The 144,179-nt window shown below is 42.4% G+C and overlaps 2 protein-coding genes and 2 pseudogenes across 3 annotated transcripts; 2 read left to right on the top strand and 2 right to left on the bottom strand.

Moving 5' to 3' along the window:
- Positions 1-17,248: 17,248 nt before the first annotated feature.
- Positions 17,249-17,593, bottom strand: LOC125356264 (annotated as a pseudogene).
- Positions 17,594-19,522: 1,929 nt separating this feature from the next.
- LOC125356262 lies at positions 19,523-22,210 on the top strand (annotated as a pseudogene).
- Positions 22,211-24,238: 2,028 nt separating this feature from the next.
- Cep68 (centrosomal protein 68) lies at positions 24,239-46,433 on the top strand. Of its 2 annotated transcripts, none has more exons than XM_048352623.1 (7): positions 24,239-24,365; positions 33,292-33,655; positions 34,949-36,445; positions 38,063-38,185; positions 39,679-39,775; positions 44,941-45,114; positions 45,929-46,433. In XM_048352623.1, exons 2-6 carry the CDS (start codon positions 33,335-33,337, stop codon positions 45,108-45,110), a joined length of 2,208 nt encoding a protein of 735 aa, XP_048208580.1. In that variant the 5' UTR covers positions 24,239-24,365; positions 33,292-33,334; the 3' UTR covers positions 45,111-45,114; positions 45,929-46,433. The 2 variants fall into 2 exon arrangements, with proteins under 2 accessions (XP_048208580.1, XP_048208581.1); XM_048352624.1 differs by having other exon boundaries at positions 24,239-24,360.
- A 2,397-nt stretch (positions 46,434-48,830) lies between these two features.
- Positions 48,831-79,178, bottom strand: Rab1a (RAB1A, member RAS oncogene family). The gene is made up of 6 exons (XM_048352625.1): positions 78,941-79,178; positions 61,374-61,446; positions 58,184-58,279; positions 52,993-53,088; positions 50,615-50,746; positions 48,831-50,409 (listed from the first exon to the last, which is right to left on the bottom strand). Exons 1-6 carry the CDS (start codon positions 78,961-78,963, stop codon positions 50,212-50,214), a joined length of 618 nt encoding a protein of 205 aa, XP_048208582.1. The 5' UTR covers positions 78,964-79,178; the 3' UTR covers positions 48,831-50,211.
- Positions 79,179-144,179: the final 65,001 nt, after the last annotated feature.

Here is a 144,179-nt window from a genome sequence, read left to right on the forward strand (position 1 = left end):
GGAGGAAAAGGAGAGTAACAAAGTCCAGAGTAGCTTTTTATCTTGAGGCAGAGTTTTGCCACATAGCCTAGGCTGATCTCGAACTCCAGATATTCCTGCCCCAGTCTCCTAAATGCTTACACACATGTGCCACCAGGTTGGGCTTCACAGAGCACTTTCCTGCTAGTGGCTACCAGAGCTTGGCTACATGTTAAGACTACTCTGGGAGCTTTGAAAAGAAAAATCTCCATATTCAAGCTATACCCCAAACCAAGTAACATTTCTGATGTTTAAAGTACCAGTATTTCTAAAGCTACTCTGAATTCCACCATGTAGCCAGAGTTGATAATGTCTGGGTCAGTGGCCCTGTGGGTGGCCTTAGGAATTCTGAATGTAGTAAGCTCTCTGCTGATACTTGGGTATATGACTATTTGAGAAATCCAGGTCTAGGTTTCAACATCTGTGGGTCATAATCTTTGCTAGACAGTTCCTTGCTAGGTAATTTCCCCAAAGTTTCTACCTAGCATGAACATAAATGACTTCATCTGAGGAGAATCAGCTCTTTGGTTATTGTTTTGTTTATGTACATCTTGAACTCCGGGCCTGAGCTCTTGCTTGGCTTTTTACTCAAGGTTGAATCACAGCCCCACTTCCATCTTGTTGCTGGTTAATTGGACCTAAGAGTCTCACAGACTTCTCTTCCCAGCTGGCTTTGAACTTCGATCCTTACATCTCAGCCTCCTGAGTAGCTAGGATTATAGGCATGAGTGAGAATCAGCTCTTCCTTATGGTCAGGCTGCCAAGGAGGGCATCCTGCTCCCCAAACAGACTGAAACACAAATCAGACCTCTTGTTTTTGCTTTTGTTTTGTATCATGTGGACATTACAGAATTATCACATTCATTGTTCGTCTTCCTGACCCTCACAGTCCCATTAAGGAAAATCTCCAACTTAATTTTGTCCAATATTATTTTACTTTATCATTTTATTTGCAGTATGGGATTTAAACTCAGGGCTGTACAATTGGTAGGCTGGTGTTTTACCAGTTGAGCCACACCCTAATTCTTTTTGAGGAAATAGGCTTTGAGAAGCTGCCCTCCTGTCACAGATGTTAACTGGAAATAGCTCTGTGGTTGCTTTGTCTGAAAGCCTCCCAGAACACCTGTGAAGGAAGGAGAAAGGCCACATTCACAGGAGTAACTAGGGCAGAGTAGAAAGCTCTGATCAGTGGTTCTCAACCTTGAAGGCCCATTGCAATCACTCTGGCTCAAAAAATTCCCTCACCAAAAAGGCTAAGTTGGTACGTGGATATTGACATTTTACAAAAGTGCCAGGTATGACAATTCTCACATCTCAGCCTCCTGAGTAGCTAGGACTACACGCGTGAGCCAGCAGCGCCCGTCACAGCCTGGCCCTTCGGGGCCTCAAAACTGCAAGCTACTGTTTTGTACTTTATTACAAGCTATGGGGAAATTCATAATACTTTTTGGTCTTGAGATAAGTCTTGCTGTGTTTTGTCAGGCTAATCTCAAGCTCCTGGCCTCACCAATCCGCCCACCTCAGCGTTTGAAGTACTGGGACTACACATGAATACCCCTATACTTGGCTTGGAAAAGTCATGTTATACACATGCTTTCTTTTTTTCCCCCCCTCTTTCCTTCCCTCCCCCTTTTCCTCCCCTTTCCTTTCTTTACCTTCATTTCCCTTCCCTCTCCCCTCTCCCTTCTCCGGTCCTTTCCCTTCCCCACCCTCTTCTCTTCTCCCTCCCTCTCTTTCTGTCCTTCTTTCCCTCTGACAGCACAGAAATAAATTAGAACGCTAGCTACATTCTTATTCTTTTTTTTTGGGGGGGGGGGGCCAGTCCTGGGCCTTGGACTCAGGGCCTGAGCACTGTCCCTGGCTTCTTCCCACTCAAGGCTAGCACTCTGCCACTTGAGCCACAGCGCTGCTTCTGGCCGTTTTCTGTATATGTGGTGCTGGGGAATCGAACCTAGGGCCTCGTGTATCCGAGGCAGGCACTCTTGCCACTAGGCTATATCCCCAGCCCCATACATTCTTATTCTGAGTATAGATTTTTTTGTTTCTCTATTATAAGAGTTACTATGCTAATCTGTATATGCACAAGACAGTTTTCAATTCTGTGTTTCTTGAGCAAAGAATAACAATATAAATTTGGATCACTTTCAGCTTTTGGAAAAAACGACACCAGCCCCTGCTTGTCATGAGCTATATACATTGATTGTGCTGTGTTCTCTGTCTCTGTTTTTAGTTTGACAATGCAAACATGCTATTTATTCAGTTGTCACTTTATCTTTGAATGTTTCCACTTTATGGGCAAATAAGCTGACAGAAAAATTAATTATTTTAGACTCTCCCCCCCCCCAGGCCAATCCTTTTGAGGGGAAAGAACTGATAATGGCTAACATAATATTTCTCTAAGTGTGGCAGGTCAGCAAATACTTAGGTGCATGAAGTTTGGTAAGGTATACCTGAGTTTCAAGGATGTTTCCTCCCCTTTGCTCTGGGCAAAAATAAAAGTGGAAAAGAATATTGTATACTGCCTATTAGCCTCTGACCCTTAGTTTTCTCATGTTTGACAGATGTTACTTTATGTTACATTTATGTAAGAACAATTCCTATGGAGGGAAGTAAAATGTTGAAGATAGTGTGTGTGGTTTTCTCTCTTTTCCTTCTCTTTTTTTTTTCTATTTTCCCTTCCTTCTCTCCGTCCCTACTACCCATCCTTTCTCGCTCAATTCCTGTGATAGGCTCTTACTGTTTTCCAGGCTTGCTTCAAACTCTTTGGCTCAAGCAATCCTTCTACCTCAGCCTCCTGAGTGGACCTTACAACTGGGCCTACAAGAACATGTCAACATACCCACCACGGGGTACTTTTCTCTACATTTGCACTAGAGGCATGGGAATACCATCTGTGGGAAACGACATGTGCTAGCTCTAGCTGGCCAGGTCAGGCGTGAGTACACAATGCAAGGTCATGAAGGAAGGTAATTTGTTTTGAGAAATGTTAAATATTCTTTATTTGACATTTATATATAAGCCACACTAAAATGCCTTTTGAAAAATAAAAGGCAGATTTCAGAGACAGGGAATTCTATTTAAATTGGCATAGTCAAGACCAAAAATATAGGTATTGCTTCTGTATTTTCAACTATTGCCTTTAAAAGGCTGTGGACTTAAATTGAAACATAGGTTAATCTTGCTTGGTTCTGAGACAATGAAGGGATTTCCCCAGTATTTAAAGATGGTCTCATAAATCTGAATATAAACCCAATCTTTGGTAGATTTGGAGATGGTATTAAATTGAACATTATTAAGTCCAATCACAGAAAGGAAAAAATAAAAAGATTAAAGAAAATGCCAGGTGCCAGAGGGTCACACCTGTAATCCTAGCTACTCAGAAGGCTGAGATCTGAGAACACAGTTTGAAGCCAGCCCAGGCAGAAATGTCCATGAGACTCTTACCGCCAGTCACAGAAATAACTGGAAGTGGACCTATAATTCAAAGTGGTAGAGCACTAGCCTTGAGCAAAAGCAGCTCAGGAGCAGTGCCCCAGCCCTGAGTTCAAACCCCAGGACTGCCCTCCCCCACCAAAAAAAAAATTCTAGGTGATTTTCATGTGCAACCAAGGCTGTAGACCATGGGCAAGCCACTTTCTGATCTTTCTGTAACACAAGTGCCTTCTCTCACTGTCTGCTCGGAGCTATTTACAGACAGCTGTTCCAGGTGCCTTTCAACTTCCCTATTGTCAATTTCCGCCATCTGCTCTTTTATGCAATGAATGTATACCACACAGTATTGTTCTATGAAAAGCTGATAGGAGTGTTCACAAGAAAAATTACACACTGAAGAAAGAATATATTTAATATGTTTTTAAAAAAAATAATATCTAGCCAGGCATGATGGCTCATGCCTTTAGTCCTACCTACTCAAGAGGCTGAGATCTGAGAATCAGGGTTTGAAACAAGTTCAGACAGAAAAGCTTGGGTGACTCTTATGTCCGATTACCAGCAAAAAGTCAGAAATGGAGGTGTGGCTCAAGGGATAGTGCACTGGTCAGCCTTGTGTAAAAAGGTCATACAAGAGCACAAAGCCCTGAGTTCAAGCCCCAGTACCTACACACACACACACACACACACACACACACACACACACACACACTCAGTACAATTAGTATTACTACATGCTCTCTTCTGCTAAGAGCCTGGTGCCATACTATACTGGGAGCTCTGATGAATGTACACTTGAGTTTATTCTTTGGTTTTGTGTCATGCAAGTTGGTATGTGTACTTCCTCATGCTGTTTGTGTTCTGTGGTAATAGTTATCAAAAAAAGAAGAAAAGGGAAGAAAGGAGGGTAGGGATGGAGGGAGGAAGGGAAGGAGAAAGAAAAGAAACAAAGAAAAAGAAAGGGAAGAAGGAAAGAAAGGAGGGAGGGAGGGAGGGAGGGACAGGGAGGGAGGAGAAAGAAAATGAGAATACCATGAAGTATTAAGGACACACCTCAGGCCAATGCCAATATGAACTCCGCCAGAGAACTGGAGGAGGAGCAAAGTGAAGGTGAAAGGCAGCAGTCAGGTCAGGTGCAGGAAGCCCTTTGGCTGATAAACAACCTGCAAGATGAGGCAGAGGTCATGACTGTGCACGGTTCCTTTTTTGGTGGCTAAACTGAAATCTTTTTCTAACAGATGACTTTATTATTACTATTATTCTTATGTTATAGTATTGAGGATTGAACCTAAGGCTATATGTATGCTACAGAAATGCTTTACCGGGCTGGGGATATGGCCTAGTGGCAAGAGTGCTTGCCTCGTATACACATAGGCCCTGGGTTCGATTCCCCAGCACCACATATACAGAAAATGGCCAGAAGTGGCGCTGTGGCTCAAGTGGCAGAGTGCTAGCCTTGAGTGGGAAGAAGCCAGGGACAGTGCTCAGGCCCTGAGTCCAAGTCCCAGGACTGGCAAAAAAAAAAAAACAAAAAAACAAAAAACGCTTTACCACTGAGTACATCCTCAGCCTTTTTGGAGATTTTTGTTTGTCTGCTTGTTTTGAAATGAGGTCTCACTATGTAACCCAGGCTGGCCTTGAATTTTTGATCCTCCTGCCTCAGCCTCTTAAGTAACTGGGATATTGGTATATGCCGCCAAGTCCTAAATCTGATATCATACCTTATGCATATAAATCTGCTTTAGTGTGTCGTTTCCAACTTGAGTGACAGTAGCATTGAGTGAGAGTGTGTATTGCTGAGGAAAACACCAGTATGTTCTCTGCAGCAGCTGCCTGATATGAACAACAATCTGCTAGTCTTAGAGCTATGGTCACTTTTATTATTTTCTTTAAAAAGCAATGTCTTGAAACTTCTCCAAATAACAATTGGGGGCAGTGGAATAATTTCTAGAGTTATAGAGCCACCCTGTGGCTAAGTGTCAAGAAAAAAAGAAAAGGCCCTGGGATAGTCTGCAATTATAAGTCCCTCTAGAAGAATGTAGAAGCTATTTTGCTACAAGCAGTCTCTTCACCTGGGTCTACAGATGCCCAATGAATAACTAAAATCAGAATGAAAGGGTTAACATTTCAACTTTCACCCTGTCTGGTCCTTTCTAAGAGTCATTCTCTTCTATGGTTACCTTGGATGGAAGGAGCTACAGGTCTGATGAATAAACATCTTGTTACCAGTGTTGAAAACTACCCTCCAGCACTCAGTCCTGTAGCAATGGCTTTGTTATGCCAAGCCTTGTTGAGATAATGCTGAGATCAGCTAGACTAAAAGTGATCAAGCCTAACTCAATCATGTCCCCTTCCTAATATCATCTTGGAGGTCTTGCTAGCCAACTCTCACTCCCAAGACAGGGCTAAGGATCCTGGACCCTTTATAATGATTCCTGCCTTTCCTGCTCTTCTTTCCTTTCACATGTACTTTTCCCTTTTGTGTTTGGGGGAAGTTGCCAGACCTTCTTTGTTGAGACCCTGTATAAAATCAAGTCTCTGCATAGGACACTAGCAGCACCCACTTAACCATGATTTTTCTCTCCCAGGTTCCAATTATCCATGAGCAACTATTGCCCTAAAAAATACCAAATGGAAATTTTTGGAAATAAAGGGCTTTGGGCTGGGAATGTGGCTTAGTGGTAGAGTGCTTGCCTAGCATGCATAAAGCCCTGGGTTCGATTCTTTAGTACCACATAAACAGAAAAAGCCACAAGTGGCATTGTGGTTCAAGTGGTAGAATGCTAACCTTGAGCAAAAAGCTCAGGCATGGTGCCCAAGTACTGTGTTCAAGTGCCAGGACTGGCAAAAAAAAAATTAAAAAACAACAACAACAAGGGGCTTTACTATGTAGCCCAGGATGGCTTCAAATCGGTGATCTTACCTCAGCCTGCCAAGTGTTGGGATTACAGACACATGCCACCAATCCTGGCTAATATGTAAGTTTTAAGTAATTCTTATTATAGTATAATGTTATAATTGTTCATTAGCTATTAATATCTTATCTAATCTGTAAGTTTAACCTTATGGTTCTGCACATCACCTTTATAACAATTTTTTAAAATATTTAAAGAAAAAATTAGCACAGGCATGTATATATAAGGAAAAAATGGTCAATGTGGGATTAGTACTATATGTAGTTTCAGGCATCCATTGGGGCCCTGAAACACATCACCTGAGAATGGGATGTATATAATTTTTTTCACTCAAGACACAGGAACAGTAGGTCAAACTTTGTCAATATTTGCTTAGAAAGGCCAATTAGGTTTGTAGGCTATAGTCATTCAGCAAAAGTACATGCCTGTGTCATACCCCAGATCTACTGAATCAGATGCTTTACAAGCAAGGCCCAACCATCTGAGGGGTTTTTGTTCATTTGTTTTTTGTGCTAGTCCTGGAACTTGAACTCAGAGCCTGGGTGCTATCCCTGAGCTTTTTCACTCAAGGCTGGTGCTCTACCACAGCTGTGCTTCCAGCTTTTTTTTGCTGGTTAGTAGGAGATAAGTCTCATGGACTTTTCTGCCCAGGTTGTCTTCAAATCACAGTCCTCAGATAGCCTTCTGAGTAACCAAGATTATACGTATGTGCCACTAACGCCTGGCCTATCTGAGTTTCAACAAGCCCTCTACATGATTCTGATACCAAATTAAGAGTGGAACCACTGGGCTAGCAAAATCACCTATACTAATTTTAACTAATTATGATTACTGTAGAATATAATCATTTAGCAATTACTGTATTTAATTCACTCAACAAGTATTCCTTGTGTTCAAAGTGCAGCAAGAAGTTCTATGTGGTTGGAGAAAGGTGGGAAGAAATGAGTTCTAAGAAGTAGGCAGGAGCTAGGATATGTAGGTAAAGGAAACCCAAGATGAGGACGTGGGTGAGGCAGGAGCTTCGGAGGCACTGAGCAGAAAATACACAGGATTTGACTGTCTTCCTGTAAATACCCCCTCCAGCTCCTGGAGAGAGATCAGACTGCAGTCAAGCTGCAGAGGAGAATAAAGGCTGATACAAAGCTAAGGGCTTGGGTTGGGGCTCAGCAATGGAGGCATCGAGATGGCTGGATTCTGGGTAGATAAGGAAGGTGGAACTGGATTTGAGCATGAATTGGATATGAGATGAGACCAACATGAGTCTACTAAGACTCCAAGGCTTTGTGCCTAAGCAAAACTATGTTTGGGGTTGAGATGACTACTACAGATACCTTAAAATGTATCTCATAAAGCTCAGTGATGTTTAATAGCACAGTTTAACACAACGAAATTAAGATTTGTTTTTGCTTTCACACGATGTAGGTAATTCTTGTCTTAGTCAAAATAGTCTACCCTCTTTTTAAAAAAATGTTTGAATTTCAACAAATAACGTCAAATTTCAAAGACAATATTTACACTGTAACATCTATGATGAAGGAATCTAGGGCTATTCTTCATAACAGATGTAAAAATAGGATTCCTTTATCAATTTGCTACTTTTATTCTTCCTGCTCTACAAATTAGCAGCAATTATTCGTGCTTGCAAACATACACTTTAATATATAATGGAACCCTACTTCCATTCAACAGCTGGATTCCTGGCAACTTCAACCATTTGGAACTCAGGTATGAATTCCCAAACCACACTCAAGAGCTTAAGGGATGTGTCTAAAATTAAGGTTAATGATTTAACAAGTTTAATTATTCGCTTTCCTCTGGCAGCCACCCAATCTTCCCAGGTTTGATCTAATTCAGTAAATGGTTATTGACTGTTTGCTGCACAAAGCCTAACAGGACATCCTGTTAGCTGCAATGAGCAAAAAAAACAAAAAACAAAAAACAAAAAAAAACGGAGAGGAGAGGGGCTGAACAATGCCAGGAGCAGGCAGGGGACCAGACAAGCGACATCGCTGACGGCAGCAACAAGGGAGGAAACAGAAGCTCTCCATCTAGCAAAGCACAAAGTCTCTGAGCTTCCGAATGAGAATAATATCAGATGATTAAACAGTCCCCTTGGCTAGATTACAGCCAGGACAGTGTCTGCTTCATAAAATATTTAAAAAGAAAAAAAAATGAAGACATTAGCAACTTAATTCCTTCTGGCAATCAATGACATAAGACATTATAGAAAAATCAAACAATTAGCACCCAACTTAAAGGGATCATTTTTTTAGTTGTCTGAATTATTCATTAAGTCTAGACTTTCATTTCCATGAGAACAGCTGGGCGCTGGTAGCTTAAGCCTGTAATTCTAGCTACTCAGGAGGCCGAGACCTGAGGTTCATGGTTCAAAGTCAGCCTGGGCAGGAAGGTCTGTGAGACTTTTTTTTTTTCAGTCATGGAGCTTGAACTCTGAGCCTGGGCACCGTCTGAGCTCTTCAGCTCAAGGCTAGTTCTCTACCACGTAAGCCATAGCACCATGCCTGAGTTTTTGGTGGTTAATCAGTGATAAGAGTCTCAGACTCTCCTGCCTGGGCTGACTTTGAACCTTGATCCTCAGATCTCAGCCTCCTGAGTAGCTAGGATTGTAGGCATGAGTCACCGATGCCCAGCTTTGTGAGACTCTTATTTCCAATTAACCACCTTAAAAACTGGACGTGGCACTGTGACTCAAAGTGGTGGAGCACTAGCCCCAAGTCAAAACTGAAGCTAAGGGACAGCGCCCAAAGCTACTTGTGCCTTTCTATCTTATATTTATATCTCCATTCTCTCACAACAGGAATTTGAGCTTTTCATTGCCTCTAGTAACAACAGATTTTTTGCTTTAGCATACTATCATACCCAATGATCACAGAATAGCAATTCTACTACCAAAAATATAATTTGGTTTTAAAAAGTGGTGGAGAACCTACCTAGCAAGTATGAAGCCTTGAGTTCAAGCTCTAGTACTGCTCTAATTAAAAAGGAAGGCCAAGCCTGGCACCATTGGCTCATACCTATAATCCTAGCTACTCAGAAGGCTGGGATCTGAGGATCGAGGTTCACAGCCAATTTGGTCAGGAAAGTCCACAAGACTCTTATCTCCAATAAACCACTAGAAAATAGAAAATGGTGCTCTGGCTCAAAGTAGTAGAGCACTAGCCTTGAGCAGAAGAGCTCAGGGACAGCACCCAGGCCCTGAGTTCAAGCCCCAGGACTGGCAAAAAAAAGAAAAAAATATGTGTATGTATGTATTTTTTAAAATATGATTGCATATTCTATATACTCTTCTGGACTTCAATTTTTTTCACACTATGTCTTGGAGTTCACCCCATGATTGTATTTAGATATAGTCTTCATGTCTTCTGGCGTAGATAATGGTGAACTGTGACTGAGGTTTGATTTACCACATGCCACACACGGTGCAAAGTAGTTTCCACAGATTATCCCATTTAATCCTCAGAACCAAGTGAGGTCAGCATTGTTATAATTGCCACTTGACGAATAGGAAATTGAAAGCTAAATAATTTGTCCAAGGTCACCCAACTGAAAAAGTGAATAATCTGAGAAGACAGGAGAAAATGGGTAAAAATCATGTTTCTTCATATACTTCCTTATCTCTAGTTAAAACATACATACAGAAATATAATTTACACTGGTAGCTATGTGTCTCAGATGTTGTCTGTTCACAGAGCTGCATAGAAAAGTGTCCATAGATGCAGATGGCTTTGCCAAGCAGGAACAAAATTTAAAAGGCGCATAAAGTAATTGGAAGCTTTTTTTTTTTTTCCGTCAGTTATGGGGCTCAAACTTGGGGCCTAAGTGCTATTCCTGAGCTCTTTTCCTCAAGGCTACTGCTGTACCACTTTGAGCCAAAGCACCACTTCTGGTTTTCTGGTGATTAATTGGAGATGAGACTCACAGACTTTCCTGCCCAGGCTGGCTCTGAACCATGATCCTCAGATCTCAGTCCCCTGAGTAGCTAGGATTACAGGCGTGAGACACCAGCAACCAGCTTGAAACTATTTTTAAAAGGCTATTGTAGTACAGAAGAGGGGCTATGCAGATGAACTACGAAATGATGGGGTAACAGAATAAATGAGAAATCAAAGCAGGCAAGTCAGATGTGGTGGCACACACCTGTAATCCCAGCACTTGGGAACCTGAAGCAGGAAGATATCAAGTTTGAGGCTAGTCTAGGCTAAATAATGTCATTCTGTCTCTAAAAGAAGAAAGAAGGAACAAGAAAGAGAAAAATCAAAGCAGGTGTAATGTCATACAAGTCATCTTCATCTAAGGATTATAAATTCTTTAGGTCTGTGCCTAAAGACCTAGGGATGCCATCTCTTCTATTTTTGTCTTGCATTGTTGTCACTTTATTTTCTTTCTTTATTTTTTGCCAGTCCTGGGCCTTGAACTCAGGGCCTGAGCACTATCCCTGGCTTCTTTTTGCTCAAGGCTACCACTCTGCCACTTGAGCCACAGCACCATTTCTGGCCGTTTTCTATATACGTGGTGCTGAGGAATCGAACACAGGGCTTCATGTATATGAGATAAGTACTCTTGCCACTAGGCCATATTCCCCGCCCCTTTATTTGGTGTTTTTTTTTAAGTAGCTACATCTCTTTCCGTCATCAACAGCACCTGGCTTTTACTCCAGGACAATATGGAAAGAAATGGCCAGTGCAAAAGGAGGGAGATAGTGCTAGTCATTAAACTATGGTTTCTCCACTTCAAACACATCTTCCATAGGGTGGGAACCCCACAAACCACATTTCTTGAGAAGAAGGTGACAGGGTTGGTGAGGGAAGAAGGGCTTTCTCCTTCCTGCTCACGTCACCATCACCTTAGCAACACTGCTTCTCTTTGGCAGAACCCTTTGCTGCCCCAGCAGCAGTTGATGTCAATTGAGTTTCTTACCTGTCACTGGTCCAGCCTACTCACAGGAGCACAGAGGCCTGTGTCCGCTCTGCAGACCAGATAAGCGTGCACAGCGAGGCAGTTCCAGCTCTGCTGCCCCCTCACCAAGGGGATGCCGGGCTTCCCACAAGGGCGGCAATGATCCTTGTTCTTTTTTGGCCTTTTCAGTTCTTCAGGGTCTAGCCATTCTTTATGTCAAATCCTGAGTTAAAATAATTGCTTTCTTGGAGGGAAAAAGGATGAACAAATGCAGTCGGTTTATCCCTCAGGGAAATATTTCAAGCCTTGGGTTTCGAGTTCTGGGTCTCAGCACCAAATGTCAGGAAATATTAAGGAACAATTTCAAGTGCCAGGCATATGAATAAAGGACAGAAAGAAACGCACAGGCCTACTAGACTCACCCTGAGAAGGGCAGCCATTCTTCTTCAGTCCAGGGAGAAGAAATGGTGCAATTCCCTTACAATTAATATCTCTTTTTATTAGGCAGAGAGAATGAGGTCAGGAGGGGTAGTGGTCTGGGGAGGTTTGTCATGGGAGGGGGCGAGATGGGAACAAGGGAAGGGCTCTGTGCACAGAGGGAGAGTACGTGGGAAAGCAATCTCATCTTGAGTTCCAGGAAAGGAGGGTTTAATAGCCCTTGGCTCCCAGGTTATCTCTTGTACAGACACAGGGTCTGCATGGGGAGGGAGAAAGGACAGGGACATGATTCAGCAAGGTCTGCAACAAGGGAAGCTCTGGCATTTTTCAAGGCGTGGCTGTCAAACTGGGAGATAACTGTTTCCAGGTCATGTCGTTTTCCATCAATATCCAAGGCACATTATGTAAAAAATAAATGAAAATAATGGAAGAGCACATGAAAGGGGTGATATTGATCAGGATGTATTGTACTCCTAACTTATGGAACTGTAACTTCTTTCAACAACTACTTAATAAGAATTAAAAAAATAAGAAGTGATTTCTGTGTCTGGGTAGCCTTGAAGGATGGAGTGGGGTAGTGTGCATCTTTACTCTGGCTAAGTGAAAAGAGTATTACGATTTTGTAGGAAACTGTGGATGCAGACAGAATTTGAACACCTGCACAAACCGATATAATGTTTAATCCAGTGAACTGAACTTGGCTGGATGCACTTAACTAGGTTGTAAGCAAAGAACTAGCAAAGCTGTAACCTGGCTGGCTCTCTAACTAGGTTATAACCAATTGAGACGTTTTCAGTGCCTCACTTCCATTTGTCCATAGATGCTGTCTGATTATGTTTTTAGTAGAAATTCTTAAAACTTGGTTCTAGTTCTCAGAGCGGCCCAATTTGTGAAGTGTATTTTGATTTGGCTCAAATGAGCTTTGCAAGCCAGGTGCTGGTGGCTTACACCTATAATCTCAGCTACTCAGGAGGCTGAGATCTGAGGATGCCGTTTGAAAAGTCCCCATAAGACTCTTAGCTCCAATTTACCCCTCAAAACCTGGAAGTGGTGCTATGGCTCAACAAGGTAGAACACTAGCCTTGAGCAAAAGAGCTCAGGGACACTGCACAGGCCCTGAGTTGAAGCCCTACGGCTATCAAAACTAAATAAACTCTTCAACTTTTAACTGGTTTCAGAATTTCTTTTGTCTAAGACTAGGATTTGGTGTTGTAGCCCTTGCCTCAGCCTTGCACCATGGCTAGAATTTTCCTGTAAGGAAGGGTTCACCCAGAGCCCCTAGGGAACTCTCAAGCTCTACAATGCTGGGGAGGGGAAGCAGATGGGTATCCTGCCCCTACTCAGGAAACTCAGAGGCAAGGGTTAGGCTCATGAGCTACATTGGGAGAAGCAGAGACTCCACTCACTCGGGATAGACCCCAGGTTCCTGGGGAATCGGGGTGAGTATGTCACTGTTGTAGGGAGTACAGATGAGTACAGTTAGGGAAACATGGTAGGAAATGTTGGGGGGAGTAGATTAGGTCAACCTGGCCCCAAAATTCTGCTTCTGTAAATGGCTTGATTAACTTGTTTGCTCTACCCTCTGCATCAACCTCCTACATCTGTGCTACGCTTTTACCTTTATAAACCCCAATTTGAGGACTGCTTGGGGTCACAGTGGTAGCTCGCGAGTCTGTGCTGCTTCCCTGGCTGGTCAGTTTGCTTTTTGCTTCCCCAATAAACCCATCTTTTTGCTTGAGACTGTCTCTGAGTGGTGGACTCTTGGAGGGATGGGGAATTCCGCCCCCCCCCCAAGAACCCCATAACATTTCAACCCCGTAATTGTCACAGCCCCATTCAAGCCACATCTGGAAAACACAAGTGGCAGAAATGGAAGTAATGGAGTTGTCCTAGCCAGCTACCAATAAGACTATGTAGAGAAGCAGTGAAATCTCGGCCAAGAACAGACTGAACTGCACACTTGGGTCTGTGGAGGGAGCACAGAAACAGCTGGACTACAAGTCAAAGGGTCTCAGGAGGAATCAGCAGGGATCTAAAAGAGAACCCCATGAGAAAATCAATTTTTGATATCTCCAAGCCTGGAAGAACAGGAAGTCATCTTACTAAGATGCCATCGGGTAAAAATGCTCTTGGATCTCTCCCATCTCCCAGCCTACAACCCTGAGGGGTCTGGAGCCAACTTAAACATTGAGATGGTTGGTATTACAAGCTACCACGGGGATAAGGGGCAGATGCTATATTGCCACCTCCCCTGTGGGGAGAAATGTCCTCTCCAATAAACCTTGTGAATCTCAAAAAAAAGTTGGGATGGTGCTGGAACAAAAAGATAAATTATACCTAACCCACCCTTGAAAGGGAGATGTAAAATCATGTTCAGACTTCTGGTTACTTAGGACTGACATTCTAGGGGATAAATTGAGTCTCTGACTTAACGTAATGTGTTTGTGCTTTTTGTTGCCAGTCTTAGGCCTTGAAATCTGGGCCTGGGCACTGTCATTAAGCTCCTTTGGCTCAAGGCTTAGTGCTCTACCACTTGAGATACCGTTCCACTTCTAGCTTTTTGATGGTATCCTGGAGATAAAAGTCTCATAGACTTTACTGCCGGGGCTAGCTTCAAATTGTGATCTTCAGATCTCAGCTTCCGGTGTAGTTAATGATGAGCTCTTTTTACTTAAAAGTAATTAGAAAAATAGTTAGGCTTGCTCATAATGTTGATAAAAGAGAGCTACTAACTGTCCCTCCCACAAGGGATAAGATTTAAAAAACTAAAAGTTGCTAGTGGTGCTCACTTTAAATCTCAGCACTTGAGAGGCTGAGGCAGGAGAATTAGGAGTTCAAGGCCAGTCTGAGTTGCATATGTACATATGTACCAATCAACTGGCAAGTGTCAGGCCCCATATTTTGCAAATAACAAGAACACTGCCAAGCTAATCACCAATCTAAGAAGCTCTCTAAGGCCTCCACCTTGTGGTCATGCTGAAGAACTGCACCACTGTCTTCCCTGGTCCTACGCACCAAGGGCAGCTAGGATCACCATCCCACCTGCTTTCCTTGTAAACTTTAAACCTTTTCTTTCTTTCTTTCTTTTTTTAAGGTCTAGCATTTGATGACTACACTTCAGACCTACCTCCAGCAAGGAAGTAGAACAAGGACAAAATCCCAGATAACCTCTTGGCCTTGTGTGGGACATCCGGGCAAAAACCCAGCAAAGCCAGGCATTGGTGGCTCACGTCTGTAATCCTAGATACTCAGGAGGCTGAGATCTGAGGATCACTGTTCAAAGCCAGCCTGGGCAGATAAGCAAATCTAGCTTTTATCCTCAAAATCAGTACTTATCCAAAAGTTTCATCTTCATGCTTTATGTTTTTAAGAGATTTAATATATTTGTTTTTGCTATGCCTTATAACTCAAGCATCATGTATCAAGCTACATACATAAAATACTGCTGTCAGGCAGTATTATTAGTGTAGGATTATTACTAGAGACCCCAGCCATAAAGCCTGGCTCTGAATCCTCAGGTTCACCTGCACTAAGACTAAAGGACAAAATATAAAGAGAAATTAAACTAGCACTCAGAAGGCTCAGGCAGGACGGTTGCAAGTTTGAGGCCATCCTGGGCTACACAGTGAGTTCCAGGCTAGCCTGTGCTACAAGACCCTGCCTCAAAACAAAACAAACAGAAAAAATGTCATAATATATCTTAAACAACATTGAATTGTAATCGAAGAGTATGTGTTTAAACTTTTAAGTTACTTACAAGATTTAAGATATTAGAGAAATATAATCAAATAATCTTTTTTCCTTTCTGCTGGTCCTGAGGCTTAAACTCTGTGCCTGGGCACTGTCCCTGAGCTTTTGTACTCAAGGCTAGTACCCTACAACTTGAGTCTAGCTCCACTTGTGGCTTTTTGTGATTAATTGGACATAAGAGTCTCATGAACTTTCTTGTTTGTGATCCCAGCCTCTTGAGGAGCTAACAGGCATAAGTCACCAGTGCCTGGAAATAATTTCTTTTCCAAAGATAAACTCCCCCAAATTGAGTACTTTTGACAGTATAAAACAAAGCAGTAAAGCACACAAAAAAACCCTGGTAAATTTACTAGGTATAAATAAGATCACCAGGTATATAAACACATATTTAAATCCAAGTTACATTTATGATAAGCTGAAACAAGCTGAGGTCACTTGGGTACATAGATAAACCTTAAAGTCTACAAACCTTATAAATCTTGAATCAAATCTTATATAACAGTAAAAGATATATTTTTTATTTCTTTTTTTTTTTTTACCTGATTTGGTCACAAACAGCCTGTTCTAGTTCTCTGGGTGTCCTTTAAGATTAACTGAATGGCAGTCACACCAGTCATTTCAAATAGAACCCCAAACCCTCCAGTCAAAGACTAGACCAAAGTAAAATCTATTCATTGAAGTGCCCAGAACTAAGAATGAATTCAATAGCAAACAAAAATCATAGGCTCAAAAGGCAAAAAGCTGCTTCAGAAAACTCTGGGGAGCCCTAAAATACTTGGCACTTTCCATTCGCATGCAAACTACAACATCAGAGATTTTCAAATACATTGTGTGTGTGTGTGTGTGTGTGTGTGTGTGTGTGTGTGTGTGTGTGTGTCCGTCCATGTCTTGGGGCTTGAACTCAGGCCTGCTGTCCTTGAGCTTCTTTTGCTAAAGGCTAGCACTCTACTACTTGAGCCACAGCTCCACTTCCAGCTTTTTTTGGCAGTTAACTGGAGATAACAGCCTCAAAGACTTTCCTGCCTGGACTGGCTTTGAATCACAACCTCAGATCTCAGCTTTCTAAGTAGCTAGGATTACAGGGGTGAGCTAATGGCACCCAACTAGATTTCTGTGTTTGTATCTTTTTGGTTCTAGTCCTGGGGCTTGAACTCAGGGCCTACTTGCTATTCCTGAGCTTTTTATGCTCAAGGCTAGCATTCTACCACTTGAGCCACAGCTCTACTTTCAGCGCTTTTTTTTTTTTTAGAAGTGTTAAATACTCTTTATTTGACATTTATACATAAGCCACACTAAAATATCTTTCAATAAGTAAAAGGCAGATTTCAGAGACAGGGAATTTTAATTAAATTGGCTTAGTCAAGACCAAAAATATAGACATTGCTTCCTCATCTTCAACCACTGCCTTTAACAAGTTAATGATCACAAATTCAAACAGGTTAATTTTGCTTGATTGTCAGACAGTGAAGGGATTTTCCCCCGTGTTTAAAAGATGTTCTCATAATTAGCTATATAAATCTGAATATAAAACCAATCTGACAGATTTGGAGATGCTATTCCCTAACTTGTTGAAAAATTGAACATTATTAAGTCCAATCATATCACAGAAAGGGGAGCAAATGACAGTATTTTTTTTAAAAAAGATCACATTCACTTAACCATAAGCCACTTTTACTTAAATCAGGACTGCCCAAAAATATTCTGCCAGCCATTCATGATATGAAATCTGGTATTAGAGATAAATTGAATTATGGTACACATTAAAAAGCCATGAGACATTTGTTTTGCAACAAATAAATAAGGCAGTGGCTATTCCTCATTTGTAGCTTTTTTGAGGTAAGCTATCAAGTCTGCCCTTTCTCCCTTCTTCTTAATGCCAGCGAAGATCATTTTTGTTCCTGGGATGTACTTTTTGGGATTCTCCAAGTACTCCATCAGTCCTCTCCCCAGGTGATTCCTTTGTTCTTACTGGCATCTGTGTAAGTGAATCCAGCTGCTTGACCTGTCTTCCAACCAAACAGACGATGGAGATTAGGCCCAGTCTTGTGCTTGCCTCCCTTTTCAACGGTGTGGCACTGGGCACACTTCTGAACAAATATCTTCTTGCCTTTCTCAACATCACCCATTTTAAATTCGCTCCTCTGTCGCTACTACAGCGGACAGCAGCTCAAAATCCAGACGTCCCACTCTCTCTACTTTCAGCTTTTTAAAAATTAATTTTGGGTGATTAGAGATGAGTCTCACAGATTTTCCTACCCTAGGTGGCTTTGAACCTGGATCCTCAGATCTCAGCCTCCTAAGTAACTAGGATTACAGGTATGAGCCACCAGCACCCTGAAATCTAGTTTTGTTTCATTATTTTTGTTTTTTTACCTATATATACAGTTTTTGTGCTGGTACTAGGGCTTGAACTCAGAGCTTGGACATTGTCCCTTCATTTTCTCATTTAAGGCTGAGGCTCTATTACTTGAGCCACAGCCTGGACAGGAAAGTATGTGAGACTCTTATCTCCAATCAACCACCTGAAAACCAGACATGGTGCTGTGGTTCAGGGATAGTGCCAAGGCCCAGAGATCAACTCCATGACCAACAGAAAAAGAAGAAAACAAAAAGGAATGGGATATACTATAGAAATGGGAAAATGAATTTACAAGTTGGGGCCAAAATTTCTTTTAAATGAGGGAAAGAAATTCTCAGTCTGTCTCTGTTTTGCTCCTGACAAGTGTCACAACTTAAGAGAAAAGAACAAAAGCCAGGCAGTTCACAGATGGGCATAGTCTTTCTACTGGGAGAAGAGGCTTGCTCTGGCCATCAAAGCTCCTGCAGCTGGCCCATCCAATCCTGAAGCCCCCTGTTGCAGCACATCCATCTTCTGCAACCTATTAATCTTTAAATCAGTATTCCAGCTTAATTTCAATTGCCAAACAAGAGCACTTCTGACTGGGTGCTGGTGGCTCATGTCTATAACCCTAGCTACTCAATAGGCAGACATCTGATGTGCCCAGGTAGGGAAAGTCTATGCAACTCTTAGCTTCAACTACCAACAAGCCAGAAGTAGAGCTGTGGCTCAAGTGGTAGAGAGCTAGCCTTGAGCAAAAAAGCTCAGGGAAAGGCCCCAAGTTCAAGCCCCAAGAGCAGCATGTGCACATGTGCACACACACAAAGGCACCTCTGCCTCTGGATGTCCTTGGGGGAATTCTCAGAAGACCTTGCTGTTACAGGCCATCAATGATTCCTTCCCAGGCCAATTTACCTGGTCCCAGTGGATCCTGGGACACCCACCCCCACCCCCAGCCATTCCTAAGGTCTGTCCATCTTTGGGTATTGCCAGAAAACAAGTGCCAGGCCGCAGCTGATCCAGAACTCTGTGCCCTAAAATGATGGCATACATTAGTACAGGTCCAGTCCACCAAGGTGTGCTTACACTTTCCTCAGAGCCACTTCCTACTCTCTCCAAACACACCAAGGCAACTCAGGGGGTTTAGGCTTTTGCAGACAAAGCCAGGAAGCGAGACTTCTACTTGTAAGAGACTTCTACTCTCTCAGCCTGCACAAAACTCCCCTGGGGAAAATAAAACAAGCCTGCTACCTGCTGGAGGAAGGAAGAGGGGGAATGGTCTTTTTGTTGTTGTTGTTTTGTTTTGTTTTGGGTTAGGGAGAGAGGAGAGCCTGTATTTGTAGCTCAAAAAAATTGCCCTAATTGAAGTTTACTCAACAATAGTGTCTTAAGATGTGAATATTAGACAGGAAGTCTGAGGGCTGTACATAATGCAATCTTACAAAATCTGGCACCATACCATTAGCAAATCCAATTCAGTTAGCTGCAAATGAAATTTCCCCCAAGTTCTCATGAAAATGACTGAATAAACTTTACAGCAACTGCTCTTGACTTTTGTAGCTTTATTCTCTCCCATGCCTATGGAAGCCTCTTAGACCTTACTAGTATATTTGTATGATCTACCAGCCTATTTCCTAACTTGAGAATTGTGCCTCTGAGCTTAAGGCCACAAGACAGCAACAAAAACACCAGAGTGGGCGCCGAGCTCCGCGGGGCTTTGGCGGCGTTTGCTGCCCGGCCGTGGGATGTTGCTTTGGGGCGATAGTGGAGCCGCTGTCCCCCACCTGGGAGAAGCGGTATTTGGGCAGCTCGGCGCCAGTTTTCTGGCGCTGAGAGTGATACCCTAAAACAAAGAAGAGCACAAATCATGTCCCGAGGACTTCCAAAACAGAAGCCCATAGGTGTTAAACAAGTTATAGTTGTGCCTTCTGGAAAGGGTGGAGTTGGAAAGTCCACGACAGCAGTGAACCTGGCACTTGCACTAGCAGCAAATGATTCGACAAAGACTAATGGTTTGCTAGATGCAGATGTGTATGGTCCTTCAATTCCAAAAATGATGAATCTGAAAGGAAACCCAAAATTATCACAAAACCACCTAATGAGACCTCTTTTGAATTATGGTATTGCTTGTATGTCTATGGGCTTCCTGGTTGAGACCACAGTGGTTTGGAGAGGCTTCCTGGTAACGTCGGCTGTTGAGAAACTGTGAAGGCAGGTAGATTGGGGTCTGCTGGACTATTTAGTAATTGACATACCACCTGGAACAGGAGATGTACAGTCATCAATTTCCCAGAATATTCCCATTTCAGGTGCACTGATTGTCTCCACGCCCTAGGGCACTGCAATGATGGATGCACACAAGGGTACAGAAATGTTTTGGAAAGTGCATGTGCCTGTTCTTAGTCTTATACAAAATATGAGTGTTTTCCAGTATGTAAACATGAAACTCCTATTTTTGGTGCTGATGGTGCCAGGAAACTAGCACAGACCCTTAATCTTGATGTTCTAGGGGACATTCTTTACACCTCAGCATAAGGGAGGCTTCAGATACAGGCCAGCCAATTGTGTTCTCACAGCCTGAAAGTGCTGAGGCCAAAGCTTACCTGAGGGTTGCTGTGGAAGTGGTCAGAAGGTTGCCACCTCCTCCAAAATGATTCCCATGTGCCCTGCATAGTGTCCCGCCACTTGACAATAAGAGGACCTGTGGAAACGAGTAATGTGATAGGTGGGAACTACAGAACTAGACCCACAATCATTTCCTTTTATTTCTAAGGAAATAATGTCTTATTTTCACATTTGATTTACTAAGCTATGGCTTACAAGTATTTTTTTCCCCTTTGGTGGCATGGGAGTTTGAACTCATGGCTTTTGCTTGTTCTGCAAGTGCTCCACCCACATGAACTATACCCAGCCCATCACAAATACAGTTAGTTTTCAAGTATGTGTTAACTGTTACAGTTAGGATTTTTTTTTTTGAAAAGCTGATATGTATTAACTTCACCAAACCACATTTTATTTTATTGATCTCCACCTTGAGGAATCACAATTCTATGATATCACAATGCCAGTCTGGTAGAAAACCGCACATGACCACAGTTGGTCATGTAAAGAATTTACTAGACTACTGTGTGGATATAAATACAGCACTACCCACTGGCATTTGAGTACTGTGGTCTTGGTTTCCATACTATTGTGGTCCCATGTTAGATGGAAATGAACCTCTGCTTCTTTATCTAGACTGTACTTTACCTCAGCTTTAATGAATCAGAATCTCCAGGGTGGTACTCAGACATATGTATTTTTTAAACAATATCATAATGATTTTGATGGCTTGGATTATAATAGCAAGAATAATAATAGATATTAATGTTTATCAAGTATATTTTGTGTTTATAATCTCCCATTCATGAGTGAGTTACTATTCATTTAATATTTTTTTAACAAATAAAGAAATGGAGGTATAGGAAAGTTAAGTGTTGCCAAGGTTACCTTTTCTAATAAGTGACAAGGCTGGGATCCACCCACTTGGGTATTTGGATATTGGATTCCTCCTTTTGTGTACAAATTTGCACTTTTTTATTTCAAAGAAGAGAAATATTTATTTTTGAGATCAAATAACCCCTATCCTCCCTTTTATGAGCATTTCATGAAGTTCATGTTTCAATGAATATTAATTGAAAAAAATATCCTATTTAATTGAAGCTCAGCGTGAAGGATGTTGCAAAGTCAAGAAGCAAATAGTTGTCAAGTTGAAGGTACTGATAGGAGTTAATCCTCAGTTACAGGAAGTCTTCTGTGGCTTTTGGAAACCTTGAGCTCTTCTGTTCTGTAGCTATCAGGCAGAAAGTTAGACAGAATTGTGATCATTATGAAAATACTTTCACACAAAAACTTCTACTCTATATTTATAGCAACTTTATGTGTAATTTCTTCAACAAGTGAATGTTGGAACATCCTTATTCTGACACCACAATTTAAAATTTTAAAACAATGTAACATGAAACAATATGAATTTTAGAGAAGTATGCTGAATGTCAAAGCAATCCTATAAGATTATGTATGTGTATGTATATATGTATGTATGATTTCATTTATAAATGTTCTTAAAATGATAAGATTATAGAAATGAAGAACATGTTCCTGGAACTATGTTAAGGAGGGATAGGGATAGAGATATAAATGTAAATGTGGCTGTAAGAACAACTTGAGTGATCATAGTGATGATAGAAATATCCTGTTAAGTATGACTGCTTTGTTCCAACTTTGTTTTGATACTGTACTATAGTTCTATGTTACCACTGGAGCAAACTGTGGTAATAAAGAATTGCTATGTATTACTGTAAGAGGCAACTTAAAAGACACTTTTGCCAGGTCCTGTGAATTAATTAAACATCTCTCAAGTCTGTATCTGTGTCCTTTATCTGCGTTATTCTCGTTCAGTCAGCTTTGCAATCACCATGGACCCCAAGAAGGACCAGATTGACCAATAAGCATCTTATTTGGAAGGCAAATTGCCCTTTAGACAAGCAATGTGTTCCTATCTTAAAGCAAAGAGCCAAAATTCAGGAGACCATCCTGTTTCTGTTCTGTTCTGGTAATAAAGTGGTAACTTCTTCAAAACAAAAAACAAAACAAAACCAACAACACCAGAGCACCTCATTTTCACCTCATACTGTTTCCTCTGTACACATTTCATTCTGACTACTAAGTCTTTGTATCTCTATCAGTTCTCTGCTCTTGCCTTCAGCAAGTCTTTGAGCCCTACAGAGCTATTTTAACCATTTCTTAGCAATCTTATAACCTCTACATTAATATTAGTAATTTAAAATAGAACAAAAGCCAGATACCAGTGGCTCACACCTGTAATTCTAGCTACCAGGACGTTGAGAACTGAGGATCACAATTTGAAGCCAGTTAGAGGAGGCCAGCAGGGGCAGGGCTGTGTTGAGAGACACAGCTTCACTTACCCAGCAAAAAGCTACAAGTGGAGGTGTGGTTCAAGTGGTAAGTGTAAAGGCTTGAGTAAAATGACTCATGGACATCACAAATACTGGAATTCAAACCCCACTGAGGGCTGTGTCTGTAGGCGCGTGCACACGCACACGCGTGTACAAACACATAGAATAAGCTGGGCTAGGTGGCTCATGCCTATCACTCTAGCTACTCGGCAACCTGAGATCTGAAGGATCCAGATTTAAGGCCAGCCCAGGCAAAAAGCTGTAGACTTTTATCTCCAAAATAAGCAGCAAAAAGCCAGGCTGGAGGCGTGGCTCAAGCAAGCCAAGTAGGTGGGAGGTGCCTACTTTAAACCCTAGTACCACCAATTATTTTTTAATGGAACTACACTCGTTTGCCTATTGGCTCAGGACTATCAAGCAAAAATAAATCCATGGCAACAAAATTGACACGGGAGGGGAGGGGGCTAGGAATATGGCCTAGTGGCAAAAGTGCTTGGAAAAAAGCTGGAAGTGGCGCTGTGGCTCAGGTGGCAGAGTGCTAGCCTTGAACAAAAAGAAGCCAGGGACAGTGCTCAGGCCCTGAGTCCAAGGCCCAGAACTGGCAAAAAAAAAAAAAAATGTTTTTAATTAAAAAAATTGACATCGCTTGTGAGTTGTTATTCAACGAAGTCTGACACTGTGGACAGGCACAAGCATGTCCAGGTGTTTCGCTTTAACACAACTTGGTCTCTCACTGACACCTGCTCACAGCTGGGGCTCTGACAGGCAGACTCTTAAGGACTCGGGTGTGAACGGGGAGTGTCACTCTACGGAAGCGACAGAAAATGAGGAGAGGGTTCTGATCTCCCCGCGCCCACCTGCCGCTGAAGGGGTAGGGGACAGAGACCAGGCGTCCTGGCTCCGAGCTCTCCCCCCGGAACCCGCTACTGAGAGCGACGGGGCTGCTGGTTCATTTATCCACACCTCTTCATCCCGGAGCCCGCCGGAGTCTGGCCGGCCCTCTACAGGTGTCCCAATCCCTAGGCTGGGAGCTCGCACCTGCACGGGCCTCGGTCACGTCCGCCAGGTTGTAGGAATAGAAGCAACAAGAGCTGGGCCACCTTGCCGGCGCGGCGCGCCCTCAGCGAGCCTCGGCGCCCAGCACAGAGCCAAGGAAACACACGACTCGCCACGGGATTCACGCGCGAGGCCGGCGCGCTCCAGTACCCGCCCCGCGTCCTCCCACGCCCCAGCTCCGAGCGCCCCAAGGAGCTCCAGCCACCAGCGCCGAAAGCGGAGGAGGAAGGCCACTGAGAAGACGCGGCCTCTCATAGGTCAGAACGACGCAAGGGGCGGGGGCTCCTGAGCAGACGCTAGCTAGCTATTGGTGGAGCTTCCTCACTGAAGGCTGGGATTGGCTGCTCAGGTTCAGTGGCGTGTGCGGAGGGAGAAGGGCGGGCTGAAGGGCGTGGTCGCTGCTCGGCCCCGCCCCAGGTGTTCTGGGCGCCGGCGGGAGGTCGGCGTTTGTAGGGCGGGACATCTTCCCCCCCCCCCCCCCAATCCCCGTGGGCCACCGCATGGGGTTGCTGGAGTCGCTCCGGACCCGCGGAAGCTCGAGGTGGGGTAGGTAGAAAGCTACCTGCGCGTGTGTATTGGGGCGCCGGGGCCCTGACCGCTCCCACGAGCCCGGCTCGTGCCCCCTCTGCCCCGCGGCTGCTCCCGGACGGTCTGAGGCCCGGGGCCGGGGGTGGGGGGGGGCACAAAGGAGGCTCCCTGCGGGTGGGGGCGCCTCGTGCCTTCGCCTCCATCTTGCCGCCGTAACGGAGCCGAGGCGCGCGGAGGTGGGGAGGGGGCGGTGTGCGGAGAACGGGACAGGAACGACCCGTGGGGGCGCGGAGCGCGCGAGGCCACGCATCTGGCGACCGCGCAGGCGCGGGGGATTCGGGCCCCGCGGCCTCGGCCCGGCGTGCGCTGTTAGCTCGCTTACCCGGATCGCGGCGAGAATCTCCCGGGAAAGCGCGGTGAACGACGCCTTCAGAGCCCCACGGACGCCCCGCGAGGGAAGGAAAGCAGCGCGTCTCACTTTTTTGGTTTCTTTCCCACCATTTCCAACTGTCATTGCTCTCAGTGCCACTGACCAGTAGCCCTGAGGCGGGTGCCCAAAACCTACTGGGGGTCCTTCGTGATTACTAGGGTGGCCTCAATGTATTGTTTGTGATTTTAATTTAAAAAAAAAAAAAAAGAAAGAAAGAAACCTGCCAGTCCCGGGGCTGATTGGACTTCACTGCTAGGCTTTGAAGAATGCTAAAAGTGAATGGCAAAGGATTTGGGGTTAGTTTGCCTTGGATTTGGTTGGAATAAATACAAGCCCTCGCTTGCCAACTCCAAGGACCCTTCCCACCGTTTGAGTAAATTCTGGGCTGTGCAGTGTAGAAGAGAGTAACTTAAGTTTTCTGGAAAGTGTTCTTAATTGAGCTCTTACCCACCCCACAAGTGATCATCAGTGCCCCCCTTCAGGCTGCCTTTCGTGGCCTCAGTTTGTATCCAGCTGTTATGTGGTTTCCACAACCCCTAGCTGGTTGAAGACTCTGGGAGGGAACAAAGCCAGAAGAAAACAAAAACACCAGTGCGTCCAAAAAATTGGCACATGAAGAACTTTTATGCCTTTAATTTGTTGGGTTCTTACAGCTTGAAGAGGCAGCTGAGATCAGGCTGAGTCCAATCAGATGTGAGCTCTGCCAAGTTTATAAATGGTTATTTACCTGTACCTGAGTTTTCACATTCGTAAAATGGGGCCCTGGCTTCATCTTCCAGCACCACAAAAAGGGAGAAAGGGAAATAGTGATACAGCCTATTTTATGGATTAGGAGGGTTTTTATAAGATACTAATATAAAATGCCTACCTAAGCCCTGCCTTGTGCTTCCAGTGGCTCATGCCTGTACTCTAGTTAGTTCCTCAGGAAGCTGAGATCTTAGGGTTGCAGTTTGAAGCCAGCCTGGGTAAGAAAATTGGTGAGAGTCTTACCCAATTAATCACCAAAAAGTGATGGTAAGAACTGGAGCCTCAAGCGGAACAGCTCAGGGACAGCACCCAGACTCTTGAGTTCAAGCCCCAGAACTGGTGAAAGAAAGCCTACTCAAAAAGCTTTCAGGGTCTTTTGACTTCGGGGGTTTACCTGATCCCTGCTTTAAAGAAAAAGGGGGGTGGCTGGGAATATGGCCTAGTGGTAGAGTGCTCACCTTGTATACATGAAGCCCTGGGTTTTATTCCCAAGTAACACCTATACAGGAAAAGCTAGAAGTGGCACTGTGGCTCAAGCGGTAGAGTGCTAGCCTTGAGTAAAAAGAAGCTCAGGGACAGTGCTCAGGCCCTGAGTTCAAAGTTCCAGGCCTGGCAAAAAAAAAAAAGCTTCTGATTTCTGAAACGTTTCCTCACAGTAAAAGGATTCATTTGTGCAACTACCACCAACTGAAGGCCATTAGGTGCCGCAGAACAATTTGGCCAAGTTTTACAGTGGGATTTGATGTGGGTTTTGTTGTACTTGCTGTTGTTTGAGACAAGCTCTCTATGTAGTTCAGTCTAAAACCCATGATCTTCCTGGTCTCAGCTTTTCAAGTGCTGGGATTTCAGGTATGCACTTGATGAACTTGAAGCATCATGCTTGCTATACTCTTATTGTGATCAGTTACTTGAATGGTTATGTAACAGCAGAGGAAAGAAATAGATGGAGCCTAGTTGTGACTGACTAGAATCGCTCAGAGGCAAGAAAAAAACCTTTAGAGAAAAGCAGAGCTTGTGGCAGTAAACTTTGGCTTTTTTCTTTATGTAACTGAATCTGTTCTCATGGAGAAACTGTCTAAAGCCACTCAGACTTGTGAAAAGTGTTGGCTTTAGGGCTGTTTGTTAGATCTACAGGTGTCAGATGTAAGCCCTGGGGGTGCGGCCTCATGCCTGGTGTTCTTGTGCTACTTCTGGTTACTGCAAATGGGCAGAAGCATGTATTTGCTTCCAGCTGCAAGCCCCCTTGTCATGTCTGCCTTTTTATGTTTTGTGAAGTCTCCAAAACAGTTTCCTTTCCCTCTCACGTGTAAGTCACAGGAGAAATTCAGTTATCCCATTCAGAATGAATCTTGAGTCCTTTCAGTGGAATACTCTTCTTTCTGGTGACTCCCTTTCAGCTGTGCCATAAATATTGCCACCAAATACACAGATCCTCACGAGGTGTGAGCTTTTTCAGGTGTCTTGTGAAATCAGTAAATTTCCTTTTGTGTGCCTATCATGTGATAGGTGCTTAATGAATGGCTGTAAAGTTGTCATAGTTGTACTGAAACAGTTCCACTTAACAGGTGTTTGTTATGGTAGTTGTTATTTTGGTAGCTTGGGGTTTGGAGTGCGCCAGTTAGAGACACTCAGCACCTGCCTGGCTTAGATCACACTTTTGAATAATCAAATACTTATCTAAACATCTATCTACATTTTCTTTTGTCTGTGTGCTTAAAGATATTGATTGGTTTTGTTTTGTTGTTCCAGAGTAGAGTCCTTCTACAGAGTAGATTCCAGAGTAGATTCCTTCTACATCTAATTTTTTTTTAAAGTACTGGTAAATAAGCTTGTTATGTTATTTATTTTTGGTGCTGGGGTTTGAACCCAGGGCTTTGTGCATGCTTAACATGTGCTGTACTACTGAGCTATACCTCAGCCCATCAGGTTTTGTGCTTTCTTTATGGTATTGAAATGCTAAGTTTCCCAGGCTGGCCTCAAACTCAAAACTCCCTCTCAGGTACTGGGATTATAGGTGTATACCACCATGCTTGGTCCCCATAGAGCCAAGAGAAAAAAAAACTTGTGCTAGTTTGGTTACTATCAAGTAAAAATTTAGCTGCTCAGGAGAAATAGTTGTTTTTGTTAATGAGATTGGAGAATTTGTCTCCCATAGATTCTCCAAAAAGGATGCTAAATGCGTTAATATTATCTGCTAGGCAAACGACAAGATTCTTAACTGTCCTTACATGTGTATTCTGATGGCCTCCTAGACAACCTTCCACCCAGTAGCAGCACTGGCCTCTGCGCTGTGACCCTGTGGGCCCCATACAGCTTCATCTATCTACTGTAGGAGCCACTGTGTTATAGGAAAGCTACTTTTGGCTTCGCTGTTTGAAAGGAAAACTTAAACAAGAAAAGAAAAAATCATTGAAAAATGTTGAAACCTCAGCATCCTTGCCCTTTGAGCAGAGTGGTGGCTGGGAGCTTGGTCCAGCTCCTCAAAGCTGTGAGTGATGCTTGTCCTGAAGCTAAGTGCAGGCCCTTGACAACAAGGCGAAGCAGTGGGGGTGGGGGTTTCACAGGAGCCCCATGGCCTGGGGGCAGGAGGGGGTGCTCCTCCATCCTATAGACATTATGAAAAATGTAAAGAAGCCTAAGGAGCGGGAAGGGGGAAATCACACTGGGCCTTGGTTCATTTCCGAGCCACAGGAAGTAGCTTTGCACCTGTTTCCTTTTCACTGTGCTTTGATTTCATCTGCAGGAAAGGATTTCATCCACGAGGAAGGGCAGCCAGTCTGGGGGGGGGGGGGGGGCTCCAGGAGCCATCTGCAGTCACATCTGGTCTGGCCTCCGACTGGAGAATTCTCTCTCCCACAAATCTGGTGCCCCCAGAGACGTGCAGCAACCTGCACTGCTGAGTGCCACTGTCTCCTGTTTTCTTGCTTTGCCTCTGGGTTTGTGCTCCTGAGGGATGGGCAGCATACAGAGCTGCTTTGTCTGCCTCGCTGTGCTCCGCCGCTGCATGTTCTTGGCATTTATCTGTATACCTGAGGCTCCTGTGAAGATGACTTGGCACAGTTTGGTCATAAAAATAGTGGTGCCTACTCGGTGGAGCAATAGCTGGCATCTTCACCAACCCAAGTGGCCATCTGTAAGCTTGGGTATGGGGGCAGCCCTTGCTTGACTGGAACCTCTGAGGCACAGTTGGGATACATAGATGACTTCATGATTAAAGAATCCTGGGAGTCATTTATTGTACAAAGGACAATTACTCCTGAGTCTGTTATTTGTCATTTGAAGGCTGTAGTCAAGAATGGACCAATGTTCCTCCCCAAATTTCTAGTCCTCCTTTCTCCACTCTAGCCAGGAGTGAGTGGGCAGAAGCCAGTCAGCTGTGCCAAGCAGTGCTGCCCAAGGGTGATACAGCAGATAGAGACGGGGCAAATGTCCAGCCTGTTACCACATCCCTGCTGCTGAGCAGATTTTTCCTGTGGAGCAAGAGTACTCCAGGCTTCCATCACTCCTAATTATATCTGGTGGGTCACACAGCCTCTTCGGGTCTTGAAAGCTAGTGGAAGAGTTGAACAGCAAAGCCCAGATGGTCCTTGGTTTATCCTGAAGTGTGTATGAACTCAGGGTTTGGACAACAGGACATTTCTGGTGTGTGCAGCACTTTCAGAGCAAAGCGGGATTCGTTCACTATTTCCTGATGCTTTCTACCACTCAGCCTAACCTCCTGGTACTCTGGTGAGGCCTCTGCCCCATTGTGGAGCTGCTAGCATCCAGGACCACTGCAAAGTGTGACCTGAGAACACTGAAGCCCCACATCAGTACATGCATTAGAGCAGATAATGTGGGAGACAGCACTGGTCCAGCACATCCTTGTGCAGGCAGATAGGCTGCTCTGAACAGGGTGCCCTACCTCCCATGGGAGGATCTACACAAAACCCTCAACTGTACCCTGCTCCCAGAGGATTAGAGGAATGGTGTGAAAGGTCTAGAATCATACAGAAGTGGACCAAACTACTATACAGTGTTAGAAATACCTACTTGGCAAATGCAGAGTTGAACCTAGAAACCCCAAGCCCTAACTTTGGCCAGTGCATTCTTCAACAGCTTATGTTATCGTTAACAGTTGCTGCTTTAAGGTTTTTTTTTCCTGAATTATCTCTATCCTTCATTTCTCTCTTCCTTTGCATTTAGTAGCATGTCACATATAGTTTAGAAGACATTGCCATAGACTTGGATTTATTTTTTCACCTTAGTTTCCATAAATAAACTATATCATACAGGGTTGAAACATGGTTTATAAAGCAGGGTAAAAGTAAGATTGTCAAGAGCCTCCTTCTCCAGACTGGGAGAGCTGCTGTATTCTCTCTTCAGAAGCCCATGTCCATGATGCTTCAAAGCTTCGTACCTGGGAGTGGAAGGGCTCTTCACTGTTAACCTCATTCAGATTAGTCATTGGTGGTGTCTTCTGAACAGCTTGCAGCTAGCTATAGAACTTCCACCTTCTCCCCTGGATAAGTGGATACCTGCTTTTTTAATAAGTGAGATCCATTAAAAAACAGCTTTATTTGCATACATGCATCCATCCGTCTTGCCCAATTTCATCTTATTCCAGCCATATTCTGGTTAGGAGTACAGGGCAGCTCTGGCTACTGAGTTTTTAGAAGCGGAGTACAAAGTAATGATTGGGACTTGGAAGGTCGATTTAGCCTTTACCCTAAGTTCTCCAGCTTGGGCCCACAGATCAGGGGTAAATGTCTTCATGTGCAGTGTCTTAAAGGAGCCACAAGGTGATGATGTGACTCCATAAAAATCTGTGCCAGCAGAACAGTCGTTCTTTGCTCTTCACCAGTCTTCCTCTTTTACTTGACGTATTTTTTACTCTATTGTGTCTTGGTTCCTAGTTGGTTCATAAAGAGCTTGGGTGCTGGAATCACTGTGGACCCGGTTCCCAGGGTATGGTTTCCTTGTGAAGCGAGGGTAAGTGGCCCTGCCTCTGGGGTGTGAGTGCAGACTGCTACCACCCAGAGGTCACTGGCTGCGTGAGTTCTGGCTGATTGTGCTGTGGATGTGCTAACACACACAAACCATGTGCTGTTCATCACACTATTAGTTGTAGTTGCAGAAGATAGGAAATAATTCAGATGTCCATCAACATAGGACTAGTGCAGTGAATCGGAGTGCATCCTTGCAGAACTGAGCAGTAGCAAAAAAGAATACGTTAGTCCAGTGTGATGACACACACCTATAGATCCAGCTCTGCTAGAGACACAGGCAGGAAAATTATGGTCTAAGGCTGCTGTTGGACAAAACAACTAACGGGGAGGGAGAAGTGGAACAACACTAAAGCCGGAGTTTTAAAAAGAAGGAGGTGACTAGATATAAAAAAGGGGTGGAGGCTGGAGGCATGGCTACCAAGTATGGAGCCTTGAGTTCAAACCCCACTACCACCAAAAAGAAAAAAAAAAAAACGTTTTGAACAGCATTTCCTGCACTGTTGGCCACCTTTAAGTAAAAGGTGGTTAGAAGATGAAAGTAGATACTCAGGTTTCCTCATGAGATAGAAATCATATACAGAAACTCATACTGCTTACCTGTGCTGTGGCATTATCTAGTAGTAAATCTACTGCCTGATTTATGTGAAAAGCTTGTTGCTGTTTTCCCTTCTATATGGCTTCTTTGTTCCATGCTTGTAAGATATCCTGTTTAGCATTGCTCATGTCAATACTCCCACAACACTAACAGCTGGCACTGGATACTGTGCTAGACACTCTCAGAGTGCTCTGCACACACCAGCTTATTGTAGTGGAAGAACAGGGAACTAGGGCAGAGGGAGACAAGTCTACAAACTTGTTTTATAGCGGAACCATGAATTACGTACCAGAAAACTGTTTTCTGACTAGCTCCTGCACTGTGGTTATCACATTTCCCTACCTATATGTACGGCAAGCATGCCACCACTTATATAGAAATATGTCTGACAAAAGAGTTACTTTGATAGAGTAAAGCATAAAGGTTATATTCCTTTTATTTCTAGAATTATAGGACTTGAACCCAACCTAAGAACTCAAAATTCTTCATGCTACCTATTACACTAAATTCTAGTAAAGTCAGCTTATGAGAGTCGTGAGAGTGAAATGAGGATACATGTATAGTTCATGCTCTAAATTAGGAGCCAGGCCACTTTTGAGTGTACCCAGGCCAGGCAGGGTAGGAGTCGTGTATTTGCTAAGGAGTGGTCTCAGTGTAGGCTGGGCCCATCAGATTGCAGTTCCTGGAATTGAATCTGAGCAGGAAGCTGGATAAGCCTGCAACTGCCACCCTCTCCTTGCCAGGTTCCCCCACTGCCTCCTGTTCCGTTCCTCTTCTCTGGTCTCTGAGGAAACGAGGCTATTTCTGTGCAACCTTGAGCTTAGCTCGATGATGCAGGTGACTGCTGATGTCTTGGGTGCGCACAGCCCCTTACCTCCCCTTCTAAGTCCCCTGAGCTGGGTTTCCTCCTGTTTCTCAGCCTAGCTTTCCTCCCGCCAGTGCCTCTACAGCAGCCTTGGCCAGCTGATTATGCTGAGGATGGCCTCCCTCTGTTGTCCTGGAGCTCTTTCTATTCACTGATACAACTATTCTTTCTCTGCATATTTGCCCTTTACTCGGTGCCTGCAGCTTTCTCCCCTTCTCTCCTATGAACCCACTTTGTGAAATCCACCTGGCTTTCCGTAGCTCTTTTCATGGCTTCCTTCAGCTACCATTGGCAGCAGAAGCCAAGCTAGTCTGAAGAAAGGCACTGATTTCTCTTTAGTCACTGGCCACGCTTGGAATGATACCTCCTGGTCCACAGCCTAGTTAGGGTCCAGTGTTCTGAAAGGGTCTTGCTGCCTCTGCCAGGCAAACTCAAGCATTGTGAGAAAAGCACTTCTTGGTTCTGTTGGGGGCTCAGGCATGTCCTGACTTGCTGTCCTTTAGAAAGGAGAGAGAGGCCAGGCCCTAGCCATTTGCCATCAGGCTGTTGCCACAACAGAACCACTGCAGGGCTGCTCATAGGGAGCGCCCCAGTGGATCTCCTCCCTAGTGAGGTTGAGTCCCTGGGACTACATAAAGAGGAGACTTAGGCAGGGCTCAAGCTCGACCTGTGAAGTATGAGGGTTGAGGCTCCTGACTCCCTATTTTTCCTAACCTGACCTTGGCTTTCCATAATAACTACATGAAGCATGTTTTCTTGCCTTGCCATGAGGGTCTTTCCATTAAGTACTGTCAGGAGCTGCAGTGATCCCACTGACAGAAGAGCGGGAATACTAGTATTTGTGGTATTTGTTCTGAGATTACAGACCTGGAAAGTGTTTCATGACTGGGTGATTAGGATCAATTCACCTGTAAGTTGCCTACCAGTGTGAGATCACCCATCTCCTATATAAATGGCCCCAAATCAACCTGACAGGATAGCTCTTTAGGATCAGACCACCCTCCATCGCTGCTCAAACTACAGTTGTCTGCGACTGCTTTGTCTCTTGACCAGTTGCCTTCTATTGTGTGGCAAGTGAACTAAGCCTTTGAGGGCACACCTGTACGAACCCTCTTGTGGGATGCCACTAGAAAAGCAGAGGACAAAAACGGCACACATCCCCTCTGGAAGGGTTTGGGCTAAGGAGGCCAGACCTCAGCACTCACATTAGTTAATAGTCACCTTTACTAAATTTTTATTGGGCCAAAAATATTTGCCTTTATCACTAAGGTTACTTGGAAACGGATGTAGAAAGTCTGTGTTTTTCTCTTCTCCTGTAGGGAGCTGAAAGTTTCAGGCAAGCCCTGACCTAAGGACCACTCAATGGCACTAGGTGAAGAAGACACAGAGGTGGAGGCATCTGTGGACACAAAGGCCCAATCCTGTGGGAGGCTGAGCTGCAGGGAGCGAGAGCTGCCACCCCAAGGCCCTCAGCCAGAGCGGCCCCCACCACTGGAAGCTGAGGGCAGGCCTGCCTCCTCTGAATGGGGGGCTGAGGCTAGCAGTGTCTCTGGAACTTACCTGCCACAGGCCAACACTGCCAGCAGAAAGCTGATGGTGGATAGGTGTAAGCCTGCCCCTGGTGGCCTGCTTCCTCCTGGTAGTCTGGGGCCTGGAGACTTTTTACCCTCTGTGGAAAGCCAGGTAGGTACTACAGCTATTGGGACCATGGGTCAACCATGCCATCCTCTGAGTGTGTGTTCCAGCACTTCCTCACCATCTTACCTCCTTCCCCAGCCATTGGGCAGGGAGGGATTGGGCCAGTTAGGGGGTCTGTCCTTGGTATCTCCTGTTCCTCAGGAGACCACGGCCCAGATGGCTAGGCTGTGGGGACTCTTTGCAAGGGAGCTCCATCCACCTTCTGAAGACTTCCGAGGCTTCTGAAGAGACGTGGGAAAAGTGGGCTACAGCGCTTGAGGACTCTGGAACTTGACCTTTCTGAACCTTGTAGCCCGGTAGTAGAACACTCCCTGGCTCTGGAGAATTTCCTGGGGCTTCTAGACTATACAGTGCAGGGCTGTGTCTTCCCTGTAGTAGGAGTGACCTGAGGCAATGTTTCCTGCACGTTCTAAGACTGTAAGCAAGTCACTGAATCTTTCCAACTCTCATCATAATTGTAGATGACCAGAAAGATCTGTCCCATCCAGCTCTGATATCCTATTGTGTTCTGTTTTCCAAGGCCTTTCCTAAAGATGGCTTTGATTTTAGTGTCCTTGTGACCTTGGCTGCTGTGTACTCATCCTGTGTGGAAGCTCTGAGCATGATGGGAGCAAGGGTATGGGAGCTCTGGCACCCTTGAGTCAGATTTGGCCAGGCAGGAAGCCAGTCAGGCAGCCTAGAAGTGGGCCGTCTCAGCAGACTGCATGTGCATACACTGCTGTCATGTTTTCTGGTACTGGGCTCTCAGTATGCTTTGCTGGATGAGCTCAGAGACTCCTGCAGTCCTGAGGAGTTGGTGTTGGTGCTGTTTCTGTTCTCTGTGGCCTGGAGAGGGTGGCAGTCAGGAGGGAAGAGCAGGTCTATCTGGTTCCATAACCACTCTGTTGTCCTGCCAGCCTTGGATAGGTTAAGAATTCATTTTAGAGAGACAGAGGTGAGTGACTCATTTTGCCTCCGTTGCGTCAGCCCTGGCATGTGAGCCGAGCAGGGTGGGGCCTGCTGCATCTCTTGTTAGCAGTGACTGAGGGTTCTACCTTGGTCAAATGAGAGTTGGTTATTTTCAGTCCCAGAGTTAGAGCTGACAAACTGTGGAAGAAGGGACTGGAGTCTGGGGTTGCATTGAGGGAGGCTTGAGGGGCATGATAAGGCTCAGTGCCTGCCACTGTCGGATCCAGGCCTTTTTGTTAAGAGACTTGCCCTGAATTCCATTGGGGCCCACAAGGAAAAGTTTTGAGTGGTGGTTGTCTGAGTCCCTTTTTTCCCCTTTTATGATTGCAGGTGGAGGAAACGAAGCTTTCTGTCTCTCAGAAGCTACCTCAGAATGTTAATGTCTCCCAAACCACAGTTCTCTGCTCAGGACATGATGCTGATACCGAAGAAGATCCCTCCCCAGTTGACCTGCCCTGGGTGCCGGCCCCAAGCCAGCAGCCTCCACTCTCAGGTTTTCCTTCTCTGTCACGGTGGAAGTCCATGGTGAGCCCCAGCACCCCTCACTTCTCCAGCAGAAGTGTCTCCGCCTCCTCCACAGGCAGCAGTCTCCAGGGTCAGCAAGATAAGGTGGATCCTCACAGTGGCTCTTTTGCCAAGGTTTCCTCCCTGGAGCTGGCAGTACCCCAGGGAAGCCCCTCTGTAGTGGTGCCAGGGTCTCAGTTTCAGTGGTCACAGCCTGTAGCATCTGGGAATAACGCTGTTGGCCAGGGCAGGCGGCGCCTCTCCTTCCAGGCCGAGTACTGGGCCTGTGTGCTGCCAGAGTCCCTGCCTCCTTCTCCTGACCGCCACTCTCCGCTCTGGAACCCAAATAAAGAATACGAAGACCTGCTGGACTATACTTACCCACTGAGGCCTGGGCCTCAACTCCCAAAGCGACTTGACAGCCATGTACTACAAGACTCAGGTGTAGACCTGGACAGCTTCTCTGTCTCCCCAGCAAGCACCCTCAAGTCACCCACTAATGTCTCCCCTAATTATGTAGCAGCAGAGGCACCTGCCCTGCCATTTTCTGGACTCAGAGAGTCAAGCTTTAGGCAGTGGCCCTCTAGAGTATCCCAAAAGCAAGACAGCGTGGGCCTGGCATCTTGGAACCAGCTTGCATCAACACCTAGAGCCCCAGGCAATAAAGATGCCTCGTGGGAGAGCAGAGCAGCCCTGCAAGGTACAAAGAACTGTCTACCTATGGATAAGCACCTGGAGGTGGGCTCTCCCCAGCTGAGGACAAGGGACAGAGGGCAGCCTCCACCCAAGCCAGAGAGGGAGAAGAGAGCCAGTCAGACTGTCCAGCACCCTGCCTGCACAGAGTCTGGATGGAAGGCAGAAGAGGAAGTGGAAAGTGATGATGAGTATCTTGCCTTGCCTGCTAGGCTGACACAGGTTTCTAGTTTGGTTTCCTACTTAAGTGTGTTTCCCACCTTGGTGACTTTGCCTACTGGGTCTGCCAAGAGGCAGAGCTCCCTGGAAGTATCAGACAGTAGTGGGCCAGCTTCCCCATCGGGCTCCAGCCAAAGCCAGCTTCCTTCTGGAGCTACCTTCCAAGGAACGGGCGGCCCTGAGGGCCAGAACCCCTGCTTCTTGCGCTCTGTTGTCCGCCCCCAGGACTCTACAGGGAGGGGCAGTCTAATGAGCAATCAGGCCCTCGGGATCTCCTCTGGACCGCTGAAGACACATGCCTCCTTGCGGGCTATGTCAGACAGGTGGCCATTCTCAGGTGCAGATGTTGGAGGGCAGCTTCCCAGGACATCGGGAGAGCTGGAGAAAGCCTCACTGGTGCAGTGTGTGCAGGTAAAGACTCACGATGGAGAGGCTTTGCCCCTCCTCTTCCCTCAGTCTGCTCAGCACTGTGGGCCTGGCTGATGTTGACTGAGCACTTTCTGTTGTGTCAAGCACTGTGCTGTTCCCTTAGTCTTCACCACTGTTAGAAGGAAAAGGTAGCTTAGGTAACTTACTTGAACTAGCATCAGTCAGTGCAGGTAGATTCTGCAGAGCCTGAGCTTTAACCACTAGCCCTGGCAGCTCCCCGCCTGAGGTATTGTGTGCATAGTCACCTTCAGGAAACACTGGGCTTTTAAAAGTGGCTCTCAACTCTCAGAGGGAGGAGAAAGGGGGGAAATGAGGGAGGAGGGAACAAATTGTATAAGAAATGGTACCACTGTCTTACGTATGAAACTGTAACCCCTCTGTACTTTGACAATAAATATTTTAAAAGTTTAAACATAAAAGTGGCTCTCTTAACTATAGCACATCTCAGGCTTCATTTGCCAGTGATGTAACCCAGAACTTTGCATGAAAATGTTAGATGTTCTGGGTCCGATACTTTCTGGCCACCAGATCTTTTGTGGGCCACCTATTAGTTATCTGGAGATATAATTAACTGTAATTGGGTTGCCAGATTGGTTTTCCTTCTGGAGTTTTGGCTTTGCATATTGATTTGTTTGTAAAAGGTGTAGCTCTGTCTCTTAAGAGATACTGTATGGATTGGAATAATTGGTTGACAGGACTTTGTACCATCCCTGACACTGAAAAAGGGTTCAGGAAGGAGTGTGCCAGACCTCTGTCCCACTGCCCTTCCTGCTGAGCTGCAGGGATAGGGCTGCGAACCCTCACGCAGCCTGGCTGATGGCCTGTGGGCCCCAGTGCTATGGAAGAATCCTAGCATTCAAATAGGACTTCAGCCTGTCAGGAAGTGAAATTGTATAAGACCAATAAATTCTTTTATGATAAAAGATACCAATATCATGAAGTAGTTTTCAACTTTATGGTTCAAATGAGTCTTTGACTTTATTTTGTGTTTAATATTTCCCATAGAAAGCCTGATGGTTAGCAATGTTGGTACTGCAAGAATTGGTTTCCACAGCAGGTCTGCCTCTTCTGGTTTGCTGCTTGTGTTCCTTCTCAGCTCCGCTCTACCTGCAGGGCTGTTGATCTAAAGTTGTCATTTTGGAGGGCTGGGGATATGGCCTAGTGGCAAGAGTGCTTGCCTCATATACATGAAGCCCCGAGTTCAGTTCCCCAGCACCACATATAAGAAAATGGCCAGAAGTGGCTCTGTGGCTCAAGTGGCAGAAGTGCTAGCCTTGAGAAAAAAAAAAAAAAAGCCAGGGACAGTGCTCAGCCCGAGTCCAATTGGGCCCCAGGACTGGCAAAAAAAAAAAGAAAAGAAATAAAGTTGTCATTTTGGGTGCCCTCTTGGGCTCCGGGGAGTTGGAACCAAGTGGGGCTTTCATTAGTCCAGTTGGGGGAGGTTTGGCTTTAAAGGATTGGGTGTTAGGAGTGGGACAGGCTAGTGCCCCAAGGGAAAGCTCTGGAAAAGTACATCTGCTGGAATCCTTTTGGTATTTTTAGCTTTCTGATCATATAAACAGCAGTTCAGTGAGTAATACCATGCTTTATTTGTCTCAGGTGTTCTGCTGTCAGCTTGAAGAGCTGATCCACTGGCTGTATAATGTCCCAGACGTTGCTGACCTGGAAACTCCACCAAGGTCCAGTCTTACAGATCTCAAGTCTTCTCTGCAGCTTTACCGGGTAATTTACATGGTCCTGGCTTCTGGCTTGTTCACTCACAGAATGGGGACTAAATTAGTGATTAGAAACTAATGCCTAGAATGTTGGTGCTCAGTTGTTTTTACCTGCAATTGATCAGAGGGGATTTTGGAGGCTGGGCCCAATTCTAGTCTGGAATGGGTTTTCTAGGACAGTGTTTTTGAATTTCTACCTTGTAGGCAGATCCATTCTTCAGAAAAGGGTGTGATTTACACATGCGCCCTAGGGCTGCCCACCTGTCTGTCCCCATCCACTCAGCACCTCTCTGGACTACAGCCTGCCTGAAAAGAGGGTCTATGTTTTCTATTTTGGAACCAGTTAAAGATATTGCCAGGGCTTGGGCCCGAAGGCCAGCTGCTCCACCCTAGTAGGAATGCTATTTGCTCCTTTTGGAGAGGTTGCTGTTAGTTCCTCCACCAGCATGAGTTCGAGACAGGGGGAAAGCATCTGAGTGTCCTCTGCAAACCCTATGTGTACAAATGCCCTTGCATCCTGTGCAGGGCCGGTCTCTGGGTGCCCAAGGGCCAATACTGCACAGGAGAAGTTGCCCTGTTGGATTTTTTTCAGTGGCCTTTCTTGGCACAGAAAATGGAAATAAACTATTTCCAGACCCTCCATTGCACCCCTTATATCATCCTCTGTGACTCAACATACATGGCATCCAGAAGCAGGCTTTGTGGATACAGGTAGCATCTGACCAGGGATTGCTCTGCAGATCCAGTGAGGCGTAGGCCTTGCTGACATAGTTGGTGAGAATATGTCACCAACACAACGTGACCCACACAGAGTGGTGCACTGTTCATGTATATGTATGAGCTCCCTTGACTCTCACTTGGATCAAGTGTGAGCTAAGCTGAAACTTCTTTCACATACCCTTGTACTTAGTGTCTTAACAGTGGAGTTGAAGCATCTAGAATACCTGAAAATAAAAATAAGACTGAATGCAGGAAAACTGTAAAGTCCAAGAGTAAAATCAAACTCAAAAGGTTAAGCACTGAGTACTGTTCTCCCACTTCTAAGGAGCAAAGGGATGAACTGAATCAATCTATTACAGGGCATGGTGGAATTTCTAAGGGCAGATGAGAGACTACAGTCTCTCAGGGCAGATCACCTGTGGTTTTCACCTATCAGATCTGTTCCACTAGAGTACAATTTATTTTGGCAATCCCATACCTCTGAATAGAAGACCTCATAAAGTGGGGCATGAGAAGGAACTTTCAACTCCAAGCTGTACTGTTCCTGAGCCACCTCTTCTGGGGAAAAGAAGAGTTATCAAATTGAGTGACAACCAAAAAAACTCCACTAGGTTTAAAACAGCGGAAATTAAACCAAGACCCTAATTGAGGAGTTCCACAGATTAGCTGATGTGTATTCTCTACCTAAGGGAATAAGCTAACCTTCACATTACTTACTGTAGACCTCATTTACAAAACAATAGTAATGAAGCTGTTTTCTTTTCCTGGATACATCTTAAGCAATTTAAAAAAGATGTAGATGAACATCAGTCCTTGACGGAGAATGTCTTACAGAAGGGTGAAATTCTTCTTCAGTGCCTATTGGATAACACCCCAGGTAAGATGCCTACAGGCTTTTTAATATACTTTATCTTTTATTGGAACATAATTGTATATTGTATGGGGGTCCATTTAATTGCTGTATTCATTAGTTCAAAAACTTAAGTGTTGAGAAGCTTCACAATCTCTTTTTTTTTGTTGGTCCTGGGGCTTGAACTCAGTGCCTGGGTGCTGTCCTTGAGCCTCTTTGTCCTCAAGGCTAGTACTCTACCACTTGAGCCACAGCACCACTTCCGGCTTTTTCTGAGTAGTTTATTGGAGAGTCTCACAGACTTTCCTGCCTGGACTGGCTTCAAACTGCAATCCTCAGATTTTAGCCTCCTGAGTAGCTAGGATAATAGGTGTGAGCTACCAGCACTGGTTTCCTCTCAATCCTTTCTACCAGTATTTTGAAACATATATATAATTATCGCCATCATAGTATCCTTCTGGGCAGAAGATTATAAGTTAAGGTATAACTGTGTGGCCTAGGTTTGATCCATGGCACCACACCAAAAAAAACAAAAGCCCAAACCAGTTATTCCTTTTATCCTACCATTAGCCGTCCTTTTTTCATCACGCCTCACACATCTGTCAAATCAAGTTTTTAGCTTCCATATGTGACAACATATAGAATGTTTTTCTGTGCCTGGTTTATTTTCCTTAACATGTCTTTTAGTTCTGTCCATGTTGTTGCAAATGACAGGTGTCCATACTTTATAGCCAAATTTTCATCTGTTCACCAACAGACAACTGGATTGCTCCCAAATCTTTGCTATCAATAAATATGTGAGTACAAATGTCTCTTAGATATATTCATTTATTTTCCCTTGGATATATAATATTTTTAAAGGTTTTATGAGACACCTTCATTCTGTTTCCATATGGTTGTTTACATTCTCACCAATAGTGTAAGAGTTTGTCTTTCTCTGCAGCCTCACTGTAACTTTATTTTTCATATTAGTTGTACAGCTGCAATGACATTATATCTCTATGACTTTGATACGTATTTCCCTCAAGATTAGTGATTCTAAACATTTTTTTCATGTCTTGGCTAGTTCTTTACCTTCTTTGGAAAAATACCTGTTCGAATCATTTGCCCTTTTGTTGTTCAGACTTTTTTGGGTTTCTTTTTTCTGCTGTTCTTTGGATTATATTTTAGGATTTAATCTTTTTTTTTTATTAACAGTTTATATGTTCCTCCATTTGCTGTTGTTCTATTGCTGTGTAGGAGTTTCAATCTGATGTACTCCATTATTGCTTTTGTTGCATATTTTGGGACTCATATCCTAAGTGTTTTTGTTGAGAGCAATGTCCTGAAGCTTTCCCCATTTTCTCCCAGTAGTTTGTTTCTGGTCTTTAAGTCTCTTACTTATTGGGGCTGATATTTGTGTAGGGTGATGGAGATCTAGTTTTCTGCACTTGGCTGTCCAGTTTTCTCCACACTGTTTATTGAAGATTTTCTTCTCTCCAGTGTATGTTCATGCTGCCTTTGTCAAACATCAGTTGACCGTAGATGTGTATTCCTGGGCTCTTTATCCTATTCCAGTATTATGTGCTGGGGGAACTCAGTGTCTTGTACATGCTAGGCAAGTTCTCTACCAGAGCTATGTATGCCCAGCCCAGCCCCTTTGGAGGTTTTGAGCTTTAACCAAAGTTTAATCCTTAATGTTCAGCAGACTACGAATCTACACTGTCCCCTCCTGAACCCATCCCTCAAATCCAGTGGGTAGTCCACTATGGGACAGGTGCAAGCATAAAAGTTTTAAGCCTATCATCAGTCACCATGCCTGTAAGAACTCATTTGTGTTTGCTTCCTGGTCAGCTGTGGTGAGAATCCTGGCAGTTAAGACAGCAGTCCTCAGTTGTGGCTGGGATCCTCAGTGGGCAGCCCTCAGGAGTTCCCTGTCTTTGTGCAGGTTGAAATGTCTGTTTATCTGCTTTGTATTTCTACTTGGAACAGAATTTGTCTTAGAAAAGCATCGTATTGATCAAAAAGGACTTGAGAACAAGTAAACTGATGAAGTAAAAATGATGAAGGGACAGGGTAGCAATGGCACACAAACCAAACACAGGCCCATTTTGCAGGATGGGTTCCCAATGTAAGAAGAAAAATCACAGACTAGTCTATGACTAAAGTGCCAGGTGCCAAAGGACCAACATGGGTTCTTATTGGGGAAAGATATACTATGACAAGGTAAGGTTAATAACAGCACTAAACAGCCTTAAAAGCCCAACAGCAGCCTCATTTCCTGTAAGATTGTAAATCAGCTAGTGCTTATAGAGTTCAGCTCTATTATACCTCTACCATGAGCCACAGCACCACTTCTAGTTTTTGAGTGGTTAATTGGAGATAAGAGCCTCACAAGGACTTTTTTGCTCAGGCTGGCTTTGAACCGCGATCGTCAGATCTCAGCCTCTTGAGTAGCTAGTATTACAGGAGTGAGCCACTGATTGATTAGAAGCAACCAAGGAATGATGTTTAGCAGAGGAGTAACTGTCCCCTTTGTTTTGCTCCTCATGTTCCTTGCACTAGGATTTCCCAGTTTTGTGTTGAGATGAAAATTCAGTATGCTAAACTCTTACTTGACTGAAGGGCTGTAGAAGTTAGCATATCAGCTCCCCCCCCCCCATCAGAGTTCTGTGAAATAGATAACTGTTATTACCCTTATTTCACTGAGTTGGGAATTTGTCACAGGCAGCCTTTAGCTCTCTGCTGCTATCGGTGTCAAGAACAAGAGCTCAAATGCAAGAACCTTCTCTGAGAGAAGCCCAGAAGCCACATATAATAGGAGGCCTCTTCAAAGTTTTAATTTTGACCTTTACTTAAAATCAATCCTGTAATACTTTCCAGTGCCTAACCTGTAATAAGAACATTACACTTTGCCCTGCTTACAGGAATGGGGTGGGGGTAGGGATTGCTGGCCAGAACAGGCTTTCAGATTGGTCTACAGAGCCCCTTCCCTGCAGTCTGCTTGGAGTAATCAGAACACTTAGCTATTGTGTGAAAAACCACAAGTTCCTCTTGACACTTCACACTTTGTTCCTCCAGGAGTAGTGTCCTACAGGAGAAGCCAGCCATGCTCCCTGGGCTTCTTCAGCGCTGCTTTTCTTCTATGCTATGTGACGTGCCTATTTGCCCTCCACATTTCTTCACTCCATTTTAGCCCAGTTACAGGTCCACAGTTCTGTCTTACACTCCAAATCCTTACTACATGGATCAGATGAGTGTGTATGTACGAATATAAAACATAAAAATCACACTGTGAACAGTTGTATTTCATTCTGCTTCCCAAGCCCATCTTTCTTGGGCCCCTATAGCCTAAGGAAGGTTCCAATAGAAAAGGTCCACTTAATTCCACTGGCAACACAGCAGAGCCTCCCCGATGGCAAAGCTATTATGTTCCTGGGCTGCATTCCTCTGCCAGGCCAGCTCTCAAAAGCTGTCAGGACAGTACTTTGCCCTGATGACGAGCAGCTGATGTGGCTTCCCTTGGAGCTGATCTCAACAGCCCAGTGTTCCTTCTCCTTCCCCGCATCTAGTCAGCATTATCTGCAGATCCACAGCTTCCCCTTTCCTTTCTGTGGTTGGCAGATGTTGCATCTGTGGCAGGAAACTAGGGAGTGTGTTAACACCAGCTGATAAGGGCACCAGGAATAAAGCAGCCTTTGTTAGTTTAACAAAACAATCTTTTCAAAAGCAAGCCAAGATCACTCAAGTCACATGAGCCTTCTGATGCCATAGGAGGGATTCTTAGCCTTGGTCTTTTCGTAGCCTGTTCTCACATCATTTTTAGTGGGCATATAGCACCCACAGAAAGGGGTCCAGAGCACTCATGAGATGTCAGCTCCTCCAGCCTACAGACATTGACAGGAACTGGTGGCAGGGATTCTGAGCATAGTGTGAGCCTTACACTTGACAGGAGATGAGTGTGCCCTATCTCATCTCTTACTGGCAGATAATACCAGTCACCAGGTAACTATGGTATGACCTGTCATTTATGTGATACGAGAGTGGAACCAGTGAATTATGCTCTCAGCCTTATCAGAAGTCGGTACTACTTCTCATTGGCCACCTGTGTGTGGCAAGCTTGACCATGTGGTGTTTGCCTTTATAACTGGACCCCGAGCATGGCCCACAGTGCGTGGTCCCAGCTCCCGAGTCTGGACTGTGGCCCTGGCCAGCCAGCCTGATTATTACAGGTTGTGGTCCCAGCTCCCAAGTCTGGGCCGTGACCCTGGCCGGTCAGTATACTTTTTACTTCCCCAATAAATCCATATTTTTACTTGACAAAAAAGAAGTTGGTACTGGGGACTGGGAATGTGGCCTAGTGATAGAGTGCTTGCCTCGTATACATGAGGCCCTGGGTATGATTCCTCAGCACCAGATACAGAAAAGGCCAGAAATGGCACTGTGGCTCAAGTGGTAGAGTGCCAGCCTTGAGGAAAAAGAAGTTAGGGACAGTGCTCAGGCCCTGAGTTCAAGCCCCAGGACTGGCAAAAGAAAAAAAAAAGTTGGTAGTAGCTGCATAGGAAATATAGGTAGGAGGACCACAGTCTAAGGTTGACCCCAGGCAAAAAGTTCTGTCGGGGGGGGGGGGGGGGGGAGTAACAAGTGGTATATCATTGTTGTAATTATTTTCAGTATACCATGTGAAACCGTACCCCTTTTTTCTCTCGTATTCCCTTTCCATGGTTTTACCCCCGCTATCACTATAACTGATCTTAGTACCCTGGATACTGTATATTACATGTATTGGAACTAGGGAAGGGAAAGGGAATACCAAAATCAAGAAACAAAGGATAAAAAGACAAACAGTTCCAAAAGCAATACTTACAAAACCATTTGGTGTAAACCAACTATACAACTCATGAGGGGGAGGGGAAAGGCAGGGGAAAAATGAGGGAGGAAGTAACAAAGTGGATAAGAAATGCACTAGTCTTACATATCAAACTAATTCCTCTGTACTTCACTTTGACAATAAAGAAGAAAAAAAGTAACAAGCAGAAGAGCTGGGGGCATAGATCAAGCAGTTGCCATCAGTTGAAGTCCTAATGTCATAAAAAAAAAAGTCTGTGACACTGATTTTCTAGTGCATCTTTAACCTCTTAAAACAAAAGGGATACTGAAATCTAGTGTCATCAATTTGGAACTGAAAGCTGTACCTTTTTATAATTTGTTAGTTTTAAAGGATGTCCTTGGGAGGATTTCAAAGCAGTCTGATGAGCTGGAGAGCCACGCAGATCACCTTTATGACTCCATCTTAGCATCTCTGGACATGCTGGCTGGCTGTACCCTCATCCCTGACAATAAGCCAATGGCAGCAAAGGAACGCCCATGTGAAGGGGTTTAACATGGTAAGTAGAGAAACCCAAGACCAACCGCCCTCTAGTGATTAGGGCATAGCGCTCCTTCTGTAAGTTACTTTTTAGAAGCATGTTGGACCAAGAGCTGTTGAAACAGAGAAGCTAGAGAGACTGCCCATAGTACTGAAAATTGCCAGGAAGGAGGTACAAGTCTTCCCTAGGTTGATAAAAACTCACTTTGGTACCTTCTATTACTTGGTTTTACCTCTGTACATACACACTCCATTTCCACTGCATCATCTTCACCTCTACTACTACTACCCACAGACAGCAGGAAAACTTGACTTGTACTTACATGTCTATACTGCAGTGTGGGGCTGTGATCAGGCTGCCTGTCCTTCAAGCTCTCCTCACCCAGCTCATTGGCTATTCCCTGTATGTCTGACAACACAAATGATGGCAGAAACTCAAAATGCCAACTCCCTGCCTACCTCCTCTGCATATTTCCTGCACCACTTCCTTCCCCAAAGGGCTAGGGAGCAAAAGTAGGTAACATATCTTTGAGACTTAACACATACCACAATTTTTTTCTTATCCCCTCAGCAAGTCAAACAGAATGTTAGGAAAAGGGACTAAGGGGAAGCAGTGCCGCTGCCACCACCAGTCCCTAATACTGTACTTTCTCTCCTACAGCAACATGTTTATAATGTCTAACTCGGGTTTCTAGGTGAGAGTTCACTGTAGGTATGTCAAGGTCATGGAATCCTTTTATTTCCATTAAAGCAATTTAACTAGATCTAAAATGAATGTTGGTGATTGCTGATGCCATTTCCTCCTCTACAACAAATGCTTATTTGTCTTTCAGGCGAAAAAGGCAAAAGTTGGTTTTGGGAAGAAAATATTCAAGAAGTCCTTGCAAGAGCCAATAATAATTGGCAAGGAGAAAACTAATGTGCTAGCTTTAAAAATCTTTCTCTTCTCTGAAGCAAGGGCTTTTGAGTGATTCTTATTTATAATGAATCTTTTCCAAACTAAGGTTTTCCTTTTGGTGCTTCTCTACCAAAAGCATGTGGCTTTGCTACTTTTTTAAATAAAATTTAGTAAGACAGGTCTTGCTTTCCCCTCAATTCTGTAAAAAAAAAAAAAAAAAAGGAGATAATTTCTCCTCCTAAACTATTCCACTTACTGAGAGCATTTACTGGGGGCTGGCTTAGTAAGGTTCACCTTACTAGATATTATCAGGAATAGAAGGGAGTCCAGGGGGTGAGGGTAGCCCTAAGAGTGAAACCTTAGGTCTTTATGAAAGTAAGACAGGTTTGTAAATTCTGCTTTGAAGAGTTTCAGAAGAGAACATAACCTTTAATATGCAGGAAAAAAAAAGAGGCATATGAAAGAACCCCTAAAGAGTGCTTAGGGCGTAACATCTTTTGCTTTCTTTAGGGTTTCATTTTTCACCTTTGTGTTTAAATAATATCTAAGAAAAGGCAAAAGTCAGGGAGTTGGAAGACCTGCCACTGTGCTTAAGGATGTCTGTGGCTCTCTGGGATGACTCATCCCTTCCTTCTCACTCTCCTTTGGAAGACTTGTCCAAGGTCAAAGAAAGGAATGGATAGGGTTCACTACAGAAACTAGCAGTGATGGCAGAAAAAAAAAAAATTATTTGTAGCTCAAGAGCATGTAAGTCAGGGAAAAAAACTACAGCTGAACCATTTATAGCCATCAGATATATTTTTTAAAATACGCCTATCAATTATTGATAGTAACTGCAGATTCTACCCCCCAAAAAAGCACCTTAAAGTTTTTTTTTTTGGGGGGGGGGTTGTCTTTGGATATCAAAGACAGAAACGCCATGCACTTAAAAACAGAATCTAAAGTCCAGTGAGATTTCTTCAGATTTTATCATCTCTAGAAAAATAGTTATGTTCTAATGTTTAACAATTAGCTATTCAATAGTAGCAATACAAAATACAGTATTTCATGTGCCTGCTGTTGCTGAGGTATGACTTGAGAGGTTTACCATGTCTAGGGGCATAATCAGAATTAAGCCATTTTGTGACTGCCATCTCTATAAGACAAATGCTAGCAAATAATCATCAAATATGTAAAACCTTTTAAAGACCTAGAGTGGGTGAAAAAAGTTTATATTCACCTATAAATTGGAACATGCCTGTTGACTACATCAGTACAGCCCATAGGAAATAAGCCCATTCACATTAACATGTGACAGACATGAAAATCAAGTCTCCGTTTGTCCACTTAAGATTTTTTAAACTGGCAAATATTACACCAATGCAGATTGAATGCAGAATGTGTTGCTCCCATTAGATGTATACATTAGCTTCAACGGCGAAAATTTGTCAGATTTTTCAAGACTATTTTCAAATACTGGCTTTCCTAAGAAAGTGGTGCTTGTGAAGTCTTCATCTCTCATTTGTTTCTTGTTCTGTTTCTCCTAGCTTTACCCTTGTTATAGCAAAATAAATCCTTACTAAAACTTTAAAAAGAGCTACCTTATTAGAAATGTACAATATTTCTGTTCATCTTTAAAATACAGTTTGCTAGCTCTCTGAACCTGGCTGTGAGTGCCGTATAGGAATACCAAACTCAACTGGAATTTTTCTCCACCTAAGATGATGGCTGCCAGCAGTATTTCCATGAGTATACATGGCCAGGACACTGAAATAAAACTTGTTAGTATCCCTCAAAGTTCTAATTCCATAGGAAAGTGGTGAAAATAAAGACTAGATTGGCAGTTTCAAGACAGGGTTCTTGTGGCTTCATGGCCTCTGCTCCAGCCATGAGACTATTACAGTACTATTAAACTCTAGGAATGATGCTATAATATTGCTTTTATAGGATAGTAATAGTACTGTAATAACTGTTTTGAAACTTACATGGGAACACAAAAAAAATGGTTGACGAAAAAAGGGTGCAAGATAAGCTGGAATACCAATTATATGTGCTAAAGCGGATTTCTTTCCAAGGCCAGAGCACCGAAGGTTGCTGGTCACACCATAATATAGCCAACAGTCTACCAAGGATTTCCCAGAATTTGCCACATAAAAAATACTTCATTAGGAAAGCTAATTTGTGCTAGCCAGAAAAGGTTAATTTAAAGCTCATAGTAGCCTTGGAATGTTTAGACTTGAAAATTGTGCTGGAAATTGGAATTTATTTTTTCCAAAAAGCCAACAACGAAGCATAGTTACTAAGTTGTGGTTGAGACTCATAGAGCAAAGACAACACTGGAATTTTCCATATGCCTGTAAATACACTCATGTTAAAATAAATTCATGTAATTGTTTTTGGTAACCAAGAATCAAACAGACCAGATCAGCTGAACTCTTGCTGTATGAAACTAAAGTGCATGGCATTGCATTGTCTAATATTTGTTTTGTATCATTTACCTACCTATATTTTAGAAAACAGTTTGAGCTCTTTCCTCCATTATACTGTATTGTTTAAGACAAAAACAAAACCATAGCAAAACCCTTTTGAAACATTAAAAAAGATATTCACTCAAATAACTTACTCTTCAGGAAGTTTTCACTATGTAAGGATGAATAGATCCAACAAGCACGTCTATAATACAAAGTAAACTATGATTTTATTGTGAAATTCTCATAGATGGAAAATTAAATTGAATATTTATTCTGTCCATTTCATTTTACAATAATCTTACCACTTATTTTTGTACCATGTATTTCAATTGCCTGTTGAGTGAAAAATAAAGAAACTTGTAATTTTTGGCCTTTTTTTTTTTTTTACTTAATCTAAAGACCCCCCCCCCCCCAACAATAAGATGTGTTGCCAACAACCACATCTTAAGCCCCTGCTGAAGAAAGTTTTGGCTACTACATATCTAAGGAAACAAATTTTGATCTCCACCCCTTAAAATGCTAATGTGAGCAAAATGTCCTGTTCTACAGTACAAATAAAGACCTTAGATTTGAAGTTCCTACTTAACAAAATTTTTGCACATGCAAAAATTTCACTGAAGTAAATATATTTCTCTCATCATTCCCATCTAGCAATCATGTTTTCAGTTAATTTTTAGGGCAATCAAGTTTCCTGCTCTCTACCTCAATGGTTAAAACTCTGCCAACATGAGTTATACACAACTGTGAAGGATGAAATAGTTGACATCTGACTCAGAGCATGGAACAAACAACAGCACACATTCACCTGACCATTTGCCAGTTAGGAAGGGTGTGCTGTTCTCCAACTCTTCTGCAGATCAAGAAATGTTAGGGAAGCCAATCATTTAAGAAGGATCAGAGATAGTAGGCTAAACTTGTTTTCCATATAATATGAGTTCCTTAAACCACTGTAGTTGGGTAAGTCCCTACACAGCACAGAAAGCTCTCTGGGTCATTTATCAGGTCTATTATCTAGAAAGCAAATACTGGATGCTATGCATCCAGTACATCTACAGTGCCCTGATTACACATAATAGTTGTTTTGATTATAATGCAAGGCTCTATTTCCCTTTAACCATGAGAATTAAAACAATACTTATCACCATACAGTTTGATATACTTCCAATAAGTACAATATTTATTAAACATATCTTCAGTTGTTTTGTTACATAGTGTGCAACAAATTACAATATCTGCAGCCACAAATTATATGCAGAGTATGAAGAAACTATTAATCAGATAGTGTAATCTTTCCATTTATAACTCTACAAGGAAGAACTAGCAAATCAGATCTTACATATAACATCTCACTAAACTTTATGCATGGAAAGTGACAGACACTGGTTGTGCTGTTTGATACAAAATGGCTGAACTTCATCTTCAGAAGACTAAACCTGACATCTAAACATGCCAATATAAACATCAAAACAAAATATATTCTAACCAACCACGGGAAACAGTCTGGTATCAGGAAAGCAACAAGGATTACACACATTATTTTATAAACCAGCACACAAAGGTTTAAAACAGTTCTGAAAATGAAGTTAGCTGTCTTGAGTCAAGGGAATAAAAAAAAAGTCAGTATTGACCATTTACAATCTCTGACCTTTGTGGAGACGGTAAGAATCTGTTGTAGTGCAGCTACATACAGTACAATTCAGGCAATTTGTTTTTTCACTTGGGTTCAGATTGTGAATTCATTGCTGTGAGAAAAGGATGGAGGCAATTTTTAGCAGCAACCTCCACCTGACTGCTTTACTGGAGTGCTCTGAATTTTAACATTGGACTTCTCTGCACCGCCAGCTGTTGCTCCAGGGCCCATTCGCTTTTTAATCTCTGCCGCCATCGTCATGAAAGACTGTTCTACATTCGTTGCATTCTTAGCACTGGTTTCCAAAAATGGGATTCCAAGGGAATCAGCAAATTCCTAAGACAATGATAAAAGTGTAATGAATACTAGGAAATGATTTGCATTTCTTCCATTTCTATCGTTTGAAAGGGGTATGAAGGAGGACTAGATTCACTGGATCCAGGCACTACAAAAAGTGCACATATTTTTAGAAGACAGTGGCCATCATATGGCTCCATATTCTAATCAGAATTCAGACTGAAAAATCAGACTTTAAACATACCTTTGCTGTTGTGTAGTCTACTACTTTCTTTGTGGTCAGATCACACTTGTTCCCTACCAACAACTTGTTGACGTTCTCACTGGCATAACGGTCTATTTCTTGAAGCCACTGTTTAACATTATTGAACGACTCCTAAAAGGGAGACATTTTTAAGAATAATACAGCCTGGACACAGCTGCTGTACAGATCAAGTAATAAAAAGAAGCAAAGAGCTAGTGAGACAACTTTAGCTACAAAGAAATTGTAGTACAAAGAAACTTATTTTGTAATACATATATAAGTGACAAATTTGAAGATACCTTTTTTCAGAGAAAAATACAACTTAATATTAATGCCAAAGAGTCCAAGGCTGGTCTAACCTGTCTGTAATCCTAGCTATTAAGAAGACTAAGACCGGGGCTGGGGAGATAGCCTAGTGGAAAGAGTGCCTGCCTCGGATACACGAGGCCCTAGGTTCGATTCCCCAGCACCACATATACAGAAAACGGCCAGAAGCGGCGCTGTGGCTCAAGTGGCAGAGTGCTAGCCTTGAGCGGGAAGAAGCCAGGGACAGTGCTCAGGCCCTGAGTCCAAGGCCCAGGACTGGCCAAAAAAAAAAAGAAGACTAAGACCACAGTTCAAAGCTAGCCAAAGCAGAAAAGTCTGTGTGACTACCTCCAATTAACTACCAAAAAGCCAGAAGTGGTAGAGTGCCAACCTTGAGTGAAAAAGCAAAAGAATAGTACCCAGGCCCTGATTTCAAGCCCCCATGCCACTGAAAAAAAAGTAATTTTAGCATAAAATGCACTTTAAGACCTACAAAACATGATAGAATTTTGGTTTATAAACAATATTCCCTAAGTGTTATTACTGAAGACTTTACTTGGGCTGGAACAAAGGGGCACATATACCTCAATGGTAAAGTATCTGCCTAGTATGGGGAAAGCCCTGGGTTTTATCTCTAGCACCTCCCTTCACCCCCGCCCGCCCGCCCCCCCCCCCCGCAAAAAACGAAAGGACTGAATAAATACACTTCTTTCCTAGTTATATTTAAGAGAGGAATTTCCTTTTAAATAATTTCATGGTAATAGGTTGACATTTTCTGAAAGTAACAACTTTTATTGGGGAACAGAGAACGTAGCTCAGGCTCATCAAACTGGACTAACGGGTCTTTCTGAATCAGCCTCCCAAGTAACTGGCGCTACAGAAAATACTGTATACCCAGCTATCATTCCCTACTTTAAAAATCACTCAATGCCTTGAATTTAACTATCTCATAATCAAATTTGATTTCATACGATTTAACATTTGCTAAAGAAAAAATGAATTCTAATTTTTTGTTTAATTTTCTGATAGGAAAAAAAATGTTATGTTCCTGAAATCTGTTACATCTCTGACCAACAAAAGTTAAAGCCCTTGAACCACATTCTCCTCCACCTTATAGTCTCCTATCTCCTTCTCAACCGCTTACCTTCATTTGCTCTTCCTAATATCCTTCCAGAGAACATTGTTTTTTGGTTTGTGTCTTTGGGGGGAAAGGGGGTTGGTTTTTTTTTTTTGTTTTGGCCAGTCCTGGGGCTTTTAACTCAGGGTCTGGGCACTGTCCCTGAGCTTCTTTTTTTACTCAAGGCTAGCACTCTGCTATATGAGCCACAGCACCACTTTGGGCTTTTTCTGTTTATGTGTTACTGAGGAATCGAACCCAGGGTTTCATGCATGCTAGGCAAGCACTCTACCACTAAGCCATATTCCCAGCCCCAGAGAATATTCTGTACAAACCCTTTATTTCTAAAGCATATATTCTCCATTGGCAGAGTCCTCTAATATTAATTTTGTCAGTTCTGATAGGAAAATGCTAATTATCAGACAAATTCCTGTTAATATTAAAACTTAAAAAGTACAGGAAAAGCCACATTCACTTCTCATTTCTTTGTGCCTATATGTTATAGATGATACTGGTGACAACCGTATCTTTGAAAACAAATGTAAAATTAATTACTAAATTTTCTATTTTTACTAAAAGAAAATTCTGGTGCTGGGCATGAGGCTTGAACTCAAGGGCTTGGGCACTGTCCTGAGTTTTTGCTTTAGACTAGCACCCTATCACTTGAGCTACAGGTCCACTTCTGGCTTTTTGGTGTAACTAGAGGTAAGAGTCTCGTGGATTTTCCTGCCCAGGCTGTCTTCAAACTGCAATCCTCAGATCTCAGCCTCCTGAGTAGGATTACATGCATGAGCTATTGGTGCCCAGCTGGAAAATAACTATGTGATTCTTATATTTTAGGGTTCACAAAGTTTTCTGCCATATAAGTAATAGTCGTGGCTTATATAAAAATAAGAGAACCTGAAGTTTATCAAAGAGTAACTTCCTGCTTTGTCACTAATGCACAAAAACTTACCTGATCTGTCACATCATACACTACTATGATGCCATGGGCTCCTCTGTAATAGCTGGAGGTGATTGTTCGAAATCTTTCTTGGCCTGCTGTGTCCCACTATTAGGAAAAAAATCAAACAATTACATTAAAATAGAGTTGAAGAGAAGTGCAGGAGAAAAAAAAATAGCTTCTATAGTTACCAGGATTAGATTTGGAAAACCTTAGTTCATATTACTAAATTACATATTAACTATCAAATACGGGTAAGCCCAGGAAAGGTAATGTCGAAAATTCAGCTGGTGGTAATACCAAAATTATAAGCTCTTTAAGAGGAGATATTATGTCATACTTTTCATGTTCCCTGTAGAAGTCAACACTATGCCAGCAAGTTCCCCTATTACAGAAGTCAATAGCATGCTATCATTCATGCATGTAGATGAGACAGGATAGGCAGGGAAAATGACGCATGGGAAATAGAATTAAGAGACAAACAACATTAATGAGTAGCTTGATTATAAGTCTGTTTGCTTTAAACAGATCCCCCTAGTGAACCCAAATGAAATAAAACCATGTCAAGGATGGACTCATCCTAAAATAGGTGCTTATATACCCATGTCATTATATCTCAAACTTTAGTAATGGGGGGCAGAAAGGGGCTTGAGAAATCTCTAGACCCAACTGGTCAGGCAGTGTGATAGCAAAAATAAATAACTAATACTAGGTGTCTGAACAAAGAGTAAATTAGGGTCAAACCTCGAACCTACTTTTTCACCATTAATATCCTTGGTGTTAGAGCATTAATTACATCTGTTATCAAAATATCCCCAAACATGCCTGGGCTCTGTACTACCTAGTAACAAACTTTCTTGGTCTCTACTTAGATTTATTCTAACTTTTTTTGTAACATCACAAATTAGGGACCAAGTCAATGATTCCAGTCACAAAGAAGATAAGTTGATTTTAGACAAAGCCCAATCAATGAACAGAGAAAACTCCCAAATAAGGTAACTCATTGGCCAATACAATTGACAATCATAAAAAGCAATGAGGCACTACCACAGATTAACTAAATGGCACTTTAACAAAATCAGGCAGGTATTATTCTAATCCTAGGAAAATTCATGTAAGAAAGATGATTCCAAGTTGAGTTTTACAAAGTTTCTTTAAGAACTTATCATATGTGGGCTGGGGATATGAAAATTAAAAAAAAAAAGAACTTATATGTTAACCATCTAGACTGCAATAATAAAAAGAAATGTTTATATCACTACACCGGTGATCTGAGGTTTCAAAAATAAAAACAAAAAACCCACCTCCTAATTGTTAAAAAATACCAAAAAGAAAACTCAGTGTTCAGATTTAAGAGGCCTTGGCTTTAAGACAGGCAATGAGAATTTTAATTGCTCTTGAACAATGGCCTCTTTAAAAAAAAAAAAGTTTTCATATAATTAGTTACCTACCTCACTAAAACATACTGGTAGTAGGGCTGGGAATATAACTCAATGGTAGATTACTTGTCTAGCACTCAACAAAGTCCTGAGTTAATCGCTAGCACCAAAAAGAAAACCAAGCTAACATTTGAGGGAAATTAGAAGACTGGAAATTAAGGTATTAATATTCATTTTGTTAAATGTGAGAAAACAGGAGCACTTAATAAAAATGCAGGTACATAAGCTGGGTGCTAGTGGCTCACACCTGTAATCCTAGCTATTCAGGAGGCTGAGATCTGAGGATCACAGTTTTAAGCCCAAGGTAGAGCTATGCTCAATGAGGAGAACACTAGCCTTGAACAAAAAAGCTCAGGGACAGTGCCCAGGCCTTGAGTTCGAACTTCAGAACCGGCACCAAAAACTTAAAATAACCAGGTGCATACTACAGCATTCTGGAATAAAAATCCTATCTGTAGTTTAACATATTCTACTTACAAAATCAAAATGGAGGAAATACTCTAAAGGGGTAACCATTACATATTTTTTTTCAAAAACACACAAATTAGCAAACCTTCATTTCTGGTTCTGTCCAAAGACTGGTTCTGCCTGAGACTTCAGAAGACTGTATCTACTGTTATCAGTAAGGAGCCTCAAAGTCTTTCATGACCTCCTTAGTGTGACAAGACCTCTGAGTCTCCAACAGGCCCTTAAAACAGCCTTCTTGTTTCAGGTTAACATTAAGGAACCACATACTCATTTTTTTTCCCAACTATAAATCCTAGATGTTTCTCACCTTCTATACAGCTAAAGAGGTTTAAATTAATGTTATAAAATGCCTAGCTTGTCCCTGAACTATGAAAGTTATTTAATGAAAAACTAGTTTGCTTCTCTTCCCTACCAAAGAGCCCCTTTCACAAAGAGAGCACAAAAAAAGTTAAAAATGTTTTGACTAAAAGTTCATATGGAAACAGCAGTTAAGGAACAAAATTTCTGATGTCTCTGCCATTCTGAAAACTTTCCTGACTCAATATCCCAACAGTACTAATAGTATCTTCTTTTGTAACTGTATTACACTTCATAGACAATTTTCTAATTACCCCTCACAGCTATTTAGGAGGCTGAGATCTGAGTAGTTGAGTTCAAAATCAGTTCAGACAGAAAGTCCATGAAAAAAATGGGAGGGGAGGGCAGAAGTAGAGCTGTAGCTCAAGTGGCAGAGCACTATACTTGAGTGAAAAAGCTAAGAGAAAGAACCCTGGTCCTAAGTTCAAGCCCCAGTATTGGCACACAAACACCAAGAGAAAGGGGGGGAGGGGAGCTTAATGGCTATCTGGATACTTGGTAGGCATTTTTCCATGTTTCTTTCAGGAATGAATAGTCCATCACAGAAAGAGGCTACACTCTATGCTGCCCTAGTATACTGTTTTGTCACAAATGAACAAGAAAGCTTGAAAAGATCATTAAAATATAAATCTAAAGTGGCAAGACAAAGATTTAAAATACTTGGGGGGGGGCTGCAGCCAAGAAGAATGAAGTGTAAGAAGGTTAAAAGTAAACTTTTGCATATAAAATTTTAAATACCAGTCAAAGGAATAAAGGTAAAACCTCCTTCCTTTGTAAATTAATAAGCAAACCAAAAACATAAAACTCAACCTACTAAGAAATATGGCTATTAAGATAGCAAGTGCAAACTTTGGATTTATATCATTCAATCAACAATTGAGAAGGAATATATTCCTGAAGTCCAAAAGGGACAATTTTACAAAGCAATTCAAGAGTCCAAATTCAGAGAGGATTTATCTCATGTATTATATTTCATATTTACCTCATGTGTTATGTATCATTTCAGGAATCATATTTTAAGAAAAATATTTAAATAACCAAATTGCAAAAGGTTTTAAAAAGCATGCTTCCAAAAAGGAACAAGCAACTAACAAACTTCAGAGATACAAGAAAATTTCTGAGAACTAAATCCTCTCAAGTCTCAATTCGGTGCTAACAAGTATGTATATTTGTATCTGTATCAATAGCTCTTTTGTGATGTACCTTCCTCTCCTCTAACAGACTCATAGAAAAAAGGAACTAAAACCATAGCCTATCAAACATTCATTCACTAGACATATGACATCATCAGCATCAATGTACTGCCCAAAAGTTCCCAAAAGAGCTCTTATAATGTTATACATACTGTGCAGAGTAACTACAATTCTCATAACTACCTTATGAAGTAGTAGGTGCAGGTATCATCACACTCATTTTAGAGAGTAACTGAGTCTCAGGGAAAAAGATAAAGTAAACTGCATGATTCTCATAAGAAGTAAATATGAGAAGAGGTGACATTATCCAAAAAGAACTGCACTCATCACCCGACTTGTGAATTGGTAACCCCTCTGTAACCTTAATAATATTAAGATTATATTTTTTTTAAAGAAATATCAGAACAAAGACAATAAATCTAGTTCTTTTCACCCTAGCTTCAGGACCCTTTCCAGCTCAGTGTTCTAACAGTTTCATAAAAAGAGCAGTTTCTAGTTTTGTAAATTACCCCATAAAGTTGACTACTCTGAAAAATACTAATTTTCTTAAAGACCATAAGTAATGTCTACAATGGTAATATCTAGACTCAAGTTAAAGATACACAACTCAACAACTCAGAACTGAAGGTGTGACTCAAGTTGGTTGTAGAATGTCTGTCTAACCTATATTTAATTGTGGGTTGGAGGTATAAGAATGGTGGGAAGGGTGAGGATGGCAGAGGAACCCAACATGTTAAAGATAGTTGCATTACTTTACTACTTGGTTCTATCAGTAACTTATCCAAATCATTAAACTTCTTGGCATCCATTTTCTTTCTTTTTTTGAAATTCTAGCAACAATGTATTTTAGTGTAACAGGATTAACAGAATGTTTCCTGCTCCTTGTGCAGGAAATAGGAGGACAGACTCCTCTGTATCCATTTTCTAAGTAAAATGAACACATTAAAAACTTAAAGTTTACTTCCAACAAAATTCTGCTTCCTAGAGTTGGAACTTATCATGGGCGGGGAGGGGGGGGGAGAGAGCCAGGTGCCAGTGGTTCATACCTGTAATCCTATCTACCTAAGAATCCGAGACCTAAGGATCACAGTTCAAAGCTAGCCTGGGCAGGAAAAGTCCATGATACTCATTTCTCATTTCCAATTAAGTGCCAAAAGCCAGACATGGAGCTGTGAGTTGTGACTCAAGTGGTAGAGAGCTAATCTTGAGCAAAAAGCCCTAGGACAACATCTGGGCCCTGAGTCAAGCATCAGAACCAGAACAACAACAAAAACATACAGTACAACTAAATAAATACTTCCCTTCAACTAAGCAACATGTAAAGAGCCTCTACTAGGTTCTATTTAATATTCTATAGCACTCAGTATGGTAAAAGACAAATAAAAATGCACATTAGCACTTTCATTTGTAACAGAAGGCAAACTTGAACTTGACCTCCACTGAATGAACTATTTTATTAGCACAAATTTTAATGGAAAGCTGGGAGTATAGATCAGTTGGAGAATGGATGCTTAGTATTCAAGACAATCTGGGTACAGTCTCAACACAGGCAACGGGGAAGGAGAAAGGATTGAATTACAATGAGAAAAGGATTAGCTAGAAAATTCTTTTTAGATTAGGCAACTGACATCCCTCTATCATATATACATAATTCTTCTGATAACATATTTGATTCTGTTAACATATTATATATAATGAAATACATCCTAAATTTATGAAAACAATTTCCAACTGAAAACCACTTACTATTTGAAGCTTGATTGTTTTGCCATCTAATTCTATAGTTCTTATTTTGAAATCCACACCAATTGTGCTGATGTAGCTTTCTGTATATGTATCATCCTGAAGAGGAAAAGTTGATAAAGAAAAATAATGTTCAAAAAGGTACAACTAAAATTTTTATTTAAACTTAGAATTGTTGCTTTTAACCATAATCACAGTTTATAAACAGGTTTGTAAGATGTTATAAATCACATAGTCCCACTCAGAGCTTCATGTTCTGATTACAAAGCACTGGTTAACAATTTTTCAATCTTTTAGTTTTTTTCAATCACTATTCTTTTCACACATACCAAGTGGCAATTATATATACCAATTATATATACATATTATTTAGAAAGTTTTATAATTTTCAAAGGCTACAGCATTTTTTTATATATTTGAGACTGATCTCAAACTTGTGGGCACAAATGATCCTCCTGCTGCAGCCTCCTGCATGCTATGACTTCAAGCAAGTGCCCCTATATCCAATGTAAATTTTCTAATTGCAATTCTTATTCACAACTACACAAGGCAGTGATCATTTCACTCTTGTAATAAATTTTTTTTGTTTTGCTTTGCCTTATTTTGTCATGTTTTATTTGCAATACTGGGGACTGAACCCAGGCCTTATACTTGCTAAGCAATCAGATTACTCTACCACTTGAGCCATGCCCCCAAGCTTTCTTCCTACAGATGTTCTGTAGAAGTCCACTGTACTTCATTATGATTTCTTAATTGAATATAGTACACTTAAGAGTCATCCTTTTAGAGGCTAGTACTTGTGGTTCATGCCTGTAATTCCAGCTACTCAGGAGACTGAGATCTGAGAATCAGGATTCAAAGCCAGCTGGGGCAGGAAAGTCCATGAGGCTCTTTATCTCCAATGAAATACCAAAAAAAACCTAGAAGTAGAGAGGTGTGGCTCAAGTGGTAGAACTAGCCTTGAGCAAAAGCAGCTCAGGGAGACTCCAGGACTCTCAAAAAAAATTAAAAACAAAAAAACTTAGGAACAGTTCCCAGACCCTGAGTTCAAATCCCAGGATTGGCACTAAAACAAAAACAAACAAACAAACAAACAAAAAAACCAGCTGGGAATATGCCCTAGTGGCAAGAGTGCTCGCCTCATATACATGAAGCCTAGGTTCGATTCCTCAGCATCACATATATAGAAAAGGCCAGAAGTGGGGCTGTGGCTCAGTTGGCAGTGCTAGCTAGCCTTGAGCAAAAAGAAGCCAGTCCTATATTAATTTGTCCTTCACATAGTGTTTTTAAAAGATTGCTCAAGGATCAAACTTTTTACCAAACAATTACTAAACAAACATAAAAAAGGTCTTGAATAGACCTATCAGAGGCTCACATTAGCTCAACGGCTATGTACATATGGTTATATAAGATGAGGCTAAGCAAAAATGAACTCCAAGAGAAGGAAACAGGAGGATTTTATTGTTGTTGTTATGTTTAATATACTAGGTAAATTTCCTTTAGCATACCCCATGTGGTTACTGTATATGTTTTTGATACACTGGATATTGTATATATGCTTACCTGAACTAGGGAAGGGAAAGAAAAATGAGGGTGTAATAAATATGACAAGAAATGTACTCACGGGACTGGGGATATGGCCTGGTGGCAAGAGCGCTTGCCTCCTATACTTGAAGCCCTGGGTTCGATTCCCCAGCACCACATATACAGAAAATGGCCAGAAGTGGCGCTGTGACTCAAGTGGCAGAGTGCTAGCCTTGAGCAAAAAGAAGCCAGGGACAGTGCTCAGGCCCTGAGCCCAAGGCCCAGGACTGGCAAAAAAAAAAAAAAAAAATGTACTTACTACCTTATTATGTATCTGTACCCCCTCCCCTCTGCACATCACCTTGTCAGTAAAATTTAATTTTAAAAAAAAAAACTACTTAGCTGGAAAAAAAATAAGTTTTTAAGTCAACCATTTTTACTGTTTTGTGAAGGACATCCTTAAATGAATTGCAGGTTGAGTACACAGATGTGAAGAATACCATGACTGTGAGCAGTTTGAGTCTCAGCACTACTCCCTTGAGGATATACCAAAATACCAGTGGAAGTTTTAGACATCATTGCTTTTGCACTATCAGATAAATATTAACACAATAAAAAAGAAAAATGTCCTCTTAGCATTAGTCCTAACTACTTGTGAGCTGGGAGTGTGTTCAGTGTTACAGTATAGGCCTAACAGGGACAAGGCTCTGGGTTCATCTCATCACCACAGGAAGAATTTACTTGTAATCACTAATGTCCCATTATGATTAGAATGATACACCTGACCTAGTGCACCCAAGAGAGTATTGTTAACTCCCCAAGATTCTGATCCACAGTTGGAACCACTGACCTTACCTACACAGTGAGAAAGGAAAAACATGGCAAATTTGAAGACTAACGATATTGTTAATTATATTATGCCAAAAGTCAGTTTCAGTGTATAGAACGCTGACACTGGATTGTACAATAAAATCTATAGCAGGCCCTATCTTTTTATTCTGCCAAAATCTAGCTTAAACATTTTTTTCATGTCTCAACACAGGCCAACTACTTTCCCTTCCTTCACTACAAATACCTGGAATGAATTACTGCTTGACATCTGTAGACTATTACTATATAACTACACTTCAGTGGATATTTTACATGGTGGTGGAAAGAAGATAGGGTAACCCATACTGGTCTCCAGCTTGAGATATTCCTGCCATATCTTCTAAACACTGAGTTTACAGGCATGCACCATACCACACCGAAATTAAATTAATATTTTTCTTTCCTTTTTGTGCTGGTACTGGGTCTTGAACTCAGGGTCTCATCTAATCACTTGGTTTTTGTATTCAAGGCTGGCACTCTACTAGTTGAACCACACTTCTAATTTTAGCTTTATGCTGGTTAGTTGGACAAAGCTCAGACTTTTCTTCCTCAAACTGACTCCAAACTATGATCCTTAGATCTCATCCTCCTGAGTAGCTAAGATTATAGGTATGAGCCACTGATTCCCAGAAGATTTTATTAATAATTACATTTAATAGTTCCAAGAAACCACTGGGGATGTATTCTAGAAAATTTATTCTCAGGAAAATTTAGCTTTTTGTCTCCTTAGAAAACATACAGCACTGATTGGATTATTATGCATACCATTAATTGTAAAAGCATTATAATTTCAACTTACTGCAAACCTAAGGAGGAGGCAAGACTTTCCAACCCCAGAGTCACCAATCAGAAGTAACTTGAATAAATAATCACTGTAAAAAGAAAAAGAAAAACACATTAAGAAGAAAGTATATTGCATACTCTGCAAAAACAAATCATGGCTAAGAGTAACTGCTCTCTGTGAAGACTGTAGGTCCTGAAAAGCTTCTGCATGGCTTAGTAGAAGCCAAACTAGGACCAACGGAAGCCCTTTTGATAGGTAGTGTATGCAAAAGCCATCATGCAATCAGCAAAACTCCAAGGAGAGGAGATAAAAGAGGACCCCCAAACTATAAAAATGCCCTAGGAGAGGTCTCCATTGGACTGTTCTTTGAGGTACCTCTCTGAAGGCCTATTTCCTTTGACTTTCAAATAAACTTACTGTTTATGGGGGGGGGGGAGTTGGCAATGCCACCTACAATCTCTGAAATGAGTGACCATTCACTTCCAAGGAAAGAAAAAGTGATACTCATTCTTGAAGAGTTCAAGAGACATATGAGTTCTCTATAGCACTAGAATATAGAAAGTTAACATTCCATTGTTCCAGCCTATACTATTAGCCTCTCCTTCAATTCCAAGACCAAAGCTTTACACACAGCACTCCTCCAACTGAAGGGCTTTTTTTTACGATCCTTTGACATTCAGCTAGAATTTTTCCTCTCAAAAAAAAAAAAATCACTAAATTTCTGAAAGCTTGGGATTATTAATATAGTATACTACAAACATAAAATCAAGGACAAAGGTTATCACTATTCTAAGCTTGCATTAAAGTATTCTCTAGAAACATTCAAAAGTAGGCCCTGGTAAACTGCCAGGACTAATCCAAAACCCTTTTCCAAGGACTTCTTCATGGATCTGAAGACAATGGACTATATGCCCATAGTCTCCAGAGGAATCTTGCAAAGATTCTCTCTCATTTTCCCCAATTCTGCATGTTCTTTTAAAGTACAGTAAAAATAACAGTAACAACAAAAAAATTTACATACTGTTTTTAAGAAGGCATATATAACTTTCTATTTTCTTTGTGATTAGTTTCAAAAACTGTTATCTACTTAAAGCTGAAATTCAAATGTCAGTTACAATTTAGATCCCAATTAACATTATTACTTGTAAGCAAGATGTAGACAGAAAGTAATAATAGTAATGATGATAGTGATATCTGCCCTGATTGTAAAAGGGAGACTGGTAGGAGAAAACAACTGGGGAGGAAAGGGCATGGTGATAGGGAAGGGAGGAACGAATGAGCCAAGTACACACATGTATAAAAATGACAATAGTGAGTGGTGCTGGTGTCTCATGCCTGTAATCCTAGCTATTCAGGAGGCTGAAATCTGAGAATGAAGGTTCAAAGCCAGTCCACACAAGAAAGAGAATCACCAATTAACCACCCAGAAACCACAAGCAGAGCTGTGGCTCAAACTGGCAGAGCACTAGTCTTAAGCAAAAAAAACCTTAGGGACAACAGTGCAGTCCCTCAGCTCAAGCCTATATTCCCTAGCTACTCAGGAGGCTGAGATCTGAGGATCATGGTTCAAAGCCAGCCTGGGCAAGAAAGTCCATGAAATTTCTATCTCCACACAAAAAGTTGCCAATGGAGCTGTGGCTCAAGTGGTAGAGCACTAGCCTTGAGCAAAAGAAGCTCAGGGTCAGAATCCTACCTGAGTTTAAGCCTCTATATCAGCATAAAAAATAACATAATGAAACCAACTATGTACTGCAAAGGAAAGAGAATGAGGAGGGTAGGAGGATAAGAAAATATAAGAGATTGGTTTTTATCGAAGTACCTTATATGCATGTAAGGAAATATCACAGTGAACCCCTTCACACAATTTACAGTAAGAAAAACTTTTAGAAGACATAAAATTCTTAGAAATTATTTCTGATAATATGCATGATCTAAGTTTATTCATAAAAGGTGATTATATACATAGTATGCAGTACACTAAATATCTTTTTTTTTTCTTTTCTTTTCTTTTTTGCCAGTCCTGGGGCTTGAACTCAGGGCTTGAGCACTGTCTCTGGCTTCTTTATGCTCAAGGCTAGCACTTTACCACTTGAGCCACAGTGCCACTTCTGGCCTTTTCTGTATATGTGGTGCTGAGGAATCGAACTCAGGGCTTCATGTATATGAGGCGAGCACTTTACCACTAGGCCATATTCCCAGCCCCACATTTTTTTGTCTCTCATATTTTATCAAATTGCTCTCCAAAGGATTAAACCAGGGCTGGGAATATGGCCTAGTGGCAAGAGTGCTTGACTCATATACATGAAGCCCTAGGTTCGATTTCTCAGCACCACCACATATATAGAAAAGGCCAGAAGTGGCGCTGTGGTTCAAGTGGCAGAGTGCTAGCCTTGAGCAAAAAGTAGCCAGGGACAGTGCTCAGGCCCTGAGTGCAAGGCCCACGACTGCCAGAAAAACAAAACAAAAAACCAAAGGATTAAACCAGTTGATATTTCTTGTTTGGTTTTGCTTTTGTTGCCAGTCCTGGGGCTTGCACTCAGGGCCTGAGCACTGTCCCTGGCTTCTTTTTGCTCAAGGCTAGCACTCTGCCACTTGAGCCACAGCGCCACTTCTGGCTTTTTCTATATACATGGTGCTGAGGACTCGAACCCAGGGCTTCATGTATACGAGGCAAGCACTTTACCACTAGGCCATATTCCCAACCCCTAAATATCTTTTATGTTTCACCAAATTACCATAGTAGCCAGGCATGGGTGGCACATGTTTATAATCCTAGCTACTTAAGAGGCTGAGATCTAAGAATCTCAGCCAGCCTGGGCAGGGAAAGTCTGTGAGGCTGTTATCTTCAATTCACTACCCAAAAGCAAGAAATGGCATTGTGGCTTAAAGAGGCAGAGCACCCATGAGCCCAAAAGCTGAAGAACAGTGCTCAGGGCCTAAGTTCAAGTCTCAGGACCGGCACCACAAAATAAATAAATGAAAATAAAAATAAATTTAAATGCTATCCAGCAGCAAAACAGAGATTACAGAAACAAAAAGCTTTCAAACTTGCCTAGCACATGGAAGACAGTGGACTTGAACTCCAGTAGTAAGAAAAGGGGATCCAATTAAAGCTTAGAATGAGGGCTGGGGATATGGCCTAGTGGCAAGAGTGCTTGTCTCATATACATGAGGCCCTGGGTTCAATTCCCCAGCACCACATATATAGAAAATGGCCAGAAGTGGCGCTGTGGCTCAAGTGGCAGAGTGCTAGTCTTGAGCGGGAAGAAGCCAGGGACAGTGCTCAGTCCCTGAGTCCAAGCCCAGGACTGGCCAAAAAAAAAAAAGCTTAGAATGAATGAACTAAATTAACATCCTTCCTAGTTTGAGATCCTTTGGGTATACACAAAACAAGCATCATCTGAATAGGTACTACACCCTGTTAAAATAAAGGGCTGAACTGCACCACAGAAGATGCCTGAGGTATTATTACCTTAAAGACCAACCTCTCTGCTTTGTTTCAGAGCAATTATAAGGAAGTTATAAGGAAAAACAAATATTTAATTCTGTTAAAAATATTATGACTTCAAGAAATTAATTTTTTAAAATCATTAATCAGCTGCCACTTTAAAATTTTTACAAACCCAACATATATTATATTGTAACATTATAAATTTCTAATGATTTATTATTCAAAACCATTATAAAGAGTCTACGACTAAAGAGACTAAGTCAGGATGATCACTAACATCAAAAAATAAAAGCCACTAAAGATATCATTTGAAAAGCAAAGTATTCTGAACTTCTGGGTGTTTCACTAAACCAATAAGAAAAAGAATGAACTACACAGTCTATTCTGGATCCACGAAAGGCCATCCCCCAATACTTGTTTCTGTTTAGAGCTTTATTGCCATTATTCATGATCTGAACATAATCTTGACTTCACTGGTGAACACAGATAGGTACTTATGTCTTTTCTACATGCAAGAATTAACGTTTCTAGTATCTTTTTTGGGATTTGATGGTTTGTTTTTTGCCAGTCCTGGGCCTTGAACTCAGGGCCTGAGCACTGTCCCTGGCTTCTTTTTTTTGCTCAAGGCTAGCACTCTGCCACTTGAGCCACAGCGCCACTTCTGGCCTTTTCTATATATGTGGTACTGAGGAATCGAACCCAGGGCTTCATGTATATGAGTCAAGCACTCTTGCCACTAGGCTATATTCCCAGCCCTCTAATATCTTTTTTAAAAAGTTGTTATCATGCAATCATGGAACAATACAAATACTCTTTAAAAAAAAAGTTACTAGAACATCTTAGTTTCAAAATTCTATTTGAGTAAATGCTTTTCATGATTAAATTACAAAACTGCCTAACATATGAAGCAGACAAGATAAATGAGCTTGTTTCTGAATCTAAAATGCTACTCAATTCTAAAACCTGAGACGGCTATGTTTACAATTCATATATTTAAAATGTTTAAGAAAATGGAAAAAAAAAAAACATGCTCATGCCCATAATCCTAGCTACAGGAGAAGATGGATAGGAACTATATTTTAAGGCCAAGCCAAGCATACACAAGCCTCCTCAACTAATAGGGTGTGGTGATATAAATTTGTCATGCTGGTTATGTGGAAGGCTGAGATCCACAAGATCATGGTTCCTTTGAGACTAAATTTACAATCCTGCCTAAGCCACCAAAATAGCTATGATTACAGGCATCTGACACTATGTACAGCTCACAAACCCTTCCTTACCATGTGTGTAAAAAATAAAAGTGGTTGGGGATTTAGTTTAGTGGAAGAGTACTTGCCTAGTTATTAAGCCTAAGGCCCTGAGATGAGTCCTCAGCTCTGCAAAAATAAACAAATAAATGTGTGCTTGTGCACATGAAATACTGGGGCTAAAAATATGAAAACAACCCAGATGCCCCACTATAGATGAATGGATCCCAAAAATGTGGTACCTGTACACAATGGAATACTACATAACGATTAGAAATGATAAAACAGTGATATTCGCAGGGAAATGGTCAGATCTTGAACAACTAATGTTGAGCGAGACAAGCCTACAACATAGAGAACAAAGGCACATGGTCTCCTTGATTATGATTGTTGGGGGGCAGGGGGAGGGAGAACAGTAGAGACCAGGTCTGCAAAATAACAAACTTCTTTTCAAATGGTATTTCCACATATTTGGGTCAGTGACTTTACATTATGTATCTAAAACTAAACAACTACTAAACAAACATAAAAAGGTCTAGGATAGACCTATCAGAGGATCACAATAGCTCAACGGCTATGTACATATGATTATATGAGGCTAAGCAAAATGAACTCCAAGAGAAGGACACAGGGAACTTTATTGTTGTCATTACGTTTAACGTACTAGGTGAATTTCCTCTGGCGTACCCCACGTAGTTACTGTATATCATTTTTTTTTTTTTTGGTCAGTCCTAGGCCGTGAACTCAGGGCCTGAGCACTGTCCCTGGCTTCTTTTTTGCTCAAATAGCACTCTGCCACTTGAGCCACAGCGCCACTTCTGGCCATTTTCTGTATATGTGGTGCTGAGGAATCGAACCCAGGGCCTCATGTATACGAGGCAAGCACTCTTGCCACTAGGCCATACTCCCAGCGCCTGTATATGATTTTGATACACTGGATATTGTATATATGCTTACCTGAACTAGGGAAGTGAAAGAAAAATGAGGGTATAATAAATATGACAAGAAATGTACTCACTACCTTATTATGTAACTGTACACCCTCTGCACATCACCTTGTCAGTAAAATTTAATTTAAAAGAAATACTGGGGCTAGATCTCAGGGCCTTGCACTCTTACTAGGATTTTTTGCTCACAGCTGGCACTTGAATCATACTTACAGTCTGGTATTTTGCTAGTTAGTTGGAGATGAAGTCCTGAGGACTTTTATGCCCAAGATGACTTCTAACATCAATACTCAGATCTCAACTTCCTAAGTAATTCTAGGATTTCAGGCATGACCCACCAGCACTTAACTAAAAATTACTATTTTTAATGTAACTTTCCATAAAAAATATTAGCTTAATTATCTGGCTTAAAATTTTAAGTCTGACAGTTGAAGATATAGTATTAAACAGAGCACTTGGGGATCCTGAGTTCAATTCCTAGCAGTGTGCACGTACACACACACACACACACACACACACACACACAAATTCCTTAAAGTAACTACATGTAATAAAGTGAAAACAGCATACTTGAACTTTATCACAGATCATGAAGTTAAAATTTCAATTCTGCTGCTTACTCTGAATACCCATGAACAAGTCATTTAACGCTTCTCCATCTTCTTTTCTAAGACACTTTCAGAGATCTAACTTAGTGTTATAGGTAATATATTAGGCCCTGGATTACATCTCTAGCACAAAGAAAAAAATAAAAATAGGGCACTTTTAAGAGTATTATGGGGATTAAAGGAAATAGATAACATAAGCCTTATGGTGGATTATGGAAACCCGTATTTTTACTGACCCCACCCAAGACGATCATCAAGTGTTCTACAGAATTCTCAGTATTCTGTTCTTCTCCAGTTAAATTGACATAACTAAAACTCTGCAAGCAACAGAAAATAGACACCTTCCCCAAATCTTTTGTATTATGCCATCCTAATCTACAAGTCACAACAGTTAACTTGTTACCTAGGGATATGGCATAGTGGTAGAGCACTTGCCTAGTATTAACAAGGCCCTGGGTTCAATCTTTCTTGTACATATTAAAAAATAAGATAAAGCACATCTACTCGTAATAAATGTTTATTGGTTATGTTAGTTTGAGGACAAGTTGTTTTAACTAAGTCACATAAGCTGACATCAGCAGTACATACATTACAATATTTTCCAAGTTGTAAGCACCTGGAGCAGAGTCCATGTTTTACCATTGAAAATAACAAAATAAAAACATGTTTAACTATAGCTCAGTGGTAGAGTGCTTGCCTAGATAGCATTATACTGGGTAAAGTATTCTCTGTGTGTCATGTGTGTGAACACAAGCACTGGAAGACTAGGAGGGTAAATATAATTTTATTGTTATTAAGGTATTGTACAGAGGTGTTATCTCACAATTCAGGTATTATGTACATTTCTCTTTTGGACAATGTCATCACTTCCCTGGCTTTCTCCCAGTTCACATGAAGATTTTTTTTTTAATTATACAGGATTCTAGGCATTTACACAAAGTGAAACACAATGTCTATGTGCCTCTGATCATATAAAATAGTATTTATCAAAATGAATTCCAGGAAATAGAAACGAGATTTTTTTTCTTTGTGCCTTGTCTTTGGGAAGGTAAGGGGGCACAGAAATGGAGGGACAAAGAGTGAGCAAATTCAGCAGTGGTACTCACTAGACACTATGCTGAAAATAAATTATACAACTTGTGGGTGAGGATAGGTGGGCAAAACTGGGAGAGCATAAAAGGGGTGACACAGTCCAAAAAGAAATGTACTTATATAACCTTACTTATAAAACTGTAACCCCCCGTATACAACTTCATAACAATAAAAAATATATTTTTAAAATTTTATATTGAAAGTATTTGGCTAGAAAAAGAAAAAAAACAAACAAAAAAGTATTTGGAAGTGAGGTGCTAGTGGCTCATGCTTAGCTATTCAGGAAGATGGGATCTGAATTTGACCAAGGTTTGAAGCCAGCTAGAGCAGGGGAAAAAAAAAATCCATGAGACTCTTATCTCCAAGTAACCAGAAAAAGACAGAAGCAGCACTGTGGCTGAAGTGAAAGCATCAGCCTTGTATGAAAAATCTAAGTTAGGGTACAAGGGTCTGAGTTCAAGCCCAAGTACTTATATAAAAAAAAAAAATTTAAATGGAGCATTTTTTTGAAAGAGAGATATAGGAAAGAGTAATCAAAATTATATTAGGTCCAAAAAAACCAACATTTTAAAACTCAAATGGAAATGCAGCTCAGTGGCAGAGCACTTACCCAGCATTCACAAGGCCCAAGTACCACTTTATAGAGTGCATATATATGCACACTATATATTATATATACAGCATACATACTGTATATTGTATGTATATGTACATATGTATACATACATACATTTTAAATGTCCTACTTTACATGCCTAAAATTGGGCTACCAATAACTGTACTAAATTTAAAAAATGGAAATATAGGCAGAATAGAAAGGATAAAGAATAATTCTACTTAAATACAATTGTCAGGCAAACGAAATATTGGAAAACTTCAATTATATACTAAGTTCCATTGTTTTTTTGTTTGTTTGTTTGTTTTTTGTTTGTTTTTTTTGGCCAGTCCTGGGCCTTGGACTCAGGGCCTGAGCATTGTCCCTGGCTTCTTTTTGCTCAAGGCTAGCACTCTGCCACTTGAGCCACAGCGCCACTTCTGGCCGTTTTCTGTATATGTGGTGCTGGGGAATCGAACCCAGGGCCTCATGTATACGAGGCAAGCTCTCTTGCCACTAGGCCATATCCCCAGCCCCCTAAGTTCCATTGTTTTTAAAGCCAACTTGAGGTACAAACTGCATAAAATGTCCTTCATAAAATGCCCTAGCCAAGTGGCTGGCACATATAGCAGACACATGTCAAACAATGACCATTCTTATTAGACTGTGATGTTTCCCTTTGTGAGCAAAAGCATACACATACAAAATTACTTATCAGAATTAAGAGTCTGCAGACACACGCGCATAACTGGAACCTATCGATCTGGGTTTAATAAGGGAGGATATGCTGGCCATCTGAGCCAACCAGTCACAAAAAGACCTATAAACGTTTCATTTCCTACTTAGTTTTTTTGTGTTTTTTTTCCCCCCAGAACTGGGGATTGAACCAAGGGACTCTAGCTTGCTAGGCAAGATATCTGAGTCACATCCAAGCTCTTCCATTTTTGAGATAAGTCTACCCAACTTTGTCCCACAAGGTCTATGCCTCTATGTCTATGATTACAGGGTACCACATCAAGTCCCTACTTCCTCTGTACTGTACTTTTCATGTTTCAGTCAGCCAACAAGCCAATAAACAACTTCTCCAGGTTCTCAGGAATATATTGTTGGGGGGGGGGGAAACATTTCCATTTCCAGAGTGGTCCCAGAAGGGGGTTGCTGGGGGTGGGGGGGAGGGAGGGTGGCACAAAACATAGGTTTTTCTCCTTTCTCTTCCAGATACCAAAGAGCAATCTCAATCACACCACCTACAGGGAAACAAAAGAACAGTCTGAATGCTGTTCATTTCTCCCTCTAAAGAAAAAAGATGGCAACAGATGTTCTGCCCTATCTCTTACTAGAACTCCAAAGGGAAGTTTGGACAAACAGGAGTAAAATGCAGATAATCCACACATTAAGGATACCTCAAGAACTGATATACCATACCCATTTTTTTTTCTGTATCTGGAGACATTAAAAGTAGATTATTTATTTAAACAATTTTTTTTAAATCTGAAAACCTTAGCTAGGCACTGATGGCTCATACCTGAAATCCTACCTACTAAGGAAGTTGAGATCTGAGGATCATGATTGAAAAGCCAACCTGGATGGTAAGGTCCAGGAGACTCTTACCCTCCCAATTAACTACCAAAAAGCCAGAAATGGAGCTGTAGCTCAAGTGAGAAAGCACTAGCCTTGAGTACAAAAGCTCAGAAACAATGCCCAAGGCTTGAGTTCAAGCCCCACAACCAACACAAAAAACTAAACAAAACTGAAGAAGCATTTCCTTTTACTCTAAACATTTTCATATACTAGGAGAGGCAAGAGTAAATATTAGCAAAAGCATAGTCTTTATTATCAAAACCAAATGACCATTATAACTACAAATAGTGAAATAAGTAGAGTCAAACTGCCCATGAAAGAACACACACACAACCAAAAGACTGCTAATAGGATATGAATATAACCAAATGCTGGGAACTGGCAGCTCACGTCTGTAATCCTAGCTACTCAGAAGGCTAAGATTTGAGGATCACGGTTTGAAGCCAGCCAGGGCAGGGAACTCCATGAGACTATTATATCCAATAAACTACTCAAAGTGGTTCTGTGGTTCAAAGTGGTAGAGAAAAAGAGTTCAGGGACAGCACTTAGGCCCTGAGTTCAAGCCCCAAAACTGACTCCCCAAAAAAGAACATGGTACAATATTCTAGAACTTGGGTTCAATTCTCAGCCCTACCAAAAAATAATAAAAAGTAGTAACAATAATAATAAAGTCTAAGGACATAGCTCAAGTGGTAGAACACTTGTCTAACATGTGAAAGGCACCTGGGTTCAGCCAGTGCAGCCCCTCAAAATTATTTTTCTTTTTTTCAGTTCTTACCTTTAAGTGTCCCTATAATAATCATTACTTTCACACAAAAAGTCTTCATATATACTTCATGGAAATTCTATACAGATATTAGAAACTTAAATTACCCAAAGAATTACAGGTGTTCACTTTCTCTATCTCTAAAGACATTTAAAAGTCAGATTATGGGGCTGGGAATATGGCCTAGGGGCAAGAGTGCTTGTCTCAGTATACGTGAAGCCCTAGGTTCGGTTCCTCAGCACCACATATATAGAAAATGGCCAAAAGTGGCGCTGTGGCTCAAGTGGCAGAGTGCTAGCCTTGAGCAAAAAGAAGCCAGGGACAGTGCTCAGGCCGAGTTCAAGACCCAGGACTGGCCAAAAAAAAAAAGTAGATTATGTACAAGAATACTAGTTACTTTTCTTTTTTTGTTGTTTTGTTGATTGGCTTGGAGTTTCTATGTATTTCAAGAGATTGAGCACTTTTTCCTGGCAAGTGCTAGATCTGGCTTTGATCCCAACATCTCAAAAAATAAAAATTAAGGTGGGTGGCAGACGCTCACACACACACAAAAATATAATAAAATAAAGTAAAATACAAGATAACAAAATAAAAATTAATAAAAAACTAGAGGAAAAGCGAAGGAAGAGGTGACATTGTTCAAAAAGAAAGGTCTTCATTTGCCTGACTTATGAAACAGTAACGCCTCTGTACAACACTTTAATAACAGAAGTGCACTGGATAAAATAAAGTGCACTGGATAATAAAAGTACACTAGATATTGTATATATGCTTATCTGAACTAGGGAAGGGAAAGAAAAATGAGGAAGGGTGTAACATAAGGCAAGAAATGTACTACCTTATTATGTATCTGTACCCCCTCTTGTACATCACCTTGTCGATAAAATTTAATTAAAAAAAAAAAAAAGAAAGAAAGGGGCTGGGAATATGGCTAGTGGCAAGAGTGCTTGCCTCGTGTACATGAAGCCCTAGGTCTGATTCCTCCACACCACATATATAGAAAAAGCCCTAAGTGGCGCTGTGGCTCAAGTGGTAGAGTGCCAGCCTTGAACAAAAAAGCTCAGAGACAGTGCACAGGCCCTGAGTTTAAGCATCAGGATGTGTACATGCACACACACACACGTATTAGAAAACAAGTCAATTAGTTATGTGCTTGACAGTGTAATTTTTATTAATACTATTTCTGGCTTTCATATTGTTTTTTTTTGCCAGTTATGGGGCTTGAACTCACGGCCTGAGCACTGCCTCTGGCTTCTTTTTGCTCAAGGCTAGCGCTCTACCACTTGAGCCACCATTCTACTTCCAGTTCCAGTTGGAGATAAGGATCTCATGAACTTTCCTGCCCAGAATGTCTTTGAGCTGCAATCCTCAGCATCCTGAGTGGCTAGGATTAAAGGTGTGGGCACTGGCCCTGGCTTACTTTCCAATAATTTTAAGGAAAACAAAACAAAACACTGAAGCACAACCACTGACAAGAGAAACATCATATGTTCCTTCAATCCACCATTACAGAAAAGCAAACTTCAAAAGACTGATAAAATTTTGAGACTGTGGAATCATATTTAGTTAGTACTAGTAACTAGGGCTTGAACTCAAGGCCTGGGTGCTGCCCCTTAGGCTTTTTGCTCAAGGCTGGCACTCAACTACTTAAGCCACAGCTCCACTTCTGGCTTTTTTGGGTGTGTGGTTACACTGGAAATAAAGGTCTCACAGACTTTCCTGCCCAGGTTGGTTTCCAACTTCAGTCCTCTATCTCAGCCTCCGAATAGCTAAGATTACAAGGAGTGAGCCATCAGTACTGCGAAGAACAGAGTAATAATGCAAAATACAAAATAAACTACTTAAAAATCTTTTTTTTTTTTGCCGGTACTGGGGCTTGAACTCAGAGCCTGACCATTGTCCCTGGCTTCTTGTTGCTCACTTGAGCCACAGCGCTACTTACGGCCTTTTCTGTTTATGTGGTGCTGAGGAATCAAACCCAGGGCTTCATGCATGCTAGGCAAGCACTCTACCACTAGGCCACATTCCCAGACCCTTAAAAAATCTTTCTGCACCAAATAACTATAGAATATCCAAATACACTGTTGTGCCAAGTCGCGAAATCACCACCAAGAAGACCACCGAGACCCAGACATTCCGAAATGCAAAAGCAAGGCAAGGCTTTATTTAAGCGAGCTGCAACTCGGGCCTCATCCTACCCACCGACACAGCGGAGGTTAGGAGGGAGCCCCGAGCTGTGATTACACAGGGCTTATAAAGGCAAAGAACAAGGTTATAACAATCAGCTGTTCAAGCAAGCAAGATTAGGACACAGGTACAAATCTGATTGGCTCAGGGTTCGATTCTAACATGGGGCTCACGTGGTAAAATGGGGTTCACGTGGTAAAGTGGGGCCTGACTTCAAAGTCTGGCACTTCAACACTACTATATCACCTTCTACACTAGCTCTCTGGTACACTCAACACAAGTATCTATGCTTCATTTTAAACACAATCCTTAAAAGTAACAAAAATAATTTTCTTGATACCAAACAAAAATAATCCACTAGAAGCCAATAGATTTATGAAAAATGCTCTAGTATGAGAATAATGTTAAGTATTTCTTAACTATTGTGTTAATCACTGCCTGCCTTACCACCTCCTCAGAAAATTAAATCATACTTCAGCTCTCCAGAAAAATGAAGCTTTGACAGTTTCCTTCTGTTTTTCCAGTTAAGATTATACTACTGGGACCTTGGCTCAAGTGATTTGAACCCTGAGATCAAACTCCACACTACCGGAAAAAGCTTACACTGCCTATGTATTTCTGTAACTAAAATGCAAATGAGTCAATTACCCTTCATTTCTAACTTAAAGATAACCTTGAGTTGTCAATTCTCCCAAATCAGCCTAATACAGAAAGCATTCAGATGAATAAATTAAAACTCAGTTTTCATTAATGTATGTTTTTCTCCTCACTGCTAAACCGAAAGCTAACGAAGATCACAAAGTAAAAGTCTTCAGTGATAAAGCAACCAAGAGGTAATCTTATATCAACCAACATAAAGCTATAATCTTATTCATTCTAAGACAATCAAGCTTTTGTCAAGATGCCATTTTCATTACCAAATTTAGAGCACTTATAGACTTGTTTCTCCAAAGATTAAATTAGTGTAGTAGCAGTAGTATTGTTATTAGTATTATGATGAAACATCCAAGTAAGGAACAGAGCCAGGAATATGGCCAAGCGGTAGAGTGACTGCCTTACATACATGAAGCTTGGGTTTGATTCCTCAGCAGCACATACAGAAAAAGCTAGAAGTAGCGCTGTGGCTCAAGTGGAAGAATGCTGGCCTTGAGCAAAAAGAAGCCAGGGACAGTGCTCAGGCCCTGAGCACAAGCCCCAGGACTGGCAAAAAAAAGAAAAACACACAAAGTAAAGGTATACCTGTAAATATTAATATACACTATTCATTAGTCACTAAAACATCTGGGAATCTGGAAAGGCACTTTCCCTATTAAAAGTTTTAATTTAAGAGAAAACATTTCCATGTTTAGAACAGAATGTTAAAGAAAATGGGAGTTGGAGTGAAAAAATTCAATCGATTCTCTTTTTTCCAAATTTTCTCAAATTACAATGGTAAACAACTTCACTAAAGAAGAACCTGTTATGGCCAAATTGCTAAAAAGTTGGTTGCCTCTGTGATATTCTCTACTAAAATATCTATCACCTCTACTTGGGGCTGGGAGTGTGGCCTAGTGGTAGAATGCTTGCCTAGCATGCATGAAGCCCTGGGTTCAATTCCTTGATACCACATACACAGAAAAAGCTGGAAGTGGCTCTGTGGCTCAAGTGGTAGCTAGCCTTGAGCAAACAAAAGCTCAAGGACAGTGCCCAGGCCCTCAGTTCAAGCCCCAGGACTGGAAGGGGGGGGGGGGGGAACTCTACTTAAGCAATTTTCACTAACATTTATGCAAAAGTTCCCTAAATTCCCAGATTTCATTAGTCTAGAAAACCAATATGGTAGGCCAAATACTTACTGACAAATTACTTTGGATTTCTGTTGAAGTCAGTACACCAAAGTCCTCAAAAAGATGATTTGACAATCTTAAAAACCACTGTCCTTGCTATTTATTACTCATTCCTCTTTCTTCTCCCTCCCCCAAAATCATGAGAGTGTGTGTGTGTACACTGAAACTTTAACTCAGGGTCTAGGGGCTGGCTGTCTCTTAGCTTTTTTCACTGAAGGCTAGCACTCTTACCATTAGAGCTACAGCTCCACTTCTGGCTTTTTGGTGATTAGATAGAGGCAAAAATCACACGGACTCTTCTGCCTAGGCTGGCTTTGAACCACTAGCACTAGTCCCATCCTCAGAGTCTTTAACTTGCATTTCATACCAGGAAGCCAGCCAAAAATGTTGCTCTTTTTCTATTTCTCCCTACTTTAATCATGTTAGACAAACATAAATCTTTGCTAAAACTCTGAAAAAGAAAAATCATCCTCAATCCTTCTGCTGCTCCACATGAATTACTAATAGCTGCTAAAAGTGTCTTTTCAAAAAACCAACAGCAGGGCTGGGAATATGGCCTAGTGGCAGAGTGCTTGCCATATATACATGAGGCCCTGGGTTTGCTTCCTCAGCACCACATATATAGAAAAAGCCAGAAGGGGTGCTGTGGCTCAAGCAGTAGAGGGCTAGCCTTGAGCAAAAAGAAGCCAGGGACAGTGCTCAGGCCCTGATTTCAAGACCCAGGACAGGCAAAAAAAAAAAAAAAAGCCAAACCAACAGCCAACCACAACACATCATCGTCTTCTGAAATCTTATTGCTCTCATCTCTGCTGAACATCTGGAATGAACTATATCTACTGGTATTACATATATTTTTAAAATCTATTTTCTGTATTATATTACAATCTCCTTGGGTGGGATATAGTGGTACATACCAGTAATCTCAGCTCTAAAGAGGATGAGACAGGAGGATAAGGGCATGCTACCTGGGCTATTTAAAAAAACAAAACAAAAAAAACACCTTTTAAGTTAAGGTTCACTCTTCTAAGTCCTAGTACTACTACAAACAACTTACTTGAAAATGATTTCTAGCACCTAAAGAGTGCAAATTTGTTTACATATTTTTGAACCTTGCCACTCCCTTAACAGGAATGTCACTCCTAGTATATCACTTTATGAAAGAAGAAACAAATTCAGAAGTTTGATAACTTTTCAAATTTCTGTTTAACTAATTAGTCAAGATCATTTTAATGTGTTAAACATGCAGAGAATATAGGAAAGTCCCTGAATAGCAAATTCTCACACATCTCCATATAGTAGCTCTGTTCAACTTTGCTCAACTATGCAAAGCCAACTTTGTCCTTGGAGGCCTTGATAAAAGAAAGTTAAAAACTGCCAACATAGCAGTCATTGTAAGACCACTAATCTCAACTTCTTAAAGTACAAACAATTCTTGTGAAATGCTAAGGCATCTGTTTAGTGCATAAGGAGACACTTGGATTGGGAATGTGGTGGCTTAGTGGTAGAGTACTTGCCTAGTATGCATGAAGCCCTGGGTTCAATTTCTCAGTACCACATAAACAGAAGAAAAAAAAAAGCAGAAGTGGTACTGTGGCTCGAGTGGTAGAGTGATAGCCTTGAGCACAGGAAGCTCTGGTACAGTGCCCAGGCCCTGAGTTCAAACGCCAGGACAGGCCCAAAAAAAGGAAGGAGACACAGTATTACAAAACTTGAAATCAGAATGCATTTTTTTCAAGAGTCATGTGACACACACATGACAGTCAGTTAAAATGATGATGGATGGATCTTTCAAGGGACAATGTTTAGCTGTAATTGACCAAAGCAGCAAATAAATTGAACTTTTGACAAACACTGGTTTCTGCTTTTAAAAAATTCCCCCTCTCCTTCTAAAGGATCTGACACTAAAGAAGACAATTACATCTCTAGTTGTTCATTAATTTACACCCAAGGAACCGATAGAATGATTTTTTAAAGTACTACTAAGGACAGCCCAACAAAGTCTTCCATGAAAGTGAACACCAGTTCTCATGACATGTGCCAGGTAATAGCTGGGAGCCAGGGGCTCGCTCACACCTCTAATCCTAACTACTCAAAAGGCTGATATCTGAGAATCACAGTTCAAAACCAGCCCAGCTCAAAAAAAAAAAAAGTCCCCGTGAGACTCTTTATCACCAATTAAGCACTCAAAAGCCAGATGTGGAACTGTGGCTCAAAGTGGTAGAGCCAAAGAGCTCAGGGACAGTGCCCAGGCCCTGAGTTCAAGACCCATAACCAACTTAAAAAAAAAAAAAAAAGGAAAGAAAAAGAAGGTGCCTGCAGGTGTGTCACATCTGCTCTGGTGACTTCTTGAGTAAGCAAGAAAAAGGAATGCATTAACTTTTCATGACACGTCATGGAACCTCATTCCCTATCTGCAAACATTCAAGTAGGTAATACAAAACCTACTGTTCTATCATAGATCCCATCCGTTTCTCTATCAACTTGACAGCAAACTCTTGCTGTAATTTCACAGTATCAGAAAGATATTCCTTGGTCTTAGTTCTGGTCTTTTGTTGCTGCTGTTGACCTACAGAAAACAAAATGACTTAGGTGCCCTCTTTAAAAAAAAAAAAAAACACCTCAAAAATAACAAGGTTTGCGGGGGGTGGAGAGAAGCAACGGCTCGACGAGTTCAACAACTCTTCGAGGAGGTAACTCAAAAAAGAAAACTAAGTCATTCACCTCGCTTCTCACTCAAAAAAGAAAACTAAGCCATTTAAATCGCTTCTCACCATGTACTCATTTTCCTCAACCCCACGCAGTTCCCAAAAGCATCCATATTACCTGAGAGCGGGCAGGGAGGGTGGAAGCGCTCCAGGGACTTGTCCAACAAGCTCGAGGTGGACACGCAAAGGCCGGATCCACCCAGGAGATGCTGACAGCTAGCTCCGCAGAGTGCGGGTGCAGGGGCTGACGTGCCCTCTAGGAGAGCTCTCCCCACCCAGCCTCCTCTCGGCAAAGCCAAGTCCTCCCAAAAGTCACGGCCTCCCGGCCCGGCTCGCCCTTCCCGCCGCCCCTCCACCCGACTCCAGGCGCCCCCCAACCCCCGCAGACAGTTCCTCCGCCCCGGCCCGACCCCAGGCGGCTCACCTCGCGGCCCGGCCCGGCCCGGCCCGACCCCTCCCCCGGCCGCCCTCGGCCGCCAGACAATGGAGCCCGGCGCCCCCGCGTTCCCCCAGCCCAGGCGCCCGCGGCCGCCCCAGCCCACCTCACCCCCCGGCGGGTCCGGGGCTCCCCGGCACTCACTATTCGGGATTCATGCTGGACATGTCACTGCAGCTGCCGCCGCCGCCACCGCCGCCCTTGCTGCTGCAGCTGCCGCCCTGATTCTCCGCGCCACGGGTAATCGAAAGAAAGGAATGAGATCGGCTGTTCCGGTAAAGCAAACGTCTTCCCCGACTCCGACCCCTCAGAACACAATCAGCAGCCGCCGCCACTCAGCTATCGCTTCCACCCAAGATGGCCGCCGGCGAACCAGGAAATAGGGAAGCCTCAGACCAAGGGGCCTTTACACAGCCCAAAGGGCGGCCGTGCCGCGCGGCAAGCCGGGAAAGACAGGCGCGAGCGTGACTGCGCGCTCTGAGGACCCAGGTGCGGCACAGCGACCCGCACTCAGTTTCCCGCCAGGCACTGCGCCCAGGAGGCATGCGCACTTGACAACTTGTCGCCTGCCTCTTTCCATAACTCCCTTACTTCCCCACCCTTGGCCCCTCCCTGCTCCCCTCCCGGCTGACTCGCTGGCTAGGACTTCGCTCTGACTCCCCCTAGCGGATTGGCTGAGGCGGAGCGGACCCGGTGACGTCATCAGTGAGACGTGGCAGTAGGGCGAGTCTGAGCCGGCGGAGGAGGGGACCGGGAGGGGGTTGGGATGGGCGGAGGCGGTGTAGGCGGCCCTGGAGGGTGGGAGTAAGGGGAGACCCCGCGACCCGTGCGGGGAGGAAGGAGGGGCTAAGGCCGGAGTGACCGGCGGAGGCCGGAGGAGAAGGGGCCTCGCAGGCTCGCCTGGCAGGTCCTGCCTCCCGTGCGGCTTTGGCTTCCCTGAGGCCTGCGCCTTCCAGCTGCTGCGAGGACGTCTGCGCTGGAAGGAGTCTGGCGGCCTCTGCTTGAACACTCGGGCTCTCCGGACAGCCTGAAGTTGTCCTTCACTTCTCTTCCTCTCTCACCCTAACCCTCTATGTTGGATCATTGTCGCATGCTGGGCCACACGCACTGCTTTGTTCCTTTCTGTCAGTTCTTACCATTTCTCTTCCGGACCCTGAATAATTGCAGAGGCCTCCAGATGGACTCGACCCCAGCCCATTTGCACACACAACCAGATCTAAGTTTCTCAAACAGTAACCTCCAACGTGACCCCACAACCTTTCCTGACTCCACATTCCGTGGATAGAACATGGTCCACAGTTATCCTAAAGCAGTCTTCGTGCCCTGGTCCCAGCCTTCAAGTTGAATTGTGCTCTATTTATTAGTGATTACTTAATTCTAAATTATTCTGCAAGATTCGGAAAGTAGTAAGGGATTAAAAACATGCAGTTCACTATAAAATATGACACCCACACAACTGGGAGTGACATCAACATTTTTTAAACCTATGATCTTGATTAATCAACCCAGGAATTTGAATCTCTACTAAACTTTAACACACTATCTTGGGTTATTCAGTTACAAAGGGCATAGTCTAATACATTGTCCAAAGTTTAGCTTCCAACTTGTTCTAAGAACCCAGAAAATAATCCTCCAGTGACTGATTGCAAAATCACTTAAAATTCCTATGACACCAAAATATGCAACAACAAAAAAAGGCTTCTCATTTCTACCTCATTTCTACCCATTCACTATACCCCAAATTCCAAACTGGCCTACCCCAAATTCCAAACTGGCCTTATGAGCTGTAGTTGACAACCTCATCAAACAGTACATAGAACTGACTTCTAGAATGGACAAATTAAAAAAAAATCAATATGCTGAACTCCAAAACTCCTGACACTTCCTACTTATAAGTTCATCGAATTAAAAAAAAATCAGAAAAGGGCCCATGAAAACTCGGCATGGTGGCTCACACCTGTAATTCCAGCTACTCAGGAGGCTGAGATCTGAGGATTACAGTTCAAAGCCAACCCAGCCTGGAAAGTCCGTAAGACTCTTCTCTCCTATGAACCACCAAAAATGGAGCTGTGGCTCAAATGGTAGCACACTTACCTTGAGCACAAAGCATGTCAAGGCCCTGAGTTCAAAACCCACAACCGTCACCAAAAAGTACATAAGAAAAGGGCCCAAGAACTTGTCATGAGCCCATAAAAGTTTTCATTTCCCCTTCTCTTTGGCATATACTTCTGAACTTTTAAGTTTTTCCTTCCCCAACAAGGATTACCTCCTAATCACTCTTAACCTGTGAGGGAATAGTTGTGAGAAGTAAAACAATGTAAACTAGATAGTGACTTTGAGGCACTTGGTAAATGTTAACTACTTACTGCCTTCACTCAACTCAGATGCAAGTGAGTGCTGTATACCAAAGACAGAAAGTTCCATGTCTTAGTTATGGTGTTGCAATATGCAGCTCAGCTTAGGAGTGGCGCGTAGATGTTTCCTACCCTAACTGCAATGCATGAGGCATGAGTCATTGACATTAGGACTTCCTTCCCAAACTTAAACCTTTTAAAATCATACTGAAGCAATTTTGCTGACTTAAACTTTAATATATTTCATGCTTAGATCTTTAAGAATAACTACCTTTTTTTTCTTCTTTTTTTGGTTGTGGGGCTTAAACTCTAGGCCTGGGCCCTGCCTCTGAGCTTTTCATCTCAAGGCTAGCACTATACCACTTGAGACACAGCATCACTTCCGGTTTTCTGGTGGTTAACTGGAAAAAAGAGTCTCATGGACTTTCTACCCAGGCTGCCTTTGAACCATGATCCTCAGATCTCAGCCTCCTGAGTAGCTAGGATTACAGGCATGAGCCACCAGCACCCAGCTACCTTTTATTATTATTTTTTTTAATGCCAGTCCTGAGGTTTGAACTTAGAGCCTGAGTACTGTCCCTGAGCTTTTTTGCTCTCAAGGTTAGTGCTTCACCACTTGAGCCACAACCTCACTTTCAGTTGTTTTTTGTTGTTGTTGTTTTGGGGGGGGGGAGGGCGTGGGTAATTGGATACACAGGTCTCAAGGACTTTCCTGCCTGGGCTATCTTCAAATTGTGATCCTCATATCTCAGATTCCTGAGTAGCTTAGGGTTACAGGCATGAGGCACTGGTGCCCAGCTGAGGAATGGCCATTTCAGATGAATAAATCTCAGAATAATTTATTAAAAGAGCACGTGTTCTACTGGCTGCACTAACTTTGAATCAGTGCCCTTCCGGGGAGGGACCGGGCAGCTTAGTGGTAGGGTGCCTGCCTACCATGTCAGGCTACAAAACAAAAGAAGAAAAATATACCTCTTCCAGGAGGGAGGGAGGGAGGGAGGGAGGGAGGAAGGAAGGAAGAGAGGGAAAAAAGGTAATTCAAAGCCAGGCCTGGTGGAGTATACCTCTAACCCCACCACTAAGGACCGGAGGCAGGAGAATCACAAGTTCAAGGCTAGCCTTGGTTACATAAGAAGTTGTAGGCCAGCCTTTGCTAGTTCAAAACACCAAGAAGTAAAATATAATAGGATGGGACACTTAATTGCATATAAATTATACTTTAATTGTAAGGCAGACATGAAAAAAATAGCAACAAGTAAAAGTACAGAGGAAGGAAACAATTTCAACTCAGAACCACTTGGATTCCTTTCATGAAGGAGGCAGTATTTGAGTTAGACCCTGAAAAAGATTAAAATGTTAATCGTTGGCACACACTTAGAAGGGCTGATCATCACAGGTGCCTGGAGATAGGTACAAGAAGTTTAGCTTAAGGAGGAGATCCTGGGGAGTTCCCAAATCCTCCCAAAACCTTTTCTGTAGGCAGTGGAAAGACATGGAAAGGGAGGGAATGTTAGGTGAGTCAGCTCAGAGTCTTATTTACTCTTTGGAGTTATACAGAGCCTTGGAGGTAGAGAAACTAGTTAAAAAAAAAAAACAACTAGATTCCTTTGGGCCAAAGCTGAAGTGTGTCCAGACCTAGGACAATTGCATCAAGAGTGGACAGGGGTGGGCTGGGGATATGGCCTAGTGGCAAGAGAGCTTGCCTCGTATACATGAGGCCCTGGGTTCGATTCCCCAGCACCACATATACAGAAAATGGCCAGAAGTGGTGCTGTGGCTCAAGTGGCAGGGTGCTACCCTTAAGCAAAAGGAAGCCAGGGACAGTGCTCAGGCCCTGAGTCCAAGGCCCAGGACTGGCCAAAAAAAAAAAAAAGAGTGGACAGGGGGACATATTCCAGAAAAGAGGAGATAGAATCTGAAGGCCTGGAGGGAAGGGAGGAGCTAAAGATAGCCCAGAGATATCCAGTTTACCTGCCAAGGAGGAATAGTGGAGAAGGAAAACAGTCATGTTATGTAGATGGAGGTCAGATGTAGAGCTGCCCCAGGGTAAAAATACTAGAACTACCAGAAATCCTTTTCCTGAATCAGCATAAAAAAACAGCAGTCTGTCGAAAGTGAACAAAGCCAGACTACTAATGAATGTGGTAGAAGAATATACCCACTTAATTCAGGAACAACTGCTGCAATAGGGCACAGGAGCCAGTGAGAGCTAACCTCAACTTCCAGTGAAGCTACGCCGCAGAAGACTTGAAAGGCAGACTTGTGTTCTGGGAAAAAGGTTTGAGGGGAATTAAGGGAATTAGTTCTCATGACTAGGCCATCTGGGGTTTGTTCCTTATCTGGAGGAAAAAAAAAAAAAAGATTTGCCTCTGTGACCACAGCCCGTGGTGCAAGTTAGAGTTAGGTGCCTACTGGTCTGGGAGGGAAAGAGCAAGAATTATCTCCTTGAATGTTTGTGTTTCAAGCAGAGGCTCTCAGGTCCTGAAAGAATCCATACTGGGTTAGAGATTTAGATCTCAAAGGGGGCGGGGGGGGGGGGGGGGGGAAGAAAGGATTTATAATCACATGCTTTTGAAAGTGTGTTTAGCTTGGGAGTGGCCTGCCTGCCTGCAACCCTGTTTGGGTTGGAAGGAAGGAAATGCTCCCAACAGTGTGGGGTTTGCTAACAAAGGCACTTTATCAGAGCCTAATTTTAGGTTATTCTTGAGCTAGTGGGTTAGTGTCTGTGTATATAAGTGTGTATGTTTTTGTGGGGAGAGGGCTGTTAGAACAAATCATTTACACTCAGATTTTATAGCTCTTAGAGATCAAACTTGAGGCCTCATTGAGAAAAGAAGTTAAAGGGAGTTTAGATCAAGGAGAGAGTCTTTGTCAAGACAGAACCCTTACACACCTGCAATCCCAGCTACTTGAGAGGCTGAGACATAAGGATAGTGAGTTTGCACCAGCCTGCGGAACGTAGAGAGGCCCTATCTGGAGAAAATAACAACAAAATAGAACCCCCCCCCCCAACACACACACACAAAACATCATATAAGATGACCAATTCACTGGGCGTTTGTGGCTCATGCCTGTAATCCTAACTACTCAGGGGGCTGAGAGCTGAGGATCATGGTTCAAAGCCAGCCCAGGCAGATTCTTATCTCTTTCCAGTGGTTAACCAGAAAACTGGAAGTGGCACAGTGGCTCAAAGAGGTAAAATGCTAGCCTTGAGTGCAAAAGCTCAGGGACAGTGCCTAAGCCCTGAGTTCAAGCCCTACAACCAACAAAGAAGAAAGGAAGGAAGGAAGGAAGGAAGGAGGGAAGGAAGGAAGGAAGGAAGGAAGGAAGGAAGGAAGGAAGGAAGGAAGGAAAGAGGAGAAAGAATGAAAGAGAGAAAGAAAGATCAATTACTATTAAAGGATGCTTTTGCTCAATTCAATAGAAATCATGGAAAGCCAAAGTGCAGCTCAGTTTATTAGTATCAGCTCTCAGCTCTGATTGTTAACTTTCAGTACTATGAGCTTTCAATGTTACCAACTCTGAATACCACCAGCTCATCCAAGGGCCCCTCTGTTCTATTTAGGATAATAATAATAAAATAATAATAATAACACAAAAGGTGAAACAATACTATCCAAATAAGGTTTTATTGGTTCAAGTGTAAGGGACAGAGTTCTCAGATGCTCTCTAAGGAGTTGAGGAATGAAACTTTTGCAGGCATGCATCAGCTGATAACTGCAGAATTTTGATACCGTTGTGCTAGTTCTATGTCTGTCTGTACTTAGCTGGAAAGAGATGGGAGACAGGATTGACCTCGTCACTCCAGGATGCTGCAGGAAAGTCTCTGGTAAGCTCTAGGGATACTGGTGACTGCGGGAGCCAATTGCAGAAGCAGCAGTTGCTCCAGCAGCCCAGAAGTGGAGAGCAGACTCAAACCTAACTGCATTCAGGCATCAATAGCTCATGACTATAATCCTAGCTACTCGGAAAGCTGAGAGCTGAGATTAGCAGTTTGAAGCCAGTCTGGACAGCAAAGCCCAAGAGACTCTTAAATTAACTAGCAAAATGCTGGAAGTACAGATGTGGCTGAAATAGTAGAGCAACATCCTTAGGCCCTGAGTTCAAGCCCATACTGGTGCACACATGTGGGAGTGCCTGTGGCATGTGCGCACACAGAAGGAAGGGAGGGAGGGAGGGAGGGAGGGAGGGAGGGAGGGAGGGAGGGAGGGAGGAAGGAAGGAAGGAAAAACAGGATTCAAACGCTTGTCCTTTTACATTCCTTCCACTGAGTCCTCATTGAGAGCAAAATGTAATGGTGGCTACACCACCCTGTGTCACTAAAATGTGATGACAATCACAGAATGTTTGTATAGAACAGAAAGTTGGAAATCCTTGGCTGTGGGAGCAGTCACTCCTTTTAGACTAGAAAACTAAGCCCTGTGGAGAGGAGCTGACTCCTGTGCCAATGTCCCCATTGTCCTTAAGATTCCATGCTCAAACCTCTGGAAAGAAAAGACAGTAAGTGGAAGACACTAAGGAGAGATAATTGCCTTACCAAGACTAATCATCTTTTTAACACACTAGATAAAAACCAAAAGAGGAATACTTTGGTGAATATTCACTTTCTGGTCTCCAACAGTGCTCTGAAAATTCCCAGAAGCTACAGTCATCCTCTATTTAGTTTCCTATTCCAGAACTAAGGATCCAATTCAAATAGCATCCCTTCCTGTAAGCTTTCCCTGTCTACCTTGACCTCGAGTAATCTTTCTGAACAGTCTCTGCTCTTCTTGTAAGTGTTCCTAAGACACTTCATACTATCATGTCTAACTCTGAAGCCGTGAGCCAAATATAACTATTTAAATTAAATATAAAATGCAGCCTTAAGCCAGGCTTTGTCAGCTCACATCTGTAATCCTCAGTACTCAGGAGGCTGAGATATGAGGATCACAGTTCAAAGCTAGCCAGAGCAGTAAAGTCCACAAGGCTCTTATCACCAATTAACTACTAAAAAGCCAGAAATGATGCTGTGGCTCAAAATGGTAGAGTACTACCTTTGAACACAAAAGCTCAGGGACAGTGCCCAGGCCCTGAGTTAAAACTCCAGAATCAGCACACACACACACACACACACACACACACACACACACACACACACACCACAAAGCAGCTCTTTCTCCAAACATTGAAGCCTAACATAAACTCTTGTACATCCAAGGGTGGCCAGCAGGAAGAGTAGGCTGAAGAGGGATTCACTAAAGGGTGCTTTGCCTACTATAGACATCAAATCCCAAGCCTTCAATGCTCTGAAAGAAAAACTTCTATCTGAAAAAATTTTCCCCAATTCCCACTTTCTGTAGAATTTCTCCTAGTTTCAACATAGTAGAGCCTTGTTATCTGTAGGTATATTGTTCCAAGGAGACTGCTGTTGAGGAAAAACAGAGAATGTTCAAAATCCAGTGTCTAGTATATTACTGAAGATAATTGACTCGTTTTTCCATAATGCCCCTGACTTCCCTAAGACATCAACATCTTCCTTTTTTTCTGGTCCTAATTAAACTCAGGGCCTGAGCACTGTTCTTGAGTTTTTTGCTCTGGACTAGTGCTTTACTACTTGAGCCACAGGTCCACTTTCAGCTTTTTTGTGGTTAATTAGAGATAAGTGTCAGCCAGCAGCTTTCCTGCCTGGGCTGTCTTCAAACCATGATCCTCAGCTCTCAGCCTCCTGAATAGCTAGGATTACACATATGAGCCACCAGGGCACAATGATATTGCCATCCTCCAACAAACCTAAAATGATTTATCACTTAAATTAATCACATTAACTTCGATATTGCTTTGGGGGAAGCAAATTTTACAAAATTAACATCAGATTACAAAACAGTTTAAACACAACTGACAATAATGGGACTGACTCTCTTCATCAACTGAGCTGATTAACACACACGGGAATTGAAATTTTTGGTTTTGAAATTTCTTTGATTTGATTGACTGATTCATTGATGTCAACACCACATCCCAAAACCATACATACTGCCAGTTGCCAGTAGCTCAGGCCTGTAATTCAAACTACTCTGAAGATCACCATTGAAGCCAACCTGGGCAGGAAATTCCATGAGACTTTATCTCCAATGAATCCCCCAAAGCTGGAAGTGGAGCTGTGCATCAAGAAGTAGAGCACTAGGGCTGGGGATATAGCCTAGTGGCAAGAGTGCCTGCCTCCGATACACGAGGCCCTAGGTTCAATTCCCCAGCACCACATATGCAGAAAACGGCCAGAAGCGGCGCTGTGGCTCAAGTGGCAGAGTGCTAGCCTTGAGCGGGAAGAAGCCAGGGACAGTGCTCAGGCCCTGAGTCCAAGGCCCAGGACTGGCAAAAAAAAAAAAAAAAAAAAAAAAAGAAGAAGTAGAGCACTAGCCTTGAGAAAAAACAAAACAAAACAAAACAAAAAAACAACCCAGGGACAGTGCCCAGACCCTGAGTTCAAGCCCCAGGTCCAGCATGCATGTGTGCACCCCCTCCCCCCCAAAGAAAAACAAAACTAGCAGATATATGACAGTACGAGACTGCCGTAGAAAATACTGTGTGGGGTAAGAAGGTGGAGATGCAGCTCCATGGTAGAGCACAGGCCTAGCATGTATACGACACTGATTCCTATCCCCAGCACTGTAAAAACATCACAAAAAAGCCCCCCAAAATCTTGTATGGTTTGGTGATGTTTCCTGAAATTGGATAAGTGGAAGGATGAGAAAGTGGTTGTTCTTTTCCAATTCACTTTGCCATAAGAGGTTCAGCCAGAAAGTCTTGCGACAAATTGCCATTGTGTACTCAATGAAATCCATTTTAGTCTCTTGCATATTCATCAATCCACTCATTATTCGGTAGTTACATACTAAGTACCTAATTTGCTCAGACATAGAGTTTTACCAGTGATCAAAGCTGACCAGGTTTATGGCTTCATGGGAAATATAAATTCTCATGAGACAGAACTGTCCATGATAATTACTTTCTCAAATGTAAGGAAGTCATCATTGATTTCTATCATGAGTTCAATAATAGCTTTTCAGAAAAAGGAAAGAAAAGAAGTGCTACAATATTAAGTATATACATTGATTAGACATTTGCATCAAAAATGCTTCTCCCAGCCGGGAGACTGTGACTCATGCCTATAATCCTAGCTACTCAAAGGGCTGAGATATGGAGGACCACAGTCTAAAGAAGCTAGCTTGGGCAGGAAAGTCCAGGCTCCATTTCCAAAATAACTAACATAAAGCTAGACTGAGGACATGGGTCAAGAATTAAAGGGCCAGCTAAGCAAGCAAGCTCGTCAAGTGGGAGGCCCTGAGTTCGAACTGTGTTAGTGGCAACAGAAAAGTTTCTCCCCCACAAATGATCAAATGCTGCTAAAACTCCATTTATTGCATAGGTGGTAATATAGAATATTATCTAAACATTCTTTGCCACATCTCAGAGTGGATTTAGGCAAAAACTGGGCTATTTATTAAACTTCAAAAGTTTGGCATAAAGTGGGGTCTTTCAACGAGAAGAGAAAAATGTCTTGTTTAGCATTTGATTGGGATCCCATGTAGTTTAGTATTAGTAGATAAAGCAGTTTGAGTCAGGTATTCAAAGAATCTTGAAATATAAATTGTCATCTGATGCTTTATTTTGAAAAGTTGGTAAGTCTTCCTGGAAGTTGCTGGTATCACCATTAAAGTCATTTACAACTTTTATCTTCCTCATTTGTTTCCTGGAATAGCAGTTATCCTAATGAAAGTAGTAATAAAATAGAATCATATTAAATATATATTAGACCATAGAGATGGTCTCGTAATTGTATGAAAATTGTGTACCTTAGAAGAAATAATTACACAATCAAGGATATGTAATTACAACTATAAAAATATGCTGTGAAGCAATAGAAAATGCTATAAGAGAAAATGTTTGGGGCACCTCTAGTTCTAATGTCAGTTTAAAGCATCTTTGAGGAACTGTGTTAGAACCAAGGTAAAATGATGTGTTGACAATGAAGGAATGGAGCAGCGGCAGTGGAGGAATGAGAGAGCATGTGCAAAGGTATTCTGGTAGGAATTAACATAGTATTTTTGTGCACTGGAAAGATGAGCAAGGGTGTACACAGGAAATGAGAGGGAGGGCACACACAAGAAGGCTAATAGTGGGGAGGTTGCATTGCTGCCCTCTGCTTCTGAGAGATTATTTTTGAGACAACAAACACTTTATGCTTTGATATTTGAAGATTTGATCCCAGAATCATGATTGACATTCTGACAGCCATAAAATGGTGATGAACATGCCTTTGTGCTGAGCTACTTTAATAGCACCAGATTCAAACTGTTGCCCAACAATAGCAAAACCAGTTCCAGAAAATCCTCCTACATGAGCTCAAACTTGTGGTCAAACGGGTTTTCTGGAGTCTGCTCTAGAGACCTGACTGGGGCCAAAGGGTGAAAAGAAACCAGGTAAGTTTAAGGAAAAAGAGTTGCTTCCAGTGTTTGATGTGGGTCAAATAACTTTCTTTTCTAATTTGAGTTTAAGTCATGCTTTATAGAAAATTTATTTTTATATGCAGTTATTTATTAACTCATAAAAACATTTAAATAATGCCAATCAGATTCAACTTGCCAGGCTGGGTCTTGTAAAATTTATATCAGAGGCCTCAGTTACAGAGATGTTAGTTAACTTTATTTTCTGTTCTAGAATCAAGCAACACATTATCCCATAAGATCAAATGAGAACTCCAGAATGCAGCAGTTTGGCTTTTTAGACAGAAAAGGACTGAAGAAGGCAGAACTAGAAACAAAAAGGAAATTGGTCATTTCTAATTTCTAACTTTCATTATGAGGCAGGGGCATGGACTGAGACTAGTGAAATAAGTAATTGATTAGCATTAACATCTTTGAGAAAGAATTAGGTAGAAAGAACCTCATAAACATGCCAATTAAACTAGCTTGTTCAGGAAATTGGCTTTCTCATCTTGATTTCTCAAAAGGTCAGGTAAACAGTTTCATTTTGGTGGCTGGAACTTTAGCATGATCGGCACCATTTTGATTTTTTAGCTAAGCTCACTGTTGAAGCCTAGTGCAGGATCTAAAACAATGGATTCTTGTAATTTTGCTGATTTATTTTATTTTATGTGTTTATTTTTTATTGTGCCAGTACTGGGGCTTGAACTCAGGGCCTGAGCACTACTTGCCCTTTTACTCAGAGCTATAGCTTTACCACTTGAGTCACAGTCCCACTTTCATCTTTTTGCTGGTTAATTGTACATAAGAGTATCTCAGACATTTTTCTTCCCTGTTGGTTTTGAACCTTGATTCTCAGATCTCAGCCTTCTGAATAGCTACAACTACAGGTATAAGCCACCAGTGTCTGGCTTTTTAATTCTTCCTGCTTTAAACATTCTAAGTGTGTAAGGATGTTTTAATACTACATGGTCAAGTGAAATTCTTTACTCAGGGGCTTCTTCATTCTGACTTTCCATAGTCTTGCAACAAGCTGCCCCTAAAGAAAGAAGCCGAAAAGAACAATTTCTCATGGCTTTTAGGTTGACTGGATTCAGTCAGCCCTTCTTGCTTTGTATCTGTCATGCAATTGCATTTCTATGCCATCTGGGCTTAAGTAGATCAGATGTGCAACATGACAAGCTCACCTGTCTGGCAGTCTGCACTGTGTGTTAGTCAAGAGCACCGGAACACCTACATGTGACTTCTCCATGTAATCTTAACTGAATTCTGAGAGGAAACTGCCCAGGAGCAAGCATTCCAAGAGACAGTTGCTGAAGCTAGCAGGCCAGTAATAGGTTATGCCTGGGACTTCCCTAATGGTTCTCCGGCCATTCCATTGGTCAGAGTAGTCACAGTGCCTTCTAAGACTCAGGGGGATGGATTTATGAGTCTTGAATGAGTAACAAGGTCTCATTGCTCAGTACATGTAGGGTGGGAGACATCATTGCTGCGACCTTTGGAAAGCAAAACTCACAGGACTGACAGGAGATACGATCTGGACAGAAGTTTGTGTCGAGCCTTATAGGAAACATGAGAGGGATTCAAAAGAGAAAGGCGTGTATTCTTGTCTTTGGGAATGCGGGTGGTTGTTGATAATGTTTATCTTACACTAGACAAGTAAGTTATTTCCCAAACCAAATACCAGTAAGGATAGACCAATTTTTTTGTTTTATTTATTTATTTATTGCCAGTCCTGGGGCTTATCAGGGCCTGAGCACTGTCCCTGGCTTCTTTTTGCTTAAGGCTAACACTTTGCCACTTGAGCCACAGCGCCGCTTCTGGCCTTTTTCTATGTATGTGGTGCTGGGGAATCGAACCCAGGGCTTCATGTATACAAGGCGAGCACTTTACCACTAGGCCATATCCCCAGCCCCAGGATAGACCAATTTTACAGGTGTCTCCCACTCACCAGCAGGCACTTCTGGGAAGTAGAAACTCTTATGTGAAAACTCAAACTTGCAGCTATTTTAATATGGAGAGGTTTAGGATGTAGTTCAGGGGTAGCCATGGATTTGATCCCTAGTGACTTTTTAAAAAATGGTGTGTGTTGGGGGAAGGGGTAGTAATATGAGTTTCACAAAACCCCCAAATGCCCAATTAATTTTCTATCCATTTTCTTATTTATTTATTTATTTTTGTCAGTCATGGGACTTGAACTCTGGGCCTGGGTGCTGTCCCAGAGCACTTTAGCTTAAAGCTAACACTCTACCAGTTGAGCCACAGTGACACTTCTATCAGTTTTCTTTTCTTTTCTTTTTTTTTGGCCAGTCCTGGGCCTTTAAGCTACAGCCTGAGGACTGTCCTGGCTTCTTTTTTGCTCAAGGTTAGCACTCTGCCACTTGAGCCACAGCGCCACTTCTGTCCATTTTCTACATATATGGTGCTGGGGAATCGAACTCAGGGCTTCATGCATACAAGGCAAGCACTCTTGCCAGTAGGCCATATTCCCAGCCCTATGCTGATATCAGTTTTCTAACTCATGACTAAAACACTGTACAGTACTTATATAAAATTACAGCCAATTACATTTGGATGTTAAATACTTAAAACATTTGTTTCCTAATCACCAAACATTGAACATACATGTTAATAAGCTCTTTGTATCAAGAACTGCAAAGGGACTGGCGATATGGCTCAGATGTTATAGATCCTGCCTGGCTCAAAGACTTGAGTTCAAATCCCAGTGCTGAAGAAAAAGAAAAGGAAAACAAATAAACAACAAGGAACTGTGAAAAGTTTGAGATTTTATCCACTTGACTTGCAGGCTCACTAGTCTGCAACAGTTTTTGTGGAAACTGACCACGGTGAATAAATCTCCTTGAGAATGGGCCGTTTATCATTTACAGCAATAGCAGTAGCCAGATGCCCCATTTTTCTGTAGCGGTTCCCCAACTCCTATTCTTTAGGTGGTACACTGAGGTCCAGGTAATGCCTGTACCCATGGGAGGGCACATTACAAGAGAGAAACTCCAAGCTCAGGAAACTCCAGTTTTGCACAATGGACAGCAAGCAAATCCAATATTCAACCTTTGCACCGGAAGTGCAACACTATCTTAATTAGACTGGGCAGCAAGCAAGCCTCCCTTTATCCCTGGAGGAAGACACTGTTGTCCTTGAGTAAACAGCACAGGACAAAAGGCTGTTGGTGCCTCTACTGAGAATAAAGCAGGAAGCTGAGAGGTCTGACAGCGTTATTTCCTAGAGTTCTTAGGGACAGTACCAGGCTATTGCCTAGATTGAGCTATAGCCAAGTAGAGTTCCTTGTTGACATTTGGCATACTTTTTTATTTCCTTTTTCTATTACTAAGTAGTTGTACCAGATTACAATTTCATAATTGACATCCTTTTTGTTTTGCTTTCATGCCAGTACTGCAGCTTGAACTCAGAGGCTCAAGCTCTTGCTTAGCTTTTTTTGCTCAGATCTCAGACTGCTTGGTAGCTAGGATTATAACTGTGAGCGACTGGCAACTGACCAAACCCTGGTTTTCAGGGGCAAGCTCTCACACCACAGCCTGAGACCTGGCTAGTCAGACTTGTGTCACCACTACTCGCTGAATGGATGTTATACTGAAGCACTGTTTAACAGACCCAATCAAGGATGATTCCATTGTCAAGGAGAATGAACCATTGTTTCACTTTGCTCTTTATTATTTAAAGCTGAGACTCCATAAACTTCCTTGTCAGTGGGTTGCTTTCTGACTGGCAATGATTTGACATTTTTCTTCCTAGATAATATCAGTTGATATATTTAAACTAATTTGGTGAAAGACTTACAAAGTTCCTGAATACTTGACAACCAGTAGTCAAGTGTTGATGTGAGCCAGGCACACAAGGCTCAGGCCTGAACCCTGGCTACTGGCCACAAAGGAAGCTGAAATCTAAGAATTGTGGTTCAAAGCCAACACTGAGTAGGAAAGTTCATGAAACTCTTATCATTAATTAATGATCAAAAAGCCAGAAGTGGAGTTGTGGCTTAGATGGCAGAACACTAGCTTTAAGTGAAAAGCTAGGAAATAGTACCCAGGCCCTAAATTCAAGTTTCAATACCAGCACAAAAAACAAAACAACAACCCAGGCTACCATTTATTACTGTGTAGGACATTAACCAACTTATGTCTTGTGTCTCACCTGACAATCTTGTGGGGATTTTTTTGTTGGTGGTGGTTTTCACCAGTCCAAGGGTTTCACTTAGAGCCTGGGTACTCTCTCTTAGCATATTCACTCAACACTCTTAACACACTTGAGCCACAGCTCTACCTCTGACTTTTTGATGGTTAATTGGAGATAGAAGTTTCACAGACTCCCACTGAGTCTGGCTTTGAACCACCATCCTAAGATCTCAGTCTCCTGAGTAGCTAGGATGCAGGCATGAGCCACCAGTGCTGGGTTACCCAAGAGACACCTATCTCCAATTAACTAGCAAAAATCCAGAAGTGGGGGTATGGCTCAAGTGGTAAAACACCAGCCTTGTGTCTTGAGCAGAGCAAAATAAGCAAGAGCATGAGGCCCTGATTTCAAGCCCTACTATCAGCAGTAAGAAGAAAAGGAAGGAGGAGGAAGAAAAGGAAGGAGTGCCAGGAGAAGGGAAGGGGGAGGGAGAGGAGGAAAGGGAAAAGGGAAGGGAATGGGAATGAGGATGGAGGAGGAGGAAGAGGAGGGGATAAAGGAAAGGAGGAAAGGGAAAAGAAAGGTTGGGAAAGGAAGGAGATATGGAGGGAGGGAGGGAGGGAGGGAGGGAGGGAGGGAGGGAGGGAGAAAAGGAAGGAAGGAAGAAAGGAAGGAAGGGAGGGAGGGAGGGAAGGAGGGAGGGAGGGAGGGAAGGAGGGAGGAGGGGAGGGAGGATGGAAGGAAAAAAGCAAATCTGATAATTACTATAATTTGGACATGATGCTGAGTGAAGGAAACCAATCATAAAAGCCCAAAAGATGTGGGATTCTAGTCATGAAAATCCAGAATTCACTATTCTATAGAGGCCAAAAGTAGACTAAGAATTGCTTAGGAGTGGTGACAAAGGATGCGGGAAAGGGACATGATGAGAACTGAAGGCTATTGGATTTCTTTGCAAAGTGATGGAAATGATCTAAAATTAATGATGGTAATGGTATCACCTCTCTGTGAAGGCACTGACAACCACTGAGGCATACACCCTAAGTGTGTGCTATGCGAATTGTACCTCAATAATGCTGTTTTTATAAAAGGAAGAATGGTGTGGCTAATTGTGTCAAATGCTCTGAGAACAGAAGTGGGAGGTAAAGAAGAGATGAGGGAAATGACTTTTGGGGGACAAGTTTGGCTGTGAAGGAAGGGCCAAAGAGATGTCTAAGGCAGAGACAGTATTGAGATGTTATTTTTAAAGATCCACTAGAACAGAATATGTCTCAAGGTGCCAGTAGACAGCAGCTGGAGAGACAGGTGAGCAAGGTTTATTGGCAGCCCATGTTCCCTGAAGTGGTCAGAGCAGGGCCAGCCCAGGGCTCAGGTGCAATGTGCAGACAGCATGGCAAGTACTTTGATCAAATGAGGAAGAGCAGGAAACTGCAGGGGGTGTAGGAAGAAGTGCTTTTTTGTTTTAAAAAAAAGCTGTGTTATCAGAAGGTGAATAAATTCTCTGATGGCTGATGCCCTTCTTCCAGAAGGTCTAGCCAGGTGAAGGAGTGGAGAGGAAGATGGAGGGGTCAAAATCTAAAGTGGTTGCTTCTGAGATTGGAAGAGTGACGTCGCTATTGAAGTGATGAAGTGCTATGCAAGTATTTGGTCTTTTGGAAGGTTTTTTGCTTGTTTGTTTTGCAGTACTGGAAAAACAAGAGTCCTCGTGCATTAGTAGAGATAGTTCTAAGGATTAAACTGAGTCTCACAAATAATGAAAATAAAGACATCTGGGAATATAGGGAAATGTCTGAGAGCCAAGAGGACTTAATGTGCTGGTTCTTCAAATACAAACAACTACCTGGGGCTCAGGGGAGAAGAGGTCAAATCAGCACTTTTTGACTCTGGACTTGAAAAAAATTTTTAATTAAACAAAAAAGTAACTGTTCATCTTTTTCACCAACAAACACATGCTTCCTTAAATCTCTGCTGCATCCCAGGAGAACCCAAGGAAGCTTGAGGGGCTCTCCCATGTGTTTGTCAGGGTGAGGCAGTGTCCAAAGAACAGGAGAGCAGCAAAGAGGTTAAGATGGTGCTGCTCCCTTCGCAGTTTGGGCTCACTGTGGAGAAGGAAAGTCATCTTCCCCTCAGTCAACCCCACTGGCCTCTGATCCAAGACTGATGATGAGACATGAACTCTTGCAATGGGAAGCTGGGAGTGTGGAGGAGGCCTCAGAGAGAGAAGATCCTCCTCGGCCCCCCTCTAAACACAGAGAGGGGCCAAGCAGACTTATGCCTTCAGATTGTGTAAGAGCTGGGTGGAAATAAGTCCTATCTGAAAAGGATAAGGAGACTAATAGAGCCGAAGAAATGGGAGGGAGCATTATGCTGGAGATGTATTTGTAGGAGAAAACATAGGCTGCTTCTGTCCTCAAATGTTGCAGAAAACAGCTAAGGAAAAAGAACCCCACTTTTCTGTTGCAAAAAGAAAAAAAATTGTGAGACCAGTCACAAGAAGAGGAGAAGATTGGCTAGTGCACAAAGAACACTCTACAACAACACTGCCGAATTATGTCGGGGAAAGACCAGCTCCTCTCATTCCCAACTCAATATGAACTGATGCTTTTGGCAAATTAGATAAATGAAGACAAAGTACTAAAAAAAAATCACATAGTTGGATTGCTATAAAGCTTCCTAGATAGTTACTTTTAATTGCTGTGTTTATATTACCACAGACAATAAGAGTTTGAGGAGCCTGTTAGTCAATGGTCCCACCTAAAGTAGTACTGCTGGAGAGACTCTGAGATCAGGCCCCATATTGTCAGGGTCTTTTGTCACTAAAGCACTATAGAGAGGTGGAAGCCAGGCACCAGTGGCTTACACTTGTAATCCTAGCTACCAGAAGGCTGAGATGTGAGGATAGAGATTTGAAACCAGCCTGAACAGGAAAGGCCCTGAGAGTCTTGACTCCATTTAACTAGTAAAAAGCCAGACATGGAGCTGTGATAGAGTGTTAGCCTTGAGCAAAAGAGCTAAGGGACATTGCCCAGGACCTGAGTTCAAACCTCAGTACCAGCACCACCACCCCCACCACGAAGGTGAAAATTGTGAATTGCATTCTTTATTATTAAAAGAAAAGCCATTCATCTTCTATAGTTTATTGCTACATTAGGTTGTTTTGCCAGGCACCAGTGGCTCATGCTTGTAATTCTAGCTACTTAGGAAGCTGAGGTCTGAGGATCACAGTTGGAAGCCAGCCAGGTCAGGAAAGCCCATGAGACTTTTATCTCCAATTAACTACCGCACGAAAAAATGGAAGTGGAGCTGTGGCTTGAGTGCTAAAGTGCTAGCCTTGAGCAAAGGAAGCTCAGGGACAGTGCCCAGGATTGGCACACACACACACACACACACACACACACACACACACACCACACACACACACACACACACTTATCTCATTCTAAGTGAATGCATTTTAAGTGTTTTTGATAAGTATTTGGTTTGGTTTGGTTTGGTTTGGTGCTGGGGATTGAACCCAAGGTCTTGCCTATGCTAAATATTTATTCTCCACCTGAACTACATCTTCAGAACTCAGAATAAGCATTTTATATAGAGATGATAGATTGTTCCATCTCAGGAAGAAAACTACTTTTCCTATTCAATAACTTTTATTAATATATCCACCAATTAGGTTTGAGAAAAAAGGAGAAAGCCCCTCCCTCGTAGTTAACCTAGTGCATGATTGTGAACACTGACAAGTATATAAACTCACTGTTCTTGAGACATCTGGCACCTGCCTAACACTGAGCCAAGTGTCCCTGTTTCCCAAGGCAGAACTCCAAAGACACTGTGTCTAGTTAGGCTGGCAAGAAAAGGAATGAGTTTCACACAAGAACATGTATCTGAGGCTTAATGAGGTGCAGAGGATTATTATTGAAACACAATCAACATAGGCAATTTATGAAGTGATTAAATCTTGTCCCCAAAGAACTGGCATGGATCTGAGCCATGATGACCCAATTACTTAGATGACTGTTTTTTTCTTGTGTGTCATAATCTGTTCTCCTGTGACCAAGAAATGACTTGAACTACTCTGAGATGAAATTCAAGGCCATAATGGCCTTTGTTCCCATCCAATGACATGGCAGCACAAATGCTTAGCATTAAAAAAACTATCTTACTCTAAACCCAGATTTGACCACATTGATTTTGGATTTTTATAACTAACATTGTCATCCTTATTATTTTCGTATCCTCCCATTCTTTATGATCTTGCATTTATAGGATTGATTATTCTTTCAGAAGTATTTTCAGTTACTGTACATGAGCATTCCAAACTCTTTGCGATGATGATACAGTCACTAAGTCCACTTCCCATGGTAATAGTAAATGTATTTGTCTTGGACATCTACTGGTTCGAGTGAGCCACGAACCAATCAGCAGTGAGCTCCCAGGAAAGCCAGAGCAGAGGGCACAAGGTAAACTGGCACTGCCCCACCTGTGAGAAGAGGAAATGGAGGGCTAGAAAAACCGCCAGTTTAAGGTAGTAGGGCTAGTTCCAGGCTGCCTGATTTTCCGTCATAAATCCTTCCTACCGTTACAGTTTTTATCACATTAAGGCTGTCCCTTCTAATTGAATACAGCAACTTCCTTTGTGTCACTATGAAAACGAAGGAAGGAAGGAAGGAAGGAAGGAAGGAAGGGAGGGAGGGAGGGAGGGAGGGAGGGAGGGAGGGAGGAAGGAAGGAAGGAAGGAAGGAAGGAAGGAAGGAAGGAAGGAAGGAAGGAAGGAAAAAGATATGAGAAGAGAATGGGAGGCAAGGGAAATGAAAGTGAGGGAAGACAAAAGGAGGGGAGAAGAAAGGAGGTAAAAGAACTATTAGAGCCCCATTGTTAGCATTCAATATTTATGAGCATATTTTATAAATGACCTGGAAATAATAGCATCATTGTCAAAAACTGTTTCCAAATACCTATTTTGGGTGGTCGACATCACTTGTTTTTTATATTTGTTCATTTAGTTTAGAGTATTATTGACATTTTGGGCTGAATAATTTTTTAAGCCAATCCTGGGGCTTGAACTTGTGACCTGGGCACTGTCCCTGAGCTTCTTTTACCCAAGGCTAACACTCTACCACTTGAGCCACAGCACCATTTCTGACTTTTTCTGTTTATGTGGTATTGAGGAATTGAACCCAGAGCTTCATGCATGCTAGGCAAGCATTCTAACACTAAGCCACATTACCCGCCCCTGAAGAATTTTCTTTTGGTAGTTCTGGGAATACAAACCCAGGGTCTCATGCATGTTAGGCATGCAAAGCTCCATGTCTCCAACCTTGGAACAATCTTCTTTGTGGAGCTATCCTACACATTGTAACAGCCTCCTGCCCCCTAGTCTCTCAATGCAACTCATGCTCCTCTAGTAGTGATGGTCAAATGTGGCCAAATGTTTCCAAGAGTTCTCCAGTTGAAAACCATTTGTTTAATCCAGGTATGGTGAAGATGCCTAAATTAATCAGTTTGAGGCCAGTTTGAACTGCACAGTAAAACCCCATCTCCCCAAACCAAGGACTAGGGGTGTAGTTCAGTGGTAGAGAGCTGCCTAACAGGTATGAGGCTTTGGGTTCCGTTCCCAGAACTAGGGGATGGGAAGATCATTCTCCTAGACACACTCACTATTCCTTGGAATTTGGTGAAGTGTTTTTCCAGATGTTTCAGTGGAAATATTACAGCCAATCCAACCACTTCCCTAAAATTCCACTGCTAAGGTCATTTGGTCCCACAGGAACCAACTGGAGCTTATTCTAACATTTGGAGAAGGGCTTGGCCCTTTCTACTGTTTTCTACCTTGAATTCAATTTATTGGCCTCCAATATAATTCAGTTCATTAACAGCTGGGAATTCATGTTGTCTCTCTCACACCCTGGGGACGCAAGGTAGAAGCAGTATGTGAAACTCTAGTGATATAAATATATAAGTATTAATATAAAATTAATATAAAATTGACTTGTTCTACTGGTAGTAGAAAAAATGATTGTCTCTAGTAGATTATATGGTATATAAACTTATACTCTATACTAAACAGTTAAACTAAGAGTCAGAAATCATAGCATATGGTGGTAAAGCTATGACTCCCATCATTCTGGAAGCTGAGGTAGGAGGAAGAAGAGTTTCAGACTTATATAGAGAGACCCTGTGTCAAAAAAACAAAAACAAAAAACAAACAAACAAAAAAACCAAAGGAGCCAAATGTGACAACTCAAGCCTGTAAACTTTGCTACTTGGGAAGCAGAGATTAGAGAATCATCATTTGGTGCCAGCCCAAGCATAAACATTCATATAGCTCCATCTCAATTCACTGCTGATAGGGAGTGTCTGTGTCTGTTACCCAAGCCATGGGTGAAGGACAACGGCTGGGCACGGTGGTATGCACTTGTCATCCCAGTGACAAAGGGAATCACAGATAGAAGCAACTCAGTCCAGGTTGACTCAGGCAGAAAACAAGACTCTATTCTGAAAATAACCAATGCAAAAAGTAGCTTACAGAATGGCTCAATTGGTAGAGCACCTGCCTAGCAAGTACAAGACCCTGAGTTCAAGCCCTAGTTCCAAAAAAAACTAAAGAAAACACTTAAAAGGGCTGGTATTGTAGTTCAAAGGTAGGTAGCACTTGCCTAGGATATGCAAGGCCCTGGATTAAATCTCCAGCTCCACAGAACAATTAAAAGTTGAACAAGAGTTGTCACATATGACATGAATTGTTACCAATATCCAAACACTTATAAAGTAAAGCTAAAGAAGACAATGTAGAGACCATTCCTGCGCTGCCCTCTTCCACCCAGGACAGCATCAGTTAGCATCGATGCACTTATGTGTAAAGCAGCTTTTATTGTATAACTGAGAATGTGGAGAGGAAGTCTAGGGAAGGGGCAAGATTTAATGCTAAGGAGTTAAGAATAGAAAAAGATAGAAAGGACATCAGTACCCACAAGGTGGGTGAACTGTTGAGCTCATTAATTAAAGTTAGAGGCAATGTGATGAACTCTTCAAGAGGGGGGCTTTGAGAGGCCTGTCAACCACAGAGAAAGAAGAAGGTTCTCTTTGCTCCTGGATTGCTCCTGGAGTCTGACACCTGGGAGAACCCTGAAACCACAGCTAGGGATAAAAAGTGAAGGAGAGGCATCAGGCCACAGGCAACAACTGTGGACCAAGGGGATCCCAATGTGGATGAGGGCATGGGGTGTCACCATGAAATAGTGAAGTGCCTTTGGTTGCTAATGACCACCACCTCCTCAAGTTCTCCCATGCTCTGGAGCCTGCGGATGAGCTCTCCTTGGTCAGAAGCAACTTTGGGCCATTCAATATTCTCTCCACACAGCTTATCACAAAAGTCCTGAATAAAAGACTAGGAGGAATGTGGCCTAGTGGTAGAGTGCTTGCCTAGCATGCAGGAAGCCCTGGGTTTGATTCCTCAGCACCACATAAACAGAGAAACCTGGAAGTGGTGCTATAGCTCAAGTGGTAGAGTGCTAGCTTTGAGCACCAAGAATCTCTGGGACAGCACCAAGGCCCTGAGTTCAGCCCCAGGACTGGCAGAAGAAAAAAAAAAGACTAGGGAAGAGGAGGCAGGGGTGCTAAATAAGATAGATGCCAGGGCGGACGTATCCTATTCCTTGCTCTTTGCTGCAATCTCTGGACCAGGAGTGCTAGCATATCCTGGGATCTTATTAGAAATACAGAGCTTAACCCTGACCTACTACATCAGAATCTACACCCTAGCCAAACACTTAGACAATTATAGGAACATTAAAATTGATGAAGCACTGTTATTCATGACCATTCTTACTGAACTCTTGTCAGATACCATTGGCTTTTCTGTATCAATATTTACCTTAGTAGTACTGAGTATGGACTCTTGTTTAGTTTTATTTTTATTATTTAAAAAGTAGGGGGCTTTTGTGGGCACCAATGTCAATATCTATAATCCTAGCTACTCTCAAGGGGATGGGATCTGAGGATTACAATTTGAAGCCAGTCTAGGCAGGAAAGTGTGTGATTCTCTTACCTCCAATTAACCAGCATGAAGCCAGAATGGAGCTGTGAAGTGGTAGAGTGCCAGCTTTGAGCAAAAAAGCTAAAGGATAGCATCCAGGCCCTGAGCTTGAACCTCAGTGCACTCACCCCTCCCCCCCCCCCAAACACAATCTAGAGAGCTTCTTTTTATTATAATTATTAGTAATATTATAATTACTCCTATTTTTTACAGTGCTGGGGATCGAACCCATGACCTAGAACATGCTAGGCAAGTATTTTGCCACTGAGCCATACTTCAGCAAGAAGCTGCAATTTACTGTTGAATGTGATATTTTGTCCTCTTTCTTTATAGATGGGAAAAGTGAGGAAATTGTTAGATATCTATGAGTGTAAAGCCAATGCTTTACAATGAATTCTCAAACATTCCTGGCTACACACACAGAATAAATCTTTTTAAAAACTTGCATATGGGCTGGGGAGATAGCCTAGTGGCAAGAGTCCCTGCCTCGGATACACGAGGCCCTAGGTTCGATTCCCCAGCACCACATATACAGAAAACGGCCAGAAGCGGCGCTGTGGCTCAAGTGACAGAGTGCTAGCCTTGAGCGGGAAGAAGCCAGGGACAGTGCTCAGGCCCTGAGTCCAAGGCCCAGGACTGGCCAAAAAAAAACAAAAAACTTGCATATGTCAAATGGTTTTCTCAGAGGGAAAAGAAATCTATACAGTTTGTTTCTTCATTTTGTTCTTGACTGGGAGAGTTGGTCCCATTGGCTCAGCCACCCAAAGGAGTAGATACCTTAACAAGCTCCATGGAGGCCCCTAAAGCTTCTGATAAATATAATACTTCCCTCTAAGACACCCCCTAAGTTATGGCTCTTACTTCTGGTGCATTTGAAAATCCACAGGGAGCATTAAAAAGTATCACTGGTCTGTGCTCTATCCCCAGATAGTGTGAAGTAATTGGTCTGGAACCAGGGTTAGGGATCATCTATTACGTTGCTAAGATCTGTAGGTAATTTTCACATGCAGCCAGGGTTTGGAGCTTGTGCCCTAAGACCAATGAAACCAGTATCTGCCAGCCGACTGCAGAAGGCTGTGTCTAAACAGAATTTTTAGCACTTTCTTGATATCTCAGCTTTCCAGCTAACTAGAAGAGTAGAAAGACTTTTTTCTGTTTTGATACTGGCCAATTCTCAAACAATTTTTTTTTTTTTTTTTGCCAGTCTTGGGGCTTGGACTCAGAGCCTGAACACTGTCCCTGGCTTCTTTTTGCTCAAGGCTAGTGGCTCTGCCACTTGAGTCACAGTGCCACTTCTGGCCATTTTCTATATATGTCCATTTTCTATATATGTGGTGCTGGGGAATCGAACCCAGGGCTTCATGTATACGAGGCAAGCGCTCTTGCCACTAGGTCATATTCCCAGCCCAAATCCATGACGTTTCCTTTTTTTTTTTCCTTATTTTTATTTTTGTCAGTCGTGGAGCTTGAACCTTGGCGTAATTAGCACCTCGCTCTAACCAACTGAGCTAACCGGCCAGCTGGCTTCTCAAGCAATTTTTATAATTACAATTTATTCAGTGGTAAAGAATATCAAATATAGCCAAGTACTTGTGGCTCACATGTGTAATCCTAGGTAGTCAGGAGGCTGAAATCTGAGGATTACAGTTCGAAGCCAGCCTAGGCAGGAAAGTCTAAGAAACTCTTACCTCCAATTAACCACTAAAAAGCTGGAAGTGAAACTGTGGCTTGAGTGCTAGCCTTAAGCAAAAAAGCCAAGCAAGCACAAACATTAGGCCCTGAGTTCAAGCCCCAACACACTTACATACACACATACACACATACACCACAAAGAATAACAGATGTAGTGCAGAAATAGTGAGTGAGGATAGAAGGAAATGATATTGGTAATACTCATTAGCTTGTGACAAACTCCTTCTACGTTGTTCTGAAGTGACAGCCCACCACAACACAATTCAGGGCTGCTAGTACATGTCCATGAGGTTACTAAATAATTAAAGATCTAAAAATAAAAAACTAAAAGATCTAATGAGAAGCCAGGTGCTGCTGACTCATGCTTGCAGTTCTAGCTATTCAGGAGGATGAGATCTGAGGTTCAAGGTTTAAAGCCAGCCTGGGCAGTAAAGTCTGTAAGACTCTTATCTCCAATTCACCACCAAAAGTTATAAGCAGAATTGTGGCTCAAGTGATAGAGTGCTAGCCTTGAGAGAGAGGGGGAAAAAAAGTTTTAAAGAGAAAATTTGAGCCATTCCAAACTCTGATAGTCTTGAGAAGTGAAAAGTAAATTTCATCTGTGGGACGTTTCTGGGTTTGTTACCCTTATGTTCCTGTGACCAAAGTGATGAGAAAAGCAACTTATGGGAGGAAAGATCTATTCGGCTCATGGTTTCAAGGGTTCCATACATGATCCCTTAGCTTCATGTTTCTGGGCCTCTAGTGAGGGCAGAATATCATAGTGCAGGAATGTGTGGCAGAGGCTCTTTACCTCATGGCAATAGAGACACAACAAAGAGCAGCCTAGTACAAGATACAGCCCCCAAGAGCTCTCCCCTACTGACCTATTTCCTCCAGTTAGGCCTCACCTCCTAAAATTTCCAGAACCTTCCAAAATAGTGTCACCAGCTATGGAGCAAGCTTTCAATACATGAGCCTTGCAATACATGGGTACTTCATATCCAAACCATAACAGAATGGTATTAGACCAAAATGCTTGAGTCAAGAATGACAAATAACAAATGATGAAGACCTCTTAATTTCAGTCCTAGTGTTTCTGTGAGAGACAGCAGATAGTTTTTCCCATTATTTTTAAAGGCTTAAACCTACAAGGACAGGAAGAATGGAAGAACAGACAACAGTGGCACAATTTTGAAAGCTGAAAAGCATGGAGCAAGGAATATGGCAGAGCAGAGAAACCTAAAGATAAAGGAAAGAATATGTCCCAAGTAAATGCTTCAGCCAGCTCAACTACAGGAGATCGTAGCCAATAAAGTCCACAGGGGTAAGCAAATGTACAAATTGAATGTTCTCAAATAAGAGCACTGGGAGATGAAGAAGACAAGGATATCCAGTTATACCAGTTCTATTGTACATATTGTACCAGAGGATTGAGTCAAAACAATTAAGCAAGAAAAAAGTAGTAGAAGACTTGTATTGATAAGAAAGAGATAAAATGATTCCCATTTGTAGACAACATAAGCTAAGTAGAAATGCATATTAAGTTCTCCAAGCTGTCTCCTTGGAGTGTTCTGCAGGTAGGACATTAAGAAGATAGTATTTCAGCTCTTCTCCCTTGGGGGGTAAGCTTTTCTTGATCTGATTAATGAGTCTAAGAACTATAAAATAGGTTTTTTTTTATTCCTTCTGTAAGTTCTGCATGTAGGGAGGGGACTGTTCACTTCAACTTCTTCTGGTGTCCGGATCTCCAGTCACTGGTTTCATCATGGAACCTGACATGGGGAAGGAAACCTGGGCTTCAGTCATGCAAGGTGGGAGTTAACATCTCCATGCATGTTGATGCTGAGAAGCTCTTTATTATCTCGAGACATTTAATTCCATATCTTTCTTCTCTTCTAGGCTATGAACTAACTATACAGTATGTGGACAGAAGCCATATGGTATTCATCTTTGTATCCTTGGCAGCTACTAAAGGCTTCATATATGACAATGTCTAATTCTTATCCCAAATACATCTGAGTTTTTTTAAAACTAGTTAGTTAGTTTGTTTACTTCAATGTCTCCTTATTTATCAACTTGATCTTACTATAAAGCCCAGGCTGGCTTAGAACTTGGAATCCTTTTTTCTTAGCTTCTAATGAAGGGGATTACAGACATGAACCATGACGTTGGGCCTATCTTTATTTGGAAATAATGTCAAACCTATAGAAAAGCTGTAGAAATTACACAGGACTGGTGGCATGGTTCAAGTGGTAAAGCACTTGCCTGGAAACTGTAAAGTTCTGCGTTCAGTCTTTAGGAACACACACACACACACACACACACACACACACACACACACACACACTTATACAAAGAAGTTTCAGATACCCTTTGCCACACTAGAATTATCATTTTTTCAGGGGTCAGACCTTTTAAAAATCTTCTATTTGAAGCCAGGTGCCAATGACTCATGTCTGTAATCTTAGCTACGTAAGAGGCTAAGAACTGAAGATCATGATTGGAAACCAGCCAGGTAGAAAAGTGGGTGAGACACTTCTATTAATCACCAAAAAGCCATAATGGAACTGTCGCTCAAGCGGTAGAGAGCTAGCCTTGAGCACAAAAGATTAGAGACAGCATCCAGGTCCTCAGTTCAAGCCTCAGGACTGGCACAAATACACGCATAAAATCTTTTATTTGACTTCCTTCCACTAAGTGGAAATAAACTGTCTATATTCACTGTCTTTTCTCTATGAATTCACCAATAACTAGTTCTGCCAGGTAACCATTGGGTTTTCATCCTTGTGGAGGTATGAAACTCATCTGGAGAATGTGAAAGCATTTGACATATCTATGAATATGGTCAAGCTAGAAAAAAAAGAAGGGGCCTTCTTCTAAAGCAGACTATTTTTGTTTTTTTGTTTTTTGTGGTTTTTTGTGTTTTTTTTTTGGCCAGTCCTGGGGCTTGGACTCAGGGCCTGAGCACTGTCCCTGGCTTCTTTTTGCTCAAGGCTAGCACTCTGCCGCTTGAGCCACAGCACCACTTCTGGCCATTTTCTGTATATGTGGTGCTGGGGAATTGAACCCAGGGCCTCATGTATAAGAGGCAAGCACTCTTGCCACTAGGCCATATCCCCAGCCCCAAAAGCAGACTATTTTTAGTAGCAGAATTTCTTTTTTTTGAGATTTTTTTTTTTTTTTTTTTTTTTTTTGGCCAGTCCTGGGCCTTGGACTCAGGGCCCGAGCACCGTCCCTGGCTTCTTCCCGCTCAAGGCTAGCACTCTGCCACTTGTGCCACAGTGCCGCTTCTGGCCGTTTTCTGTATATGTGGTGCTGGGGAATCGAACCTAGGGCCTCGTGTATCCGAGGCAGGCACTCTTGCCACTAGGCTATATCCCCAGCCCTAGTAGCAGAATTTCTATAGGAAAGAATAATGTGGAGCTTTTTTTTTGCCAGTCCTGGGGCTTGGACTCAGGGCCTGAGCAGTCCCTGGCTTCTTTTTGCTCAAGGCTAGCACTCTGCCACTTGAGCCACAGAGCCACTTCTGGCCATTTTCTGTATATGTGGTGCTGGGGAATTGAACCCAGGGCCTCATGTATACGAGGCAAGCACTCTTGCCACTAGGCCATATCCCCAGCCCCAAAAGCAGACTATTTTTAGTAGCAGAATTTCTATAGAAAAGAATAATGTGGCATTATTTATGTAGCTCATTCTGGACACATAATGATATCTCTCCTGGTATTTAGGAATTAGCCAAGAGAGGCTAGGAGAAATATATTCTGTTATTGAAATTAATTTTTTCATACTAATCTGAAGACCATTAATATTTAGGAAGAAGTTGGCTTGCATCTGAATATAGATATGGGACTGTACTGATAGAAGATATCAAAGATTTTTATTTGTTTGTTTGGGAAGCTTGGAATTGGATTTAGGGACTTGTGGACATTAAGCTATATTGCCAGCCTAAACGTATATCTTCATATCCCACAAGATAGTTGTTCAAACTTTGCCAATAAAGTGAGGACTATTCCTCCTCCTCCTCTTCCTCCTTCTCTTCCTCCTCCTCCCCCTCCTCCTCTTTCTTCTCCTTCCTCTCCTCCTCCTCCCCCTCTTCCTCCTCTTCTTTCTTCTCCTGCCAATACTGGAGATTAAACTCAAGGCCTGGGTGCTGTCTCTTAGTTTTTGCTTAGGGATAGCACTCCACCATTTGAGTCACAGTTCCCCTTCACTGTACCCAGTTACTGGTTAACTGGAGGTAAGAATCTCACAGACTTTCCTGCCTGGTCTGGCCTTGAACTAGAATCTTCAGATCTCAGCCTCTTGAGTAACTAGGATTATAGGTGTGAGCCACCAGCACCTGGCTGAGATTAGTCTTTTTTTTTATTTTAGCAGTCCTGGGGGTACTAAACTCATGGCCTTGTGCTTGCTAGGCCAGTGCTCTACCACTTCAAGCACATCCTAATACATTTTTGCTTTACTTATTTTTCAGGTAGGCTCACTTGTTTGCCAAGGGCTAGCCTGCACTGCTGTTCCTAGCACAACTGGAGAGTATGCTTATACTGACTTTGACACACACTGATTCTCATAAGTTGAGTCATGTTGTTTCATTTTTAAGGAAGTGCTAAGAGAAATCAATGAAACATTTGAACTGATGAGTTTCAAGAATTGCCACATACAGAATAAAGAGAACAATGAAATCATTCATAAAAGAGGCCATTTACAGACTGCCAAGTGCCACTGTAGTAAAAAATAAGGAACAAACTAGAGTGAAAGAAAAGAGCTCAGAGTCCTCCTTTTAAGAGTTTGAGTTAAATTTTACAGCCTATTAAAGTTCAATGATACTTTCATGTGCTTGTGTGTGTGTATGTGTGTGTGTGTGTGTGTGTTCTGTTAAGGGAGCTTGAACACAGGGCCTTGTGCTTTTACTTGGTTTTTATGCTTATGGCTGATGCTTACCAATTGAACCACACTTCTAGTACAGATTTTTGCTGGTTAATTGGAAATAAAGTTTTTTTTTTTTTTTTTCTGCCCAGGCTGGCTTCAAATCAGAAAATCTTAGATATGAGCCTCCTGAGTGGCTAGGATTGCAGGCATAAGCCACCAGTACCAGGCCCATGATAGGTTCTTTTGTTGAAGAAATACAACTGAAATGTGGCCATTCGGTTCATTTATCCTGCAGATATTTATTGCCTACTAGATCCCACATTACGCTAGGCGCTATGGCAGGTATATAGCAATAATACCAAGCAAAACAGCCCTGTTCCCCACCAAGCTGACATTCAAGTGTGAAGAAACGAGGGTGTATGTTAGTAAGTAGTGAGTGCTATTGGAAAGTGAGAGAATCACAATCCAGAACGAAAGCTTTGTTGCGAAATAAGTTTGAAAGAAGACTTGCAGCCACACCAGCTGAGGCAAGAGGATCATTTGAACCCCGGAGTTGGAGGTCACCCTGGGAAATATGCAATACCCCATCTCAAAAATGAATATACAAATACATTTTCAAAAATAAACCTTGAGGAGATAGAATTGAAAAGGATGCAAATATTTGAGGAAATACATTCCAAGAAAAAGCCAGTCTCTGGTGGCTCATACCTGTAATCCTAGCTTCTCGGAAGGCTGAGTGAGATCTGAGGATCATGGGTCAAAGTTAGCATGCACAGACCCATTCATAAGGAAATGGAAAAACTTGGAAAAAATAATACTAAGTGAAGTGAGCCAGACCCAAAGAAACATGGATTCTATGGTTTCCATCATAGGGAATGATTAGTAGACATCTAGGATAATCCTGTACCTTTTTTTTCCCCTATTCCCTTCCTGTGATTTTACCCTTGCTATTACTGTAACTGATCATAGTACCCCGGCTACTGTAGATATATATATATATATTGGAACTAGGGAAGGGAAAGGGAATACCAAAATTGAAAGACAAAGGATAAAAAGATAAACCATTGCAATAGCAATACTTACAAACCAGCTGGTGTAAATCAACTGTACAATTCATGCAGGGGGGAGGGAGGGGGAAATGAGGGAGGAAGTAACAAGTTGGATAAGAAATGTACTTCCCTTACATATGAAACTGTAACCCCTCTGTACTTCACTTTGACGACAATGACGACGACGACGAAGAAGAAGAAGAAGAAGAAGAAGAAGAAGAAGAAGAAGAAGAAGAAGAAGTTGTTGTTAGCCTGGGAAGGAAAGTCCATGACACTCAGCTCAAATTAACCACCAAAAAAGTAGAAGTGGAGCTGTGGCTCAAGTGGTAGAGCGCTAGCCTTGAGCAAAAAAAAAAAGCTCAGGGATAGTGCCCAGGCCCTGAGTTGAAGTCTCACAACCACTACACACACACACACACACACACACACACACACACACACACACACACACACACGATTTCAGGAAGATGTAGCAGCTGGGACAGAGTCCCAGGAAAACAGGACATCTTCGCTTACTCCAGAAACAGTAAGAACGCTCAGTGAATAGAGTGCAGTAATCCAGGAGGGAAGTGGAGGGAGATTCCTTTCACTGAGCCTGGGGCTGCTGAAGGATTTCTCCTTCCACCTTTCCACTTTTCTTTTGAGCAGATATGAAATTCAACTTAGGCTTTATTAAAAGTTTTTTTTAAGTCTGGCTTATCTGTTTAGAAATGACTGAATAGGACAAAGTAGAAGCAAAGAGACACCGTTGGGAAATTATTGCAGTGGTCCGAGCTGTCAGTGATTCAGATGAGGGAAAACAGTGGTGGTGGTAAGAAGTGATCAGAGTCTCTGTATGTTCTGGCAAATCAGACATAGGCTGGAAAAGAAAAGGAGAAGTCAAACTGATGTTTGGGGGCAGGAATTGTCATGACTGGAGGTGGGGAATCAGTGAGAAACAGGCTTTGGAAGGGGTCATATGAGGAATTCAGTTTGGAATATATTATTTGGGGATTCAAATTCAAATGTTAAGCAGGCAGTGAGGTATGTCAGACTGGAGTTCAGGAGAGAGGTTTGGGGCATGAGACTCAATTTGGGAGTTGTAATATTTATTATCTATTTTCATGCCCATTTTTCCCCCTTGTGCTGGTCCTGGGGTTTGCACTCAGGGCCTGAGTGCTGTCCCTGAGCTTTTGAGCTTGTCTAGTGCTTTACCACTTAAGCCACAGCCCCCTTGGCTTTTTGGGGTACTTAACTGGAAATAAGAATCTCACAGACTTTTCTGCCTGTGATGGCTTCAAACTGAGCTCTTCAGATTGCAGCCTCCTGAGCAGCTAGGATTACAAGCATGAGCCACCGACAACCCAGCTCGTGTGTGTGTGTGTGTGTGTGTGTGTGTGTGTGTGTGTTACAGGAGTTTGAACTCTGGGTTTTATGGGGTTTGAACTCTGGGTTTTAGGCTTGCTAGGCAAGTACTTACTACTTGAGCCATTCCTGTAGCATTTTTGTTTTTGTTACTTTTTTCAAGTAAGGTATTATATTTTGTATTTCTTTTTTCTTTTTTTCTTTTTTTTTTTTTTTTTTTTTTTGGCCAGTCCTGGGCCTTGGACTCAGGCCCTGAGCACTGTCCCTGGTTTCTTTTTGCTCAGGCTAGCACTCTGCCACTTGAGCCACAGCGCCACTTCTGGCCGTTTTCTAGATATGTGGTGCTGGAGAATCGAACCCAGGGCTTCATGTATACGAGGCAAGCTCTCTTGCCACTAGGCCATATTCCCAGCCCTATTTTGTATTTCTTTTCAAGTAGGATACTGCTCTTTGCCCAGGCCAACCTGAACCATAGTTCCCTATGGGTCCTTCTACAATGCTACTTGTGTAGCTGAGATGACAGGTGTGTGCCACTGTGTCTTTTTTTTTTTTTTTAACTGATTAAAATGAGAACTCTCAAACTTTCCCTATGCTTGGCCTGGAACAATGATCCCCCTATTCTCAGCCTTGTAACTAGAAGTATAGCTGCAAAACTACTAGGCATCATCCTCCCAAGGAGCTAGGGCAACATATATATGTCACTATACCTGGCCTAATTTGAAGTTTCAAATACACAGAAATATACATACATTTAGTATGTTTTTTTTAATTTAATTTGTTTATTAATTGAACACAAACTTTTTTGACAAGGTGTTGTGCAAAAAGGGTACAGTTATATAGTAGGGCAGTGTGTACATTTCTTGTGATATCTTACGCCCTGTTTTTCTTTCCCTTCTCTAGGTCAGGTAGACATATATACAATATATGAGTTGATTTTAATGAAAAGTCCAGCTTGTCTGAGATCAGAATGGCTACACCTGCCGTTTTGGTGGGTGCATTTGCTTGGAAGATCTTGCTCCATCCTTTCATTCGAAGCCTGTTTTTGTCCCTTGCTGTAAGGTGGGTCTCTTGTAGACAACAGATGCCAACTTTTTGTTTGTGGATCCATTCTGCCAGTCTGCTCCTCTTTATCGGAGAGTTTATACCATTTATATTCAAAGAGATCAAGGATAAGGGTGTTTTCTCTCCTTCCATTTTCGGGTTGGGCTGTTTTTTCCTTTTTTATTTTTCTTGTCTTTAGTGAGTTGCTCTTTCTGTTGGGCTCTGGCTATTGTAGTTTCTATCTGTTTCTGTCTGTGTGTCTTGTACGATCTCTGTTGGGTGGGATTCCCGTCTTAGAATTCGCTGTAGGGCTGGTTTTTTATTAACATATTCCTTTAGATCCTCTTTGCTATGGAAAGATCTGGTTTTCCCTTCGAATGTGAACTCCAATTTCGCTGGATATTTAATCCTGGGTTGCATATTGTTGGCCTGTAGTACTTGGATGGTGTTCTTTCACTCACTTCATGCTTGGTAGGTTTGTGTGGAGAGGTCTGCTGTTATTCGGATCCTCTTCCCATTGTAGAAAATTTCTTTCTTCGCCTTGGCTGCATTTAGAATTTGCTCTTTATTCTTGAGATCTGAAGTCTTGAATATTATGTGCCTTGGGGTGGCTTTTCTGGGGTCTGGCCTGCCAGGTGTCCTATAGGCTTCGGTTACCTGGATGGGGTCCCCTGTGAGATTGGGGAAGTTTTCTGCAATAACTTTATTGAAAATACGATGAAGCCCTCTGCTCTGGTATTTGGCTCCTTCTTCTATTCCAGTTATGCACAGATTATATCTTTTGTCTTTGTCCATTAGTTCCTGGATTAGTCTGCCCTAACGCTGCACCATTTTTTGGAGTGTGGTAATTTTCTGGTTGTTGTCGGCTGCTTCATCTTCCAAGCGAGAGTTTCTGGATTCCATATGGTCAATTCTTTGTGCTGTGGATTCAATTGCGGAGTTTATGGATGTCAGAGAGCTATATATGGTTGTCAGATCAGCGCTGATCGTGGAAATTTCTTCCTTTAAAGAGTTGTATTTTAAATCTATTTTTTCATGCATTTCACTTCTCAGGATGTTAAGGTCTTCTTTAACGGAAGTTTGCATTGTATCCATTTTTGCTTCCATTTCTTTCTTGGCTTCCTGGATGTCCTTCAAGACTTCCACTCTAAACTCCTGGAATTGTTTTCTGATTTCGTTTCTGACGCTTTCCATCATTTCTGTTAACATGGCCTCATTTGCTTTTTTATTCTCCATCTCCTCTTCAGTCGTGCTGCTCTTTGGAGCTGGCGAGTTGGCTTGCCCTTTGATGAACTGTGTTATATTTCTTTGTGATTTGCGCACCTGGAGATCTGTGGGTGGCTTCCCTGGTTTGGTTTTGTGCTGGTCTGTCAGTGGGAGCCTTGTGTCCTGGTGTCCTGGCTCTGGGTTTGGGTTTGGCTGTTGAACCTTGCTTCCCAATGGGTGAGCATGACCTTCTCGGTTGTTGCTGAGGTGATCACTCTCCCTGCACATGGGGGCCGGTAGGTTCTGTGTCTTTCTCTGTGGGATAGTGTCCTGCCGCTGTGCTGTGCTGATCCTAGCGTGCCCCTGTTGGGGGTTTGCTGGTCGCTGATTCAGCGTAGCATGGAGGCTTATCTCTTCTTTGGTTCTTTTTTCCACTCTGTATCTTGGTCAGAGGAGCTCACCTCTCAGGCAGTTCGTCTTCCTGTGTGGACTGCTCCGGGCCCGGTGTTGTTGAGAGACGGCCCACCCACTTGTGCGAAATGTGCCAAACTGAGTGGGCACGGGCCAATGGAGAGTTCTGCGCTCCTGTGTAGGCGTGCCTACCAGAGCGGGCGCTGCCGCTGTGGCCCCGCCCACCTGAGTGGGGTCCGCCTACCAGAGTGGGCGCTGTCGCTGGGGGCCCCGCCCACCTGTGCACTGTGCACCCACCACAACAGGTGCTGCCGCTGTGGCCCCGTCCACCTGAGCAGGGTACGCCTACCAGAGCAAGCCGCAGGTTGTTGGGTTGTGCTTGCGCCCTCCCGCGAGTCCGCTGTGGGGGGTGGTATGTGTGGGGCACAGTGGGATCAACTGTCCAGGCGCGGGTTAGCGCTCTCAGACTGCACCTCCGCTGCGTGGGGGGGCGGGTGATCAGGTCCAGGTGTCCCTGCTGTGCTGGTATTGCCCACCAGTGCCTGTGATTTTAGTTGTAAAAGTCCGCAAGGTCCAGGCGCCTTGGGTGGGGCTTGCACTGCAGGCCGTCCCCCGGCCCCTGTTGGGAAGGGGGCAGGGCCGATTTGGCCAGTTCAGGCTCCTGGGCGGCCTTGGGGCTGCTCCGCCCTTCCCCTGCTAAACTCCTGTGACTTCCCAGAGCCTGATGGGAGCTTCTGGTCTGATTTGGGGATTCTTTGTTCCCTCGGGGTGGGGAGGGGGAGGGAGGGAGATCTAGCTTCTTTGTAGGGTTTGGGTCTCTGATAGCTGGTCTCCCGTTGGGGGAGGGGGTAACGGGGGACTCACTGGTCCTGGATTATGTGTATGTCCTGCGCCGCCGTTGGTCCTTCGAGGTGGAGTGGTGTAGTATGGTGAAAGGTCGTGGTGGCGTCCCCGGCTCTCCCTTTCTGCACTGCTGGGTTCCCCAGCCGCTAAAGTCCGTTCCCGGTGTGGACCCAAACTTCCTGTCGCTGCCATCGCCGTGTGTCTTGGTCCTACTCTCCCTAGTGTCCGTGGAGTCCCGCCGTCTGGACTCTGCGCTCCTGGCAGTCGGTCTGCCGATCGCCGGGTCCCCTTTCCCAGCCTGGCCCTGTTTGGGCCAGGGTCGGCTGGTGGGGGGAGGGTGCCCCAGAGATTCTCCGGCTCCGTGTAGGTTTTCGGCTATTCTTTTTTGCTCCTTTTTGTTTTCCTGCGTTTCTCCACTGCTTCTGGCTGCTGGTTTTGCTGGGTTCTTGATGGGGTATTGGGTGCTGGAGTTCCCAGCTCACTATTCAGTTGGAGCGAGTCGGGGTACCTCCCTACTGTGGCGACGCCATCTTCCTCCCTCTTAGTATGTTTTTTTTGTTTTTTATTTGTTTATTAATTGAACACAATTTTTTTTACAAGGTGTTGTGAAAAAAGGGTACAGTTACATAGTAGGGCAGTGTGTACATTTCTTGTGATATCTTACGTCCTGTTTTTCTATCCCTTCTCTAGGTCAGGAAGACATATATACAATATACAATGTATCAAGAACATATACAGTATTCACAGACTTGGTCTCTACTGTCTCTCTGTCTCCCTTTGTTAACAGTCTTATATCAGGGAGATCATGCCCCTTTGTTTGCTGTGTTCTAGGCTTGTCTCGCTCAACATTATTTGTTCGAGTTCTGACCATTTCCCTGCGAATAACAATATTTCACCATTCCTAATCGCTATGTAGTATTCCATTGTGTATAGGCACCATATTTTTTGGATCCATTCGTCTGTGGAGGGGCATCTGGGTTGTTTCCATATTTTGGATATTGTGAATTGTGCAGTGATAAACATGGAAGTACAAATGTCTTTTTGATATCTTAGGTTTTGCTGTTTAGGATAGATGCCTAGGAGTGGTATGGCTGGGTCATAGGGTAGGTCTATATTGAGCTTTTTGAGAAACCTCCATACTGTTCTTCAAAGTGGTTGTACTAATTTGCACTCCTACCAACAATGGAGAAGGGTTCCTCTTTCCCAACAGCCCCTCCAGCATTTGTTGTTTCCTGAGTTCAGAGTATAGGCCATTCTAACTGGAGTGAGGTGGTATCTCAGGGTTGTTTTTATTTGCATTTCCTTTACTACCAGGGATGTTGAGCATTTCCTCATGTGTTTCTTTGCCATTTTTATATCTTCCCTTGTGAAGTCTCTCTTTAGCTCCTTTGCCCATTTCCTGATAGGTTTATTGGGCTTGGAGGGGCTTAGTTTTTTGAGTTCTCTGTAGATGACAGATATCAGGCCTTTGTCTGTTGCTGTGCTGGAAAATATCCTTTCCCATATCGTTGGCTGTCTTTCTATTTTGGTGGCTATATCCTTAGCTGTGCAGAAACTTTTTAATTTGTAGTAGTCCCATTTGTCGAGTCTCTCCCCTATTTGTTGTGCCCCTGGGACTCTATTCAGGAAGTTCCTTCCTGTGCCTATAAGTTCTAGCGTCTTTCCTACTCTGTCCTTCAGTAGTTTCAAGGATTCAGGTCTGATATTGAGGTCCTTGATCCATTTTGAGTTGATCTTGGTGCATGGTGATAGGCTTGGGTCTACTTTGAGTTTTCTGCATATGGCTGCCCAGTTCTCCCAGCACCAGTAATTGAAGAGGCTATATTTATTCCATTGTATGTCTTTAGCTCCTTTGTCGAATATCAGTTGGCTGTAAGAGTGCAGTTTTATTTCTGGGTCTTCAATTCTAATCCATTGGTCTTCCCATCTGTTTTTATACCAATACCATGCTGTTTTTGTTATGATGGCTTTGTAGTAGAACTTGAAGTCTGGTATTGTGATACCTCCTGCACTGCTTTTTTTGCCTAGAATTGCTTTGGCTATTCTAGGTCTTTTGCTGTTCCATATGAATTTATGGATTGGTTTCTCTATTTCAGTGAAGAATGTGACTGGGATTTTGATAGGTATTGCATTGAATTTGTATAACAATTTGGGCAATATGGCCATTTTCACTATATTGATTCTGCCTACCCATGAGCATGGAGGTCTTTCCATCTCCTTGTGTCTTCTTTGATTTCCCTTATTAGATTTTTGTAGTTTTCATTAAATAGGTCCATCACGTCCTTGGTTAAGTTGATCCCTAGGTACTTTATTCTTTTTTGGCTACTGTAAATGGAATTGTTTCCATAATTTCCTTTTCTGTTTGTCTATTGCTGGTGTACAGAAAAGCTGCTGACTTTTGTGGATTGATTTTGTATCCTGCTACTTTGCCAAAATGGTTTATTAGGTGTAGGAGTTTGGGTACTGAGTTTTTTGGGTCCTTCAGATATAAGATCATGTCGTCTGCAAATAGGGATAACTTGATTTCTTCCTTGCCGATGTGGATCCCTTTGATGTCCTCCTCTTGCCTTATTGCTATGGCTAGGGATTCCAGCATTATGTTGAACAGAAGTGGGGAGAGTGGGCATCCTTGTCTTGTTCCTGAGTTTAGGGGGAATGATTTAAGTTTCTCTCCATTTAATATGATATTAGCAGTTGGTCTGTTTGTTGTATATGGCTTTTATTGTTTTGAGGAATGTTCCATCTATTCCTGTTCTCTCCAAAGCTTTTAATAGGTATGGATGTTGTATTTTGTCAAAGGCTTTTTGGGCATCGACTGAGATAACAATGTAATTCTTAGTTTTAGATCTGTTTATGTGGTGAATTACGTTGATTGATTTACGGATGTTGAACCATCCTTGTGACTGAGGGATGAAGCCTACTTGGTCATGATGTATGATTTTCTTGATCATTTTCTGGATCCTGTTAGCTAATATTTTATTGAGGAGCTTTGCGTCTGTGTTCATTAGTGATATTGGTCTGTAGTTCTCTTTTTTTGTTGGGTCTTTGCCTGGTTTGGGAATGAGTATGATATTAGCTTCGTAGAATGAGTTTGGGATTTCTTCCTCTGTTTCTATTTCGCGGAAGAGTTTGAGGAGTATTGGTATTAGCTCCTCGCTAAAGGTTTTGTAGAATTCGTTGGTGAATCCATCTGGACCTGGGCTTTTCTTAGTAGGGAGGTTCTTGATTACCTCCTGTATCTCACCGTAAGTTATTGGTTTATTTAGTTGATTTATTTCTTCTTGGTTCAGTTTGGGCAAGTTTGTACTTCTCTAAGAATTGATGCATTTCTGTAAAATTATTGTTTTTTGCTGAGTAGAGGTTTTGGAAATAGCTCGTTATGATTGTTTGAATATCGTGTGTACTTGTAATTTTTCCGGTGGAGTCCCTGATTTTACGTATATGAGTCTCTTCTCTTCTTTTTTTTGTAAGTCTTGCAAGGGGTCTGTCAATTTTGTTTATTTTCTCAAAGAACCAGCTTTTAGTCTTATTTATTTGTTGAATGGTCTTTCTATTTTCAATCAGATTTACCTCTTCTTTAATCTTTGTGATCTCTCCCCTCCTAGTCATTTTAGATTCTGTCATTTCTTGTTTCTCCAGTTGTTTTAGTTTCATCGTGAGGTTATTCACCTGCTCTGCTTCCATTCCTTTAATGTGAGTGCTGAGGGCAATGATCTTGCCCCTCAGTACTGCCTTAGCTGTGTCCCATAGGTTTCTTTGTGATGTGTTTTCTTTGTCATTGTGGCTTATGAATTCGTTGATTTCATCTTTAATTTGGTCTGTGGCCCAAGTGTTGGATAGCAGCATGGGGTTTAGCCTCCAAGAGTGTGTATAGCCTCTGTGGTATCCTTTGTTGTTGAGGGTTACCTTTAATCCACTGTGATCAGATATAATACATGGGATGACGTCAATACTTTTGTATTTGCTGAGGTTCTTTGTGTGGGCTATGACGTGGTCTATTTTGGAATATGATCCATGGGCTGCTGAAAAGAAGGTGTATTGGGTCTCTGTAGGGTGGAAGGTTCTATATAGGTCTGTTAGATCCATTTGGGAAATGGTGTTATTTAGGTCCTCAGCTCCCTTACTAATCCTCTGGGTGTTGGATCTGTCTCTTGGAGAGAGAGGAGTATTAAAGTCACCCACTATGATTGTGTTTGCGTCTATCTTGTTCTGTAATTCTGTGAGAATTTGCTTGACATATGTAGGGCCTCCTTTGTTCGGTGAGTATACATTTATCACCGTGATTTCTTGATTCTGGATTTTTCCTTGTATTAATATGTAGTGTCCTTCTTTGTCTTTTTGAGTTGACTTTAATGAGAAGTCCAGCTTGTCTGAGATCAGAATGGCTACACCTGCCGTTTTGGTGGGTGCATTTGGTTGGTAGATCTTGCTCCATCCTTTCATTCGAAGCCTGTTTTTGTCCCTTGCTGTAAGGTGGGTCTCTTGTAGACAGCAGATGTCAACTTTTTGTTTGCGAACCCATTCTGCCAGTCTGCTCCTCTTTATCAGGGAGTTTAAACCATTTATATTTAAAGAGATCAAGGATAAGGGTGTTTTTTCTCCTTCCATTTTCGGGTTGGGCTGTTTTTTCCTTTTTTTTTTTCTTGTCTTTAGTGAGCTGATCTTTCTGCTGGACTTTAGCTATTGAAGTTTCTTTCTGATTCTGTCTGTGTGTTTTTACGATCTCTGTTGGGTGGGGTTCCCCTCTTAGAATTCGCTGTAGGGCTGGTTTTTTATTCACATACTCCTTTAGCTCCTCTTTGGTGTGGAGAGATCTGGTTCTCCCTTCAAATGTGAACTCCAATTTCGCTGGATATTTGATCCAAGGTTGTAAATTGTTATTCTGAAGTACTTGGATGGTGTTCTGCCACTCACTTCGAGCTTGGTAAGTTTGTGTGGATAAGTCGGATGTTATTCGAATCCTCATCCCATTGAAGAAAGTTTCCTTCTTCGCTTTGGCTGAATTCAGAATTTGCTCTTTAATCTTGAGGTCTGTAGTCTTGAATATTATGTGCCTTGGGGTGGCTTTTCTGGGGTCTGGCCTGCCAGGTGTCCTATAGGCTTTGGTTACCTGGATGGGGTCCCCTGTGAGATTGGGGAAGTTTTCTGCAATAACTTTATTGAAAATATGATGAAGCCCTCTGCTCTGGTATTTGGCTCCTTCTTTTATTCCAATTATGCGCAGATTATATCTCTTGTCTTTGTCCATTAGTTCCTGGATTAGTCTGCCCTGAAGCTTCACCTTTTCTTGCAGTGTGGTCATTTTCTGGTTGTTGTCGGCTGCTTCATTGTTCAGGCGAGAGATTCTGGATTCTATATGGTCCACTCTTGTGTTATGGTTTCAATTGCGGAGTTTATGGATGTCAGAGAGCTATTTATGGTTGTCATATCAGCTCTGATCGTGGAAATTTCTTCCTTTAAAGAGTTGTATTTTAAATCTATTTTTTCATGCATTTCAATTCTCAGGATGTGGAGATTTTCTTTAAAGGCGGCTTGCATTGTATCCATTTTTGCTTCCATTTCTTTAAAGAAGGCTTGCATTGTATCCATTTTTGCTTCCATTTCTTTCTTGGCTTCCTGGGTGTCCTTCAAGATTTCCACTCTAAACTTCTGGAATTGTTTTCTGATTTCATTTCTGATGCTTTCGATCATTCCTGTTAACATGGCCTCATTTGCTTTTTTAGTCTCCATCTCCTCTTCATTCGTGCTGCTTTTTGGAGCTGGCGAGTTGGCTTGCCCTTTGATGAACTGAGTTATGTTTCTTTGTGATTTGCGCATCTGAAGATCTGTGGATAGCTTCTCAGGTTTGGTTTGTAGCTCTTCCCTCCCTCCTGTGTAGGCGTGTCTACGGTAGCAGGTGCTGCCGCTGTGGCCCCGCCCACCAGTGCAGTGTACGCCTACCAGATTGGGTGCTGTCGCCGGGGGCCCCACCCTCCTGTGGGCTGTGCGTCCACTACAACAGGCACTTTAGCAGGGTATGCCTACCAGAGCGAGCCCTGGGTTGTTGGGTTGTGTTTGCGCCCTCCTGCGAGTCCGTTGGGGGGGCGGTATGTGTGGGGCCCAGTGGGATCGACTGTCCGGGTGTGGGTTAGCACCCTCAGACCTCGCCTCCGCTGCGAGGGGGGGACGTGATCAGGCCCAGGTGTCCCTACTGTGCTGGTGTTGCCCACCAGCACCTGTGATTTTAGTTGTAAGAGTCTGCGAGGTCCAGGCGCCTTGGGTGGGGCTTGCACTGCCAGCCGTCCCCAGGCCCCTGTTGGGAAGGGGGCGGGGCCGGTTCTGCCAGTTCAGGAACCTGTGTGGCCTTGGGGCTGCTCCGCCCTTCCCCTGCTATACTGATTTCCCAGCGAGCTCCCCGCCTGATTTGGGGGTTCTTTGTTCCCTTGGGGTGGGGAGGGGGAGGGAGGGAGATCTAGCTTCTTTGTAGGGCTTGGGACTCTGATAGCTGGTCTCCTGTTGGGGGAGGGGATAATGGGGGACTCACTGATGCTGCTTTGTGTGTGTGTCCCGCGCAGCCGTTGGTCCTTCAGGGGTTGGCGAAGTGTCGTGGTGGCTTCCCCGGTTCCCTCTTTCTGCCGCGCTGGGTTCCCTCGTCTGGACCCGGTGTGGACGCGAACTTCTTGTCGCTGCCGGTGTGTGTCTTGTTCCGCACCCTCCCTTGTGTCCGTGGGGTCTCCCGCTATCTGAATTCTGCGCTCCTGGCAGCCTGTCTGCTGATCGCCAGGTTCCCCTTTCCCAGCCTGGCCCTGTTTGGGTCAGGGTCGGCTGGTGGGGGGAGGGTGCCCTGGAGATTCTTTGGCTCCGTGTAGGTTTTCAGCTCTTCTTTTTTGCTCCTTTTTTTCCCCTGCGTTTCTCCACTGCTTCTGGCTGCTGGTTTTGCTGGGTTCTTGATGGGGTGTTGGGTGTTGGAGTTCCCAGCTCGCTATTCAGTTGGAGCGAGTCGGGGTGCCTCCCTATTCTGTCGGTGCCATCTTTCTCCTTTCTTAGTATGTTTTTTAAACAATTATTTAACACAACTGTTAACACTTTTGTTTGTCAGAAGCATTTTGTTCATTCTTTATTCCAGAATGGAGTGGCAAGTCATGAGATGACAGAGGGAATAGTGACTATGGCCAAGAACAAAGCTCTGGAAGTGGAAAAGTCTAGAAGGATCAAGAGAGTAAGTGTAATGGTAAGCTGGTGGATGCTTTCTTATGATTGCTAAAATTGAACAAAATATCTAAAGAAAGAAAAGATATTCATGAAGGTATCCTAACTTCAAAGTTTCTTTTTTACATTTGTGGAAGAAATTGTTTAATCTTTCCCCTTGGTCTTCTTTAAACCACTTGGCTTGTGGTTCAGTTGTAGAGTATTTGCCTAATGTGTGTAAAAATACTAGGCAAATACAAAACAAAACATAACACAAAACAGGAGATTGTGAAAGGATCAAATAAACCCCTCTGATTACTGAAATGAACAATCTTATACACCAGAGACAGAATGGATGAAGAAGTCAACTATAACACTGCTGTTTGGATTTTAATCCTCTTTCAAAACTAATTTAAACAAATCAATAAAACTCAGAGGCTAATTTAGTAAATTGAGAAGATAAATAACAATTTCAATTTTTAAAATCTAACCTTTTATTATTTTTTAAAGGTGCTAGCCAGTGGCTCAGTTCTGTAAATCTAGCTACTCCGGAGGCTCAGATGTAAGTTCAAAGCCAGCCTGGGCAGAGAAGTGTATAAGACTCTTATCTTCAATAAACCACCCAAAATCCAGAAGTAGAGCTGTGACTCAACTGGTAGAGCACTATTCTTGAGCAAAAAAGCTAGGGACAATGCCCAGGCCCTCAGTTTAAGTCCCAGGATTGGTGCACATGCACACATACACACACACACACACACACACACACACACACACACACACACACACACACACACCAAGATAGAAGTAGAGCTGTGGCTCAAATGATAAAGCACTGGTCTTGAGTAAAAATACTCAGACCCAAGTCCTTACTTCAAGCCCCAGGACCAGCCCCCCCTCAACCCCCCATACACACACACACACACACACACACACACACACACAGTGCTACTCACACTTACCTACAAACTGTGGTTAAAAATTTTAATATCTCTTTTCCACAACTGAGATAAGCAAGCTGTCTGTAACCTCAGAGCAAATTCTCACTCTGTGTCTGGTTCTTGGGTGTAATTTTTTTGTTGTTGTTTGTTTTTTGGCCAGTCCTGGGCCTTGAACTCAGGGCCTGAGCACTGTCCCTGGCTTCCTTTTGCTCAAGGCTAGCACTCTGCCACTTGAGCCACAGCGCCACTTCTGGCCGTTTTCTGTATATGTGGTGCTGGGGAATCGAACCCAGAGCCTCATGTATATGAGGCAAGCTCTCTTGCCACTAGGCCATATCCCCAGCCCCTTGGGTGTAATTTTGAAAGATCAGTTTTGTATTTTTTTTTTTGCCAGTCCTGGGCCTTAGACTCAGGGCCTGAGCACTGTCCCTGGCTTCTTCCCGCTCAAGGCTAGCACTCTGCCACCTGAGCCACAGCACCCCTTCTGGCCGTTTTCCATATATGTGGTGCTGGGGAATCGAACCGAGAGCTTCATGTGTAGGAGGCAAGCACTCTTGCCACTAGGCCGTATTCCCAGCCCCGAAAGATCAGTTTTTTACTGGGGGTTGCTTCATGATCAGGCATATCTCATCCAGTCTTGAGCTTCAGAACAGGACTGAGAAAGTAACAATCAACAAAATAAATCATATGTGGGACCAAGACTAGACATGTACTCTAGAATAAATAATGGAAACAGCTGACATTGACTTGAGCAGGAAACACAGAGATAAAGAGAGACTGAGTCTGGCCTCTGGTAGGGGGCTTCCTAGTGATGGCTGATCTGCTCCGGGGAAGTCTCTCCAAACTCTCTACCGGAGTTCATGGCTTTGCTTTCCACCTCCAGTTCTTTGCCAGAGAATCTCTCTTGTCTCATTTTCCAGCCAAGAATTGAGTTCCAAAAAGAAACTAGTGTTCCCAGATTTCCGTCTATTTGATTTATAACAATATCAAATCCAAGACAATACCAGCTCCACTCTGAGTCATAGGGAGGCATTTAAAAAAACGGGGGGGGGGGGGGGGTGCAGAATAAAAGAGGAAGAAAAGAAACCCAGAAGAGCAGGAGCACAGAGAAGGCAAGACTGACTATACTATTTTCCCCCATGGTACACTAAATGTAGCAAGACTGAAGAAAAAAAAAAAGAGTTCTATTTTTAAATGAGCTGCTTTCTTTTCTAGGAGAGCTGCCAAGGGATGCATCTTGTTGGGGGGGGAAAAAAAAAAGAAAGCATTGAAATGGGCTCTGGTATGCAGGGTGGAGCTCCTAGCCAACTATGAAGGCAGGAAGTTTGGAAAGGAAATGTGAATGCACACTGTGTGAGGGCCTCAGAGGTTATGTAGTCAAGCCAAGGAAACCTTTGCAGGTCTGTTCCTTTGACAAAAGCTTCCTTTTCCTGCTTCATGTGAACTTAAACTGTTGTCACAAGGAATTGTGGTAATCTTAGAAAAATTAATCTTATGCTGTGTTTTGACCAAGCACTATCTACGGCAATCAGGAGGAGAGCTACAGAAGGGGAAGCTGAGAGACCTGAGCAGGCCTATCATGACAGTCACATGAGGGAAGTTCCCAGGATACCCTTTCCGCTAACACAGAGCATTGGTTATGTGCCAGCTGCTGCTCCAGGACCCTATCTGTGCTCACTACTTTATTTCTCACTATAACAGCTTATGAAATGACAATTCCTTCAGCCATGAAGGAGGAATAAGGACAGAGAGTTAAAGGACCTGGCTGAGGTCACTCAAGGAGCAAGAGAAACAGCTGGGTTGCTGACCTGCACAATTTGGACTTCGGCTAGCAGGAGTTTTGCCTCTCCACCCTGAAGACAACACCAACTAGGGGGAGGGAATCTTTCTTTTCCTTGCTGCCCCGCCTTGTATACCTCCTTCCCTTGCTATTTCCAATCCTTCAAGCCATACTGCCCAACCTCGCATAGTTATCTGAAAACCTCAGCCTTGGAGTAGACTATCCATCATTCTTTCTTTGCTTTGTTTTATTTTTAATCTGCTGGCCTTGAACTCATGAGCATTCTGCCTTGTCTCCTAAGTACTGGGATTATAGGTATGCAACTCCACAAGCTGGCATTATTATGTCTTGAAAAATATCCTATAGCAGAGGGGTATACTGGGGGGAAGGGCAGGTTGTAGTGACAGGAAGATGGAGTAAGACAAGCTCTCTGGGAAGAATATAGGCAAGGGCGATGCTGAAAATTGAATAGGACACTCACTGAAAGTGGTGTCTTCTTCAACGCATGTTCATAGGTCATGTTCGTATGGTTCAGGAGGAGGAGAGGAAGACTTGAAGGGGCAGTGTCCAGCTAGGGTAGAACTTGGCCTGGAAGGCAGCTTGCACTGGGATTTAGTGGCTCTTTGGTAACCATGAGTTTGACCCCCCAGCACAGTACCTGGGGTTCATGCTCACTGAAGTGCTGAATAAAGAATGAACTAAGGATGGGCACCGGTGGCTCATGCCTGTAATCCTAGCTACTCAGGAGGCTGAGATATGAGGATCACAGTTCAAAGCCAGCCTTAGTAGAAAACCTCAGGAGACTCATCTCCAATTAATCACCAAGTAGCTGGAATTAGAGGCATGGCTCAAAGTGGTAGAGCACTAGCCTTGAGCACAAAAGCTCAGGGACAGCACCTGTGGAGTTTGCAAGTTCCACAACTGACAAAAAAAAAAAAAAAAAGTGAATGAACTAAGCCAGTCATTGGAGATTCACTCCTGAAATCCTAGATACTCAGGAGGCTAACATCTGAGAGTTGAGGTTCAAAGCCAGCCGAGGCAGGAAAGCCCATGAGACTCTTATCTCCAATTAACCAGCAAAAACCCATAAGTGGAGCTGTGACTCAAATAGTAGAATGTAGACTTGAGGGGGAAAAAAAAGTGAAGCAAGAGGCTGAGTTCAAGCATCAGTACTAGCATAAAACAAAACAACAACAAAACCCATCACCTCTCCTGGAGAGCAAAGCACTCTGACAAAAGCCAAAAGATGGAGAAAATAAGCTCACTGAACAAAATTGTCATTGTTCCAATTACCCACATTTTCACAGTATACCATATCTGATTTTGAATTTTTATGCAACAAGGACCAGAATACATCGCCACATTTAACAGAAACAATCTCAAGCCTGAATTCTTGAGTACAGAGTTTGTACATCATTTATTAAGTGGTGGAGAGCTGCTTAAAGTCTCGGAAGAAGTCTCTTGCTAACTCACTTCAGGTCTGTCAATCTAGCATCCAAGACTGGAACAGAAACACAGACTATCAAAATCTTGGGTTGCTGTTTCCTCTCAGCCCCTCTGGCTGAGTAAGCTCTCATCACAAACCCTACTTTATTACCTGGAGCTGCTGACAAACTCAGACAAAGCAGAAATGACAAACTCAACAAAGCCGTTGTTGGCTCCGGTGGCAGGGACAGGGTAAAGAGGTTCATCTAAAAAAAAAAAAACAAAACAAAAAAGATACACTGTGAACTTTTGTGAGTTTGTTTTTCAACATTTGGTAGTAGATAAAAAAAACAACAGCCTATTCCAACTCCCTTGTGGGTTAACTGAGGGCATCCAGGAAAATATTTTGGTTGGACTATACAAGTCTTTAAAACCTTTTTTTTTTTTTTTTTTTTTTTTTGCCAGTCCTAGGGCTTGGACTGCAGGCCTGAGCACTGTCCCTGGCTTCTTTCTGCTCAAGGCTAACACTCTACCACTTGAGCCACAGAGCCACTTCTAGCTTTTTTTGCGTGTATATGGTACTGAGGAATCGAACTCAGGGTTTCATGCATGCTAGGCAAGCAGTCTTACCAGTAGGCCACCTTCCCAGCACCTTAAAATCCTTTCTTAAAAGTGGGTTCTCCATACAGATCAGAGAAAGGACGTTGTTAAGTAAGAAGAACCAAAAGCTGGCCTAGTCACATGAGATGCTTGGGACTTATTATGAAATGATTCCTTCTTTATTTTCCTTCCGACTGGAAGCACCCATAGCCTCTTTTCCTCTGCTCTGTGGGTTGGTATAAAAGGTTAGTCAAATGCCCAGGTCACAAAGTTGCTGCATTAATGATCGATCCAACTGGGGTAAAAGCCATATGCCACTGCCATGCTGTGTCTTATTCTATTTTTTCCAAACTAGTTAGCTATTACACACCAATGATGTACTTGATGCTTGTCACTAGACTGCTCTAGAGCATATGTATGTATAATATTCACATCAGGGAGCAGCAAATGATTTCCCTTTGTTATAATGCTGTGGCCTTTCTAATAACACTGGGAAGAAAAAAGTGATCAAAGATACAAAATAGCATCTAAGTAATGTTTATGTCAGATTGGATCTCAGATATGAGGGCTTTTCTTTTTGTTATTTATTTCCCCTATCTTTTGCAGAACTAGAGATCAAACTAAGGGTCTTGCATATGCTCTGTGCTTTACCATGTCTTCATATCTCTTTTTTGACATCATAGATTACTTTTGCCTACTTTTGCATTTTGCATAAATGGAATTATATGTTTTGGTATCTGAGTTTTCAATTTTAAGTTTGTAAAGCTCATTCATGATGTGTGTGTGTGTGTGTGTGTGTATGTGTGTGTGTGTGTGTGTGTGTGTGTTCGGTACTGGGAATTGAACTCAGGGCCTCATGCTCTCCCTTGGCTTTCTCACTCAAGGCTGGTGTTCTATCGTTGAGCCATAACTCCATCTCTTCATTCATGGTTTTGCATTTGTCTGTACTCTGTTCATTCTTGCTGATGCATTCCATTCTGCTATATGTATATGTCATAGTTTATTCATTTTACCACACTGGTGAACTTTTAGGCAGTTTCTAGTTTTTGGTTACTGTAGACACTATTTTTATGATGATTTTTTGTGGGTGGTACTGCAGATTGAACCCAGGGCCTTGCATATGCCAGGCAATCATTCAATCATTGAGCTACATCCTCAGCCACAACTCTTATACACATACTCATTTCTATTAGTTAAATATACTTAGGAATGGAATTGCTGGGTAATATACATTAGGCTACATAAACATATATGTGTGCATATTTTTAGTATTAATAGATATGACTATTAGAATTTTCTGTCTTTTTAAATTTCAATCATCTGGTGTCTAGTGGTATTACATTGTAGTTGCTGGCTTGTTTGTTTTATCATCCTGAGTATCAAATGTAGGGCCTTGCACATACTAGGCAAGTGAGGCAAGTGCATGCTACCACTGAGCTCATCCCCAGGCCTGATAAATAGTTGTCCCTCACTATATCACAGTTCATTTATTGCAGCTTCACTGTATTGCAGGATGGATAGATAGGTAAATTCTGTATCACAGTTTTCACTATATCATGGGATTTTGCAATATATAGATATTTATATAATATTTATGACTATAATTATTTTGCCTAAAATTTAAAACAATATAAAAATGTGAATTTGAACATATTACAAGAATATTAAGTCAAAATAAAACACAGTATGTATTTCATCAGCAGATGAATACCATACTGTACACAATGGAAATGCAGTACACCACTACCACTTGCATAAGTTTGCCAACATGAGATTGTATATGGCACACTATTGGCTGATGGAGTGGAAAGCAACCAACCATAGCACTGTGTTCTGTATCCTGGGCACTGATCCTGGGCTCAGTGATCATACAGAGGTCAGTTATGCCTACATTTGTATCAGAAATAGAAGTTACAGCCTAGGATGAAGATACTGCACCACTGGATGAAGTGCCTGATGAAGTGGTATCCTCAGAAGAGTTGTGCAGTACATTCACCTCATCATCATCACCTTCAGCATCATCAGTAAGTACTACACAGATACATAATTCATGGTCTTCATCACTCAAGTTGTAGTATACTTCACTGGTGAGTACCCATATAGAATTTTATATGTTGTTAAAATTACTTAGGCTTAAGAGTGTAGAAGGTACTTAAGAGTGTTTATAAGAGAGTGAGAAAGGTTAATGAGAGAGGGAAAGGTCTATAGGAGAGTGGGAAGAGTTACGAAGCCTTAAAATAGATATACATAATAAAATACTTTGCTACTTCAAGGATTTTTACCTATTGCAGGGGTCTCTGGAACAAAACTCCTGCAGTAGGTGAGGGATCACTTGTATATTGAAGCATCCTCTACATACATGAAAGTAGAGAACTTTGTGAGTTTTCATTAAGTAAGAACAACTATGTCATCAGCATCCTGATGCTGATTACCACTATCACTATAACTACTATTCTACCACATTACCACGGTGCTGGTGGCTCACATCTGTAATTCTAGCTACTCAGCAGGCTGAGATAGGAGGATCACAATTCACAGCCAGCCCATATAACAAAGTCCACGAGGCTCTTATCTCCAATTAACTACCAGGAAATTGGAAGTGGAGATGTGGCTCAAAGTGGTAGAGCTCGAGCCTTCAGAAAAAAGCTCAAGGACCATGCCCAGGCCCTGAGTTCAAGCCCCATAACCGACCAAAAAAAAAAGAGAGAGAGAGAAATCTTCACTTTTCCTTTTAATCACTATCATCCTCACAGAGGATGATAACCTCACAGAGATAACTTCTAGCTGACTTTGAAGTCATGGATTAGAATTCACTGGCTTCTGTACTTTATGCAAGTGAAACTACAAACAAAGCATTTCTGCCTGTCTTATTTCAGTACTATTGGTCAATATCAGCAGTATATGATGTTCGTTCTGGTTGTTCCATCTCCTCACCAATACATAGTATTTTCCATCTTACTCACCCTAGTGGATATGTACGGTATTGCATTGTAATGTTGTGTGTCACATTGTAATTCAAATTTGCTTTCCCCTGATGAAGAAATTGAACATCTTTTCTTGCATATTGCTGACTGTTTGTATCTCTTCTTTTGTAACATGTTTCTCCTGTTCTATTGGATTGTTTTTTTCTTATGGGTTCTAACAAACCTATCTGTTTCTCATAAAGTCAAACACATTCCTAACTTGTGGTTCAACCATTCTACTTTTAGCAATCTACTGAAAAGAAATAAAATGCATGTCTATAAAGTAAGTTGTATGTGGAGCTGGGAATGTGGCTTAGCAGTAGAGTGTTTGTCTAGCATGCAAGAGAATCGATAAACAAAGTGTGGTATATTCTTGTGTTAATCTGCTTCCCATTACTGTGACAAAATACTTGAGGAAATCAACTGAAAGGGAAAAAGTTTTACTTAACTCAGAGCTTCAGAGATTTCAGCCTATGGTCAGTTGACTCCATTGTTTTAGAGTCTGGGGTGAGACAAAACATTCTGGCAGGAAGCACATGGGGGAGCAGAACCGGCCTCTCACGCTGGACAGGAAGCAGAAGAGAGAGAGAAAGGGGCCAGGGTCCCAATATCTCCTTCAAGGGCTCATCCCCAGTGTCCTAACTTTCTTCTAGCAGGTAAGCATCCTTTTAGACAATTGTCCAACAGAACTCTCTGTGATAGTATACATGTTCTAGAGCTGTACTAAATATATAAAACCTAGTAGGCATTTGCTATAATTAACACTTGTGGCAGATGTGTTTAAGAATTAGTTTGGTTAGTACAATTTAATTGTAATGATAAAAAATAATGCTTTTGCTGGTTGTGGTAATATATACCTATAACCTAAGCACTTAGGAGATTAAGGCAGGAGGATTTAGAGTTATAGATTACTCTGGGATAAATATTTGTTTCAAAAATAAAAATTATAGCCAGGTGCTGCTGGCTCATGCCTGTAACCCTAGCTGCTTAGGAGGCTGAGATCTGAGAATCACAGATCAAAGCCATCCCAGGAAGGAAAGTCTATGATATTCTTATCTCCACTAAACTACAAAAAAAAAAGCCAGAAGTAGAGTTATGGCTCAAGTGGTAGAGAACTAGCCTTGAACAAAAGCAGCTCAGGCCCTGACTTCAAGCTCCAGGGCTGCCATTATTATTATTATTACATAATGATATAATCACATACTAATTATAATATAATATTCATAAAGTATTATGTATTATACAATGGTTATATTATAATTATGAATATAATATTAATATGTATTAATTTAATATAATATATAATTATAATAATAGCTTGATGCTAGTGGCTTATGCCTGTAATCCTAGCTACTAGTAGTCTGAGATCTGAGGATCATGGTTCAAAGCCAGCCCAGGCAGAAAAGTCCATGAGAATCTTATTTCCAATTAATCACTAAACAGGTGGTGTGTCTCAAGTAGTAGAACACTAACATTGAGTAAAAATGCTCAGAAGCAGTGCCCAGGACTGGCACACATACAAGGCATAGTGGTTCAAGCCTATAATTATAGCTATAGAAGAGGCAGTGACAGGGGATCATGGATCAAGGCTAGCTTTAGAAAAAAAAAAGTTTGTAAGGCTCTATCTGCTAGGCACAGTGAGTGACAAGCATCTGACATCCCAGTGACAAAGGGAAGCACAAATAGGAATACAACCTAAGCTAGCCTAGGCATAAAGTAAGGACTCATCTAAAAATAACCCACATGCTAAGCACTGGTGGCTCACACCTGCAATCCTAGCTTCTCAGGAGGCTGAGATCTGAGGATCGTGGTTCAAAGCCTGCCTGAGCAGGAAAGTTCATGAGACTCTTATCTCCAATTAACCACCAGAAAACCAGAAGTGGAGCTATGGCTTAAGTGGTAGAGAGCTAGCCTTGAGCTGAAGAACTCAGGGACAGTGTCCAGGCCCAGAGTTCAAGCCACACAACCGATAATAATAATAATAATAATAATAATAATAATAATAATAATGATGATGATGATGATGATGATGATGATGATAACACACTCAGAAAACAGGGAGAGTGATTTAATGGTAGAGTACTTGCCTAGCAAACACAAGGCTCTGAGTTCAAACTTCAGTTCTGCAATAATAATAAATAATGATGATGATGAAGATGATGATGGTGGTGATGATGATTTATGGGACTTTATGCTCAATGTTTTCCAAGTATTCAAAAGGCCCAGAGTTTGTTGCCCAGCATCACAAAATAATGCTTTTTAATTTAAATTGGATTCAACTTAAAGATAATCATAGCTTTAATAAGTTTGTCGTGCCATTGAGAGTTCTCATTTACTTATCTGCAATAGCTCCAATGAGGTAAGATTTTTGTCTCCACTTTGCAATAAAGAAACTGAGGCTTGCAGTGGTTAATCATATTTTCAAGCTCTTATAGCAAGTATGTTATTCAAATGAAAATCCCTTGAGATTCTCTTTTTAAAAAGGAGTCTGTGCGTTATCTCTAAAGTTCTAGGTGAATTTCCTGTGGCGTACCCTGTGTGGTTACTGTATATGATTTTGGTACACTGGATATTGTATATATGCCTACCTGATCTAGGGAAGGGAAAGAAAAATGAGGGTCTAAGGTATCACAAGAAATGTATTCACTGCCTTATGTAACTGTACCCCCTTTGTACAACACCTTGTCAATAAAATTTAATTTTAAAAGAAAAAAAAATAAAAAGGAGTCTGTGAACGGATTCACTCCAGAGTGGCTGCATTGTAAGCTCCCTTTCTTGGGGAATCACCATGCATATTAGTTTTAAGAAGTCCTGAGGTTAAGAGGCTAGTAGAAGCTGGTTCAATACCAACTTCTCAAAGTACCTTGGTCTATGAAACCATTAAACCATTGTGGCAGTTAATTTGGTGGGAGTCCTTTCTGACCTCCCATTCCATCTCTCCTTCTTTTTTTTTTTTTTTTTGCCAGTCCTGGGCCTTGGACTCAGGGCCTGAGCACTGTCCCTGGCTTCTCTTTGCTCAAGGCTAGCACTCTGCCACTTGAGCCACAGTGCCACTTCTGGCCGTTTTCTACATATGTGGTGCTGGGGAATCGAACCCAGGGCTTCATGTATACGAAGCAAGCACTCTTGTCACTAGGCCATATTCCCAGCCCTCCATCTCTCCTTCTTAAGCCTCCTCACCCCCTAGGAAAATCCTTAGGAACCCAGTTCTGGGGAGCACACTCTGAATATCATCTCAGAGGTGAGATTTAATGCTAATGTGGATTTAAATCCAAGAAGCAGAAATTTAAGTTGATTGCCCTACTAACCTCAAAGCTAAAATAATATTTAATCATGCTCACCCTCCTTATTTTAAACCCCTATCTTTTAAGTTCTCTTAAGTAAGTGGATCATATGTCAGTGTCTTACTAAAATAAAACCTTGCTTAAGAAAAAAAAATGTTCTTAGAAGCAGATAAAGAGCCAGGCTCACTAGCTTCCCAGAAGGCTGAGACCTGAGGGTCATGGTTCAAAGCCAACCCAGGTAGACAAGCTGAGAGACTCTTACCTCCATCAAAAAGTCAGAAGTGGAGGTATGGCTCAAGTGGTACAGCACCTATCTTGAGTAGAACAGCCAATTGAAAACATGAGGCTCTGAGTTTAAGCCCCAGTATTGGCATGTGCACATGCGCACGCATGCACGCGCGCGCACACACACACACACACACAATCAGTAAGAATAATAGCTGTAGCCAGGTGCTGGTGGCTCATGCCTGTAATTCTAACTATTCAAGAGGCTGAGACCTGAAGATCTCAGTTCAAACCAGCCCAAACAGGGAAGTCCTTGAGACTCTTATCTCCAATTAGCTGGCAGAAAACTGGAAGTGGTGATATGGCTCAAAGTGGTAGAGTGTAAGCCTTGAGCAAGAGAGTCCAGAGACAATACCAGACCCTGAGTTCTAGCCATTTGAATAAAAGTTGTAATAAAGACAATACCAGGCCCTGAGTTCAAGCCTTATGAATAATAACTGTAATAAACTAAAACACATCAAGTATGCACAATTATTAAGTCCAAAATTATACTTTATTACTTTAAGCTTTCATTATTTTGAAAACTTATAAATAAAAGGAAAAGCTAGACTCTGGTGACTCATGCTTATAATCCCAGTTCCTTAGGAAGCTGAGATCTAAGGATTGTGGTTTGAAGCTGGTCTGGACATGAGACCCTTATCTTCAATAAGCACCCAAAAAAGCTGGAAGTGGAGCTGTGGCTGAGGTGGTAAAGCACTAGCTTTAAGCCAAAAAGCTCAGGGACAGTGCCCAGGCCCTGAGTTCAAGCCCCGGGACAGGCATATATTCAATATATACATATTCAATAAAATTAAATTAATAAATGGAAAGAATCAAAAAAAAATTTTTTTTGGCCAGTCCTGGGGCTTGGACTCAGGGCCTGAGCACTGTCCTTGGCTTCTTTTTGCTCAAGGCTAGCACTCTGCCACTTGAGCCACAGCACTACTTCTGGCTTTTTCTGTGTTTGTGGTGCTGAGGAATCAAACCCAGAGCTTCATGCATGCTAGGCAAGCACTCTACTGCTAAGCCACCTTCCCAGCTCAACATTTAACTATTAAGTTATCCTCTCCACTGCAAATTTGAGGGAGAGATACATTCTAGTGAAGATACCCAGGGAGTAGGTTAGAAACTTCAGCTTTACCCTATACTCTGGTTTTCATGACCTTATTTTTCATCTATTAAATGGGAATTACAACACTTATCTACATCATATAACTTACCTGATACAGTTAAGATAAGAATGGATTTTGAAAGGACAAATATATAAAGAAAAGTATTGTTTTTTCCCAAAGCAACAGAGGGCTTCATACTGCTCTATCTTGGAGGGTCAAAGCCTACATTAATATTCTAATTCAAGAAGCTGGGTGCTGGTGGCTCATGCCTGTAATCCTTAGCTACTCAGGAAGTTGAGATCTGTGGATCTCAGTTCAAAGCCAGCCTTGGGTAGAAAGTCCATGAGACTTTTTTCTCCTTTCTTCCCTCCCCCCTCCCTCCCTCCCTCCCTCCCTCCCTCCCTCCCTCCCTTCCTTCCTTTTATTGTTGGTTTGTGTGGAGCACAAAAGCTCAGGGACGGGCTGAGTATATGGCCTAGTGGCAAGAGTGCTTGCTTCGTATACATGAAGCCCTGGGTTCGATTCCTCAGCAGCATATATATAGAAAAGGCCAGAGGTGGCGCTGTGGTTCAAGTAGCAGAGTGCTAGCCTGGAGCAAAAAAAAAAAAAAAAAAAATGAAGCCAGGGACAGTGCTCAGGCCCTGAGTCCAAGACCCAGGACTGGCCAAAAACAACAACAACAAAAAAAAAGCTCAGGGACAGCACCCAGACCCTGAGTGCAAGCCTCACAACCAGCACAAGAAACAAAACCACTGAGTATTTACTATGAACCTCCAAGTACTTAGTTCTGCTTGCATAAGAGACAAGCAAGCCAGATGCAGCCCCAGCCTTTGTTAAGTGCAGAATCTTAAATGAAAGCTCTACCTCAAATAAGCAAGTATGGATAAGTATGTCTTAAAGGAAATGAGAAGTTTGTTAGCAAAGAGAATAAGGCCGTGGACTTGGAGGAAATCACTGGTGGATGGATGGAAGAATGGAAAGTATGGATGGGAGATAATAGCCACTTGGGGACTCGCAGAGGTTTTGCACTTCATTCCAAGTGCAATGGGAACTCATTAATGAGTGGAGTTCAAGATGAGCCATTCCAAGTACAATGGGAACTCATTAATGAGCCCAGGAATGGCCAAGGATTTGCAAAGCATTTGCAAAATCGATTTCCTTGATGTCTGGGCTGCATAAGGAGTCAGTGAAGTGAGAGCTCTGCAGGATGGAAAGAAGACAGTAGGCCACTGGGTTGTAGGTTCTGAGAAGGGGATTAGGGAAAGGGAGTGTAGCAGGAGTTACCTGACACAAAAGAACACAAAAGTGAAGTTTCTGGTCTGTTTTGACCATCACAGGTGACAAAGCAGAGGACAACAGCCTTTGTGTGAGACCAATGGGAACACACCTGGGTCTACATTCTGAGGGCACAAAGCACTGTGCCCTCTGACTCCTCAGCCACTTTGAGAAGCCTTGCTCCAATCACTTCAAATGCTGTTGCTGGCCATTTCTGAGTTGGGAAATGGTGGACATTTGGAAAGGCAGCTGGAGATGTAAGGGGAGGAAAGGCTTGAAGAAGCTTTTTGATTCTGTGCAATGCTGGCCCCTGCTGGTCAATTCCTGTCAAGGCCCAGGGAGCTGAGCTGCTTGAACATTCTATAAAAGGCACCAAACTGTAAACATTCTCACATTTTGCTTCTTGAACTTCATAGGTACCTAAGAATTTTATAATATTGTTTCTAGCAGTAGGAAATTCCTTTTCTTTAAGTTCCATTAAAGATATATCAGCAGATATTTCTTTATTCTATTACTGTTGGGGATTTGAGTTGTTTGCAGTTTATGACCTTTATGCAGCTACAGCCATCTCTCTACCTATTTTCTGGAGGGGGGGCACAGACACAAAAGGATAGAGAGAGAAACAGTCACACACACAAAGACAGAGGGATAGAGAGCTGGTGCAAATGTTAATGTTAAGTAGTGAGAATATAAGTAGATATGGAATTTCTTGGTCATCTAAGGTGATACTGCTTCAGGTTTCCTAAAGAGGCACTTCCAACAGCAGTCTGTGATTATTCTATGTGTTCTATAGGATTGCTAACACTCATTTTGTTACATTTTGTCTTGTATTCTGATGTGTATATTCTTTCTTGTTAGCCAAGTGACAGAGGAGACTTTAGGAGACCCCATTGGACACTTTAACCCAAGCCTATGGAGCTTGTAGGGTTCAGAGATATGTGTCAATGCTAGTTCTGAAAAAAAAATCTCCAGACCAAAAGTAGTCAGTGGGGCTGGGAAGGTGGTTTAGTGGTAGAGTGCTTGCCTAGCATGCATGAAGCCCTGGATTATATTCCTCAGTACCACATAGATGGAAAAAGCCAGAAGTGGCACTGTGACTAGCCTTGATCAAAAGAAAGTCAGGGACAGTGCCCAAGCCCAACAGTTCAAGCCTCAGGATTAAAAAAAAAAGTAGTCAGTGAAGGCAAGATGGAGAAGGCTGAAGTGGATGTAAACTACACCCTAAGGGCAGGACAAAGTAGCTGTTCTTATTGGATAAATATGGGACCCTCTTGGGTCCTTACCTGCAGAAGTCATGCAATTCAATCAGGAAAGTGGCTGAAAGGTCACAATGAGCAATTTTTTTTTTGAAAAAGGAAGTTAATGAGGGGCACTGTCAGAGTCTGGAAAACAATCACCAACAATCCAGCACAGGAGTATCGGAGAGAGGAAGGACAGGCCAGCCTTGAGGGGAACTGAACAGGTGGCTGTCAGCAAGACCTTCCTTCCCTATCCTGTACTGAAAGAGGAGCAAGAGTCAGAGTGGTAAGGTAGGACAGGACAAGAGCCATAGTGGGGAAAGAGACCAGGAAGCTGCCTCTCCCGGCATGAAGCAGGCCAGAGCTGGGAAAATGAAGAAAGGTTCAAGTTAGGTAAGAGTGTAGCATCATCAAGACATCAATGTAGCATGATCAAGACATTTGCTTGGCTAAGTGTTCTAGAATACACTTGGAACTCTAATATTCTTTGAGAAAGGAGATCACAAGTTTGAAGCCAACCTGGCCTCCATAGTGAGACCCTATTATACACAAATAAACACCTCCGTCTGAACATTCAATAGGTTTGACCCTGAAACTTGCTCCTCTTGCAGAATTACTTGCTTCATTTCATGCCAACTCCATCTTTCAGGTTGCTCTGGCCCCAAATCATCAAGTCATCTTTCTTTTATTCTCAAACCCTACATGCCATCCATGAGCAAATCCTGCCATTGATAGCTTATCATGCTCTGTTTTGAAATAAGAGCATGGCTAAGTTTGCCTTTAGTGTTTATATATTTAGGACTCCTTCACTACTGGTTCACACTTCATACACTGAACACCAAGGAATCCTGCAAACCTCATGCAAGCTTTGGGACAGCACCCTTGCACCTGCTCCTCCCACCTACTCTTTCTTTTCCCTCTATGAAGAAAAAAAGGAAGTCTGGGCATCATCAAGATTACAGAACAGGATTTTTCAGGGCTTGTTCCCCACAAAAATATCAATTTAAACAACTATCCACACATGAAAATACTTTCACAAGAGCTAAGGAGCCAGGCACTGGTGGCTCATGCTTGTAATCCTAGCTACTCAGGAAGCTGAGATCTGAAGATTGCTGTTCGAAACCAGCCCAGGCAGAAAAGTCTCTGAGACTTTTATCTCCAATTAACCAGCAAAAGGCCATAAATGCATGTGTGGCTCAAATGGTAAAGTACCAGCCTTAAGTTCAAAAGCTAAGGGACAGAGCTCAGGCTCTGAGTTTCAAGTCTCAGTACCAGCACAAAGAGAGAAGTAAAAAAGAGAGAGGGGGAGAGAGAGAAAGAGAGATGGGGTGTAGCAAAAACCAAAACAACAAGAAAAGATCAAATGAAGAAGGTAAGGAGGACAGTTTTGGATTATTAGCATTCCCTTCCTCCCCATCCTTATGGAGCACAGTGTGGAAAGTTATAGCCTCTTCTTGACTGGCAGAAGGAAACTGAACACCAGACTTCAGTCACCAACACTAAGCCACTTCAGAGAAACACAGTGACAGTCAGGCTTACATGGCCTCCAGCTCAGTACCCATGGACTGAATCTTCAGACCTGTCCAAGTGACAAGCTGGATCCATCAATTCCAGGTAATAGGTCTGCCTGGCAGACTCAGAATGCAGGCCTACTCCACATTTCAGGCAGCCCCTGCTGAGCTCCCAAGCTCCAGGCTCTGAACCTCCTGAGGTCCCAGCCCAGCCCAGAGGGAGGCCTGTCCACACAACACCAGGCTTCAGACCCACCACAGTGCCAAATCAGCACCCCTGGCTTCAGATACCAGGCTGCTATCCATGGGTGAAGGTTTCAGGCCTGCTTAGTTCAGGCCCACACTCTATGCTCATTCCTATGGTAGTGTTCCAGAAGTCACAGATATGGGCCAGCTCCAGCAGGACTAGGGTCCAGGCCCATCCTGGTAGACCTCAGTGAAGGACCAGCCCCCATGATCTGATCCCCAGGGCTGCCCTTGCAGGCCTAGATTCCATGCTGACCTCTCTTGCTCTAGGACCCAAGCTTGACCTCACAAGCTGGCTTCTAGGATGGCTCTACAGATCCATGGTCCTGCCAGCCTCCAGGTACAAGGATAAAATTTAAAATCCTAGGCCCCATGTCTGCCCCAGCACCAGACTAGCCTCAATCTTTAGGTAGGTCTCTGCCCTTAGGCTCTGTTGGACTCAGAACACAAGCCTATTGATGTTTGTGTATTGAAAGAACTAATATTGCCATCAATAGCATTATAAATAATAAATTAACAAAAAAATAACAATTGTTACCAGTATTAGCAACTAATATTAAGATGCCCATTCTATCCAAAGCAATCTGTGATTTAATATAATCCCTACCCAAGTTCCAATGACAGTTTTCAAAGAAGTAGGGAAAAATGATCTTGAAATTTGCTTGAAGTCACAGCTCCAAAAAACCAAAGCAATCTTTAGCAAAAAGAACAATGCTGCAGGGTAAATTCCTGAATTTACAGCTATGGATTCCCCATATTAAAAAATGAGAAAGAGCTCAAGAAATTACCCTAAGCTATAAGTTCAAAAACTATAAGAAGGGGTAGGAAATTTAGCTCAGCAGAAGAGCACTTCCCTGGCAAGTGGAAGGCCCTGAGTTCAGTCCTTAGCTCTGGGGGGAAAAATCCTACAAGAAGCTTTGAAAAATGATTATTTGATCCTGTATGGTGTTTGAGCAGCAAGACAATTAAAAGTATTAACAATGATATCTTCCTACTTGATTGTTCTCTTCTTCTTTTCTTACCTAACCACATTTTTGTCTTTGTAAGTCTGATACTATATTGATTTTCACTTCAAACACAACTCCATGAACAAAAGACTTAGAAACAAGTGCAAAGAAAGTTATTTTATCATATACTTTATATATAAATGTATTATAAAAATGACTGTAGTTCTTAAAAAGGGTATTTTAAGTCTCCATTGTTTGAATCTATTCTCTGAAAAAAAAAACTATCACATTTTTAAAACTCTAATTTTTCTCCCTTCCTTTATCTTTGAACTGTTTTGTTTGAACAAAAGGTCTCACTAGATAGTTCCAGCAGGCCTCTAATATTTGATCTGCTTCAGTCTCCTACGTGATAGGATTACAGGTGTTTATCTCCACGCCCAGATTGGCTTTTCCCTCCCTCCCCTCTCTCTTCCCCTCCCTCTCTCGCTCTCTCTTTTCTTTCTTTCTTTCCTTCCTTCCTTCTTTCTTTCTCTGGTCCTGAAACTTGAACTCAGCCTGGGCACGGTTCCTTAGCTCCTTGTGCTCAAGGATAATGCTCTACTACTTGAGCCACAGCTCCACTTCCAGCTTTCTCTGTGATTAATTGGAGAGAAGACTCTTGGACTTTCCTGTCCAGGCTGGCTTCAAACAGAGATTCTCAGATCTTAGCCTCATGATACACCAGCACCCAGCATGAATTGGTTTCTTAAGGGGAAAAAGAACCTCAGACAGACAAATGAAGTTTGGGGAATTTCTCTGTGTTGTCTAAAAATACATTTGTCTTCTTTGATTAGACTAAATTCTCTTAACCAAATCTAAACTCTCCTTTTATTATCAATTGCTATATATATATTATAATATATTGTACATTATAATATATAACATTATATATTATATATATTCTATGTTATGATATGTTAAATAATATATATTATGTTATATATAGTATATATTATTTTTTGCCTCCTGGGGCTTGAACTCAGGGGCCTGGGTGCTGTCCCTGAGCCTCTTTGTACTCAAGGCTAGCACTCTACCACTTGAGTCACAGTACCACTTCTGGCTTTGTGTGAGTAGTTTATTGGAGATAAGAGTCTTATGAACTGCCCAGGCTGGCTTTGAACAACCCAAAATGGGTGCTCAAAAAAGTCATTTGAATCAAATAATCTCTCTCTCTCTCTCTCTCTCTCGTAGTTATTTTACATTACCCCCTCAACTTTTTCACAGGGTTAGTCTTCATTATGTTGAAGCTGGGGGATACAGCATGAGCGAGAGAGAGAGCTGTAAAATCTGTGAAGAAGGAATGCAAAACAAGGAAAGCAATGACAAAATGATTCCATAAGTAAGGTAGGATAGATCAGAAGAAATGACATTGGAAATGGCAGCCAGGAATTCAGAAATAAACACTGTGTTAATAAGTAGCTTCATTAAAAGTTCATCATTAAAAGTTCATCATCACTATTCTTTCCTTTAAGACATACTACCTCAATAAGCTGTAACCTTTAATAAATATTCAAAACCAACTTTTAAAAGGAAAAAGTCTTCCTCTGACCTTAGCCACTTGTCCAAATAATGAGTGAGCTCTGGGAAATCAACAGGGGTATATTAAAGACACTTGTCTTGGGGGGAAATTTTCTCCTCTGGCCATAAAACATGCTTGCAAAGAAAAGAAAAATATTTTTCAAGAAATGATACCTGCCTTGAATGGAGCATCTGGTGCGCTCTTTGCTTAAACAAATGCTCAGATATCTGTGTAACAATAACCCAAATCTGGACCCAATTGATAAAACGGTGTCATAGCAAGAATGACAAAATAGACCAGGTGTGAGAACAAAGGGGAACACTTATCCTAAGGTGGATTTGAGCCAAACTCCAACCTACTTTTTCACTATAAATAACTGTGATATTAGTCCATTCAAGGCACCTGTTATTGAAAGTGTTCCAGTGCATCCAGGTCTAGGTTGTATAGCTTTCTTTTACTAATAAACGTTGTTAATGTGTCCTAAAGTTTTGGGGTTTTTTTGCAATATTATGAGTGTTGTACCCAAGGTCCAGGCAGCGATCTCTTCTCTCTTGAAGACTTTCCTCCTGCACCTCACTGATTCTAGTAACTGAAGGATGGGAAAGTATGTTCTGACTAATGGGCTCTGGGAAGACTATTGAAAATGACAGGAAGCAAGCTCTCTGTGCAGTGAAGGCTCGTTTGTTTTTTTTTTTTTTTTTGCCAGTCCTGGGCCTTGGACTCAGGGCCTGAGCACTGTCCCTGGCTTCTTTTTGCTCAAGGCTAGCACTCTGCCACTTGAGCCACAGCGCCACTTCTGTTTTCTATATATGTGGTGCTGGGGAATCGAACCCACGGCTTCATGTATACAAAGCAAGCACTCTTGCCACTAGGCCATATTCCCAGCCCGAAGGCTCGTATTTTTACACGGAAGCTGAAAGACAACTGAGAGACAGAAACAAAGGAAGAAAGTCTACAAAATCCAAGAGAGCATGATAGACAGCAGAATCAAGAAAGATCAGAACCACAAAAAGTATAGCTGCAGAGAGCTGCAAATGGGAAACAGAGGGACAGCAAGCCTGTGGAGACAGATGCGAGCAACTGAGGGCAGCTTTACTGGGGAGGGTGAACCTAGTCATGGACAGAAAAGAGGAGAGAACAGCAGGTGGCAGGAGGAAAAGCCTTCAGCTCTGGGATATTTAAGGAGGTAACTGGGAAGGGTGAGAATATTAGCACATACACATTGATATTTTTAGTGCTGAAGTCAGGACAAGCCAGCAGTAGAAGTTTGGGCAGGGTGAAGAAAAACAGGTGTGAAGGAAGCTCGAGAAGGTGTGACAAACCAATTGTTCATTGCTAATTCTAACATTTATTATAGGAGGTGGGAATAGAATCAACAAAAGTGGAAAATTGGGAGGGATCATAAGGGGCAGGAGTGTATGCATTTAATTATAGTGGAACTCCCATGTAGGAGAAGGATGTCAGGAAGGACTAGAAATCTAGGGCTCAGTCTGCCTTCATAAGTTTCAGAGGTCAAGCCAAGGACCTGGCTTCTAGCAAGGAGAAAGGAAGCATGTTCATCAGTAAGGCAGAATGATGAGCATGGTATTATAGGGAGATCAATTTACAGTCCAATGTCCTCTCTCCATCCTGCAGAGCTCTCGCTTCACTGACTCCTTATGCAGCCCAGACATCAAGGAAATCGATTCTGCAAATGCTTTCAACTCCTTGGCCATTCCTGGGCTCATCTTGAAATCCACTCATTAATGAGTTCCCATTGTACTTGGAATGAAGTGCAAAACCTCTGTGAGTCCCCAAGGGGCTGTTATCTCCCATCCATACTTTCCATTCTTCTATCCATCCACCAGTGTGAGTGATTTCCTTCAAGTCCACGGCCTTATTCTCTTTGCTAACAAACTTCTCATTTCCTTTAAGACATACTTATCCATACTTGCTTATTTGAGGTAGGGCTTTCATTTAAGATTCTGCACTTAACAAAGGCTGGGCTGTATCTGGCTTGCTTGTCTCTTGATGCAAGCAGAACTAAGTACTTGTAGGTTCATAGTAGATATTCATTAGTTTTGCTCTTGTTTTGTGTGTGTGTGTGTGTGTGTGTGTGTGTGTGTGTGTGTGTGTGTGTATGCTGGTTGTGGGGCTTGCACTCAGAGCCTGGGTGCTGTCCCTGAACTTTTGTGCTCAAGGCTAGTGCCCTACCACTTGAGCCACAGTTCTTCTTCTGGCTTTTTTAGTAATTGGTAGTAAGAGTCTCATGGGCCAGGCACTGGTGGCTCATACCTGTAATGTTAGCTACTCAGGAGGCTGAGACCTGAGGATCACAGTTCAAATCAAACTGGGCAGGAAAGTCTGTGAGAAGCTTATCTCCAACTAACTACCAGACAACCACAGTGGCACTGTGGCTGAAAGTGGGAGAATGCTAGCCTTGAGCAAAAGCGCTCAGGGACAGCACCCAGGCCTTGAGTTCAAGCCCCACAACTGGAGGAGAAGGAGGAGGACGAGGAGGAGGAGGAGGGAAGAGAAGGAGGAAGAGGAGAGAAGAGGAGGAGGAGGAGGGGGGGGGGAAGGAAGGCGAACTCTCTACCACAAGTCACAGCACCACTTCTGGCTTTTTGGTGGTTAATTGGAGATGAGTCTCTTTCCTGCCCAGGATGGCTTCAAGTCTTAATTCTCAGATCTCAGCCTCCTAAGTAGTCAGGATTATAGGCATGAGCCACTGACACCTGCTTAATTTATGGTACTTAATATAAAAAAGAATCTAGGGCTAGAGCCATGTCTCAAGAAGTAGAGAACTTGCCTAGCATGTGTGAGTTTCAAGATTGAATCCCCAGAACTTCATGTCTATAATCCTAGAGCTTGGGAGTAAGAGCCAGCAGGATCTGAGCTCAAGGCTAGCTTGAGCTACACAGCAAGATCTTGCTTAACATATGCAGAAAACTCAAAGTAGACCCAAGCCTATCACCATGCACCAAGATCAACTCAAAATGGATCAAGGACCTCAATATCAGACCTGAATCCTTGAAACTACTGAAGGACAGAGTAGGAAAGACGCTAGAACTTATAGGCACAGGAAGGAACTTCCTGAATAGAGTCCCAGGGGCACAACAAATAGGGGAGAGACTCGACAAATGGGACTACTACAAATTAAAAAGTTTCTGCACAGCTAAGGACATAGCCACCAAAATAGAAAGACAACCAACCATATGGGAAAGTATCTTTACCAGGAGAGCAACAGACAAAGGCCTAATATCTATCATCTACAGAGAACTCAAAAAACTAAGCCCCTCCAAGCCCACTAAACCAATTAGGAAATGGGCAAAGGAGCTAAAGAGAGACTTCACAAGAGAAGAGATAAAAATGGCAAAGAAACATATGAGGAAATGTTCAACATCCCTGGTAGTAAAGGAAATGCAAATAAAAACAACCCTGAGATACCACCTCACTCCAGTTAGAATGGCCTATACTCTGAACTCAGGCAACAACAAGTGCTGGAGGGGGTGCGGGGAAAGAGGAACCCTTCTTCATTGTTGGTGGGAGTGCAAATTAGTACAACCACTTTGGAGAACAGTATGGAGGTTTCTCAAAAAGCTCAATATAGACCTACCCTATGACCCAGACATACCACTCCTAGGCATCTATCCTGAACAGCA

Source organism: Perognathus longimembris, chromosome 8 (assembly GCF_023159225.1).
Source record: "Perognathus longimembris pacificus isolate PPM17 chromosome 8, ASM2315922v1, whole genome shotgun sequence".
Lineage (NCBI taxonomy): Eukaryota > Metazoa > Chordata > Mammalia > Rodentia > Heteromyidae > Perognathus > Perognathus longimembris.

Excerpts from the sequence above, each read along its gene's own strand:
- Cep68 (XM_048352623.1), top strand. The coding sequence starts at position 33,335 with ATGGCACTAGGTGAAGAAGACACAGAGGTGGAGGCATCTGTGGACACA. Across the intron at positions 38,186-39,678 it reads CTTCTCTGCAGCTTTACCGG|CAATTTAAAAAAGATGTAGA; the intron begins GTAATTTACATG and ends ATACATCTTAAG. Across the intron at positions 39,776-44,940 it reads CCTATTGGATAACACCCCAG|TTTTAAAGGATGTCCTTGGG; the intron begins GTAAGATGCCTA and ends ATAATTTGTTAG.
- Rab1a (XM_048352625.1), bottom strand. The coding sequence starts at position 78,963 with ATGTCCAGCATGAATCCCGAATA. Across the intron at positions 61,447-78,940 it reads TCCAGCATGAATCCCGAATA|TGATTATTTATTCAAGTTAC; the intron begins GTGAGTGCCGGG and ends TTCTTTTTACAG. Across the intron at positions 50,747-52,992 it reads TGTATGATGTGACAGATCAG|GAGTCGTTCAATAATGTTAA; the intron begins GTAAGTTTTTGT and ends TCTCCCTTTTAG.